Source organism: Leptodactylus fuscus, chromosome 4, assembly GCF_031893055.1.
Source record: "Leptodactylus fuscus isolate aLepFus1 chromosome 4, aLepFus1.hap2, whole genome shotgun sequence".
NCBI lineage: Eukaryota > Metazoa > Chordata > Amphibia > Anura > Leptodactylidae > Leptodactylus > Leptodactylus fuscus.
The window spans coordinates 66,928,524-67,072,702 of NC_134268.1; the positions used below are offsets into that span (position 1 = coordinate 66,928,524).

The window sequence follows — 144,179 nt, forward strand, 5'->3', positions numbered from 1 at the left end:
TGCTGGTCTATCTGACCTTCAGGATCCTGTTCACCATTTGTGCATGCTCTCCTGCAACCACAGCTCTCAACAGAACAGCCTAGATGACAGGCAACTCATTGAAATGACCATCCTGCTTCTCTCAGTCCAATGATACGCCCCCTCTCAAAGTCTGTCAAGTGGGCAAAACGTCATTAATTGTGTCATAGAGGAACTTCATGCAGTCAACGATCTCATCAAGAGATACACTACCAAAAAGTAGCCTGTGAATGTCTTTTTATACAGCAGTGGGGAAGCAGTTTTATGCTCTTTTGTGCCAATACCCAGTGTCTAACTAGAAGACACACGTAGTCATTTCCATACCTGCCTGAAACACTAGAACACTTCGATCTGGGTGTGTTGTTGTTTTGGTTAATGAATGTATTAATTACAGTGTTTCCTAGAATCATTTGTACTGACAATTCTTCGCAGCTTGTAGAAAGTACAACAGCCATTTAACTGAATCCTTTACTGGAACCTGACCACATCACTTCTTAGAATACACATACATTTGTGATTGTTTTACAAGTCATGTCCCCACCAGATGGTACTTCACCAAAACTGTATATATATTTCACAATCACTGGTACTAAGTCCATGCCATCATCAGCCAGTGATACAAGAAGCCTGGCAGAGTGAATAAACCACCATGATTGACCAGGCTGAGATATGCAATACAAACTTTTCATGCAGGTGTACCACACCCCAGCCCTTTTGCCTTCATTAAAGCCAACAATACCATCTGAATGTTGGCGCTGCCATAATGCACTGGGCTCCCTTAACCACAGTTTCTGGGACTGCCCGCTTCAGGATGTTCCTTTGTTTGTGCACAGCTGCTAAGACCTTAATAGCACTGTTTAGAAATAAGTTAATCCCCCCACCACCACCACTAGAGCTGACTAGCTCGCATGAAAGACATTTGTTGCCTGGAAAACCTTGAATAATACGGTTGAAGCATTCCAAACCATATGGAATCCATGGGATAACTATTGTATATTACAAGGTCCCTACCCTCCCTATATTTCCCCTATTGTTCCAACCCTAGTCTCTTGCTGGTTACTGATTTGTTTCTTCTTGTATTTTGAATGCCTACTTTATTGTATTGTTTTATACTTTAAAGGGGTATTCCCAACTCACCCATTCACCACCATGCAGGTCGTATTATCTGTTCACTTCCTGGTTTTCTCGGTAAATTGGTGGGCGACGTTTCACTTGTTGTCTCCCAGGCAAAGCTCTGCTATCTCTCTTCATAGCAGTACAGGTTTGCAGACAGTAATCAGTAATATATAAATAAATTAGCACAGTATCACTGGAAGATGCACAATATGAAGCTGATGTAGCAGAGCTGATTTGATAGGTGATGAGAATCCCAAATTTACATGCTACAGGACTGAGTCAGCTTGCAATATACTCACTTTTAGGTCTGTGTTTACATACAGAGGTAACAGACTCCCTGTCTCAGCCCTTATTAGCAAAATAGCAAAATTCAATCAGTCGACTGATAACTGGAAGAGGGAGATAAACGGCTCAAAAATACAAGCTGCTCTGAGCACTTAGCTTCCCCTCCCTCCTGAGAGCAGGGAGCTACGTCACTTGTCCTGGGCGGAGAGATAAGATCATCCCCAGGCAGGTCCGTGGTTATGGAAATGCAGTGTAAACAATGAAGTGAATAACAACGCAGTTTTCCTTAAGCAATGTATTTAGGAAAAGTCTTAAATTCACATAAGCTAGCTGTATAGATAGGATCCTTGAGATGGGACAACCCCTTTAATAAAAATTAGTTGGAAAAATTAGCTCCTCGTTTTATAGACTGTGTAACTGATGTTGGGAATGAGTAAAATAAGGGATATGTCCGCACTAATAAGTACCTTTCATCTACTGGGGCATTACGCAAGGATTACAGAAATGTCCTGTATAATTATGTGATGATGTTAGCCTCACAATAACCCACTGACTCAGTTTCCAGGAATTTGTGTAGTCAATGAGTCTGTAAATATATTTGGGGATTATAATTTGCTTTAGGATAATGGAGTAAGAATTGTAATTTATATTTATATATAAGATCTGTACCTGTACAAAATACATAGTGATAGATAGATAGATAGATAGATAGATAGATAGATAGATAGATAGATAGATAGATAGATAGATACCGTATTTTTCGGACTATAAGACGCACCTAGGTTTTAGAGGAGGAAAATAGTGGAAAAAAATTTTGAAGCAAAAAAATGGGGAATGGCTATTGCTTAGATCACCTTTTGTTTAAATCAGAGGCAAAATGGTGGGGAAAAAAAACATGGCAGTTTAAAAAATATCAGTAGAGCGGGCATTTTCGGACACAGGGATTCCTAATGTGTATGTGTTTCACAGTAATTTTCTACTTTTATATTATTATTCTAGGGAAAGGAGGTGATTTAGAAGTTTTATTTATTTTATATTGGTTTTTTTTAAAGCTTTTTTTCCCCCACTATTTTATTGCCCCTTCCCCCTAGGTGCTTGAACCTGCAATCATTTGATTGTATTGCCGTCTATGGGAGATTCTCTACATTACTATTACGGCTGGTCATAGACCAACCGAAATAGTAATATAGCTATGATAGGCCTGGGAGCCTTCAGTTGGCTCCCAGCTGTCACCAGAACAGGTCGGCTCCTGCGACTTCGCCGCGCAGGAGCCGGCCTGAAACTTTAAAGCTATGGGGTCGGTACCCCCGGCCCCGGAGGGTATTGTTCACTTTGGGGGGATTAAGTTTTAATGCCCGCAATTAGAATGCAGAGCGGCCGCCATTATTCTTACAGACCCGGCATCAAGCCCTCCCCGGCAATAGAATGGCAGATGCCGGGAAGTGTTTTAGACGCCAGCACAGGTGCCGGGGCCTGCAGCACTGCCACCCTCCTGCCGCTGCAGGAAGCCAGCAGCGGCGGGAACATGGCAATGCTCCACATTCGGACTATAAGACGCACCCTCATTTTCCCCCAAAATTTTTTGGGAAAAAAAAAGTGCGTTTTATAGTCCGAAAAATACGGTAGATATAGAAAAATATGCCTTTCAATGTACACTACAAATGTAAGGGTTTAGATTTCTGTATGGAGTTCAAGTTACAAGCCCAAATGCTGAAGGCTGTTAAAAAAAAAAACAAAAAAAAAAAAACCTGTGTCTTTCTGATTCCTTTCTGTTGCAGTATTGGCATAGAGACCTTGTATTGATTCAACAAAGTTTTAAAGACAATACATATATATAGTGAAACCTCTTTAAGACAACCACCCAAAAATTGCTCTATAAATCAAAGATGGTTAATAGAGATGAGCGAGTAGTGTTCGATCGAGTAGGTATTTGATCGAATATTACAGTATTCTAAATACTTGTACTCGGTTGAATACCACGTGGTAAACGCAGTAAATCGATTCCCCTCCCACCTTCCCTGGCGCTTTTTTTTATGCCAATAACTGTGCAGGGGAGGTGGGACAGGAACTAGGATAACGTAGGCATTGAAAAAAAAAAAGTATACAGTCATTGGCTGGCTAAATCAGGTGACCTCCACTTTATAAGAATAATGGGTGTCAGTTTTGGTTCAGATGCGACTGTGAAATAGTGAGGGATAGACGTTCTGCCAGGGTTAGCTAGTGATTAGAATTATTTAAGGTAAAAAATATGCAAATCTATTCTCCAGGATGTAATTAGGAGAACAGTGCCTTTGTATGCGGCCCTCTAGAGGGCAGCATCCTTAACATCATGCATGACTCAGTTAATAAGTCTACTAACATGATGCGGATTTAATTGCCAAATTAGTATTTCTATTCCAAAAGGAACAGATTCCCAGCTATGGACAGCTCTGTTTCGGTCTTTTGGACCTCCTCAGCATAGCGCAGGGATACTGATTTGGCAGAATGAGAGATTTGTCAAATTTTGATTTCCCTGAAACGAGCATTTTTTTCCCATAGACTATAATGGGATTCGATATTCGATCGAATAGTCTACTATTGTGGTCTACTCGAATCGAATTTTCGAATATTTCACTACTCTCTCATCGCTAATGGTTAATATAGAAAACTGAAAATATTACACAGAAAATGTAGTCAAAGTGAAGGGGTAGTTTTTTTGGAGAGGTTTCACTGTACACATTTAAAGGGAACCTGTCAGGTCTATTTGGGGCACTAAATCACCCACAGGTCCATCCGTGCTAGCACAGGACTCATCTCTGGTGCTTTCAGCACCTGTGCAGTTCTGCGGAGAAAACAAGGATGTATACACCAGCTTCACTGGTATGGCGCATGCAAACTGAAGCTGCAGAGAGGAGTGTAAGGCTAAGGCCCCATGGGACAATACATAGCACCAAAGTGCTGTGGGAAAAACCGTGGTAGAAACACATCACGGTTCTTCCCGCAGCTCTTTGAACAGAAAGTTTACAGAGTTTTCCCTCACAGACTTTGTTACCATTATATTTACATGAAAGCCGCTGGGGTTTCTGTAGATATAATTGACATGCTGCAATTTCCAAAACCGCAACAGTTTTGGATATCGCAGCGTGTCCGTGCTGCGGTTTGAAACACAAAGTGGGCATGGGATTCGCTTGAATCCCAACCACTTTGCAGATACTGTGAAACGCCGCGATTTCCGGCCCATAGGACCCTGGCCTAAAGGCTTTTTTTTTTTTTTTTAAATGTGGGCATGGGTGGCTCTATAACAGGGCGATTTGGGACACTAAATCCCTGGTCCATAAGGGCCTGTGAGTGGTTTGGTGTCCCAAATTGCCTTAAGAGATTCCCCTAAAGTGTCACTATTGAAGCCAGTTATGTTGTACATATTTATGTAGACTCTTGAATCTCTCAACAACAAGGAACCCTGACAGAAATCAAATTGTCATCCTCAAAATTTTGCAGGCAGTATTCACAGTGTTCTGAAACATCTGGAAAATGATGGATGCCGCCAAAGCACCTTCTGTTTGCATCCATCATTATTCCGTCTTGTTATATAAAAAGAACAAGATAACGTCCTGCGCACAGATCCTAAAAAAATATCAGAACAATAGACAAAACAATGCCAGTGTGAACAGATGCTCAGTAGTGCAGCCTTCTTAACTCCAAGGATTCAGTATAGAAGACGTTCACAGCGTTTGTCACATGGGGCCTTTTATAGATTTGTTCTGGAAAGTCTTTAAAAATATTTGGACATGACAATGTAAATCGAGCCTGCCATGACTACAGTGTATGCCGCCTATAGATCACTGCATCCTGCACTCAAAGTCAGAGTTTTTCCCAATTTCATGAATTCCTATGGAATTTTTAGTAATATTTTTTTCTGTTAGGCTTATACTTTCATTGCTATGACAATTCATAATAGAGGAGTTTATCTGTATGACTTGTGGTATGATATAAAAAAAAACAAACCTCATTATAGCACAAGTACACTGGTTAATTCATGTTTCACATGGATCTGTTAGAACAAACCAGTTTTGCTGGCAGTTACCCAAGGACAAAATGCCACTTGACTGAATTAATGCTGGCCTCTTGTCACTTGAGTTATTTGAGATTATTTACATTGCTGTTCATATGGCACTATTCGGCCTCCACCAGAGCTAATTGTATGTGTTCCGGATTTTAATTGGCTTCTTTAATATTGCCCGAGGTAAAAACGCTCTCCTTTGCCTCATAGCAGCCTCTTAGCCCACTGCAGTAATAGCTACAATTACGAGTGTCTAAATCCTGCTCTAATCTTGTGCCAGAACACAGGGTGATATCTGCAACCTCACAAAGCATTTAACACAAAATACTAGGAATCCTCCGCTGCACGACAGCATCAAAAAGGAACATTTACAGCAAATAAACCAAATACTGAGCTGCTTTACAGTGAACGTATCCTACTCCATTTTTCATACAGTTACTGAGGCCATCTGTTATACGTAAGTGTTTTTGACCTTAGAAAGGCTGCCACTTCCAACATTATTTTTGTAAATACTCTCGGAGCTGTAGATATTCCAAATGGGAGCACCACAAACTGGGAATGTCTTATGTCCTCTTGGAATGGTAGAGCAAGAGAGTATATTGGAATATGGAAATAGGTCTATGGGGACCATCATTGCCTCTGTCTGGGTTAATGGAAAGGTTTTTATCGTCTTCACGTTTGTACTTTATGAATTTGTTGAGATATTTTATATTTATAATGTGTATGATATGTAATGTTGGGTTTCCATACAAGGAAGAGGCAGGAGTAATGCCCCAGACCTAACTCTGGAGCTGGAAACGACACTACTGCACCCAGGGATAGTAGATTCATTACACCATCCTCCATAGTCTTTTATAGGGGAGAGGGAGGTTTTCTTACAATAAATCTCTGAGGGCAAGGGGGTGTGGAGGCCAACTATTAAAGGGATCCTATCATTAAAATAAAAAATTTTTCTCACCAACACATCGGAATAACTTAAGAAAGGCCATTCTTCTTCTACCTTTAGAGGTCTTCTCTGCGCCACTGTTTGGTAGAAATCCCGGTTTTCGTCTGTATGCAAATGAGTTCTCTCGCAGCACTAGGGGCGTCCCCAATGTTGTGAGAGAAATCTCCAGTGCTGCCTCTATCTTCTTCAGGAATGTCCTCTTCACGTGTCTTCTTCCAGCACAGGCTTCAAACTTCTAGGCCTCAGGCCTAGGGCAAAGCGAACTGCGGCCACAAGAAAATGGCTGCTTACACAGTATGGCATGCGCTGTTTGTGCGCTGGGGCCTGCCCCCAGTGCTGCAAGAGAACTAATTTGCATACCGACAAAAAACGGAATTTCTGCTGAACAGCGGCGCAGAGAAGACATCTAAAGGGTAGGAGAAGAATAGCCTTTCTTAAGGCTATTCCGATGTGTTAGTGATAAAAAAGTGAGTTTTAATGATAGGATCCCTTTAAGTAGCCTTCTCTCAGTGATTTCAGAAGCCGAGGCATCGGTTAAGCTAAGGCAGTGACCATTTTAAGTATAGGAATAGAGTCTAATATCTGCTCTCTAGAAGTTTCCCCCTCTAAGTGACCTTCCAACTGCTGGAGCCAAGCATATAATGATCTAGCCACGTTAGTAGCGGTTATGTTCAGCTTTAGCAGAGCTGTTGTGACTTCTGAGGTCTTGCTAAGGATTCAGTCAGCGTTACGATCAAACTGTTTTTTTTTTTTTCTTCATTACCTTATAGACGTGCATCAATCTTAAAGATATCCTCCCACAACTCAGTATCTTCAGAGGCAAATTGGAACCTCTCTCTAAACTCTTTTGGAATGGAGAGTTTTCTTTCTGGATTATTCCACTCTTCCTTAATCATTTTAAGAATATTTTTGTGAACAGGAAAGACTTTGTTTTTGTAGAACAAGCCCTGGAAACATAATATCTGATATGGAAATGGGGGTCATTTTTTTTCTTTAATGTTCATGGTTGACCTGAACGCTTCCACTAATGGATCAGAGTCTTCAACAAAAAAAAATATATCTATATATTTTTTTTCCTATCATTTGCTTTAGACATTGAGGAAACTCTACTTTCCTCCAAAGCATCATCTTCAAAAGAGACCATACTCATTTCCAACTCAGAATCAGAAGAGGACAATTTGCGGGTTTTTTTGTTTGTTTTTTTTTAGAGGGCGAGTGTGTTTCCACCTAAAGAAGAGTAAAAGCCGCCACTAAAGCCTGAACGTTCTGTTAAATCAAACATCTTATGTCTTCTGAAAGAGAACATTTTTGCTGATGTACAATCTTACTAGTAAAAGAACTGCAAAGCATTGTTTTTTTATAATTATTTTTGAGGTTTTTTTGCACACATGGTGTATTTTTTTATTTCACTCTCCTTATAATAAAAGAGCATTTGCATATCATAAGTAAGAATATAGTGAACATTTAGCAAATGATCCCCCAGAAGAGGCCGTGTGCTCATAGAAGCAGGTACCAAAGCTAGCTCCATACACTCAGACTTGGAGGAAGCTTGACACTCAGCAGAAGACATAGTGAAGACATGACAGAAGAGTGGCTCTAACCTTAAATACCTTTCTGGATTTGAATTTGGCACCAAAAGCCAGGAAACTCACCCCTTCCGCCGCTCGGGTTGGATCCATAGAAGCCAGTTTCATAAAAGAGCCAACTGGCTAAGGGGCTTAAAAAAAAAAACCAAAAAAAAAAAAAACCATTGTATGAAGAGGGTGCGACCTCTTCATAAATCTGTCCACCATCCCTGCACCAGAATGGAAATCTGCGTCAGATTTGCATTGCAACTCACACCAGAAAACTGAGACTAATTAATCTGACCCATTTTACTTCCTAAAAGCACTATTAAATATATTTCATATGATGTAATGGGAAGCTAGAAAAATACTGAATTGGGTGGAATTGGAAGACAAATGCAGGTTTTGTGTTGTGAACAATTGTGTAAAATACTTTATTATTCTATCAAACTTTCTTTTAATAGAAAACTGACTATACATTTTCCATTAGCAGTGCTCTAAGCATTGCCAGGGAGGCCCTGTCCATAGACCTGTAACAATGCAGCATGTAGAGATGACGTATTTACCAAGGAGGGGATGATCACTTCAAGCAGCTGTAACTTTAGTACCACCTAGAAAATAGTTTTAGCACCACATGAAAGCTCATAAACCATGATACTCACCTCTCCTGGGCTCCAACATGACTTCTGCTGTCTTTGGGTCTTCTGACTAATGTCACGGAGTGCTGGGGCCAGTGATTGTGCCTCGGCAGTCACAATGGTCAAGCAGCACCATGCTTGCGCCCATGTGTAACTGAAGTCAGTCAGAATACCTGAAGACAGTGAGCCGCACCAGAGTGCAGGAGAGGGGAGTAGCACTGTTTTTAATGTCTGATTAGCTCCCTTGGGTCCCTGCTGTTTATACTCTGGGGTCTGAAGGGACTCCACAGTATAATAATAGCAGTCCTGATTCGGATGCGTTTAGTCTTAAAGAAAATTTCAGTTGGAACCTTGCAGATATTGTAATAACCGAACTGAAGTCACGTTTGTTATCTTGGTTGATGTTCGGTTTCAGGTATTTTACGATTAATTGCCCAGCCCTAATGTAAAGTAGGTTGTGAATAAATTTTAAGGAATGGAAACATTTACAACTTGCATTTTGTGTCTATCATTTATCAAGATTAGTTGGATGATCTCAAAAGTGTTACAAATTAGTAACAATAGAAGAAATTATGTGAGGACAGACACCTTTACTAGTTCACAAAACGTCTATCATTATGAAGTGACAAAGCCGCATTTTAACTGGTTCAGGCCCAGAGTAATTTAGATCCCAAGGGAACAAGGACTATGACTAATCCAAAAAACGAAAACTAAACAAAAATTGGTGACAAAGAAAACTAATATGTATTGGTATGCATTATATAGAATGTCCCAGGTAAAAGGTATGTTATATACACCACAAATCAAAAAATATATTGTTGCTGGTCCTATATATATATAGTGTGAACTCCCCAATTGTTGGGAATAGGACCGCAACAAATAACAGTAGGTAGCTAGACCTACATACAAGCCCCTTCACCAAAAATAAATAAGGGAAATTATTTGAAGGTGTACAACCAATAAAAGCCCCCAGCTTAATATAGATTACCACTGAGAGCTAGAAGATTACACCCACTGCCAGCAGATGGCATATAGGCAAAGGTGTATTGGAAATATGGATCAGGCACTGTGCACACATAGCAGTATCTCTGTCACATCCATGCACATAAATAGCAAGTGCTGACACACTGAACTAGTTGCCATGTCAGCACTTGCTATTTGGGTGCATGGGTGTGGCAGAAATACTGCTAAATGTGCACAGTGCCATATCCAGTTTTTGCAGAGACGCTTAATATAGGAAGACTAGATATCAATATGTCATATATATAGATAATTATCAGGAAATAGGGGACTGTGCACATATAGCAGTATTTCTGTCACACCCATGCACCCAAATAGCAAGTGCAAACACTCTGAAGTAGTTGCCCAGCTCTAAAACTGAGAGCATGACTCAGTTTGTAATATCAGAATAACTGCAAAATCCGACAATTCTCCAGAAAGTAGCATATAGATGACATACTGATATCTAGTATATACATATAGATGACATATTGATATCTAGTCTGCCTCTCCTATATTAAGTGTCTCTGCAAAAACTGGATATGGCACTGTGCACATTAAGCAGTATTTCGGCCACACCCATCCACACAGTGCCTGATCCATTTTTTCCAATACACCGTTGCCTATATGCTATCTGCTGGCAGTGGGTGTAATCTTCTAGATCTCGGTGGCAACATATATTAAGATGGGAGTTTTTATTTGTTATACAACTTCAAATAAGATTTTTCCTTCTTTATTTTTGGGGAAGGGGCTTGTATGTAGGTCTAGCTACCTACTGTTATTTGTTCCGGTCCTATTCCCAACAATTGGAAAGTTCACACTATATATAGGACAAGCAACAATATATTTTTTGATTTGTGGTGTATACATCATATACCTTTACCTGGGACATGCTATTTTAACGCATACCAATAAATATTCGTTTTATCTTTGTCAATTTTTTTTTTTGGATTAGCCAGAGTAATTTGGGTCTTTAGGTTCCAAATACAGCTTACGCTAGCTACAGACACACCAGTGCTTGTGTCTGTCATTCGGGTACGCATGGGGACCCAAAAGAGAGAGACCTTGTCCACTTAAAGGGATCCTATCATTCAGATGGCATTTTGTGCCTAACACGTTGGAATAGCCTTAAGAAAGGCTATTCATCTCCAACCTTTAGATGTCTTCTCTGCAGCGCCGTTCCGTAGAAATACCGGTTTTGGCTGATATGCAAAAGAGTTCTCATGCAGCACTGGGAGCATCCCCAATGCTGCGAGAGAACTCTCCAGTGCCACCACCATCTTCTTCAGGAACTTCTTCCTGTGTCTTCTTCCAGCAGAGGTGGTGAAACTTGTAGGCCTCGGGCAGAGCCGACTGCACATGCCCACAGGCCACAAGAAAATGGCTGCTTACTTACTGAGTAAAACCCGCAGACCCCATACACTATAATAGGAACCCGGTTTCCACAGGTTTTATACGCAAACCAGCGGAGAGAAAAGTCTTCCTTGCACAACCTTTCTCTTCGCTGATTTTAAGCAGAATCTCATACGGAGACTCCAACATAGATGTGAACCTAACCCTAGCTGTTTTTAACATGCATTATGGCTGTAAGCTTTGTACTTGTTGGGCTAGCAATGTATCATTTTGCCAGTTTTAGTGAACAATGCCAAAAGGATCATTCTTTTACCTTTTCAAAAAAATGTTTAGGTTCACGCTAAATTCACATCTCCGCAGTCCTATCAGTTCTTCTGGTCCATTGCAAGACCAGGAAAATGGACAGCTACAGAAATGAATTCATCGGGTGTCAAGTTTTTTTTTTTTTTTACTGAAAACACTGGATGAAGAGAGCTTGCAGGATTTTTACGCACAGTGATTTTTAACAGACACTGCAACTTTGAAGCAGATGTGAACAGTGTCTTATAAAACACACACATTTACATTGAGCATGGATTATTTAACACATCTAACTGGAGAAACAACATTCTGAAGGCAAATCAAAACTTTGCTGTCTTTTTAATGTCTTTAACTATAAATATAAATGAACAATGGCAGCGCAAAATATAACATCCTCCATCTAACATTTTTCTGTATCAAATACTTTTGGAAATGTGTGAGAGAAAATATACTAAGAAGATCAAGAAACACCAATGTTCTCAATCTTCAACAACCAGAGTAGCAAACTATAGAATACTGCCAACAATATATATATATTGTATCTATTGATGCGCTTGGCATTCTCCTATAAAAAACAAACAAAAAACACATCACATCTTGTAAGCAGCTTTCCCAAACTATACTGTACATTCCTTGGTCTGTAACATCTATTTTGAAGGAAGATTAAGTAGGTTCTCCACTTACCATACATATGTATTTTTACAAAATGCAACCAATACAGGAAAAACAAATGAAAGACAGTAATAGCAAATAATTTCTGTTATCAGCTCCATAGCAATTCTTACACAACCTGAAGAAATGAGTCAGGCAATAAAGGTTTGCCATGGATATACACAACTCGTAGAATAAGTGAGGGGTAAATGTATCCCTAATAGAGATGAGCGAGTAAAATTCGACCGAATACCTCCCCTGCATAGATATTGGTGAAAAAAAGAGCCAGGGAAGGTGGGAGGGGAATCAAATTTTTACTGCATTTACCGCATGGTATTCGACCGATTACACCAATAACTATGCAGGGGAGGTATTCGATTGAATACTACTCGCTCATCTCTAATCCCTAACAATGGTTTGGCTCAATAATCAGGTTGCTATTAGGACAACACACAATGGCAACCACCTAGGAACCTAGACTAGCCACCAATGCCATTACCCATATTATGCTCATTCAAAATAAAGTGGATAGACTTTAACAATTGCAAAAAAACAGAATGGTTGACAACCTAAAATCATACTAAAGGCTCTAAATAATCACTAACGTGCCACATATTATGCTATTATTTTAATAACACAATAATTATCTTTATAAGTTTGACAAAGTCTGTGGAAGGTGAAAATACACCTCACCATAAAAAAAAATATTGCCAGATTGAGACTAGTGTTGGCAAAGTATCAACTATTACAAATAAACATAAGTAGCAACATACTACCTGCAATTAAAGAATAGCAAAAATGAACAAGTATACAGACATTAAATACTAACATATACAATATTTAAAGTGTCCAGCTTTTTTTGGTGTTAGATCCGGTTCACATCAGTGTTTGGGCCATTCCGTTCCCCTATCCACATGAAAAATGTGGAGAGAAAAGTCTTGCAAGCGGCATTCTTCTCTCTGCATTTTTTGTGCGGAAACAGAGAGGAAACCACACGGACCCCACTATAGTCTGTCGGGTCCGCAGGTTTCCTTATGTAACTGCTTTTTCATGTGGATAGGCGGATTTGGAGGGTCCCCAAGTGGTCTCTCCAAATAGAAACCAGAACACATGTGAACCGGGCCTTATTTCTTTTATAGCAAATTTCTGGTATCACCAGAAATCCTAAACCTACAAGAACAAGCTATATCTGGGGAAACAGCCCACATCCAGGCCATATTTCCATATCCATATATTTCCTTACAGTCCTTTTATGTAACTCATATACCATCCTTCCACTTATACTCTAAGTAACATTACCATGACGCCACAGAATTCTGGTTCAAAGTTTTAAAGACATTATTTATATATTTTTAAGGACAATGCTTTAAAGAAGTACCCTGGAAAAAGGTTTTATTGTTTGCCCTGTCTTTAAAGGGTAAATAGCGATGTAAATGGAAGCCTTATTCTTGATTTGTCACCCTCTATTTCTGCATGTCCAATTCACTCCATTCCTACTTTGTCTGCTGTATCAACAAGATTTCAGTCTCTTTATGCAAACCTTGATGTCCGTGTCATAGGTTTACACAGACTGGCCGAGTTCTGGTCCACATGGTAGGTGCTGGAATGCAGGTCACATGGTACAATATCAGTTTATAAATTAGCAAAGCAATAAAACTGTGAATGACAGAATTAAAGGGTATTTATTAATTACATCAATGGGAGCTGAGCTGCAGTAACACCACTCAGCCACTAGGCAGTGCAGCACTATACAGAATAGCTGATCCATGAGTGAGCCAGCTGTCGGCCCTCCACCAAGCAAAAATCATGGACAATCCCTTTACCTGCATAAGTATTTACATATTACACAAACAGAACAAACAAAATTCTATAAATACTTCTTTAATACTATATGCATATTCTAAATACCCCATGAAATAAATTAAGGCAACACTGCAAAAAAAAACTGCAGTAGATGTACAAAAAGAACACAAAGGCAAAATCCAACTCCAGGATTCCCAAAGCTCGAGCTACACTCCTAGAAGAACACAAAAACAATCCACATTTGCTCTACAAATTCCTGGAGACAATATGGTTTCTGAAACATGACAAAAGTGCATTAACAAGAACAGAATTTCTTAGGAGCGAGGTATCACGTGTGCTGTGAGTGCCGCTCTGGAGCAGACATGGGGCACAGCTGAGAGGCCATTTCGGAGAATAGGCACATTGGGTCCAGGAACAGGGCGATGGCTTTTAAACGTCAAAGCCCCAGAGTGACATTTGCGAAACCTATGATGGCGAGCAGCGGTACAAATGTCAAGAAACGTAAGAAGCAAAGCTCAGAAGAAACTCCTGGGAAGAAACAGTGTCGTAATTCCCTAGAGGACAAGGGTCGTGCGAAACAAAAAAAAAAAAAAAAAAAAAAAAAGGGGAAAAATCTGTGTCCACTGCAGGCAGAAATTATCCAGCATGTAGACGCTTGTATTAAAGGGGCTCTATTATTGGGAAAAGTCATTTTTAGTTGAGCACATACTTGCATAGCCTTTAGAAAGGCTATTCCACACGTACCATTTGTACGTAAATCCCCTCAGTAGTTTTTGAATAAGTCCGCTTTTATACATATGCTAATTGGCTTCCTCTGTGCACCGGAAGTGTCTGATCACCGTCTGCTATTCTCTGTGTGTGTGTAAGAGCTGCTTTGAGAGGCTGCTGCTGCTGACTCCTCTACCTGCTCTCACACACAGAGAATAGCAGACAGTGCTTACATTCATTTCCGGGGTGCACGGAGGAAGCTAATTAGCATATGAATAAAAACGGACTTATTCAAAAACTACTGAGGGGATTTACATACCAACGGTACGTGTGGAATAGCCTTTCTAAAGGATATGCAAGTATATGCTTAGCTAAAAATGACTTTTCCCAATGATAGAGCTCAGTGTTGAGCAGGAAAAAAAGTGACTGCCTTTGAATCTGTGCACGTTCATCTCTCTCGTCTCAGGAAAAGGCTTCTCCAAGCTCTATAAGGACATGAGAGTCCCTGCAACTAAACTAGGCAAGCTAGCAAAGCTGTCCAGAGACGTGCACGAAGATGAAGACACTCTGGAGTCACTGAATCGTGAAGTTGAAGAAGCTGTGGAGACTACGAAAAAGATAGAATAGTATGTAGTGGCTTTCGAAGAAAAGATGAAGGCCTTGAAGTAACAAACTCCAGAAACTTCCCAGTCCTTGAATCCAATAAAGACCCCCTGCAGCTTCCATAAAGCACATTTGAAGCAACAACAATGCAAGATCAGGTTAAAAACCTGGACAACCCTGAAGTAAAGCTGAAGAAGGTCTCTCGGATCTAGTCAAAGCCAGTCTATAAATTATGCTGACCCTACTCCAAATTTCTTACGCGGAGATCTCCACCCTGTGAATGGTCATTGTATGCCATCTGAGGAGCTGTCATGGCGGTCGTTCTGTTTGCAGTCTATTTATAGAGGGCTGGAAATTCTGAAGTTCAAGTAGATTCAAATCCAGGTCAAGCTGTCGCTTTCGCTACGCGTTATATAGGTTTTCCTATACTGTTGTACTGTCTTGTACAGTTGATTAAAAAGAAAACCTGAACCTACCGAGGCCTGTGACTCAACCCAAAACCCTTGCAAGAGGCTGGGGTGACAGCATTGAGTGGGGTCAGACCTATGAAGAGGCTTTGGCCAGAAGTAGGGAAGCAAGGAAACCCCTTATGGTGATTCATCTCTTGGAAGACGGTCCCTTCAGCCAAGAACTGAAAAAAGCTTTAGCTGCTGATTATATGGCTCAGGAAGATTTTATCATGTTGAACGATGGGCACCCTGTAGCTGAGGAGAACCAGTCTTCAGATGGATTCTGTGTACCCAGAGTCATATTAGTGGATCCATCGATGACTGTCAGGACAGATCTTGCAGGACAGTACTCAGACTGTATGCCTATGGAGCTGGTGATATTCCAGAGTTGATCGCAAACATGAAGAAAGCTAAAATTCTGCTACACACCGAACTGTGAACATCTGATCTCTGAGGAGATTCTCCACTAGAAATTCTCATTTATTTCTCTTACCCATATTCTATCTGGGCAACAGGTCACTTATGTAACTATATACACATTTCATACAAATTATTTACCATGTATTCGTAACAAATAAACAGGTTTTATCTTCCCCCCTTCAAAAAACAAAAAACAAAACCCCCAACAATAACAGAATTTCTTTGGCAATGAATCGTTGAAGTTCACTTCAGAAGGGCACGGTATAGCGACAAGGAATGCTTGGTTGTCCGTTCTTGTTCCATACAGAATATTAAATCCCTGAGACTGACCCGAGTTATTCTTGGAAGAAATATTGATTTGGGTATGCTGTAAGCCGAAGAACCAGATGTATGAAATCCCTGAAAATAATATCAAGTAAAAATAAGTTTTAATATGTTATAATCAATTCTGCATGTTCTTATCTTTGTTTTACTCTATTTCAGAGGAATACCACAGTTTTCTTTCTTCAATGATATAACTGCACCAATGGGACTTAGTCCACATTTATAAATGGGTATACAAAGAACTACCTGCAGGGATACAAATACTATAAAATACACTATTTAGTTTAAGGAGAATTCTCAAATTAGGTCACAAGGCAAGGAAGAATGTATAACCGTGATGGAAACTGGCAAACTATCATGTGCCTGATGGGCGAGCCCAAGGGATGGCATAGTCATACGGTGCAGCCGCCTTCTTCAGGCTTCAGAGCTCATACCATATACGCCGCATGCCGTACCCAACAAGAACAGAATGGCAAAATGCTTTCTATCTGCAAAAGTTATTATGCCTATGTGTTTCCGTATACAGGGTTTTCTTTTTTAAATGCCTGTGGTCTGTTTCCTCCATATGTATTTTACCAAGAACAGACTTCTGGGGAAATGCAGACACTTTTTTATATAGTATCTGTAACTAGGGAATCCATGCAAGTCTCAGTTACAGGGGAAAAGTCCCGATGTGCTGACAGTCAGAGAAGCAATTGCTTCCTCTATTCAATAAAGGGGTTGGTCATTTTCTATAGATCTCTCTAAATGTGCTGTAAATGGCACTAAAAGTTACACATCAATATAGTGTCTCCAGTTGCTATGTGCCACTCCATTATATGTATACAAGCATGAAGAACAGGGTATATCAAAGTAACTCATTTAAACAACATCTAATACCCACTGTAGATCATCAAATAATTGCATTTTCAAAAACCCAGAATGAGGGGTAAACGGAAAAAAGGGGTAGAAAATGCTAAATTGAAACAGACAATTTTTTATTAAATATACAAAACACAATAACAAGTTAAAAAGGGTGACAATACCACATCTACCAGCAGTAGGTGTGGGGGATAAATCCAGCAAAATGAGTATAAATAGGGTAATTATTGTTCCCAGTATTTGAAATAAATGGATTTGTACAAAATCAAGTTGTAAGCTTATAGTAATCGCCCAAATGTAAGGGTGATACAAACCCAGGAACCTATCAAGGTATATATGAAATTTCAACATCAATGACCTTCATACATCTCTGACACAATTCACACAGTGAACTAGTAAGTGCATGTCAGTTAATACAAATAGAGACGTAATGTTACAGAGAAAGCCTATCCAGGTGAATACACTTCATGTTATAAGTAGGTAGTGCACATGTCAGTGAGGTGGAGGTAGTAGTTATAACATGCTAGGTAAAAGTATAGACAAAAAACAATAGGTAACTGAGGTCATAAGTATAACATACCCATAGATGAATTGTAAAAATATTTGCTGGGCTAAACCCCCACACCTACTGCTGGTAGATGTGGTATTGTCACCCTTTTTAACTTGTTATTGTGTTTTGTATATTTAATAAAAATTGTCTGTTTCAATTTAGCATTTTCTACCCCTTTTTTCCGTTTACCCCCCACTCCATTATATGTACAGCGTTCCAGTTCTACCATGGCTGATGATGTAGGGTCACGTGACCAGCCCATCCATCGGCGGCCTCCATTAATTTCTATTGCGCAAGGCAAGCAAACCTGGCTTATGCACAATGACGTGTGCAGTGTAGATTAATGGAGGGAGCTGATGGATGGGCTAGTCACAAGATCCTCCATCAACAGCTATGATAGAACTGGAGTGCAGTATAGTCACAGAACCTATAGGAGGACAGTGGTGTATAGCCTAGATTGGTATGGAACCTGTAGGGCAGTTTACAGTAAGTTTACCTCTTTGGAAAACTACCAACCCCTAATGCTATGCCGATATTATGTATGCTTAGTCTATATTTAATGTGGTAGGCATATATTTAAAGGGGTTTTAAAGGCCAAATACAACAAAAACTATCCAGTAGACCACTCCTTTGGAATACCCACGTCTTAAAGATCTATGGAAGTTGCCTCTCTATAAGCAGACCACCCCCTTACACAACTAAAGACCACATTTTTAAGCAAGTTTTTCAGCTGGAACCCATTTCAACAGACCACACTTGCACTGTGAGACCAATATGGACACGGGTCTGTGTTTGTGCTGTTCTCTGGACTGCAGTGAACAAGAGACTTATAAGTGACATCAGGGCAGAAGTGTCACCATCACACTGGAGAAGAAAGCCCATGTCATACAGTCAATGCAGTCTGCCACTGATGTGTCCAGAATACATGCCAACTGTAGATTGTCCCAGTTTAGTAAGGACAATTTCAGGAACTGGGAAGGAAGGGGGGGGGTTACGGTTTAAAAATGGGCATGCTTGTAGAGTTCTCACGTGGGCTTTAAGGTCAGAAATATGGTTAAGGATAGCAATGAAGAGGAAAAATGATATGAGGAGCCATGTTGGGATCTAGGAACGAGAGTGGGCCCATGTTGAGGACCATAGTTTAAAGGGATACCATGCTGAAAGACTAAGAACAAGAGGTGAACCAGGCTGAGGGTCACAATTTAATATGGTGTCCTGCCACCAATGGATGTTTGATGTAGCTGTCCTGATCTGTGGAGGCCTGACACCCGGACCCTGCACAGATCAGCTGTTTCGGCAGCCTCCATGTGACAGAAGCTGCTGCACTGGATGGGAAACACAAACAGTATATGCTGGGAAACTACAGCTTCACTCATACAGGACACATCATCAGTATCAAACATGCATTAGGAGATGTACAGCCCTTTTATAGGGATACCATGCTGTGGACTAGAAATTAAAGCGACCTATGTAAAGGACCACAATTTAAAGGGATACCTTGCCAGGGACTAGCAATCAGAGGGGAACCATGCTGAGGGCTAAAATGTAAAGTAATAATGTACTGGGGAGCATGAACAATAGGGGGCCACACTGGTAACTACGAATGAGAGGAAAGCCATGATGGAGACCAAGTTTAGAAAGATGACATGCTGGGGACCAAAATTAATGTGGCCATCTTTAACTAGGAAATTTGTAGGTCACTAAGGAAATAAGAAATAATTGGGACTCCATATGGCTGTTTGTTGGAGGGGCTTGTGTACAGTACAATGGAAGCTTTATTAGTTATAGTTTATGCTGATGTGATACCTCTAGAAGCTGAAGCATAAAACAGAGGATTACTTGTTCTCTCACCATTATTTGAGGAGTTGTACATTCTGGCTTACTCCATTAGACACATTAGCCAGCAGTCTGTATACTTTTTTTTGTGAGGGGATCACCCCTAAGACCATTTTTCTGTACAAATTTGGATGGTTGGCTCAAAGTGGTGACCCCCAAAAGGTAAAGACAAAGCATGCTCTCCCAGTGATAAAGTAAGGGGGGTTGATGACAAACAAATATTCTGTTTATGTCACCCCCTCCCCCAGGTGCCAGATACAATTAATAGGAGAATATGTGCCTCTTTTCTATCACTGAAGCCTCCTCCATGCTGCACTGTATGTTGGCTTATAGACCACCCAGAACGGCAAGTTGTATATGTGACCTGAGTCCCAATTATGTTTTCAACTGGCCACATCTTTGTTTGAATCATGGCTGGAATCAATTTAGGTAGCATATTAAAGATGAGAAGCTCTACCTTAAAGGGGTTTTCCAGGCAAGCTCAAAAACTAAGGGTGTTATAATGAATATAAGTAGGGATACTCACCTACCCCTGGTCTTCCATTCCAGCATTGTTTTATAGATAGCAAACAGCTAGGCTGGGACATAAGTGAGACTGGGTCTGTGGCCACCTGAGCCCCTTCACTTCCAGCCAAGCCAGTGCCTGCATGGGATCTATCAGAGAACCTGATGCCAAAATTGGCGACCAGAGGTACACAAATATCACTTCTTTTTATATGACCCAAACCACCCCCCCCCCCCAGTTTGCCTGGAAAACCACTTTAATCTAGCACCAGGATCGCCATTCTAGGTGGTATAAAGCTTGAGACTAGAACGGTTGGTAGTGAGCAAGTATCTCATATGTCTATGATTGAAGAAGTGTCACCGTGAGTTTACTTGTGATATATGTCCTTTGCAGGGAAAGCATTACGGGTAAATTAATTTTGTCAACAGTTTTCAATGGGTTTCTATTTTTTCACAAGTGAAACATAAGTTCAATATGTTTCACCTACTAAAAAAAATAAAAAAAATCACAAGTCACATCAAAAACATATGCAATTTTTTCCACACCTGTGAACATAGTCAATACCCTATGTTGTAAATCTGAATACTGAAACATTAGGCTACAGGCACAAGTAAGTGTGCATATACGGCTGGTATATAGAGGATATGTGTGCCCTCCATGATCTCTGCAGACAAACACATTGCATTAATGAGCCCGGCCTGCAAAACAGCCAAGATTAGGACCAGAGTTGTGCCTCTAGGCTCACGGACCAGTGATCATATTTGTGTGTACGGGGCCATAAGAATAGAATGGGTCAAGGCTAGCACATAGACAAAGAACACTGATAGAGACTTATTTAGTACCTACAGATGGTTTGCTCAGTTTGTTGGCTTTTGTCTATTATAGGATGTATATACTGTACTGTGATTCACTTCTAAATGATACTGCGGCAGCAGATAAAAGGAAATATTTCACGCTTCCCATTAAAAATATGAAAATTTCCCATTTTAAATTCAGCGTCTTCATGCTGTAAATCTAGTGTAGTGTACTTAAGATGACTACCGACTACAGGTCAGAGAATAAGAAAGCTTCCTTGTCCCTTTAGACACAATGCCACAAGGTCGGGTCTTTTATATGACAACCTTGTGTGATCTGAGGGAAATTATAGTAATGCAGCACAGCTGCCAGCGCAGGGTTGAAAATGAGGTCAAATCCGCAGGAAGCAGCAGAAAGCCCGAGGCAACATTATAAATGAAACAACCCCCAAGGGAGTTGCAGCAAGCAAGGAGTGATGTCCTTCAAACTTTAGAATTGGAGAAAGGTGAAAGTATAATCAAATACTTCTGCTTGACATTTCACAGAGCAGACAGGATTTTATCCAACGCAACACTTCACTGAGAAACTACTTTTCATGTATAGAGGGAGCAGCGAGAGGCAGAAAGGGAAATACTCCGCTTTGCTCATTTTAATCACCTGCTATTCCTTTCATAGCCTTTGCCTTTCTATACTACATTTCATAATGTCAAATACATGCAAAAATCTATGCCAAAGAAAGAAACATTAACATTGTTTTTTTTTTTTCTTCTTCAGCCCGTTTTAAACCTAGAAACATTAGGCATGAAGAGCTGATCACTGCCATTGAACCTAACAAATAAGGCTCTGTTCACACTTCAAGGTTCCCATTACTCTTTGATGGTCGCCATAAAGCAGCATGCTGTGCTATTCTAGCCAGAAAAAGAAAAAACATTGAAAGTGAATGTGCGGAGCCTGGATTATAACAGATCTGTCAAACGGGTCCTAATAGAGCAGATTGGTCATTGATTCTGTAAAAAATAGGAGAGGTAATGCCAAAGTGAATGAGGGCTTAATATGTGAAAACTGCAACAGGAAAGAACTTTTGAGCTACATTTCAAAGGTTGCACATACATCTATCCAACAGGGAAAGCGGAGTAACTTTGTAAATCCATTACAGGTATCTGAGTCCAGAGCAGTATTCATAGTTTTGCAAACTTCAATGCAGAGACCTATGAACAGAGCGTGCTCAGGTAATCTGCAAGAAAGAAAGGCCAATTGTTCCTCCCTATTATAGGGGTTACCATTTCAGGGACATGTCTGACAACTTATAAGGCCAAGGTGACATGGCCAAGTTTAGACCAGGAAGCTTGCTCTGAGGATTTCCCCATCTGAACGCAGCTCAGCCCAACTGAACTCAGCATGTCAGCCAGATTTACTGACCTGAACCTTGCTCATCTAACACAGACAGATTCCCAGCCCATGACTTGCCTCTCACACAACAGCAGCCACAACTAGGACCTCACGCAATGGACAGGATTTTTAAGCAAAAAGTTAACGGTCCCTGAAACCAGTTACCACTGTACTTGAAAACCCTACCCTTTAGCATGGGGGTACTACCAGCACGTGACAGAGGCAATGTAGGATCCCTACTTTTAGGTGAGAACAGACAGATTGTTTGGTACAGAGTTCTTAGTCATGTAGAGACCAAGGTCTTTTTCCAGGATGTCTGATATTTTTATAATTTTTTTCTTTGAAATAAATTTTCATGGGGTGGCGGTCTATATGAGTGCTGGACACATCGCCCCAGATTTACTATTGTCATTAAGAGTAGACACAGGCATAACCGTGGTTCAACTTTGTCACATCTCAGTACATTTGGACACATCCAGTCTAGAACAATTTTGTTTAGAAGCATTTGGCTCTTATCATAAGATCATGCCTTCCATTTATAAACAGAAGCTGCAATACTGTGCTGGATCCATTGCACAACAGATGCAAATAAACTGTGCTACATGCAATGAACTATTATGGTCACAAGTCCAAGAACAGCAGGCACAGCCTACAAGTGTACATACAGATGTTACAGAGTTAATCCAAACTTTTGCAGCAAGATTATCTTATCACAGAAGGCAACAAAAAACAAGGAAAGTCATTGAAAAATGTTTTACCAATGACTTTTCACTGACTTATGTTGTCTTCTGCAGCAGTTCAACCAATTGCAGAAGTTCAGGTTAACTGTACTACATATGTATATATGTAAGTAAATCTCGTATCCCAGATGCAATACTTCATACAATGAGACAAGGCACAAAAATACAAAACTAAGCCTACGCAAACACAGTCTACTGATACTCTCATTACATTTTGTATACTTGTATCCAGGGGTCTTTTTCTTCTTGGTCCAATGGCAGCCAGTGCTGTAAGATTTGCCTCCCGGTATTGGATCTGCTCCAGTTCCAGCTGCTGCATCTGAGAAGCAAAATATATTCATTCACCATTACTACACAAATGCCAACTAGAATTCTTCTTATCGGTAAAAATCAGCAGATCTCATTAGGTCAAGGGTGACTGGACTGGACTGAAGCCAATCACTTCAACAACCTCATCAGTGCATGATATTTTCTTCTATAAAAGTACTAAAAATTATATAGTTAACTTAGTATTCAGATCATGTTTTACTGTCAGTTTTGTTTACGATATCAATTCCAAAGCAAAATGACACAAGAATATGTTCTAGATCCCTCACCAAATAAAAGTAATATTATAATAACGTGCTCAAAGAAAGTCTATCAGCTACAAAGTGTCTCCTCAACCAATAACAGCCCTATATAGGAAGAGAAACAAACCAATGAAGCAATGGAGAGACAATTATATCAATCAGTCTGCAAGTGCACAGGGGGTGGGGCCTAATTTACTGAATTTACCTATAGGCAACCACTGTTTTTTTCCACTTTAATTTTGGGGGTGACTCCAAATCCAGGCCTCCATTGGTCAATAAATTTGATTTCCATTGATGATTTTTGTGTGATTTTGTTGTCATCACATTCAACTTTGTACAGAACAAAGTATTCAATGAGAATATTTCATTCATTCAGATCTAGGATGTGTTATTTGAGTGTTTCCTTTATTTTTTTGAGCAGTGTATATTAGGTAAATCCTCCACTGGCGCAGGGATTTTCAATACGCCAGTCTTGATTAATCCCCTTCCCCTATATTTGTTTAGGACAAGAAAGGAGTTTGCTCTAATAAATATACTAAGGATGATAAGCATCTAATTACTAAGCCATCCTTCTACTGTTGAATAGTGTGAGCTGTTGACTCAGCTTTCCAAGGATTGGAAAAGGAAGCCAGGAACTCCTGCTTTCCATGCCGACTGGCCTGCTATGGAACCCAGACAGGAGTCCATCCTATATTCTACATGCCACTGAGTGTGTTATACTAAGTGGCAGTATTCATGAAATGTCCTATATTCTCTTTTTATCCTTTGAGAACTGCGCTTAACATTGAAGAATGAGAATTGTCTGATGTGTAGGAGTCCAACCAAATCACAAGAGGAGGGATCCCTTGGATCCTGTGAGAAAAGAGCAGTAGGTGTCCCGTACAAATGTGGGTACAATGGACTGCCATTCTTGTGATTTGTCGGAGTCCCACTGTTTGGGCATCTCAGTGACTTACCTTTATCCTGTAAATAGTTAATTATTATTATCTACAGGACATCCCATTCAAAGTTACGGATACTATTACATAACAAGTATCAAAATCCAAAGTATTAACTTTAGTTCGTAGTGGTTCCAAAGCCTGACCTTTTTGTGCTGGAAAGTGTACAGTACATTACAGATATGTGAGGATTGCCATGACCTTTCTTTTACAAAGCGCTTTTATTTCCCTTACATATATCCAGTGCTTCTATAATGTCACATCTACAAATAGAGAGCTTGGCTTACAAGAGGGGCCTTCTAAATGTACCAACTTTAAGAGCAGGAAAAACAGGAAGAAAAATCTGTGTTGGAGCCAGGGACAGGTTCTCGCTGGGATTTCTGCTTGTTTGCTTCAGCTTCTACATTAATAGCAATAATAAAGTTCTTTAAAACATTCATAAACAACCTGCTGCTGACACCTTGGAGCAAAGTGTAGCCGCGTTCAGCTACAAGAAATTTCATAGTTCAGGAAGCGCAGTTAGGAGAGGAGGGGGGAGGCAAGAAAGGTTGTTCTTAGTATCTGAGTCATTTGGAACAAAGATCCTCAAAAATTGCATGAAATCAGTCTTGTAACTATAGAAACCAATTTCTTCAGCTCCATATCACACGTCTCACACCTCAATTGTCTTTATTATCGTCTACTGTCAGATCCTTAATCAGAAATGTGAACAGGCTTGATGATTTATTCAGCAGGGGAATGAAACTGTAGGTCAAGTGAAGAAAAAAAAAAAAAACACCGTATATCGTACACACACCTAACTCTCCGCAGCCTACGGTACTTTCATTTCATTCTGTTCCCAGTACCTCTGGGCCAATTGCAGCAAGCGCCAATATTAAGGCTCAATTAAAATAAGCTCTAATTAGCGCAGCGCTTTTCCTCTCGGGCTAGAAAAGTCAGGAAATGGATATTGGGAAATGTTAGAAAAAAAAAATAGCTAGCGAGTGAAAGGCTACAGACATAAATGAACGTATTTGTTGATTTGTACAGTTGCTATGCAGAGGCCTCTGGGAGCAAAAGCTTAACCAGCCTAAGCTATAAACTAAAACCCCTGCAGCTAAACATGAACTGAGTGAAAACAAGGGCTCCATCTCAGAGCTGAAAACTGCTGGGCTCAGAAAATTAAAAGCCCGAGGCGTTTTCCATTTAAAACGAAATCCCAGTACCGCCTCCCAGCCAAAGAATTATAAGCAGTATCAGATTTACAAAACGAACAATTACCCTGGAAAAATGTAGCCTATTGTACAGTCCCAGATGCTGGATGGAAAAGTGCTTCCCCTCTTATTTTAATATTGCTGCTCTTTATATATACCAGTTACAGACCTGATCCACCCAAACATAATGTGCACATGTTATCTGAGGAGACCTTAAATCAATGCAGGGGAGAGAGGAAAAAAAAAAAAAAAAAAAAAAAAGCGCTTCTTCCCATGGCGGTGTCTCGTTTGAAATGTTCTCCTTGCCTCGAGCGGCTTCTGTCCTTCCTGTAGGCCTATATAAATGGTATGCAGCAGCAAAATACACTCTGACCTAATTGCCAAGAGAAAGCTTCCAACTTTTCCAGACCACCTCTGCTCCGGCAGGGACCTACACTGGCAGAGATGGGGATCAAGAATTCGCCATTTATAGAAAGCGCGAGGCCATGCAGGCTATAGGGCTTACCTCTTTGGCTTTTTGCTTTAATAGCACTTGGTCTGGGTCTTCTTTATTTGATCGGCTCTGTCAGAAGGCAACAAAAAATGTAATTAAAAATAGATATCAATACCCTATACATGTTAACTCCTGCTTCACGATGATAAACGGTGCACTTTAAGGGTTAATCAAAAATGGCTGCATTCTTAAACATGCAGCAGGCATTAAATATTTAATGCATAACAATATTCTCCTGTGATTAAAAAGCTTTGCTGCAGGGGAAAGCGCCTCAGTCCAGGATTTGTACGACTTCCCCTCATGCATTTTCATTCTCATTTTCCATAAAGGCTGGATGCCTGACTACTTGCCTAGGGCAACCCCGAGTGCCAGAACTGCTGCCTAGGCCAAGTCAATCCTGACCCCGTGCCATTTCATTTTATGTGGCGCAGCATAATTGAGTCATCAAAGCAGGCAATAATAAAAATGCAAACTTCCGATGTAAAATATACAGTATAGCCAGCACATGTCAGCCATCAATATCGGAATCTCACTTCAAGTCTCCTTAGTTTAACCCTACACTTCCACATTCCAGTTCTGAAACCTTTCATTCTAGACAGGAATCTGATGTTGGAAAAGCAAGCAGAAACCCAAAGATTTGTAGATGTACTACTATTATTAGAGAAAACCTGACCAGATTAATAGTACTTCGCACCCAAAGTGGTCATCTCGTCCCACTGTGATTTAAAGGGATTGTCCAGTTCAGATTATTATTTAATACTACTGCTCCTGGGGTTATAAACATAAACCAGTACTCACCTCTCTGGAAACAGATGGACTCTGGCGGCGGTAGCTCCGCTGGTCTGTATACAAGTACTCACTCTGACTACCATCTCATTTGTGCAAGGGGTCTATTGCAGCCAGTCCCAGGCCTTAGCAGTGACCTCTTCACAAATGGAATGACACTACAGTGAATACCAATGGAGCTGCTGCCGCTGGAGTCGTAGGCCTATGGAGAGGCAAGTACTCATATTCATATGCTAATTAGCCACCACCGTGCACTCCGGAAGTGTCTGTGAGCAGTGTCTGCTATTCCCTGTGTGAGACAGAGCAGGGAGGTGAGTTGTCATCGTCAGCTGTCTCTCTACTCTAACACACAGAGAATAGAAGACAGACACTTCCGGAGTGCACGGTGGAGACTAATTAGCATGTGAATAAAAATGGGCTCATTAAAAACTACTGAGGTGATTTACATACTAAAGGTAATTGTGGAATAGCCTGTCTAAAGGCTATGCAAGGATGTGCTTATCTAAACAGGATAGAGCCCCTTTAAAGAAAAAAAGGAACTAGACAACCTGACGTGAACTGGAAGTATGACCCCAGTATGGAATTTTAAAGCATTTAGCAGAACTATATCTTGTTTTTATTTTCAGCATATATAAGTTTTTTTTTCTGGAAAGAACTGTATTTTTAAATGGCACAATTTTGAGGGAACAAATTAACTCTTTATTGGGAAAAGGTAAAAAAACCCAAAATTTACAAATCTGCCATTTTTTTGCATTCTGTGCCACTCATGTGCATAACTTTTTTCCATTAACTGAGCTGTATAAGGGCTTACTCTCTGAAGAATAAATTGAATTTTCTAATTGTATAATTCTGGAGTACATACAACTTTTTGATCAGTTTTTACTACGTTTTTGGGAGGCAAATTCTTGGATTTTTATGGTGTTTACCATACAGGTAATATATCATCATTGTATAGTTCACATTGTTACAGATACAGCAATAACATGATTTATTGTGTTTTTATTTATTCATTTTTTTTTACCAGAATAACTATGTAAGGGGATAAAGGATTTGATGGTTTTTTCCTTACAATGTTTCAACATTTTAGTAAAACTTTCGATCACTTCTTTTTTGCCCCATATGCATAAGCCACTGTTAGGCCTCCGGATGCCACAGCGGAGCTTCAGAACCCTTCCATTGAGTTGCACAGAGGATGGCAGGAATGGGATACAAGAGGGAACACCTTTGCCATGTCTAGCTGTTTAGAGGTTTCTACTGACAGTGGCATATTAGAGGTTAGGTCTCACCATTCACCATGATGTGTATTATCCATAATGGAGCACAAACTGCCCCTCACCCATAACGGACATATACATCATAAAGCAAGAAGGGGTTAAACAGGAAAGATATTTAAAAAGGAGTGTTTTATCACAAACCACTCTTCTAAAGGGATTCTATCATTAAAATCACATTTTTTCTCCATCACACGTAGGAATAGCCTTCTCCTACCTTTAGATGTCTTCTCCACGCCACCGCTCTGTAGAAATCCCGGTTTTCATCTGTATGCAAATGAGCTCTCTCGCAGCACTTGGGGCGGTCCCCAGCGCGCAAACAGCACTGGGGATGTCCCCAATGCTGCGTGAGCGATCTCCAGCGCCACCTCTATCTTCTTCAGGAATGGCCTCTCTGCGCACCTTCTTCCAGAGTTGCCCGAGTCCCGATGGCAGAGCAGACTGCGCATGTGTAGAAGTTTGAACCCAGCTCCGGAAGACGACTCGCAGAGAGGATGTTCATGAAGATGACAGAGGCGGTGCTGGAGATTTCTCTCGCAGCATTGGGGACACCCCCAAAAAAAAAAAAATGGACACCTATCATAACGAACACTAACTGATGCTAACTGATGTTAATGTGTCTGTTTTTTTTAACTGATCCATTTAATGGATCAGTTAAAAAAAACCGGACACATTAGTATCAGTTAGGGCTCGTTCACATCTGCGTTCATGGGTCCTTATTGCAGGTTTCCGTTTCCTGCATAAAACAGATGCAGGAGACGGAAGCCTGCAGGAGACTCTCTCACCCATTCATTAGAATGGGTGAGAAAGCTGTCCGGCCGTGCGCGGCAGTGAGCGTTTTGCGCTCTCCGCCGCGAAACCGGGTTTTATAATCCGGACACAGAGTCGGACATGCACTACTCTGTGTCCGGATAAAAAAATCCGGTTTCGCGGCGGAGAGCCTAAAAGGCTCACCGCCGTGCACGGCCTGACCCGGTCTATGGTTTCCGTCTTCTGCCATGCAGAAGACGGAAACCATAGAACGGAGACCCCAGACGCAGGTGTGAACCCAGCGTTAGCATCAGTTAGTGTCCGTGTTTTATACTGTCCGGTTTTTTCTTTTCGCTGTTTATGCTTTCTGAGCATGTACAGAAAATAAACGGACAGAAAATAACGGACTGTAACTGATGGCCATCAGTTACTGTCCGTTATATGTCCATTGCCCATAGACCTCAATGTTAAATAAAAAACAGACACTTTCTGTCCGTTTTTTCAAACGGACAAAAAAATCCTGCATGTGTGATTTCTCTGTCCGCTTGAAAAAACGGACATGGTTGTTAACGGACCCTTAAGGACACAAACGGACACAAACTGACAACAGATGAAATCCCATTGAAATGAATGGAAATTGCAACGGACACAGCTAGTGTCCGTTGCTAAAATCTTGAACGGACAGTAGCAACGGACACTGCAATCGGACACCAACGGTAGTGTGAACGCCCCTTTAGATAATATGCAAATGCTTGTAAGAACAGACAGTTATCTGTGTGTTTACATATAGAGATAACAGACTTTACCCGCAAACTGCAATTAGCTGAGCTGATTGTCTTGCCCATAAGAACAGTGATTGACGTCACTTGTCCTACAGGTCCATGGTTATAGCAACGCGGTGTAAAAAATGGGAGGAAAACGTTAACATAGCAGGCAAACAAAGCAGCATTTCTAAAGTAATATATTTAGGAAAAGTCTTCACTTTACATAAACTACTAGTATAGATAGGATCCTTGAGATGGGAATAACCCTTTAAATAATCAACCAAGTAAATAGAACATGTGACTCTCAGGGTCATGATACACCTGTTTTATTTAGCTTTATAGACTCTAGAATGACCAGCTTACCTTAGCTGCACGTAGGAGCATTTCTCGTTCCTCTTCAGTTTTACGTTGTTTCTCCAGGTGTTCAAGTTGCTCAAGATACTTAAGCTGTGCTCGAACATCACTAGACTGGACGTAACGGTCACTTTGCTGAGAGGATTAAAACACAATTAATCATTTAAGAAACAGTGAAAAGTAGTCTGCACATTGCCTGCAGACAAAGGGAGTTACATCTTACATGGTTTTATGTGCAGAATAAATGCTGAAATCCACCATGTGACCATGTCCCAAGAGTAGTGACCAATAGGAAAGAAGTGTGTACAATAGTAAATTGGCAAATGCAAACCTCCCACCACCAAAATCTCTTGTAAAACACCATTGTGCTGTTGTAGGGGCAGTGAGTGGTATAGTGGTCACATCTGTACTGTGCCACTGCTAAGAAAATCAACTAAGGGACAGTTCACACTTGCGCTCGATGTCCAGTTTGTGCATTCAGTCGGGTTTCTGCCTTCAGCCCTGGCTAAACTGTACAGGGGATGGAAACCTGGCGATCAGTTTTAAAACCCATTCACTAAAACAAAAAAAAACAAAAAAACACGGTTTTGCCGCAGACAGACTGCAGGTCACCTTTCAAGTGACTGCCAGAAACCCAACGAAATGCACAAACTGGACACCGGGCGCAAGTGTGAACCGCCCCTAATACTCGATCTGGGACCTGTTACGCTTTATGTTAGTATGTACCTGGAGGTGCCACCCAGTGTCTCCCCTATCTGGCTTGAAGGTTTTCATATGGATTAAGACTAAGGCCCCATGTAGCAGGCCGCAGCAAAAAAAAAAAAAAGCTACGGAAAAGACAGTGACTGAAACGCATCGCAGTTTGTTCCGCAGCATTTTTTTTCCACAGAAAGTCCTCTGTGGACTTTCTGCCTCTATTACACCTATACAGAAAACGCCAGCGTTCTTGAAATCACAACATTTCCACTGTAGAATTTTTCTTCAATGTGTGGATGGGATTAGCCAGAATCCCATTCACTTTGCAGGTACTGTATAACAGCATTTTTTGCCATAGCGTTTGCACCGCAGCCAAAACTATATTTTCGCAACATGGGGCTCCAGTCTAAAAGTTTATTTTCTCAACAGCAAGACTGCACTGTGCTATATATAAGGTAGGTTCTCTGTGCCAATAACTTCCCCTACAATGGTATATAAGGTGGTATTTTGGTGGTTGTAGACTTCCTTTAAATCCCTTGACATTGTGTATTAGAGAATGCCATAGTGGCTTTCTAATAAAACACTGAATATTACAGCATAAATAGAATGAATGTCTCAAAAATAGTAACTAGACATAAGCAGAAAGTGCCAGAATGACCTAATAGCAGGTTAATCGAATGATGTACAGTCATCTGGTGAGTCATGGGCAAAGTAATGTTCTCACTGAAGTAAAATCAGACAATGAAGTCACAAAGAAGTCAGTCCATCTCCTAGAAGAATTACTCAAGGAACGGGATATGAGGATTGCAGGCTGAGACAAAGATGACATTCAGCATTATCTAAGGGTATGTTCACACATCACAGATTTGGCTGCATTAAATGAGGTGTGCATTTTACAAGAGCCACATTAGAAATCCAATATGACCCTTGTATTTCAGCTGCACATGTGCTATTCATATATTGCAGGTGATGACCCAATGGCGTTTGACACAGGAAAAATCCTCTGCTTTTCTATATAGTCTATGGAAATAAAGATACAATTTATTTCCTTGGCACAAGTAGAAATCTGCCTATTTTTTTTTTTTTTTTTTAATGCTGCATGGGAAACGGGTTACAAAAAACAAAAAAGATTCATTTGCACCAATTGCAGAATGATAGCGTATTTCATGAGGATTTAGTTGCAGAATCAGCACACAAATCATGAAATCCTAAATCTGAACAGAGTGGTCAACCACATTAGCTCCATATACAAAAGGAGTTGTCCAGGATATATTGATATTTCTAATGTAAGCTAAACCACCCCCCCCCACCCCTTTTGTTGTTCGGGTCCACCAGGTTGCGCACGGACACCGAAAGACTCGGATGCAGATGTGAACCCAGCTTTAACTTTAAACATATAATATATAAAAGCCTTGTTTGGATCTTTTGCTAATGTTTTATTATTGGCTCAAGCTGCTACTCCTTCCCTCTGTACATTACACCACAGCTCAGACTGCATTCACACCAGCGTTCAAACTTCGTTCGGAGATTTTGTCCCCGAATCCGCTTGAAAAAAATGCAGAGTGAAAAGTCCTGCGAGTCCGCATTTTTCCAGAGAAAGCTTTGTAAGCAGATTAGGTTTCCATTTTTTGGGTCCCCAAAGAATACAAAGCTGAATGTTAGTGTGAACCTAGCCTGTTCAGATTGGCTGCTCTGTATAGTCACATATAACAGGTAATTGAGATTCATTTGATTTGAATTCTCTAAACTTCACCATAACCAACCTTGTATCTTGGGATGATTAATATCTTTGTGATGACATTCTATTATCTCACTTTTAATGAATTCACAAAAACTTAAAAACAAACCCAAAAAAACACACAACCCAGCTCATCGTGAGACAGATGAAAAAGGCAATACTTAGTATTCAGTGAGGTGGTTTCATTTACCTTGCAGTTTGTGGCTCTGTGCTGTGCAGCCACTGTCAGTTTTTCAATGAGCCCTCGTAATCTTTCTTGAGTCGCATGGGAGACCAAGTTCATAACATCAGAGTTAAGTTCCTTAATGTCATGCCTTTTACCTGTGGAAGCAGAGAAAATCCATTACATGTTTTAGTGGAAGCTGATAATTGAAATAATTAGCACAGCAGGTATTCTGTTCCCTCCAGAAGTCATACCCATTAAGAATAGAGGCTTGTAGATTATGATTTTCCTGCTACACTCACAACTTCAAAGATATTAGACACTGCATTAATAAAACTTAGCCTGGAGCTCTGGGAAGTATAGGCAATGTTTCACATGGCCTTCAGAATATATCTGCTTGCAAGGTCAGTGTTAGGACACCAATATGAAGTAGACAAAAAAACATTATAGAAATGGTATTATAAGGATATTTTAAATTACATACATATATGATGCACACCTATTCCAGCCATGTCTATTACTAGTGTGTCATACCAAGGTCAAAACCAGAGTAACAAAATGCAATCAAGCTAAGTAACCCATCCCCAGCAACTGGGTCCCCGGGCAGGAAAAAAGATATTGTACGACTGCTAGCAATGCTGAAATAGACTTTATATCAACATATAGTCAGGTTTATTTGTAATTGCTAAAACATTAAAATATATTAAGGCTAAAGCACCACATAATGCACCATGGACGAAAAAGTGATGTGGGAAACAGCGGCGGAAACATAGTGCAGTTTTTCACTCAGCGTTTTTCAAACTGCAGCATTTCTGCTGCAGATTATTTTCTGCAATGTGTGGACGGGATTAGCCAGAATGGAATTAGCATAAACGCCACAGCATTTTACAATACCTGCAAGTGGATGGGATTCTGGCATTGTGGGACCCCAGCTTAAAGGGGTTTCCCAGGAGTATAAAATTTATGCTCTATCCTTACTTTCAGTAACCGACTACTTCACCCTAAGTGTGAGAAGGAGCGCTATTGGAAGCCTTCCCTCACCGCTGCTGTTAGGCTGTACAACCAACACAGAGCTAAGCGGAGATCATTCCATACAGAGAACTGAAGGATCCTTTAGTGATATCCTTCTACTATTTTTTACCTTTACCTTTATCTGTAATGCCTCTACTTTAGAGCTTTTGTATTTGTATTCTGTATTATTATTGTATTATCCATGTTGCTGTAACACACTGAATTAGTGGAACTATTAAAGGATATTATCTTATCTTAGGATAGGTCATCAATATATCAGCGGGGATACCCACAAAAAAAAAAAAAAAAAATCAGTTGTTTGAAGTGACTATCGAGCTGGGGCAATTGACACTTCCTCTTTTCAGGTCAGTGATATCACATCCATTGTTCATATGGTTATGCTGTAGCCCAGCCCAATTTACAGAAAGATCAGCAATACCAAGCACAACCACAACACAATGCATGGCTCTGTGCTTGGTAAGCAGTGATGAGGCTTCAGGGTTTGTTTAAACACCAAACCTCATTCAAACTGCTCGCTCATTAGTGTGGGTGCCAGGTGTCTGACCCCCAACAATCTGACACCTATTCTATTCTAAAAGGTACGTTATCAATATTGTGATTTTGGAAAACGGTTTATTTCTATTTAAAGAGGACCTTTCACCACATCCAGTTCTTAACATCAATTAATAGATGCCTGCACGTGTTGCTCCGGAATGGTGGGAGCAAAAGAAAAAGTTCCAATTGTTCTGGAATCCGAGGAGTGGCAGCTCTTAAAGAGGACCTTTCACCATATCTGGGCACATGCAGTGTTATATACTGCTGGAAAGCTGACAGTGCGCTGAATTCAGCGCACTGTCGGCTTTCCCGATCTGTGCCCGGTGTGAAGAGCTTACGGTCCGGTACCGTAGCTCTTCTATGGTCAGAAGGGCGTTTCTGACCATTAGCCAGAGACGTCCTTCTGCTTCGCGGTGCCTATCACGCTGTGCTGTGGAGCGGGGAGGAACGCCCCCTCCCGCTCCTGATAATGCTCGTCTATGGACGAGCTGTGTGAGCAGAGGGAGGGGGCGTTCCTCCCCGCTCCACAGCACAGCGCGATTGGCGCCGCGAGGCAGAAGGACGTCTCTGGCTAATGGTCAGAAACGCCCTTCTGACCATAGAAGAGCTACGGTACCGGACCGTAAGCTCTTCACACCGGGCACAGATCGGGAAAGCCGACAGTGCGCTGAACTCATATACTGCTGGAAAGCTGACAGTGCGCTAACACTGCATGTGCCCAGATATGGTGAAAGGTCCTCTTTAACAGATGCCAAGAACTTGAAGTGATGGAAGTGCTGAAAGTTCATCTAAGTATAGACAAACTTTAGCGGTTACTAAAAAATTAAAGCTCTTTTTCTAGTGAAAATAACTGATGACCTATACTTTAGAAATGTCCTCAAGAATATGTGGTTTTATATACTGCAAGAAAGTGGACAGTGCGCTGAATTCAGTGCAGTGTCGCCTTTCCAGTTATGTTAATTTCAGCACCAATAACTCCCCACTGTCAGAAGGGCATCCCTCATAGCTCAACGTCATTGCTGGGCTTTTAGGAACACACCTTCTGACGGTGCCAATATTAACAGCACCAATACCTCCAGATCTGGGGCATATACTAGGAAAGCAAACAGTGTACTGAATTCAGCGCATTGTCTGCTTTATAGCAGTATATAAAACCACATATTCATGATGACATGAATAGGTCCTCTTTAAGGAATGGTAGGGGTCCGACAACCGGCTGTTCCCGATATTGCAGCTCAGCCCATGCACTTGAATGGGATAGAGCTGTGATTCAAAGGTCACATGACCACTGAACTTCATGGCACATGGCCTCTAAAGTAGAACAGCACTTCCGCAACTTGAAATAGCTGATCAGAGGTGGTCCCGACTCCACCAGATCTTCAATCGATGACCTACAGGATAGTATGGTGCCAAGTGTCCCTTTATAGAACATCTAAACTTCAAGTTGTTTGGAAGATTAGAAATTTTCAGCACGGATATCACTGCACTGTCAGAGGGACTGACCTTACAACTCAGCGTATTTATTGGTAATGAGGAATGCATCCCCCCCACATTACTCTTTCAAGACCAGCCCCTCTGAAATTAACAACAACGTTATCTCTGCAACCGGAGCAGATATTGGCATAGCTATAGGTAGCAGTGCACTGAACTGGGCATACGGTCAGCTTTCAAGCAGTATATAACATTGCCAATGTCAGAGGACATGATAGGCCCTCTATAAAGGCACCCAATTACATTGGACAGAGCAGCAGAAAGAGTACAGTGATATATTTTTTTGAAGGAAGATTTTTATTCACTTCATTTTTTGTTCATTCTGGTCTTAGGAGCCCAGGAGGCTTGAGCAGAGCGGACAGCTGATGTGTAAGACCAAAATCAGCAGATATTTCGATCATTAGGTTGCACATATTGCAGAATGCGGAATCTTTTTCCACAAAATTATAAACCTGCTCAGTTACCCCTGCTCTATGACAGTAGGTCAAAATATTTTAATAGTGACAAGTTTCTTTTAACCAAAAAGTAAAATTCTGTATACAACAATATACGTGAAATAAAGTGGTGAGAGGACCTACCTTACAGTTTCTTACCTATGTCCAAGATTCGAGTCTGAAGAGCAGATGTACATAAAAAAGGTTCATCTTTACAAGATCGAATCACTACACCAACTAGTTCGGAGTTTGTTGCCAATATACAGGCATTTTCTTCATTGAGGTTAACACCGGCCATAGAAGTAACATCATTAATATCATCTTCTTCCCTAGAAATACACATTACAAAAAAAACAAAAACCTTTATTTCAATTTTTTCTTTTCATAGACTTACACAAGGAACAATGTATAGGAACAACCTATCCTATACTTACAAAACTACATAAAGAGTGTATATAGAAACATACAAATATAATTATTGCTTTGTTTGCCCAAAGACTACCCTACTATAAGAAAGCAGAGCACAGGCAACTCTTTAGCACAGTGATGAGGAACCTTTTTGAGACCAAGTGCCCAAACTACAACCCAAAACCCACTAAATTATTACAAACATGCCAACACAGCAATTTAACCTTAATACTGTGCAAATGCACAATTGTGGCCAGTTACAGACATGCAGTCGTGTAAGTGAGGCTTTACAGAGCTTTCAATGATACAAACAACTTTGTACTAAAAGGTAAAGGTCTCTGGAATTGGTACGTTTGAACAATTAATGCTCATTATTTACATCGCACAGGATCGGATTTATAGTGACCGTGTAATGTTATTACAGCCTGTACTAATATCACATCTACTATAAAACAGATACTGTGTGATATAAATAGTGAGGGGACCCCAGACAGTACAATCTGCTCCACAGTGGCATCCAGACAGTATTATATGCACCACATAAGGCCCCCCCTCCACACACACACAATATTCTATGTTCCACAGTGACCCCCACACAGTAGTATACACTCCACAGTAGGCCTCACACAGTATTATATGCTTCACAGTAAGCTTCCCCTCTCCCCCACAGTATTATATGCTCCACAGTGGCCAACACACAGTATTATATGCTCCACAACAGCCCCCCACAGTATTATATGTTCCACAGTAGGACTACACACATTATTATAAACTCCATAGTATGCCCCCACACAGTATTATATACTCCACAGTGGGTCCCCACACAGTGAATTACATCATTGTGCCTGCGTCGGAGCAGGGGGTCACTCTGCAGTCACTGTGGGCTGTGGTTGAGTGTACCCAAGGCCTACACTGACAGCTTTCAGTGGCAGACATCCAGCTGAAAGCAGCGATCGCTCACTAACATGGAATTCTGTACCGAATTCCCCGTTCGTGAGTGATCCGTCAACGGCACGCATGCCAGCAGAGAGGGCTCTGCATGCCCTCTCTGGCACATGCGCCACAGATTCGCTATCACGGCCTTAGTGTTTATTCACATGATGGAATCTAGTGCTAATTTTTTGCACTCGATTCTGCAGTCATTGAAGCAGGACGCTGAAGAAAAAAAATAAAATAAAGTGTTCAGCTCGATCTTGCTGTAGCTCTTACAAGATGAACATAAGGTGAACAATGTGGCAGTGCGTGTTTTGTTTCCTTCCCTAAAATTTTTTATGACAATTTTAAACAAAATTATATTACAGAATTTTGGAATGCTTTTCCTAAAAGACAAAAAGGACTAAAAAAGGTAGGAAACAGAACAAGTGGTTGTTTATTAGCCACAGGACACATCTCGCATATATATCAGGGTATACACTTTGATGCTTGTCGTGTAATATTGTATGCTCGATGTAATGTAAACCAGATCTCCATAATGTACAAACTTGGGTAGTAGAATTTTCCTTCTGCTGATTTCTGCAGTATAGTCTTCATCGGAGATGGCCAGCGCAGATGTGAACTTGGCCTCGGCTGCAATGATCGTGGTTCCTAAGTTACAGCACATGAATGTCATACATAGGGACAGAATCTCCTATTTGAGGCCTGGCTCACATCTACGTTCGGTCCATTCCGTTCCCCTATCCGCATGAAATATGTTGAGAAAAGTTCAAACAACACTTTTCTCTCCGCATTTTTCGTGCAAGAACCGAGCGGTATCCACTTTTTTTTTTTTTATTCGGATAGGTTTCCATTTGGAGTGTCCCCAAGTGGACTGCCCGAACTGAAACCCAAACGCAGATGTGAACCGGGCCTCAGAGTGCTTGCCATAATTATGGAGAACGTAAAAATAATAGTCATCACGTAACATAATATATCACCTGCAAAAATGGGTTCCTCCACTGGTAACAGGTGATCTCATGTGCTGGACCTGTGGGCATCAGCCGATCGCCTACAGGTCTACATTTTGGGAAGAGATCATGATAGGAAAGTTCCAAAGCTGATGACTTTGAAAGACACAACCTGCACGTCAGCTCCTTATTTATACACAGTGTGTAGTGTTTAACTGCAAAAAACAATTGCCCTCCTTATAAATATTAAATGCAAAACGTCTGCAGCTCGACGGCAGACAAAGAAAGCAGATTTCTGCAGAATACTACTGGCTACAACATGTCAGATGTGCTTAAGACATGATCTCTTATGTAGTGCAGTTTTATTTTAGGCACAGAAGCCCACAAGGAATATGTAAGAGTGCTAATCGATTTCCATAAGGTTTTTCTTTTGCACGGCTAACTCCCTCTATTCTGACTGATCAATGCTGCAGGATTTGTTTCAGTCACAGTAACAGTAACCAGGTCCTTGCTGTTGGCACTGAAGTCACGCAACAGATCTTCAGTGTTAAGATCTTTCCTACACAGCTGGCAACCCCACAAGGCCATTCTCATTTTAAAACTTCGCTCTGTTTGCCAACAGCTGTTAGTGGACTTATTCTTTCCAAAACACAACTTGCTGTAATATTTTCTGCCACAGATACATAGTAACTACTAGATCAGGTTTCATCACTTTATGGCCTTTCTGAAAGACAGCCGTTTAGGTTCTTCTGCTAACCACCATGTACAATGACAATAACTGGGTCTTGGCTAATAGGTTTTCAGTGGTGTCCCTTTAATACTGTATACAGTGAACCAACTCCAAAAGACCAACACTTTAAGACCACCCCTTTATTCAGAAAAGATTTCTTGTAACAGATTTGCAGTTCCACCATGCATTATGGACATGTTCTTTGAGCAGACCGCCCCTCTAGAAGGAGACACTTCAATGCAGATTTGAGGGGTCATCTCAAAAATGTTTCACTGTATTCAGACTATTTCCCTTTTTTATTTTAGATAAAGAAAACCAAGTCTGTGTTTGAGGTGTAGGCACAAATTGTAAAGGCTAGGATAAAGTACACCATGAAATAAAAGTTCAGTAGATATTTTTCTGTAGTACAGAACAGGCAAGTTGTATTACATGCAGAAGTAAGTGATATTCCAAATTCTCATTTTCTAAATACAATGGGAGAGATCTATCAAGAAATCTGGCATAAGTTGTGCCAAAAATGCTCTAACATGCTGTGCGCCACATTTATCCAGTGTATTAGACACTATTATGACTTGTATGAAAAAGGAGCATGGCATATTGGGAAAGGAGCGTGGCTTAATCTGTGACACAGTCAGCAAAAACACCCCAATAACTTTTAGGAAAACTAATAAGGGGTATAATTGACTGGACAGTCTAAGGCCTTGTTCACATCTGCGTCAGTAATCCGTTTGGGGGGAGTCCGCATGGGGACCCCCCGGAACGGACTACCGAACGCATTTGCAAACAGTGTGCAGGGGAAGCACAGAGATCCCCATAAATTATAATGGGGTCCATGCGATTGCCACGAGATCGCTGCAGGAAACATGCAGACAGAAAAGTACTTCAAATCTACTTTTCTGTCTGCATGACTCGTGCAGAGATCTCGCAGCAAGCACATGGACCCCATTCTAGTCTATGGACATCCGTGTGCTTCCACTGCACATTCCTTGCCATCTGAGTTTGGTATTCCATTTGGGGGGTCCCCATGCAGACTCCCCGAATGGATTACCAACGCAGATGTGAACGAGCCCTTAGACTGTCCAGTCAATTATACCCCTTAAAAGTTATTGGGATGTTTTTGCGGACTGTGTCACACAAAAGATACAGAGTAGCAGAGACACAGAAGCGACACAAAAGTAAAAGTGATGTAAACATAATTACTAGAGTTGAGCGAACACTGTTCGATCGAATACATATTCAATCAAATATCAGGCTGTTCGGGGTATTCGACTGGAATCAAATACCACGAGGCAAACGCAGTAAAAATTCGTATCCCCTCCCACCTTCCCTGGCGCTTTTTTTTTTGCACCAATAACTGCACAGGGGAGGTGGGACAGGAACTGTGACAATGGAGGCATTGGAAAAAAAAAAAAAAAAAAAAAAAATAGGAAAAAGTAATTGGCTGGCTAAATCAGGTGACCTCCAATTTATACGAATGGTGGATTTAACATTCGATTAATTTGAGACTGTGAACTATGTGATTGTGAGACAGGGATAGGGATCTACAGGCAGGGTTAAGCTAGGGATTACCTTTATTTAGGTGGGAATATCACACCCAGCTCTTTGGGGCTCTATCTGGTTGGGATCATCGGCAGCTGGCGATATGCGTGAGCTGACTTTTTTCCCATAGGAATGCATTGACCAGCAATGATTGGCCGAATGCCATATAGAGTACAGCATTCGGCCAATCTACGCTGATTCTGCCGCAGGAGGTGGAGTCTAAGATCGGTCTACAGCAGTTTCCATTGTGGTCCGATCTCAGATGTAGAAGCGCTGACACAGCACGGCTACACGGAGAAGCGGCAGAGCTCAGCACACACAGAGATGCAGCAGAGCCGAGTGTGCAGCAGGGTTCAGCGCACACTCAGCACTGCTACATCTGCATCTCCGATGTAGCAGTACTGGCCGTGCGCTCAGCTCGGCTGCATCTCCGGAGTAGCCGAGCTCAGTGCACGGCCAGCTCTGCTTCATCTCCGATGTAGCAATGCTGGCCGAGCGCACGGCCAGTCTTCTACATCTCGGCATAGGAATGCATTGACCAGCATTGATTGGCCGAATGCCATACAGAGTATAGCATTCGGCCAATCAATGCTGGTTCTGCCGGTGGAAGCGGTGTCTAAGATCGGTCCACAGCAGTCTCCATTCTGGTCCGATATTAGACTCCGCCTCCTCACAGACGAGCCTCCGGCAAAACCAGCGTTGATTGGCCGAATGCTGTATTCTGTATGGCATTCGGCCAATCATCGCTGGTCAATGCATTCCTATGGGAAAAAGTCAGCTCGCGCATATCGCAAGCTGACAGGGATCCCGACGTAATACAGTGACTTGGGCATGTTAGATGCCCCCAGACATGCTTCCTCTGCTGTCCCAGTTGCATTCCAGGGGGTCAGCATCATTTCCCGGGGTGTGATAGTGGACTTGGTGACTCTCCTGAGTCAAATGGTGGGTTCCCCTGAATGAAGCATTTCTCCCCATAGACTATAATGGGGTTCGATATTCGTTCGAATAGTCGAATATTGAGCGGCTATTCGAAACGAATATCGAATATTTTACTGTTTGCTCGTCTCTAATATATCAAATAACGCCAGTATAAATGCATATCAATCATAACTGTAAATTGCACAGTGCATGTGGAATATGTTGGCGCTATATAAATAAAATTATATCAAACCTCAGAGAAATGTCAAAATAGCATCCAAAATGCAAGAAGGAATATATGCACAGTAACAAGAATCAGGACAAAATAAAAGAAACCATATAGCATGTTAAAATAAGGAAAATAGGTGACCAGGAACGTAGAGAGGAATTAGTATAAGGACAAAAAATAATTAAATATGAAGGCCACCTACAGATCCTAGAATGAGGGTTGTCAACAGTCAGAGGAGAAGTGATCTGGATGTAAAGTGCACATCACCCTCTGTGGTAGCCAGAGATGGAGGTGCTCATGGTAAATGATGATAAGGTTACTCAAAAGGTACATCAACTGGTCTATTTATGGTAGTTCTCTACCATCAACAGCTCCACCCCATGTAACAGATCTATATCTCTATAGGGGGCACCTTCCAATGCATGGGGATGATCTCAATAGCTGCGACAAAGTGTCTCAATAGATCCATGATCAGTAACTGTAGTAGTAGTCTGTGTCCTCCTATCTAGCACCGGCATGTAATTCTTAGCAGTTCAAAATGATATTATTTGACCTAATGGAAGAGAAGGATCCCCATGAATTTCCACACAGAAAATATCTAAATTAAGTACTACTGTCTGAGTTAGTTGTGTATTGCTTGAATGATAAAGCAATATAGGCAGAGTATCCAATCTATAACATGTGCAGCCAAGCACCACACTTAGGGTGCATTCACACTACGGAACGCCAGCGTGTATCACAGCCGTACACGCCGGCGTTACAGCAGGGCTGCCGGACATTTCCCATTCATTTCTATGGGGAGCGCTCGCATGCCAGCTTCCATAGAAATGAATGGGAAATGTCCGGCAGCCCTGCTGTAACGCCGGCGTGTACGGCTGTGATACACGCTGGCGTTCCGTAGTGTGAATGCACCCTTAGAGTTTAGCCGTCAATATAAGCGTTAGGCCCTGCTCAAAGAGGTTCCTTGGTGTATTACACAACACTGTTCCCTATTCCTAGACATCTGAAATGATGCGCTCAGCAATGGTACTTAGGTGGGTAAATAGAAGGGAAAGACCTAGAGCAAGACAGGATGGATTGTGTAACCTACCACCCCACCCCCCACAAAAAACAAACAAAAAAAAACAAAAAAAAAAAACATGGCAGCTCTGTCTCTGCACAGTGCATTGAGTTATCTGCTTCTGGCCCTGTACATTGTGCAGAATAGCATTTGATACTACCTACATTTTCATGGACCTTACTGTATACAAGGATATGTGGAAAAGCTTCCTTACCCTGGGAGCCATGTATATGAATAAATTCCCAACAGACCAATAGCTATGTCAAAGATAATATCCTTGACAGAGGTGCAGCGTAGTTGTTCACATCCAGGTTGTGATTTACCACATATAGTTTCATTTCAGTAGACTTGAACAATTCTAACATATTCCTGGCAACTTACTTTATCAAAGCTAAAGAGACCAATACACAGAAGTCTACGTGTTTATTCCAGTTTAGCACCCGGCACGACACATTCCACTTTATATGGCATAAGGAAAACATCAACACAAACCTGACAGTCTTCCTCAGCTGCCTTCAAAAGGCTAAAAATCTGTAATCATACTTTATTGCATATCTGTGTCATAAAACATCTACGGGTAAAGAAAGAAAGAAGATATTCCCTCAACGTGGAGCCTGAATTTAAATGAGTCTAATAAGATGTAGGTATTATTGTCTTATTTTAATGTTCCGATACTTCAAACCCCTCAGGACCCTCTGTTAAATTAGGTACTACACCTAATTGAAGCCACCCTGATGGGGATATAAAAATGAATGAGCTGCCCAGTCATGTGTTGGATAATAAAATGAGCCTCTAGCACCCCCTAGTGGTCAACTGAATCAAGAACCAATCATTACATGAAAGAATAACAAATAATAAACAGAATGCAGTTTTTACAACAATAATAAAGTGAGATAAATCAGGGCTATTAATAGGTTCCTGCTTGAAGTCTACAAAGAGGCAGATTTATGAGCTCTCCCACTTGACAGCTGCAAACATATCATGGAGATGTGACAAGTGTTAACAATTCATGTGTCGTGTATTTGGAAGCTATTCTACAAATAGCTAAAGAAATAGCAGGTTTTCTTTACAAAGATAAAAATACATAATGTCATTTAAAGAGGATTTGTCACCAAATACAAGATCGTTCTCGCTGATCAATTTACAGTTTTCTTTTTAAAATCCGTCCACCTGGTCAAAAAACGCAGCACCTGGAAGGTTATATGCAATTATTCTACAAGTGGGCGGTAACCTTTTGTTTTTCTAAGAGAAAGTAAAAGGTTTCCACTCACTTGGAGAATAACACCTAATTCCCATATAACCTTTCAGAGATTATAATTAAAGGCATCCTATCATTAAAACTCAACTTTTTCTCACTAATACGTCGGAATAGCCTTAAGAAAGGCTATTCTTCTCTTACCTTTAGATGTCTTCTCCGCGCCGCCATTCGATATAACCCCCGGTTTTCGTCGGTATGAAAAGGAGTTCTCTCATAGCACTGGTGGCGGGCCCCAGCGCTCAAACTGGTGCGAGATAACTCTCCAGCGCCGTCTCCATCTTCTTCAGGAACATCCTCTTCCTGTGTCTTCCTCCGGCGCTGGCTTCAAACTTCTAGGCCTCGGGCAAAGCCAACTGCACATGCCCACAGGCCACAAGAAAATGGCTGCTTACACAGTACACACATGGGTCACAAAGAATCAATTTCTGTAAGTCATCTGGACTTATTCTGAATTCTCTGCAAGGACAACCCTTATTCACAATCTTATACATTATGTATTTGTCTATAAACGTTGCCTGGTAAAAGTAATGAGTGGATATTGTCACTCCATAGGGAGAGACCACCAATTAGGTGTGTAGAGTCTTAAGCCTTGAGCGCTCCACTATGCAAAGGAACATGGGAAGAGTATGCAAATCTGACCTCCATGATGTAAATAGGATGCCAGTGCCTCAAGAATGCACACCAATAGAGGGCGCTGACTGCAAATGTGCAAGTCTATCTTCCATGATGTAATTAGGAAGACAGAGCCTCAGTCAAGCAAACCAATAGAGGGCGCTCCGTTTAACATCATGCCGACCTTCTCAGAGGCCTTTGTTTACAATGATGTTGGGATTTTACCAGGTAGTCCCTCAGCCAAGGACAGCTGTTTCGATGTTCTTGTATCTCATCAGCTTTGCGCAGAGGTGAAAGTAAGGAATAATTTTACTGCCAAAGATACCTCCATCATAGACAAAATCTCAGAAAGATAAATAAATCCTTGTGCCAAATGTGAAGTACAAAACAAAAAACGAGCAACAAAAAATTGCAACATTTTCTTATCGATTGAAGAAATATACGTAATTTATTCAGTACAGAGTCACTTTTGATACGATAATAGGGCTGAGGAGCTAAACACTTTTCCCACCATCATACTCTTTCCTCAACTCCAGAGGTAATTATAGTTCATTCTCGGTACCTTTATGCATGAGGCAACAGTCTAAGATCACACCTCATTTTAAATACCAGCAGAGGTCAAAGACATTCACCACCTCCACCTACTCCTGTTCTTTGCATACTTCAAATAATCGCTACTCCACTGATTCTCAAACGGTTTGAATTTTTTCTCTAGTCCCCACCACTCCTGAGCAATCACTGCTGTTTCTGTGCCCAATATGCTAAGGCCAGGTTCACACGGGGTATTTTGGACTGGAATTTGACACAGAGGCCACCTCAGTCCAAAACAGGATCCGCGGTGCACCGGCATCCAGTCGCAGTACTCCGATCTGGATTAGGCCCAAATGAATGGACCTAGTCGGGAGGGAGTGTCTTCAGGCAGATGTTGTGAGATGAATCCGCCTGAAGAATAAGCATGTCGCTTTTTCTTTTTCCGGGAGCCGGAACAAACCGCTGTGTGAATTCAGCCTTAGGCTCTCTTACAGTTCAGTAGATGACCTCAGTGGGGAGCGAGATTCTGAGCAATGACAGTGGTCACTCCTGATTCTAAGATCCGGGACTGACCACTCATGCCCTCTTGTCTGCTCTGGCCCACTACCAGCTATTTGACACTATATTTTTTTTTTTCTTATGGTAGAGTTGGAAGGGACCTCAAGGGCCATCGGGTCCAACCCCCTGCGAGTGCAGGTTTTCCTAAATCATCCCAGCTATATGTTTATCCAGATTCCGTAATATGGATTCTAGTATGTGGAGACTATATTGAATATAGTCTCCACATACTAGAGTCCATATTACAGAAGAGGATCTTGGCTCAACCGCTAGAGCAGCGCCTGAGGTTATAATGAGCAGCCCAGGAGTGAGATGCACACGGATCACAAAACCAGAAACTGGAGCCCTGACCCAGTTATAACTTCCTGCCGTACCACTTTCCAACTTGTAAGCCATAGGCAAAGTAATTGCAGTTCTTATCTCTCCACTCCCTGGTCCCTTTGTGCTTCGAGCACACAAGGGTACAGTAAGGCAAGTATGACCTTTATATGCGCACAGTGGCTACAGTATGGGGAGACATTTTACTGTATGAGGCCACTGTTGGGGACCATTTTACTGTGAAAAGCCAGCATAAGAAATGTCAACTTCATTTTTCTTTCCATGTGCAGTCCATTTACTGTGCAGAGTTTGAGACCCCTGAACTAGGAGTTTCACAGAACCCTATGAGGTTGTGAGTCCAGGTCAGCAGACCAATGGTTAGACCAGGCTGCACCTCTAATACAGACAGATGCTCATATAAAGAAAGAATACACTTGTCCTAAGTGAAAGGGAGTAGCATTACTGCAATTGTATTATAGCCGAATATCATGGCCCATCTTAAGAGTTCATAACCTGAATGCATCATGCACACATCCGAGCATGCTATCCGTGAGGGCATCCAATAGTCCGATCTGATGAAACTAGAGCAGGTCCTATTTTGCCCAGTTTCATCGCAACAGAACAGATCAAAAGCCCTCAGCTAGGAGAGTACATAACAGAATAATACTCTGATGTCACTCAAAGTATCTTGCAATTGCATTGTGCAGAAAAATTACAAATTATTTCTATTTACTTACAACATGGAGAGCTCTTGAAGTTGTTTTTCCCCTCATTTAAAGCTTATTTCAGACAAGTGTAACATCCAAATAAGTCCACATTATAGCCATAAATCAACTGGGTTCTATGTTGTACCCATATACACTCATCTGAAACTAGCCTTAGGGGAAAAGCTAATCCTGACACCAAATATGTCAATCAAAATACATCCCTGGATCATCCATCCATCTCTAGTTATCTAGTATACATACAGTAGTGCAATGAAGCAGAATATTCCATAGGAAGTATTTTAATGAGAAGAACTCACAACAACCCACAACTATTGCAAGGTCAGAAAACAGGATTTAGAGGGGGGGGGGGGGGGAATAGTGTTGCAGAATTTTTGAAAATTAAGGATAAACTATTGATAAAATGATGGGACAGACGTGAGGAATGGATGAAATGGGAGCGTCAATGGCTGGTAAAAAAGTCTTGGATTTGTAAAATATGCCAAAACTAGAATGAAGTTATATAATTAAGTTAAGGAATAGGAAAGTTGAAGATACAGCCATCACACACTATTGCATGTATGATCTGGGATAAATAGCATGATATAATGTTATATGGATGATGTCAGAGCTGACCAAATCTCCACAGACCCATAAAGCGATTCATTGAAACCGGAGTGCAAAAAAACAAAACACAGGAATAGGACCAGTCCTGAGATTTGCCTCCCGATCACAGCATCAGACTCGCAGCATTTTACTCTAAAATGCTGAAGTTTTTCAGGGAAAAGACATTTAATCGAACAATTTCTGATTTTCTGAAAGAATTTGCCACATTAAAACAAATTGTAGTATGCTTTTAGATATAAACCATACATGAGCAGGCATCGCCATTCACCAATCATCTATAAGGGTCACCACAGTAGTGATCTACCGAAACTACACAGTACGCAAATATTATCAAATATATCACACTTTATTCACAGAACTAAAAATACATTAAAGAGAATAGGTCATACAGTGCATGAAAATGTAATGTCATGTACCTGGAGAAAGTCCGTACATTAGTAGTGGGTGTGGACTGTGCACAAATACTAATGCATTAATATAGTCCCATATGGATTCATCGATTATACACATCCAAGAAAGTGTCAAAATTGTTTCAAAGCACACCACAGAATGACTCACCGAAATCCATTGTAAAATATATGAAGCTCACCAGCCACATGAACTGAATGCCAGAAAATGGCAATAAGTTGGGTGCAATATAAAAAAAAAAAATAATCACACAGTAATGAAATAAATATATTAACCCCTTCCCGACATGCGCCGTAATAGTACGGCGCGTGTCGGGTCTGTAACTATGGCGACCGCCCGGGAGCCGGGCGGCCGTCATAGCCGCCGGGTGTCTACTGCTTTAAGCAGTAGACAACCGGCTCTAATGCCTCCGATCGGTCCCCGGACCGATTGGAGGCATTAACCCCTCCGGCGCTGCTGTCAAAGGCGCCGGAGGCGCCATCTTCCCGGCGGCGCATGGCGCCGCCATTTTGGCAGGGATCGCCGGCTCCTGGAGCATGCTCCAGGGCCGACCCCCCGTTGCCATGACAGCCGGGAGCCTTGTTAAAGGCTCCCAGCCGGTCTGCAAATTCTCTCTTTTGCAGGCTGGTGTATACAGCCTGCAAAAGAGATGATGATTTTTTGCAATGCATTGCAATGCATTAGCATTGTAATGCATTGCATTAGTGATCAGACCCCCTGGGGTTCAACACCCCTAGGGGGTCTAATAAAAGCAAAAAAAAAAAAAAAAAAAAAAAAAAAAAAAAAAAAAAAAGTAAAAAAAAATATAAAAAAATATAAAAAGTATTAAAAGTTCAAATCACCCCCCTTTCCCTAGAACAAATATAAAAGTAGTTAAAAACTGTGAAACATATACATGTTAGGTATCCCCGCATCCGAAATCGCCCGCTCTACAAATCTATAAAAATATTTTTCCTGTTCGGTAAACGCCATAGCAGGAAAAATAGTCAAAAGTGCCAAACCGCCATTTTTTCACTGTTTTAATTCTGATAAAAATTTGAATAAAAAGTGATCAAAGCAATAACATTTCCCGAAAATGGTAGAACTAAAAATCCCCGTACACCTATGTATAAAAAAGTTACGGCCGTCGGAATATGGCGACTTTTAGAAAAAAAATTTTTTAACACCGTTTTGGAATTTTTTTTAGGGGTCAAAATGTAAATAAAACCATATAAATTTGGTATCCCTGGAACCGTACCAAAACACAGAATATAGGGGACATGTCATTTTGGCTGCACAGTGAACGCCGTAAAACCAAAGCCCGTAAGAAAGTCGCAGAAATGCATTTTTTCTTCAAATCCACCCCATTCTGAATTTTTTTCCTGCTTCCCAGTACATTATATAGAATAATTAATGGTGGCATCATGAAGAAAAAATTGTCCCGCAAAAATTAAGACCTCATGACTCTGGGAGCGGAGAAATAAAAAAGATATGGGGTTTAGAAGGAGGGGAGTCAAAAACGAAAATCAAAAAATGCCATCGGCGGGAAGGGGTTAAATTTTGGCTAATTTTCTGTGATCTCCTGCATTGAACTCTACATGTCATGACTGTCTTCTTTCTCCTGTCTCCCTATTACCTGGTGAAATCAGTATACGGCTTCTCACAGTGTATGGGTGGGTGGGCTCATTTATATGGCAGGAAAGCCAAGGTTGATGGAGGAAGGCATATCTGTATGCAGCATCAACTGTCCCAAACCTGGTTTCAACTTGTGATATTCTTTAGAAATAATACAAGTAGAAATACAGGAAGAAATATTTGCGTCATATGAAAGCTGAGAATCTCATCTTTCAGAGGACACCAGAACCACGGACCTACATTTTAAAATGCCTGAGACATACCCGTTTGAAGTGACCCTACCCCAACCTCAGCTTCTGTACATTATACATGAGCCTTCCACTCCTACTCCTAGTGAAAAGCAGTATACAGATATCATCTGGCAATAGAAAAAAGGGGAAAGAAATCATGGACAGACAGTGCACTTCAGTACAGGATTTCAAATTACGGAGGCAAAATGTGTTAAACTTAATAATTAAAAAAATAAATAAATAAAAAATATTGATGAAACAAATGATTTTTAGAAAAAAAAAAGAAAAAGAAAAAAAAAAGAAAGGTTTTTGTTGGATGGAAGAGACATATTTCAGGAAAAAAACCCATCAGTTTCTGATTCCCTGCCCCAAACAAAAATGGTGGTGTGACAGAAGCTCAAGGCTGAGGTCACACATTGCAGAAGTTACTTTTTTGCTGTGATTTTTGAGCCAAAGACATAAGTGGATTTAGCAAAAGGAAAAGTATAAGTGTTTCCTTTACAGTCCCCATTATAGTCCAGAGCACAAAGAGGCCAAGCAGTCTATTACTCTAGTCTGAAGGGTGCGGCATCGCAGCTCCAGATACCACTGAGTGGGTGTGAAGGGTGTCATCAACTGCATGATCTCGGCAGGCTTCAAGCATTCAACTATGAAAGCCACCACTTCGTAAAGAACTTCCCAGTAGTAGAGGATTTACTCACATTTCTAATTTTTGTATAGGACGCAAAGGTTTCACCTGGTCTACAACCACTTAAAAGGTAAGCATAAACCCCTCTGCACCAGACAAATAGTATGGAAGTGTTAGTGAAAGGGCCTTTCCCACCTTGAGGAGGACACATCCAACACTTTAAGGAAGAGATATGTTCATAAGAATAAGGGGGACATTCCTGTACAAAACGGAGTAGCTCAAACAATGTATCTCCTTCCAAAAGTCCTTAACCCTCCTACACAACCATAACCCATGGAATAAGTCAGTTTTGTGTTGATGACTGTAAAATGACAAAAAGGTCTGATGTTTATTAACCTAAAAATATTGTGAAACTGGGCAAATACAAAACTAAAGCTACATTCACACAGTGGAAAAAGAAGGGGATTTGAGGTGGACATCTGCCAGAGATTCTTCTTTTTCTGCCCCCTTCATTTTCCGACTTCCCTGCAGGTACTGACCTGACCAGCGGGCTGTGTCAAGCCATGGACTCCAACTAAATCCGCCAGAAAGATGAAGCAGGACATTATTTTTCTGCCTTCTGCTCTGCAGGAGGATGAACGAAGGTGGAATTTGCCTCAAAATCAGCAGCAGATTCCACCATGTGAACTTAGCCTATATGGTCATTTAAGATGGTGTCCTACTTTCTTCCGACTCGTTTCTTCAGCAAAAAGCATGAAGTGCCAGGTACTCATAAGGATAACTATAGGAAGAGGGGGACCAATAGCTGTCTGCAATGCACAGATGAAACTTCAAAACGTAAATACGTTTTAACAGCAACTCAGATTAGATGCTTCATTGAGCTCAGGCAGTGACATCTCTACTATGTCAAATTAGGCATTTATGTGAGGATGGCTACTGAGATAAAGAAGATCCAAGGAAAACAGAAAATCTCTGGAATTCTGTATTATTGGTCCTAATTTTCACTTGCTTGTGAGATGCAGAGAAATGGAGCAGGTGCTTTTCCCCACAACACTTTGCATTCATACTGAATCGGAGGCTCTGTTAACCAGCATGGCTACCACAGAATATAGTCTGTCTTGTTGCAAACTAGATAGTTGGCCAACCAAGGCAAACATATAAAACAAATTGTATTTCCAAATTGTATAAGAACTATTAAGTTGATTCTGGAAAATTGTACCACCCAGGAAGAATGAAGTTCAGCCAATAAGTTATCTGAATATATGGGAGCTCTTACAAGATAGCTAAAATAGGTATTACTGCAAAGTACCAGAAAGGTGAAAAACTTATTACGACTAGGCTACCTAGAAGAATTTTTTGTCAGTCTACCATGTTAACCAGTTCAATAAATTAAAAAAAATAAATAAAACAAAAAGTAGCAATTCTACAAAAAAAAAAAATATATATATATATATATATATATATATATATATATATATATATATATATATATATATATATAAATTTAATATATTTATTTATATAGATCTAAACAGACACACACAACAGACAAACCCTTTAAAGAAGATCTTTCATGTCCTCAGGCACAATCGGTTTTATATACCACTAGAAAGCTAACAGTGCATGAATTCAGCGCAGTCAGCTTTCCCATTATGGGCCCTGGAGATGGAGACATTGGTGCCGTTACCAATAGCTCTTCACTGTCAGAAGAGCGTTTCTGACAGTCTGTGAGGGACTTCCCTCCTGACAGTAGTGTCCGTAGCGCTGTATTGTCAGAGGGAGCGTTCCTTACCACCCAGCCATGCCATTGAGTGGTGAGGAACGCCTCCTCACTCTCCTTCCAGTACAAGTCCATAGATTATTACTGGGGTGGGGGCATTCCTTACCACTCAGCATCATGGCCAGGCGGTAAAGAACACCTCCTCTGACAGTACAGTCCTTTTTAAGACAGTTTTGTTGTAACTATTCGATTAGTGTATAATTATAGTTATTTCTGTCAACATGGGAATAGCTGATCTTAAATACTTGGAATTAGGAATATTACTACATCGGACTAGATTATGGGGATAACGTCCATCCAGACTTATACAGCCATAGTTGCTCCACTGCAAGGGAACATGGGAAGAATATGCAAATCTGTCTCCCAAGATGTAAACAGGGAGACAGTGCCTCTGTTATGCCGCCCTCTATGGGAAGCACCATGAACATCATGCCCGACTTTCCCAGAAGTCTTTACTGCATAATGCAGGGTTATAACCAAATCAATTTCTCAGCTAGGGACAGCACCGTTTCTGTCTGGTTGGACTTCATCAGCGCAGCCTAGAGAGAATTGATTTGGTAGAAGTGAGCAGCGGACACTAGCTGTTGGACACCGACGGTAGTGTGAACGCTCCCTAATTCCCATCTTGCCATCAATTTGCTGTAATATGTGAAGTGCTGTGGAGGTGGTTTCTCCAAAGGAGCCGTCATTGATACTCTAAATAACCCTTAATTGCTCATCCTGTAAACCTTTGTGGTTCAGTTAAGGTCAAAATTGCATCAAGTTTACATACAATATTGCTATGGTTGCATTATTTACAGGTGAAGTGTGTAAAAATTAAGGTATTTCACCTGTAAAACCTCAGCTACCTGCGGTAAATTATTGGGTGTGGAAACATGTGACTGCATCATTTTTGTATTACCTGAAGCATGAGGTGCTAATCTCTTTAATAGGAAGACAAGACGTTTGCAGGGATATAACTTTATTTCCTGGAATGGCGATTTGTTTCACAACTGATGCTTTAAAGGGAAAGAAACAGATAAGATCAATTAACTAATGCTTTAGCAAATGGATCCCTGGCCAAAAGAACAGCTTCTGCATGGAAGTTACTGGCATGCGAGGGGGTCCATCAGTTTTCTATACTTTAATAACTTTAATTTTCACTAAAATCACCTTTTGGAAGGTAGCACCCTATAGACCAATGCCTCGTTTTCCAGAAACTTAGTTGCATGAACAAATTTAGCTTTTTCCATCAAGACAGACATAGGTGCAACGACATTAACGGTAGTAGAATAATGGAAACAGAGCCCCATCCGTCTGTACCTGTACCCATTCAAGCTTTCTTCTGCCATAAAGCATTACTTTTGTAACAGAAGAAAATGGAAAATGTCCTGTATGCACAACGTTTTCTAAAGCCACAAGCTTCTGTCATGTCATTTACATGCGGGTGAATGGGGTTCCATCTGTTTTTGCCCTTTGACATTCGTTATTCTCATTCTATGACAGAAAGACAGTAAAAGCGATTGTCCAAAAAAAGAACAAAAAACACAACACTCACTTGTCTCCGATTTTCTTCCAGCGCAGTCCGGTCCTACTGCTCAGCTGTCTTCTTTTGACAAAAGTTCTCACTGGCTGAGACGTCCCATACCCCTTCAGCAACCTAAGGAGGGAACCTTGTAACCCCTCAGCGGTCACGTGCGGTGGAGACCGCCATTGGAATTAAACAACAGAGCTGCAGGACTAGACCATGTTGGGAGACACTGGAGCACCAGGGACATTACAGTAGGATTTTAATTTTTTTTCACCTCCCCAGCCGATTTACAATTTTTTTTATTTTTTTTTTAGCCTGGACAACCTCTTTAATAATGGCAGTCTAAGGATAGGTCTATCTTTGGGAGTAGATATACTGGCTTTAACCACAGATCATGCAACTCAGTTTCTGGAAAGAGAAGTATTGAACTATGAAGATGCTACCTTCTAAAAGGTGGCACTAGAGCAAGTCTTCCTTTTTCTATCAAGAATGACTTATTTGCATATTTTTCTCCCAATAAACCATGTATGAAATTTTACATAGTCTGCAAACACCTTGATATATCTTCAAACCAATTAAATAGAAGGGCAACTTGAAGCAAGTGTTTCACATCAACCCTTTGTAATGAAGTTCTCCTTCATAAAACAGAAAACAGTCATTACATCCAGAAATTCCCCCAGCAGTAAGAGGGACTCCTCTGTAGAAAGCGGTTTTGGGGTTCTTGCTCCTCATCGGTAGAGAACAGTAGTAGCTGGCTGAGGTGCCTTAGATGCTGCACAGGGGTCACGAGCAGCTGTCTGCAAATAGGCCTCTCTCCTTCTAGAAGAGTTTTTGGTTTGGTTGGTATGATGTAAACTAGTGTATAAACAGCAAATTTGCATGTTTTTTTTCCCATTGAGCACTACCTACTAGAGATGAGCGAGTACTATTCGAAACTCCCGTTTCAAATAGCATGCACCCATAGGAATGATTGCACGCATCCGGCACGCAGGGGGTTAAGCGGCCGGCAAAGTCTGCATGCCAGCCGTTTCCATTCACTCCTATGGATGCGTGCTATTCGAAACAGCCGTTTCGAATAGTACTCGCTCATCTCTACTACCTATGTCTCTTCATTAAGTAGCAATACCCCCACTTAGACATGGAGACCTACTCAGGCATTAAAACACAGGGCATTGTTACTGAACACTGTATGGATGCATAAGAGGACCATGGCTAATAGTCCAGTGGTGTTAATTTCATTTATTGCACAAGCAATATACAAATCCACTAAATCCTTATTGGCTTTATAGTCTGTGCTATCAATTGCTGAATGCACATGGTACATTTATATACATTGGTGCAGGAGTGATAAACCAAATGCTAATTTGTAACAAGCAGAGGAAAAAAAGGCTTCAGTGACTTTTTCCTGGGTGTGACTGGCACATTACTCAATAGCAGGAATGAGTACCTGGTGGCAGATGCCCCGATTGTATGAGGGTATTCAGAGAGACGTGTTTTTCTTCAGGTTTGGTAATGCTAAGTGCTGAGTTTGCAGGCAATGTGGTGACTTGCTTCACAATCCCACCGGCTGGCTGCTGAACTACCTGCAATGGTAAGAGCGACATTAGTAGGCACAAACAGGTCCTCATTCCGAGTAGTCCATCAACATGTTCAATCAACCAAAACTGCTATGAGGCATCTGTGTCTAGCCCTCAGTTTACACACATCACGCTCATGAATCCTCAAGCGTACTTTTGTCTGGATATGACAACAAGAAATCTCACCAGTTGTTTACAGTAATATCTAACAACATAAACTTGTCCAGATGGCCTTAATCCCTTAAGACATGCAGGCCTATCAGACCGCAAGTCATGGAGGTTTCACAATTCATCATTAATGCAGTTTACTCAAATGTCAGGAAATAAAATCTGCAACATTTTCTGTGCAGTTTTATTTCATATGGAATTAGATCACAGATGTCAAATGGATTGTGAATGTTCTCTTAAAATACTAATAAAAAATACTCAAGTTTGTGGGGAAAAAAAGGTTACGGAAAATAAGCGGATATTGCTATATATAATGATAGCAATGAAATAATACACATTTGTATCGGGTTGTACGTGTAATAAGGCTCCATTCACATTAGTGCTGGAGACTCCATTGCAGCTTCCGTATTTGTTGAATAAATAGAGAGACGCGCAGTAAAATGAAGGACATGACTGAGCCTAATAGACCCAATTACAATGAGATCTTTTGGAGTCTGTCATACAATGGAAGCCACAGCTTGAATTACATTGTTCTGGTCCTATGACAGAACAGGAAAATGTATTTACTAAGGCAAATGTGAACATCGCCTCAGGGTACTTTCAGATAGACTTTAATGTATGGATTTTGGCACAATTTTCGTGCCAACATTTGATGTAATTCAATGCTGTGGGAATTATGGTCATGCAAGCGCACTGGCTATTCATTTACAAGGCCTGTTTTCCTGATCAGATGGTAAGCAGCATTCAGAGCCCCAGCAATTCCAACTTATTCCCTCTCCGGTGGAACCAACTTGAGACCTTTGCTTCCTTTAACAGGCTCCTCTCCATTGATCACAGCACAGTTGGAATCTTTCTCTAGACCCAATGTTGTCAGGAAGATGTTTTGGTGTTGTAGTGGGAGGTAGGTGCAGCCAAGGGGGCATAATCTTGAGCTCTAGCACTGTCCACTTCTGAGCCACATCGTCTTGCGTCCTCCTGCCCATCACCACTCACTTGACATTAGAAAGTCTAGTTAGCATATCAGGCCCTAAAACTAACAGCCCGGATTGCTCAGGAATGGTGGGGACTACAGAAAAACTTGAATTGTGCTGAATCAGTGAAGGGGAAACTATTAAAGGATACAAAGAATTGGAGTTGCTGAAAGGTCTTCTAAGTCCCTGTTTCTGACTCACAACGGCATACAAATTTAACTCTATGCAATGAGAATAATCAGTGTGTTGTAACCCATCAACTTACTAGAAAAACAAAAACACACAAAAAAAACTCCCTTAAAATGTAGCACACACAATAACCTGTGAAATCAGAAAAAGATGGAGGGCCTAGTGCGGGATCAGGTTCTGGCCACATGACCTAGGGTTGTAACCAGGCTGGAATCCCAAGCCCAGCATCAAGAAACCACCAGAGCAAGTCAGGTAACCTCTTTAATATATTGTACACAGATAACCGTCTACAAAAGTCATAAATCGAATTTGTAATATCATGAAAAAGGTGCAACTGGGATGCACAATTTTTTATTTCCTGAAACCTACAGCCATTATTAAAGAGGTTGTCCGGGATGACTATAAAACCCTACACTAATCTAAACGCCTTCCCCAGCCTACTTTCTAAATTACAAAATGAAATAAAAAATGTAAAACGCTGAAGATGATGCTCCATCTCTAGCCAATAGAAATCTATTCAAGTCTACGGCACAATGCTGCGCACTTGCAGAAAAAAAAAAAAAAAAAAAAGAGGAGGAGGAGCCATTCATCGCAGAAGGAAGACAGGAAGAAGACAGGTAAAGTATAATGAGGTACAGGGGTGGGCTGAGTGAGAAGGGAAAGGGTTAGCAGTGGAAGGAATAGCTAGGGAGACGGGGAGGAGGTAGTTTAGAGGGGGAGGGGGGAGTGAGATATAGTGCGAGAGTCTACAACTATCAGAATGCATTGCATCAGCTAAGGCAGCAGGTAAAATATATGCAAAAGATGTTAGGCACTCCCAGAAAAAAAACAGAAATCACTCAAAACAATGCTAAAGGTATTTGGACGCACTTATTAACCAATTAGTAGCACTAACAGACCTTTTAAAAAAAATTAGCCCAGAAAATCCCTTTCAGGGTTAAAGTCAATCCAGAATATCATATATACCATGTATAGTCCTATAAGACCCTACTCACTGCAAAATGGCCTGAAAAGGCAAATCTCCTTAAGGAGACATAGAACCCCTTCTGTCCCAAGTCTATGACATCTCCTCCAGCCAGCACCCTCATTGAGGAGCAATAACCTTGAAATAGAAGTCTGTGGATATGCCGCTCTTCCTTTTAGAGGAGATATTCTGACTTGACTAAAATACCTTGTGATGCCCCTAGGTATCTTGAAAACTAGAATCCTTTGATTTATATGAAGCTACCTTCCAAAAGGTGGCACTAGAGCATGACCTCCTTTTTCCACCATGTATATCCTTTACCAAAATCCTTAGCAGGACAAGTATGGCACTATAAGACCTGACACGCCACAAGGTGTCCCAAAAAAGCAACTTCCTTAGAGAGGTTGTCCAGGCATAGATGGACAACCCTCTTAATTTAGAAATGAGGTGGGGGCAGTGGAAAAAATAAAAACAAAAATTCATATTCACCTTTCCACAGTGCTCCGGGTGCCTCCCAGCGCAGTCTGGTCTTCTCAGTCCAGTACTGATGTGTGGCGGAAGTCCCCGCTACACACAACCGCTGAGGCGAATCAGCGGCCACGGCGAAGGGTAGGTGATGTCACTACCTGTGACATCATGGGTCTCTCCCAGAGGCCTGCTGAGACCGCTGACTGGCCTCAACAGTCGCGTGACCACTGAGGCCAATTAGCAGCTTCAGTGGAAGGGATCTATGAAGTCACAGTCAGTGAACAGCTTCACTTTGAGAAGATGCCGGAGCAGAAGGACCAGACCGCTTTGGGAGGACACGAGAGAGGTGAGAATAATATTTTCTTCACCTACCCATGCCTATTAAAATACAAAAAAAAAAAAAATAATAATTAATTGCATGGACAACCTCTCTAAAGGTATCTGTAAATGTCCCTTATGATCCACAATAAGGAAAAGAAAACTGTTCTTTACAGTTAGAGTACTCAGTTAAAATAAAGATCCATGGTAGTAACATATAACAAACCCCGAATATTCAACTATACATACTGTAACACTAAACCAAGAATCAGAGAAAGAAACTTATTCTCTTACCACCTGTTTTATGTTCACAGGTTTGAAGGTACCAAGAGGCTGGGCCACAGCAGAGGTAGTTTGGTGGACCTTCACAGTGCCAAGTGCTGTAGAGCCAACTGGTTTTACTATCTGCATGGGAGAGGATATTGTAGTCTTAACCAAAGAGAGTGAATTTGTAGCTGTGATCTCTGGTGGAGGGCTTTGCTGTCCACACTGCAGGATAAATTCCGCCGAATTTGGCATCAGACGACGCAGTGAAGGTAGACTTTTCTATGTAAAGTGAAAAAATAAATGCATATATTAGTATATATACCAGTGGTATACAATTAGTGAAAGCAAATATTTACTTTTGCATATATATTTTATATATACTCTGAATGGCCGTTTTATCAGACACGCCGCACTACAGTAGCAGTGTTTTGGCCCTTCACCGACATTCAACATAACTGTATTTTGTCGTGACAAGCACAGGTAACCATCTACAGGTATCAGACTCTGGTGTGACAGAACATTTCACCAAACCATTGACTTCAACCGGAGCCCAGCGGACTGCTTCCTTCTCTATGAAGTGTAAGGTACACATCCAAGGTTAGGGCTACATGACAATTTTGGTGCGAGTCCCATCGCACAACCAAACACTGCCGGGTCACCCCATGACTCCTTCACTAATTTAAGTAAATGGAGTTGCATTGCGATTCCTAATGTGCTACAACTGCAATTTCGAGTTGAACATTGGTCAAGATTTTTGTAACTAGAAGTCACCATGTGTTATAGTGCGACTCTATTCACTTACATTAGTGAAAAAGATGCAGGCCTGCCAACTTTTGATCTGGCCAACTTTGGTCATGCAAGAGATGTCACGGCCAAAGTCGCAGTATAGTCCTAGCCTAAAGTCAGTCTTAAATATATCAATTTATGTTTCTAAAACAACCTGGTCATAAGACATTTCTACAGCTCAGAAGAGGAAAGAAACAAAACCTACTTTCAGAAAAGGCACTAGGTAAGGCTGTGGTGAGGACTTCAGCTCCTTGTACAATTTTGTCGTAAACTCTTCTGGTTCAAGTTTGGAATCCTGGATAGTAAGAGAAGTACCAAAAAAATTAAAAAAAATGAATGAAAGTTGCAATGGTAGGTTCACACATACTCTCTTATTGATCCAGATTTACTATCAGGGCTGTGACTAGAAAGGGGTCAAAATTGTGCCTCAGCTTGGTGAAGTTTGGGCACATGATGGCGCTGTTTAAAGCAGCACTGAAACATTTCATAGTAAACCATACCTTCATGGCTAAACTATGCCTCAACCCCTTTCCACCTCAGCTTTTTTTTTTTTGTTTTTATTAGCCAGAAATGTTTTATTTTCACTTTGTAAATACTCATTTGTGAAGGGACCAAATATACCTCATAATAGCACCAAATGTATAATTTTTCTTTGTGTTTTAGAAACTAATTCAAATCTTTTAAGAATACAAGAAAATTCTTTATTTTGCCATGTTGTTAAACCTGTAAATTTTTATATTTCCTTGTATGGAGTTGAATAAGTTTTGTTTTGCAGGACAAGTTGTAGTATTTGTTTAGTTGCCTCAATAGCATCTGATCAGTATCTAAAGAGTTAACAGCCTGTTCGGTTTAGAAACTGTTCGTGGCTATGGGTGCCAGTTGTATAAAACAGCCAGTATCCATTGTGTATGGAGAGGACTCATCTAAACCTTCCACATACCACCTGTCCCACTTCATGACCTACCATTACATCATGTATTGGGAAGGGGGGTATTCCACATGGCGTTGCATTTTTTTCCTGCTTACTGTCGTGTTGCAATTGCTGTACCTTGTTAGTCATTCACTAGTGTTGAGCGAATAGTATTCGTCGAATACCTCGCCGGCATAGGAATGCGTGTAATCGGCCAAACACCAAAGGGTTAAAAGCTTTGAAGATTCGATGCGTTTAACCACTTGTTGTTCGGCCGATTACACGCATTCCTGTTCCGGCGAAGTATTTTACGAATACTATTCGCTCAACACTATCATTCACCATTTCTTTTAAGATTAAAAAAAAAAAAAAAAAATACAATATTGGCTTACCAGCAGATTTTTCACCAGGGTTTTGACATTTTGTCCCATGGTTGGTGACTGAGGTCCACTTGATGCCAATTTTATTAAAGTTGCAAGAAAATTCTTGCACTTCTTTACATTATCCAGGACTTCCTAGTTAAAATATGAAAAAAATGTGATAAAGGTGTACAATCTGAAAACTTCACCGACTCAGCCCTCACGCTTGAAATGAAAACTGGTATTATATTGGGTGGCTACAAACAGTACAAAAGTAAAGACTAAGTGAAAGATAAACATTGCCAATCTGACAAAAGCTCTAAAGTGCTGTAGAATACAGTGGGGATTTAAAAGCTACATACCAATGACCACTCAAAAAAATAAATAAAATAAATTCTTAAACTTAAATAGAAGTTGCGAAAATATCTTTGATTTAGTATAAAGAAACAAATTACATAAGTACTCAGAAAAGGCCTGGATTTTGCTGCACCTCCCTACATTTCCTCCCTCATCTCTGTCTATCGCCCAACCCATGTTCTCCGATCACTCAATGACCTAACACTTACATCCTCTATTATCAGAACCTCCCACGCTCGTATACAAGACTTCTCCTGAGTTGCACTACTTCTCTGGAATACTCTATCCTGGACAATCAGATTAACTCCCAATTTCTACAGCTTCAAACGCAAACTAAAGACGCATTTTTCAGATAGGCCTATCACAATGTCTAACGTAAACCCTTCCGTACCATCATTAGAATCTCCAAAATCTAACCCCCCTGTGTTCCAGCTCCCACATAATATGCCGCCATTTCAGGCTAACTTTATATGTCCAAGCACCACCCACACGTTAAAGGACACGACTAGTGACGGCTCAAAGTTTTATGTTTGTAAAATGACAGTCACCTCTATTACAACATTGTCCGACCTCTGTATAAGCAATGCTGCCCCTGCTACCTCTTGTGTCACCCCCTCTACCTCATAGATTGTAAGATCTTGCGAGCAGGGCCCTCAGTCCCATTGTGTGAAATGACTTTCTTTGTAATGTATTTTTCTGTCTGTATCTGAACCCTACAAATTGTACAGTGCTGCGGAACATGTTGGCGCTATATAAATAAAAAATTATTATTATTATTATTTTGGTAGTACTTCAGTGACATCACCCTAGTACCTCACAGAAAGCCACCAGATGTGGCAGCTACTGTGGTTTCCCATTACTAATTTAAGGAGTGACGTCAGTGATCAAAATATCACTGAATGATCAAGCAGATACATGGCCTATATAGATCCCCAAGTCAACCCTCTATCCCTACTAGTTATGATTTGCAGCACGTGGAGAAAGCCCTTTACCTGCTGTACTAGATCAGTATAAGGCCTAATTCACTTAAGTACATTAAAGATGTATTTTGTGCACATATTATAGCCCGACTACAGTTCTACAGACCCAAATTCACAGCATCATACCGATTTGTAATGTTGAGGTTTGGGTCAATACTTTTTTTTTTTTTTTTTGGATTTACAGCAGACAGACTGCAGATTGTCTTCTGGAAAAATCTGCAACATTTCAGCTCTGAGTGAAGACACCAGGAAGAAAACCTCATTCTGCATATTATTAATACCCAAAGTGTGTTTTTGTGCCAGATTTGGATATACTAAATGGGTTTGTAAAATAGTTTCAATTTTTTATGGTTTTTTTGTTTTAAATTTTTTTTTTCTTCATACAAAAAAAAAATAAAAAAATTGCAGTCCAGCAGATTCCAATAAATTGGCTGTCAATGGAACCCTTATAGAAGAAATGCTAACGGTAAGTTCAATCAACATATGAATATGCCGGTGCTGAATTGGGCTAGAAATCTACCAAATCTGAATAAATTCATGTTATATATGGATTTCAGTGTGGATTGACCCTGCCTTCTACTACAACTAAAATCTAGAACAGTACCAGGCAAGAAAATGGATTGCTTACCATTGGTTGGACCCGAGCCCTCCTTCTCTGGTGGAATTGATATCTAGAGTTAATAATACTATTAGGCTGGAGAGGGGTGTATATACACAGAGAAAGGCCCAAACTAAATTTGAGGTGCATGGTTGGACACACTTGGTCTTCCCTCCCAGTCTCTGATTAGGAATAGATCTCTCACTTCTACTTTATCTGTTTCCTTGATCCCCTGAGTGCTATTCCTTGCATGGAAATCAAAGGAGGTTCGGAAGATTTAGCGGGGGGTCCTAATTGACTCCCCCCCCCTCCTTTATATGTCAGATTGGGTCTCCATATTTACTTTGAATTGTTGTTGTGTTTCTGTTGTTTTGTTGATTGATTTTATGTAAGGAAAAATGTGTTCATAAAAATTATCTGATTTAAAAAATAAATAAATCTAGAACAGAGGGTATGCTTCAGATTTTTCATGCTGAGATTCTCAACAAATACACAATGCGGTTAATTGGTTATAAACCTAATCGTAGTACCTTGAAGAGATGATTGTACAGTCTCTATTATTCAGCTTTCATGTAAATCGTTTTATTTATAAATATGCAAGGGAGCGGAAAAGTGCCTTAGCTTATCTAGACTTTGGTCTGAGCTGTAGATTCCCAGGCAAAAAAAAAATAAAATTTTTTTACCCTCATTTGTATACGAATGCAAATTTAAAGAGGGACTTTCACCACCGCTACCAAGTCCGCTCATTTTCATCATTTAAAAGTTGCAGCTCGAGCACAGGTGGAATGTTTTCACTAGCCTTCCGAGCATTAAGTGCAGTTAGTTCTGATGCCTGATATACTATTTATTCTCTGTACTGTCAAGAGGGCGACATCAGGTAGGAGGAGACGGGGGGGGGGGGATGTTGTCATGCTCCCTTTTCCTGCCCCAGTTTGAGAATGTCCATCTGATATTCCAGAGCTTAAAAAGCAAAACAAACTGCACTGATTCCAGAGGACCAGTGGGGGGGCTAGAGAAGTAAAAATCCCAACTGTGCTGAAATCAGTTGAGTACTGCCTATTAATAGATGCTGAGAAATAAAGTTGCTGGAGGTGGCCAAAGGTTCTGTTTCAATATGGTTATGTTCATACTCCAACACACTTCAGTTTATTGCTGGTATATGAAACATCAGCCCTCAATATCCCTCTGAACATTCTTACTGAATGACTATAAGCAAAGACGTAGAAAACCATGAAGAACTGATGCAGAAGTGTACTCAAAAATTGTATATTCGAGACTGTTACCTAGTAACTGCCATATAAAATCTCAAATTACTGTATCTTACCATGCACAAGCATGTACAAGTTGGCAACATTATAGACAATGATACCAATGTTATGCAGGGTTATGTAAAAAGTAAGGAACTATAGAAGAACATGTATACTTACTGTGGTATTGGTAGGTTGTGCACTTTGCAGTTTATTTTGAGGCTCAGTTTTGCACACATTCACATTGGCGGCTACAGGTTGAAAACCTGCTTGTATTTTCACTGGTTGGTTAAGTTCTTTCATAGTTGAGGTAACCAGAGGTGTAGCCGGAGGTACGCTGGATACTAAGATTGATGTTCCTACTGAAGTAGGTGCACTGCAAATAGTACAACCAGCTATTTTGATAGTAGAACTACTAGTAACTGCTGGAGGGCCACTGGATGGGATGTAGGTTTTAACTAGATTTGCTGTTGCTTGTTTAGCAGGGATGGATATAGCTGAGGCGACAGGAGTTGCTGACACCTGGGAAGGACATATAGTTGCAGTCGGCATCACAACTGAACTGCAAGTATTAACAGCATTGGGTGCAATACTTGAGGTTCCAACAGGTAAAACAGCAACGGTACTGGAATTTAACGCCAGGGCAGAGCTGCCTGTAATACCCACTGTGGTTGGGGCAGTTGTTGTAGAAGCAGGTGACGTGGATGAAACTGTTACAGCAGGAGCTGAGGCTCGGATTATTACTGTAGAGGATCCTTGGCTATTAGGCACTGTCTGTGGAGTGGTGCAAATCCTAACCAATGTAGGGCCGGAAGCGGAAACATTTCCTTTAGAAGCTACAGATGAGGAAACCTTGACAATTCCACTTTGTGCACCAGTAGCCTGGACCAAAAGATAGAAACAAGCAAAAAGAATGTAAAGACATGTTAACATTTGTTCCTTCCATCACATACATTTATTTCTTATCAATGTGGGGCTTTAATATAGTCTCTTGAAAATATGGGCAGTTTTAGAGATGCTTTCAGTCTTCTTTTCTCCCAAACTGACAATCTCAGCAGAGATTTCAGAGTCAAAAAGAAATACTAAATTACTTGTACCTATAAAGGTCTATTAAAAGAGGAGAGGGGACACATCCCAAGTGTTTTGATCACATCATAACTGTTCAGAACTTTTGCTATATCCTATATGGTGCTTTTCTGTGAGTGAGAGAGAGAATGAAGGTGCTGAGCCCTGTCCTCCCTATGTGCCGTCTATGGACGTCATCATACCAGCTAATCTTCCCTCATTAGATCAGTGGGATAATCACAGATTAAGCCTACATGAGGGAAAAATTGTTAAAAATGCAGAATACAAGTCATACTATGGCCTAAAAATGATGTTACTCCACAGAATCAGCGATATTGGTCTTATCACAGAGTCTCAAAGGGACCTTCAGTTGAACAGGGAGCCCATGTCTCCTGTGAGAACGTGTCAAACAGTGATGAAGACAGCCAAGTACAGTATTCAGTAACCTGTGCCACTGCCAGGTTGTGAACAGACCAGCAGCATGCAAGTAAAGATGTCCAATTTAAACAGGGTACACAAGACCCTTAGGATCCGTTCACACGGAGTAAAGTGGCACTGATTCTGGCACGATAACTCGCGTAAGAATCAGCGCTGGAAAAAAAAAAAAAAAAGACTCCCATTGACTTCAATGGGTTCTGTTTTCCACATGGAAACCATTGAAGTCAATGGGAGGCTTTTTTCCCCATTGATTTCAACGGGTTTCGCGCAGAAAACAGGAGTCTTTTTTTCAGTGCTGATTCTTCCACGAGTTATCGTGCCAGAATCAGCGCCACTTTACTCCGTGTGAATGGACCCTTATTCTTGTCATCAGTGGGATTCCCAAAGGTAGCTCTCCAGCAGTCAGACATTTTATCACCTATACTATGAGTAGGTGATAACTTATTCTGATACAACCCCTTCAAGCAAAGTAAAGATAATTTACTTACAATAAGTAATTTAATGTGCAATGCAGCATATAGTGTTGATTTTGTAGGACAGGAATCAAATAACCGTGTAAAAGACATTAAATAATGAAACCCTAATGTATTAGTCAGTATAACAAGCAAGCTGACAATATATTACTTGTTATTACACATCCAAAAGGAGTACAATAATATATCCTCACATGGGGGCTTGTGACAGCATTAAATCTATAGCAAATTATTGTCAAAATCCAGGAAATAGAAAAATCTGCAGAGGTGCATTAAGGTAACCCAATCTGTTGATATTACTACCTGTACGTTGCAGATCTGAATGGTGGGAGCACTAGATGATATAGCTGCTCTTGGATTGGAATTTTGCACTTGGGCCTGAGCTCGTGCCAAAGCTTGTTGGGAGACCAGCATAAGCTGGCCATTGCTGCTCTTTATGAGAACAGTACCTGCAAAGAAAGAAAACACATTCAATACAGCATGGATAAGTCTGTGAACTTAAAAATGGCAACCACTTTGAGGTGTCAAGGAGAATAGCCGCTATGTGGCATGTGTGTCCATATAACAAATCACATGTCTTTAATCCGTAAGAAACGCTAACCAAATGATCACTACCAGCACCTCAACAAAAAAAATAGTACACAGGAGTCCACAGATTTACTGGCCTGAATGCAGCGCCGCTAAAGTAAACTGGGCAAGTCAGTTCAGTTGAGCAGGTAGATCTGGCCGACACAGTTTCTTGGACTGAACTCTGCTGTGTCAAACCGGCCTTAGGAATCCTGTCAAGTATTACTATACTCAGAAATCCTGCTGCACATATAAACCGAAGTATCACAAAGCTCAACATCTCTCCCATCTATCATGTCTTGCTCTCAGATACAGGACAGCAGAACCTGACTAGTTTACTTTAACTACCGTATTTTTCGGTCTATAAGACGCACTTTTTTTTCCCCAAATCTGGGACACCTGTGCCGGCGTCTAAAACCCCCTTCCCGGCATCCGCCGTTCTATTGCCGGGACTGTAAGAATAATGGCGGCCGCTCTGCTGCAGAGCAGTCGCCATAGTAACCGGGTCTCCGCTATACGCAGAGGCCTAAAGCTAATGCCCACAATTAGAATGCATTCTAATTGCGGGCATTAAGATTTAACCCCCCCCTTCCCCCCAAAATGTAAAATACCCCCGGGGCCGGTGCCTACCGGCCCCATACCTTTAAAGTTACAGGCCAGCTCCTGCGCGGCGAGGTTGCAGTAGCCGACCTGTTCTGGTGACAGCCTGGAGCCAATTGAAGGCTCCCAGGCCTATCATAGCTGTATTACTATTGCTGTTAGTCTATGACCAGCCGTAATAGTAATGTAGAGAATACACTTGTATTGCAGTCTACGGAACTTGCAATCAAATGATTGCAGGTTCAAGCCACCTAGGGGGAAGGGGCAATAAAATAGTGAGAAAAAAAAAAAAGCTTTAAAAAAAAAATAAAATAAATAAAACTTCTAATCACCTCTTTTCTCTAGAATACATATAAAAGTAGAAAATCACTGTGAAACACATACACATTAGAAATCCCTGTGTCCAAAAATGCCCGGTCTACTGATATTTTTCAAACTGTTGTGTTTTTCTTTTTTCACCGTTTTGCCTCTGATTTAAATAAAAGGTGATCTAAGTAATAGACATTCCCCAAAATGGTAGAACTAAAAAGTACATCTGGCCCCGCAAAAAAAAAACGCTCTATGGATCTCCGTACAGCTGCAGGGTCACCTGTCAATGTGGTCTACAACTCCCATATATTAAATATTTTACCATTTTTTTGCTTCAAAATTCTTTCCCTATTTTCCTCCTCTAAAACCTATCTGAGGCTACAGGCAGTCAGTGCCCGGGGGTGTGGTGCTATCTGAGGCTACAGGCGGTCAGTGCCCGGGGGTGTGGTGCTATCTGAGGCTACAGGCAGTCAGTGCCCGGGGGTGTGGTGCTGAGGCTACAGGCGGTCAGTGCCCGGGGGTGTGGTGCTGAGGCTACAGGCGGTCACTGCCCAGGGGTGTGGTGCTATCTGAGGCTACAGGCGGTCAGTGCCCGGGGGTGTGGTGCTATCTGAGGCTACAGGCAGTCAGTGCCCGGGGGTGTGGTGCTATCTGAGGCTACAGGCGGTCAGTGCCCGGGGGTGTGGTGCTGAGGCTACAGGCGGTCAGTGCCCGGGGGTGTGGTGCTGAGGCTACAGGCGGTCACTGCCCAGGGGTGTGGTACTGAGGCTACAGGCGGTCAGTGCCCAGGGGTGTGGTGTTATCTGAGGCTGCAGGCAGTCAGTGCCCGGGGGTTTGGTGCTGAGGCTACAGGCAGTCAGTGCCCGGGGGTGTGGTGCTATCTGAGGCTACAGGCAGTCAGTGCCCAGGGTGTGGTACTGAGGCTACAGGCGGTCAGTGCCCGGAGGTGTGGTGCTGAGGCTACAGGCGGTCAGTGCCCGGAGGTGTGGTGCTGAGGCTACAGGCGGTCAGTGCCCGGAGGTGTGGTGCTATCGGAGGCTACAGGCGGTCAGTGCCCGGGGGTGTGGCGCTATCGGAGGCTACAGGCGGTCAGTGCCCGGGGGTGTGGCGCTATCTGAGGCTACAGGCGGTCAGTGCCCGGGGGTGTGGTGCTATCTGAGGCTACAGGCGGTCAGTGCCCGGGGGTGTGGTGCTATCGGAGGCTACAGGCGGTCAGTGCCCGGGGGTGTGGTGCTATCTGAGGCTACAGGCGGTCAGTGCCCGGGTGTGTGGTACTGAGGCTACAGGCGGTCAGTGCCCGGGGGTGTGGTACTTTCTGAGGCTACAGGTGGTCAGTGCCCGGGGGTGTGGTACTGAGGCTACAGGCGGTCAGTGCCCAGGGGTGTGGTGCTATCAGAGGCTACAGGCAGTCAGTGCCCAGGGGTGTGGTGCTGAGGCTACAGGCGGTCAGTGCCCAGGGATGTGGTGCTGAGGCTATAGGCGGTCAGTGCCCGGAGGTGTGGTGCTATCGGAGGCTACAGGCGGTCAGTGCCCAGGGATGTGGTGCTGAGGCTACAGGCGGTCAGTGCCCGGGGGTGTGGTGCTGAGGCTACAGGCGGTCAGTGCCCGGGGGTGTGGTGCTGAGGCTACAGGCGGTCAGTGCCCGGGGGTGTGGTGCTATCGGAGGCTACAGGGGGTCAGTTCCCGGGGGTGTGGTGCTATCGGAGGCTACAGGGGGTCAGTTCCCGGGGGTGTGGTGCTATCTGAGGCTACAGGCGGTCAGTGCCCGGGGGTGTGGCGCTATCTGAGGCTACAGGCGGTCAGTGCCCGGGGGTGTGGCGCTATCTGAGGCTACAGGCGGTCAGTGCCTGGGGGTGTGGTGCTATCTGAGGCTACAGGCGGTCAGTGCCCAGGGGTGTAGTGCTATCGGAGGCTACAGGCGGTCAGTGCCCAGGGGTGTGGTGCTGAGGCTACAGGCGGTCAGTGCCCAGGGGTGTGGTGCTATCTGAGGCTACAGGCGGTCAGTGCCCGGGGGTGTGGTGCTATCTGAGGCTACAGGCGGTCAGTGCCCGGGGGTGTGGTGCTATCTGAGGCTACAGGCGGTCAGTGCCCGGGGTTGTGATGCTGAGGCTACAGGCGGTCAGTGCCCGGGGTGTGGTACTGAGGCTACAGGCGGTCAGTGCCCGGGGGTGTGGCGCTATCTGAGGCTACAGGCGGTCAGTGCCCGGGGTTGTGATGCTGAGGCTACAGGCGGTCAGTGCCCGGGGGTGTGGTGCTATCTGAGGCTACAGGCGGTCAGTGCCCGGGGGTGTGGTGCTGAGGCTACAGGCGGTCAGTGCCCGGGGGTGTGGTGCTATCGGAGGCTACAGGCGGTCAGTGCCCGGGGGTGTGGTGCTATCGGAGGCTACAGGCGGTCAGTGCCCGGGGGTGTGGCGCTATCTGAGAATATAGATGGCACTTGTATAGCACTCTCTGAGGTAACTGGAGCAGTTTCTGTGCCCTTACAGGTACAGAATAGGGACAATAAATACAGACACAAGGTGAAGTGCCCATCTTACACTGGCAGAGACAGAGCTACTCACCGGGCGGGATCTGGAAGTTTGCCGGTAGCTGGATGGCCGTGTGCGAGGCTTTCAGGGGGGCCCCTTGCTGCGGGGCTGTCATTCTAGGACCCACAGACACTTTGGCCGCCGGGTTAGTATGGGCCACCTTTGCCACCAGGGTGCACACAGCGGCGGGAGATGCCGGCACCACACCGGCATTCTCTGGGGGTTTGGCCGGCACAGGAGAAGCTGTGGGCCGGGGAGTGGACACTCCTGTGTAGCTGGCGGCAAGAACTGATGAAGTCACCCCATGACTAGCCGGCACCGCATGGCTCAGCACGGCTGTGGTGGAGGGGGCTTGGCAGGCGTGCATGGCATACAGGGCACTGCTGCCTGTGGTAGGAGAGTGCTGGGCAGTGTCTGTCAGTGTGCTGTATACAGGGCTGCCGCGTTCATTCATACACAGCTGTATCACTACTCTACTCCTTATCCTTAGACTTCTCGCCACAGCAACACGCTGAAGCTGCAGCCATGTTTATGTAGTGCCGGCCATGTGGGCGCAGCGCAGGCGCCCGCTATAATGTGAGGTAACGGGGAGGTCGGAGCTAACGGGAGCTGCTCCTGGTAGGTATGAGGGCTCGGGAGGGGCGGAGCCTCCCCAGAAGGGCGGGGCCTCGTATCACAGCTGGGCGCTCTATAGACAAGAGCACGTGTAGAACAGAAAGCAGCGAGTTGTTGTGTGGGAGTGATAGGATTTACATGGGACTGCATGGTGAAAGGGGAGTGATATGATTTACATGGGACTGTATGATGGAAGGGGAGTGATAGGATTTACATGGGACTGCATGGTGGAAGGGGAGTGATAGCATTTACATGGGACTGCATGGTGAAAGGGGAGTGATATGATTTACATGGGACTGCATGATGGAAGGGGAGTGATAGGATTTACATGGGACTGCATGATGGAAGGGGAGTGATAGGATTTACATGGGACTGCATGATGGAAGGGGAGTGATAGGATTTACATGGGACTGAATGATGGAAGGGGAGTGATAGGATTTACATGGAACTGCATGATGGAAGGGGAGTGATAGGATTTACATGGGACTGCATGATGGAAGGGGAGTGATAGGATTTACATGGGACTGCATGATGGAAGGGGAGTGATAGGATTTACATGGGACTGCATGATGGAAGGGGAGTGATAGGATTTACATGGGACTGAATGATGGAAGGGGAGTGATAGGATTTACATGGAACTGCATGATGGAAGGGGAGTGATAGGATTTACATGGGACTGCATGGTGGAAGGGGAGTGATAGGATTTACATGGGACTGCATGGTGGAAGGGGAGTGATAGGATTTACATGGGACTGCATGGTGGAAGGGGAGTGATAGGATTTACATGGGACTGCATGGTGGAAGGGGAGTGATAGGATTTACATGGGACTGCATGGTGGAAGGGGAGTGATAGGATTTACATGGGACTGCATGGTGGAAGGGGAGTGATAGGATTTACATGGGACTGCATGGTGGAAGGGGAGTGATAGGATTTACATGGGACTGTGTGTTGAGGAGCTCAAGAGAGAGTGATGTTTTACATGGGACTGTATCCTGGAGGGTCTGTGGGCTTGGATTGATGTTTAAAGTAGGATAGGAGTCATTGGGGTGCTCTTGGCATCGAGAGAGAGGGCAGAGGTCCTTGGCGTGCTTTTGGCATCTATAGGCAGAAAGGTGTCCCAGGGGTGCTGCTAGCATCTAATGGGGAGGGCGCAAGAGTCCCTGGGTTGTGGTGCCACCTGTGTACATGCTTGGGGGTCTCTGGGTGCTACCTATATGTGTGAGGGGGTGCTGGTAGTGGTCCCTCGGGTTTTGCCAAAAGTGTGTGGTGGTCCTGGGATACTGCCGCTGGTGACGGAGTGCTGCCTGTGTGTTGGGGTGCTCGGCTGCCTTGTGGGTTTCTGCTTCTGTGTTGGGAGGCTTACCCTTGTGTGCTGTGGGGGAGAGGGGTTCGCCACTCTCTGGGGGGGGGGCTCCTGCCTGTGTTCTGAGAGGGGATGGAAGCCGGTCTCTGGGGTCTGCCGCTTGTATGCAGTCTCAGTACCAGGGTGACTGCCATCTGTGTACTGGGGTGATCCAGTCGCTGGGGGGCTTCCGCCTATTTTCTAGGAGGTCTTGGGTTCTTTTTGTGTGTGTGGGGGAGGGTTTCCAGTGCTTGAGGGCTACTATCTGTGCTTTGGCAATGAGGGTCCCTGATGTTCTGCTTCCTGTGTAGGGTGCTTTTTTCATGTCAGTGTGTGTGTGTGTGGGGGGGTGCTTCTTGTGTGTGAAGAAAGGTTGTGGGGGTCCCAGGGGGATGCTGTCTGTGTTCATGTGAAAGAGGTCCTTGAGGGGGCTGCAGTCTGTGTGTTAGGAGTATGTCAGGGCCCTGGGGGGGTTACTATGTGTTTGAGAATGGGATAGCAGAGGGGGGTGCCGTCTATGTGGGGGGGGGGGGGGTTTGCACTGTTGCATGTGCGCAGGCAGATTAAGCTGTTTTCACATAGGCATTGTGGCTTTCATCAATAAGGCTGGGTTCACACAGTTTTTTTTGGGCCGGATTTTGGTTCAGAATCCATGTCAGAATCCGGCTCAAAAACTGCCTCTCATTGAATTCAATGGGTTCCTTTTTCCGCAAGCAGTTTGTTCCCACTCGCGGAAAAGAGAAACAACATGCCCTTTCTTGACGCAGATTCCACAGCTGAATCAGCCGCGGATGTCCACGGCACGACACCCCCTCCTGACTAGGCCCATTCATTTGGGCCTAATCTGGAGCGGAATGCCGCGACTGGATGCCAGTGCACTGTATCAGTATCCAGTCGCAGCTTGTCGTTTTTTGGACTGGATTCTGAGGCGGCCACCGCTTCAAAATCCGGTCCAAAAAAACGTGTGAGCCCAGTCTAAGGGTATGTACCTCTGGAAGAAAGCTCAGAACTGGATTTGTGCTGTGGAGACTTGAGGCCAGCTGGAGGAATAGCATATCCACAAAAGTGGCCACCAGCTTCAGTCTTATCACTGAAACCACTGCAGGATAGGACAGGATGCTTGGATTTTTCCCTTTTGATTTATAGCGTTTGTCTATGTTTTGTTTTTTTCCATTTATGGCCTATTCTTAGGATATGTGAGGCCAACAGCCAAGCCCCAGCATGGTGGGTGTACTAATCAATGCATGGAGTCAGAAGCAGATGACCCTGTACAGTGTATAGCCGATACTGCAGCTCAGCTACCATTGACTAAAGTGAGCAACTTACTTAGACCTGTGGTTTAGATATAAAAACAGTCAAGTTGCAGACATGTTGTATGCAACTTCCATTGACATCTATGTAAAAAAATAAGAAAAAGCTGCACGCAAACAAAATTCTGTGACTGTTGAATCACTCATATGATGTCACATACCGTATATACTCGAATATAAGCCGAGTTTTTCAGCACAGTTTTTGTGCTGAAAAAGTTTAACATAAAAAATACTGATACTCGCCTCTCCTTACTGTTCTATCTTCAGTGTCAGTCACGGAATGTTCTGGGACCTGCAGGCACAATGTGAGTGACATCATCACATCGCGCCTACAGCTCCCAGAGCTGCAGCACACGGGAAGCACAGCTCATACTTCATTCACAATTGTATTCAACTCATCTGAATCCTCTGAACATAGATGAGTTGAAGCCAGGACATACCTCCTGCCGACCGAGAAGGCAGGACAGAACCCACAGTCCAGGACTGTCCCGCAGAATCTGGGAGGGTTGGGAGGTATGCGACTGTTGTGGATACAAAATCTTATCTGACGTTCTCATCAATCTCCATAAATCTGCAAAACCGAAATATCACCTTCTACCAGTAGAATCACAAGAATGCGAGAGGTCAAGATTACCAGACGCTCCCCTTGGGCTGTTTTGACACACACACACACCCACATACAGTTTTCTACCTCCTGCTAGATCCAATCTTGACTTTGGATAAAAAGAAAAAGACCCGCTGTGGTCTGACCGATCAGATGGAGGAGGGGTCTCATGTCACAACTTCATGTGTGCCAACTGTTCCGAATTTGGCAGGATTTCCCCAAATTTACAGTACTGTTAAGTACTATCATGGTGTCTATCATACACCACTATCATAGTCCTATCATTACGATAGAAACCATGATAGTACTTAAGGGTTAAAAAAAGCCATCCCATACTGCAGTCCTGGGGGTTGGTCAGCGCCGCACCTCCCATGAGGCGACCTGAAGCGACCGCTTCAGGTGGCGCTATGTCAGGGCCCCAGGGAGGGCGGCATTTTTGCTTACCGAAGCCAGTCCAGGACAAGCTGTCCTGGACTGGCTTAGCACCGAGAGGTGGTTTGGGGAGGCCACTGGAGCAGCGCTGCTCCAGCAGCCTCCCCTCATGCTCAGGCAGAGAGCAGGTCCTCTCCATGCCTGCTCTCTGCCTGTGAACGGTGCTAGGCCCCGCCCCCTTCACCACGCCCCCTTCGCTCCGCCACGCCCCCTCCTCCCAGGGGAGGGCTTTCTGTAGTTCGCCTCGGGCGGCAAAAGGAGTAGATTCACCTCTGCTGTACACTGAAACTCTGCATACAGCAGTGAGAATAGATCATGGAAGTTCTCAGCAGTTGCTTATTATTGGGGCTCATCTATGATATCTCCCCTCTCCTGCTCTCTTAGTTAAACCGGAAATTATATGTTCAGCAGCACTGGAGACACATACAGGGAACAAGGGAGTAGAGCCTCATGGGAAGGAGAGGTGTCTGACATCTTCCAGAAGGGATTTGATAGGTGATGTAATTCTGTAGCTCATAGGTAGTATACACAATGCAGACTGACAAATTGTCTACAGGAGAGCAGGTATTAAACTGGTAGTCAGACTGGTGACCACATGACCCGTCAGCCCAGGTCAGGAAGAATATATGGATGCGAATGAGCAGGAAATTACAAAGCTAGACTATCACTGGTGATTTAATATTATTAGTTCAATCCTTACAATGACACTGATGGCTGATGCTCTGTTTTCCCCCGTATTTACTCAGTTACCCCCTTTTCTATCCTGGTGCATGTGGTTACAAGTTACTATCTTGGATTATATCTGTAATATTGATATATACAAACTTGTTTCATCTCTTTATTGGGTAACGTTCCTCATTTTCCTTATGTTTGATGCCTATAAAGGTAACTGTTAGTGCAGTAAAAAATACTCAATAAAGACATTTAATAAACAATTGATCTATATTCTGATTCATATCATTTATTTCTTGTTACTGATATAGCGACAGCCTATTCTGCAGAGCGGAGATGTCATCACTTACATCAGTCCCTGTTACTGCCTGTGGACACCTCTATGGAATATAGGAATTTATTGAACTACTATTGAAGTCACATAAACCAGTTCCCCCCCAGTGGCCCCTCAGATATTAACCTGCCCCCCTCAATGGCCCCTCAGACATAACCCCCAAAAAATAAACATGGGAAATTGTCCATTCACTGTGTTACTAACTCCTGCTGCAAGTGACCATTAAATGTGTGTGCTTTTATATTTAAAGGCATCCCCCCTTTTGCTCACCTCCTGAATCCTTCAACTCCCCTTCTTTTTGAGGTTCATCTCTATGGAGCTGGTGCAGTGGAGTGGAAGCCCTCCATGTGCTTCACAGAGGTAGCCTGACTGCCATTAGGTACCGAGATGAGATCCTCAGACTCCTTGTGAGACCATATGCTGGTTCGGTTGGCCCTGGATTCCTCCTAATACAGGACAATGCCAGACCTCATGTGGCTGGAGTGTGTCAGCAGTTCCTGCAAGATGAAGGCATTAAAGCTATGGACTGGCCTGCCTGTTCCCCAGACCTGAATCCGATTCAGCACATCTGGGACATCAAGCCTCGCTCCATCCACCAATGTCACGTTGCACCACAGACTGTCCAGGAGTTGGCAGATGCTTTAGTCCAGGTCTGGGAAGAGATCCCTAAGGAGACCATCCGCAACCTCATCAGGAGCATGCCCAGGTGTTGTAGGGAGGTCATACAGACACGTGGAGGCCACAAACACAACTGGGCCTCATTTTGACATGTTTTAAGGACATTACCTCAAAGTTGGATCAGCGTGTAATGTTTTTCCACTTTAATTTTGGGGGCGACTCCAAATCCATTGGTTAATAAATGTGATTTCCATTGAAGATTTTTGTGTGATTTTGTTGTCATCACATTCAACTTTGTACAGAACAAAGTATTCAATGAGAATATTTCATTCATTCAGACCTAGAAGGTGTTATTTGAGTGTTCCCTTTGTTTTTTGAGCATTGTATATCCCTATAATAAGTGATTATGTAGAGATATTCCAATTATACAACCGGATGAAAATAGATGAATGGAAGTATTAGGCAATCGTATTGTGTCTGCGCACTAACCATGGGGGCAGTCTCCGCTGCCAGACTGTTCTAATTCTGCATGTATCCCTCTTCCTAACGCATGGGGAGCTGAGCTAAACATACAAGCCAATGAGCGTTTATGGCTATAGCCATGTTATTGTAGTCACTGGCAGTAGAGGCGATATACCAAATATCTATGTACAGTATAAAGAGAGAGTTCACGTTACAATCCCTGATATTTTGGCCAAATTGCCTACAGACCAGAGGTATCCTGCCATGTGTATCTCTCGTTTAGAAATTCTCAGAAGAAATATAGGCAATTTCAAAGTATTATAACACAAAATTAATCAAAGAGTTTTTCCTTGCTTCATAGACTTCACTGGTGCAAAGCTGCAGTACCGACACTCACCACTAGAGTATGTGTGGCAACCACTATATCACCAAATTCTCTCCACTAAAGGATTTAAAATATACAAATATTGTATAAATCATCGAGTTATATTCACATGTGGCTGAATCTGAGTTGGATTTTGCCTCTAAATCAGCCCCTAATTCCGCCTGAAATCTTCCTCCTATTAATTTAATTAAAAAAGGGAGATTTTTTTTTTACTCTTCAGCTAGCGGGAAAAAATAAGCATCAACCTCGATCGTCAGGCAAATTCCACCTGATAACTGCTCTTGAAGTAAATAGAAGGTAGAAATATATTGTCTGGCCAATGTGGAATTTGCGAATGACAAGTTGGAATTATATCATGCAGAAAATTCTGAGTTAAATACCTGAAGCTGAATTTTTTAGCTGGTACAAATTCCAAGTGTGAATATACCCTTAATCCTGCATGACGGATATATTCATCCTGAGCCAGGGTCAGTTAATGCTCTATGATGTCACTGTCATTGTACCTGCATGTTCTTTGATAGGTATGTCACGCGGCGGAAAATTGATTCCGCTTGTGAACATACCGCGAGGGTAGCTGCGACAGAATGCCAATGCAGTGCACCAGCATCCAGTAGCAGCATTCAGCTCCAGATTAGGCCCGAATGACTGGGCCTAATCAGGAGAGAGTCTTGAGCTGCGGCTGAGTCAGTCGCGGAATCCACGGGAAGAAGGGGTATTTTGCTTCTTTTTTCCGCTACTAGCAATCAGAAAAAAGAAGTGAGCGTCTCTCATTGAAGTCAATGGGAGCCATTTTTGGCTGCAGATTTTGAGACGGAATCTGCATCAAAATCCACGGCCAAAAAACTCCCTTAGGAGCCCAGCAGACATATGAAACTAGGTTCCTGCCACAGCTGCTGGGGGCAGATTACTCAGCAGTTTATTCCCGTAGATGCCATTACATCTAAGCCATACTAAATCATATCACTGTACAATGATTGTGGTGTTATTTCAAAACACATGTGGTGCACAAAGAACTCAGATACAAGAAGTTACAATATAAACGGAGTTTTATTGAGGAATACATCATTTCTCATTCACATTGTAAGTCAATAACAATCAAGGTCCAACCCTTGTTGACTCACATACAACCAAAAATTTATTTTATCAAAGTATTATACAGCACTGTACAGATATTCATTACTCAAATAAGTCTCTCTCCCTATTAGGGCTCACAATCTAACCTTCGAAATATAGTTTTCCCTTGCGGTGCAAATACACAGAGTCCACACCGGGTTCTAGGGTCTGGCTAAACACCATTCCTCTAAACCTTCATGTTGTGGCCAAACTGCCACGAGTCCATGTCACGAATCCAGGTAAATACAATTTACTGCTGAGTTTCAACACACATAGTTTATTCTGCAGCACTGTCCATTATCATTGAGTCACATCAGATCGTGTCCCCATTAGGGCTCACAATCTAAACAAAATACAGTTTGCCCATTAGATGCTAATGCACAGAGTCGGCACCGGGTTCTAGGGTCTGGGAAATCACCACTCTTTAAAACCTTCATGTCATGGCCAAACTGCCACGAGCTAATGTCGAGTCCAAACTGCATCAGCACCTCAGGGGAGCCCATTCTAATGAAGACAATGTCCTCCACCCATTTCCAAAACATTGAGGGGCCACTCAAAGAAAAGGGCAGTCGGACCGAAGCCACAGACGGTTGTCTTCATCCTGTATTTTTATCATCTATTTTATGTAAATCTGAAAATAAATAAAAGGTTAAGAAATCCTAATACTTTTTAGCAAGGCTTTCTTAAGTTGAAACTCATTAAGGTAAATACAATTTGCTGTTGAGTTTCAGCACACATAGTTCAATCTGCAGCGCTGTACATTATCATTGAGTAACATCAGATCCTGTCCCCATTAGGGCTCACAATCTAAACAAAATACAGTTAGCCCATTAGATGCTAATGCACAGAGTCGACACCGGGTTCTAGAGTCTGGGAAAACACCATTACTGTAAACCTCTAAACCTTCATGTCGTGGCCAAACTGCCACGAGCTAATGTCGAGTCCAAACTGAATCAGCACCTCAGGGGAGCCCATTCTAATGAAGACAATGTCCTCCACCCATTTCCAAAACATTGAGGGGCCACTCAAAGAAAAGGGCAGTCGGACCGAAGCCACAGACGGTTGTCTTCATCCTGTATTTTTATCATCTATTTTATGTAAATCTGAAAATAAATAAAATGTTAAGGAATCCTAATACTTTTTAGCAAGGCTTTCTTAAGTTGAAACTCATTAAGGTAAATACAATTTGCTGTTGAGTTTCAGCACACATAGTTCAATCTGCAGCACTGTACATTATCATTGAGTAACATCAGATCCTGTCCCCATTAGGGCTCACAATCTAAACAAAATACAGTTTGCCCATTAGATGCTAATGCACAGAGTCGACACCGGGTTCTAGGGTCTGGGAAAACACCATTACTGTAAACCTCTAAACCTTCATGTCGTGGCCAAACTGCCACGAGCTAATGTCGAGTCCAAACTGAATCAGCACCTCAGGGGAGCCCATTCTAATGAAGACAATGTCCTCCACCCATTTCCAAAACATTGAGGGGCCACTCAAAGAAAAGGGCAGTCGGACCGAAGCCACAGACGGTTGTCTTCATCCTGTATTTTTATCATCTATTTTATATAAATCTGAAAATAAATAAAGTATTAAAGAATCCTAGTACTTTTTAGCAAGGCTTTCTTAAGTTGAAACTCATTAAGGTAAATACAATTTGCTATTGAGTTTCAACAAACATAGTTCATTTTACAACACTGTACAGTTTCCCTTTAAATCCGTGACAACTATTTCAACCAATAATTAAGTTACTTAAAAGTCAAACAAGTCACGTGCACATGTACCAATAATCTACAATATATAATGCTATCCGATAGTGGAGACCTAACACCAGGAGATGTGAGAGTCCTTCCTCTGGTTGGAGCCCAAGTGTCTTGAGGTTGTTGTCCACTGCTGAGGATCAGGACTCCGGCTGTAGTGAGGTAGAGTTCTTCTCAGTCTAGGATCAGGTCCATGTTTGCAGGTCTGTAGTGACTGTGGACAGGAGATGAGCAGTCTCTATAGTACGAGCAGCTTTCTTCACATGGATCCTGGTCTCGCTCCTCTCACACTTCACAATCTAGAAATGAATCAGAAAGACAAACCATCACCACAACAAAGTCCCAGTCCTCAGTATTAGCACTGGCGGACTACAATACCCAGCAAACACTTCATTGGTACAACGCAAAGAAACTCTCTGACATAACAGTAAAAGGCCTATCCTGAATGGGAACTTCTCATCTGTCCTACACATAAGTCTGTGTAACGTGTTAGTCTGCTCTTACACGGCCGTAATGTACCGTATATACTCGAGTATAAGCCGAGTTTTTCAGCATAGTTTTTGTGCTGAAAAATCCCCCCTCGGCTTACACTCAAGTCAAGCAAAAAAAAAAAAAATTTTTTATTTATTTGGGGGGGGGGGGGGGGTGTCTATGACCAGCAATAGTAATGTATAGAATCTCCCATAAAATAGTAAAAAAAAAAAAAAGCTTTAAAAAAATATAATAAAAAAATAATATAAATAAAAGTTGTAAATCCCTCCTTTCCTTAGAATACATATAAAAGTAACACAAACACATTAGGTCTCCCTGTGTCTGACAGTGCCCGGGCTACTGAATATAGGGGATCTGCAGTGCTCCTGTTCCATCAGGAAGGGGTTAATAGGAGCACTGCAGAAACCCTATAGTCAGCCAGGCTGAATTCCAAGTGGGGAGAAGAAAAAACAGTCCTCAAGCTCAGGGAAGGGGCAGACAGGTAACCAAACACCCCCCCCCCCCTTCCCCAGCAACTACTGCACCCAAAAACTAAGACCATTTTAATTCTTGAAATTTTCCAGCAGCAGCTCCACCTGTTACTACAGCAACCAGTACAATACTGTCCCCCATGTAATGCCTAAACTGTCCACAAGTCTTGTCTGTGATTTTGAGAAGATACAAAGCTATTGTCATTAACCCCTTGTCTCCCCCTCTTAGCTCCACCCACTGACGCACCACATCATCTTTTAGCCACTCCCCTTACACATATGTTTATTTCGCCGCCCTGAAGGAACCCTCCAGTGTCAGACCTGACCTTACCTCCATGTTGTCAGGCTTTGGGCCCTATCTCTTGCTGCTTCAGGCCGGGGTCTGTTGTTCTTGTATTTCCCTTTCTCAATACAGGTGCTGGCTAGAAGAGATGGCAGTTGGAACAGAACAAGGGGGCGGGGCTTATGCCTAGAGACAAAACGTGCCATAGCTGACCGTAGCAACCAATCAGATCACTGCTTTTAAAACTGTATTGCAATAATGAAAGCTGCAATCTGATTGGCTATAAGGGACAACACCAGTCTGTCAATCTCCAATAGGTTTATACAGTCTGGGTAATGTGCAGGTTACTGAGTTGGCATCTCTGGGGCCCCAAGCAAAGTTATATGTGGGGGTGTCCTTATTCAATATGTTTAGGTCACGCCTCCTGTTTACAGGAACTGCCCCCTATTACCAGGTCAATAAATCTGGCCAAAATAGTCTCCCTATGCTACACCCCTCTACATATGTTATTTTTGCTGTAGATCCCTATACCGCTGCCATAAGCAGTCAGGGATTCATGGCCGGCATCAGAACCCAGAAAATCTGCCCTGCTATCTACACTGACAGCATGGTGGCAGCGTGCGGGCGGTGATGGAGAGACAATGCGGATGAAGCCTCCCCCTGGAACAGAGTATACGGTGTATATGTATAGGGGTTTGGGTAATGGGCACAATGGGGGCACATTAGGGGATATTACTTGGCACTAGGGACATATGTGGGGTATTACCGTATATACTCCAGTATAAGGTGACGTATGTGGGGTATTACCGTATATACTCCAGTATAAGGTGACTTTTTCAGCACAGTTTTCAGCTTATGGTTGCGTCTAGAATGGAGTTGCTCCTGGTAGGTCCTCCCTCCAGCAACTCCAATCTAGTCACCTCACTAGTGAACGGGCTAGAATGGAGTTGCTGTAGGTAGGACCTACCAGGAGCAACTCCAATCTAGACAATTCACTAGTGAGGTGACTAGATTGGAGTTGCTGGAGGCAGGGACCTGCTAGAATCAACTCCAATGTAGACTGTTCAGTACTGAAGTGACTAGAATGGAGTTGCTTAGAGGAGCTGCCGCCAGAAACTCCAATCTAGTCACCTCACTACAGAATTGGCTAGAATGGAGTGTCTATAGGAAGGAGCCATAACTGGCTAAGACAGACATTGTATATGTATATAATATCAATAAGAATATAGGAAATCACATTCCTGGACATATATACATATGACACTCATATGTATATATATATTTATATGTATATATATATTTATATATATTTATATATATGTATATATATATTTATATATATGTATATATATATTTATATATATATATATATATATATATATATATATATATATATATATAATTACATATATATAGATAGATATACCTATATATATTACATATATAGTTTATAAATATATATTTGCCATATGGTCTGAACAGGGCGTTGACGCCGCAGCCTTACGTGTTTTATTATAACTTGCGTCACTTTCTTGTTGTAAGTGTTGATGGAAATATATGGCAATTAATAACTGATATAGAGCTAAATTCTGACGTATCGCTGTGCGCCTGATTTATCAGTATATAGTTACTGCGGGTAGGTTCATGATGGTCTCAGTATATTCTCTAGTTGCTATAGGTAGGTCCTCCTTACAGCAACTCCATTCTAGCTGTCTCACTACAGAACTGACTAGAATGGAGTTGCTGCAGGTAGGTTCATGGTCTGGATATATTCTGTAGTTACTATAGGTAGGTCCTCCCTACAGCAACTCCATTCTAGCTGTCTCACTACAGAACTGGCTAGAATGGAGTTGCTGCAGGTAGGTTCATGGTCTCAGTATATTCTGTAGTTGCTATAGGTAGGTCCTCCCTACAGCAACTCCATTCTAGCTGTCTCACTACAGAGCTGACTAGAATGGAGTTGCTGCGGGTAGGTTCATGGTGTGAGTATATTCTCTAGTTGGTATAGGTAGGTCCTCCCTACAGCAACTCCCTTCTAGCTGTCTCACTACAGAACTGACCAGAATGGAGTTGCTGCAGGGAGGTTCATGGTCTCAGTATATTCTGTAGTTGCTATAGGTAGGTCCTCCTTACAGCAACTCCATTCTAGCTGTCTCACTACAGAACTGGCTAGAATGGAGTTGCTGCAGGTAGGTTCATGGTCTCAGGGTATTCTGTAGTTATTATAGGTAGGTCCTCCCTACAGCAACTCCCTTCTAGTTGTCTCACTACAGAACTGACCAGAATGGAGTTGCTGCAGGTAGGTTCATGGTCTGGGTATATTCTGTAGTTGCTTTAGGTAGGTCCTCCTTACAGCAACTCCATTCTAGCTGTCTCCCTACAGAACTGGCTAGAATGGAGTTGCTGCAGGTAGGTTCATGGTCTCAGGGTATTCTGTAGTCGCTATAGGTAGGTCCATGGTCTGGGTATATTCTGTAGTTGCTATAGGTAGGTCCTCCTTACAGCAACTCCATTCTAGCTGTCTCACTACAGAACTGACTAGAATGGAGTTGCTGCAGGTAGGTACATGGTCTGGGTATATTCTGTAGTTGCTGCAGGTAGGTTCATGGTCTGGATATATTCTGTAGTTACTATAGGTAGGTCCATGGTCTCGGTATATTCTGTAGTTGCTATAGGTAGGTCCTCCTTACAGCAACTCCATTCTAGCGGTCTCACTACAGAATTGGCTAGAATGGAGTTGCTGCCGGTAGGTTCATGGTCTGGGTATATTCTCTATAGGTTAGTCAGTATAGGACCTATATCTTATAAGCTCCACCTACAGTAATATTAATAAAACAAACATACATTTTAAAAAAATATATATTTTATTGAAATAAAACCATCCGCACAATCCTCATCCATTTAAAACAAACAAACAAACAAACAAAAAGCCACCTCCACTAGTTACCAACGTAGTCTATCAACCTCCCCCCCCCTTCCACCCACTTACCTGTCCTGGTCTAGTATTACCTGCTGTCATGGAATAAACCAGCCACTGTCGTCTCATGTGATGGGGTTACTAGAGTATAGACAGGATCACATGTGCGCCAGGCTGTACGTTGTTTAAAGAGGAGCTCTCACCTCCTGGGGCACATGCGGTGTAATACACCACTAGAAAGCCGACAGTGTGCTGAATTTAGCGCTCTATCGGCTTTCCCGTTCTGTGTCACAGGTGAAGAGCTATCAGTGCCGGTACCGTAGCTCTTCACTGTCAGAAGGGAGTTTATGACAGTCAGGAACGCCCTTCCTCCCATCAGCGCCTATAGCGCTGGACTGCGAAAGCGAGCAGGAACGCCCCCCCCCACTACTAGTCTATGGACGAGTATTATCCCCAGGAACCTTCTCCACCATCACATAGATGACAACCCATCAGGGATCTGACCCCATGCAGACAGGTGGCAGCCTGCCCAGGGACGCCCACAGCCTCCCCTCACATCAGTGCCTATAGTGCTGTACTGTGAGAGCGGGGAGGAACGCCCCCCCCAGTACTAGTCTATGGACGAGTACTATTAGGAGAGGGAGGAGGCGTTCCTTCCCGCTCGCACAGTACAGCGCTATAGACGCTGCTGTGAGGAAGGGCGTTCCTGACAGAGTATCAGAAACGCCCTTCTGACTATGAAGAGCTACGGTACCGGCACTGATAGCTCTTCACCGGGGCACAGAACGTGAAAGCCGACGGTGCGCTGAATTCAGCACACTGTATAAAACCGCATGTGCCCCAAGTGATGAAAGGTCATCTTTATACCCCGTGGAGAGTGAGCAGTGCAGAATGTTTATGCATACAGCTCACACCCTGGATATAAAGGCTGGGACAGTAGGATGTGGGGGCCATTCTATGTATAATGCAGGAGGAGTGAGAATATATGTAACACAGGGGCACTACTGTATGTGATAACTTCAGCGTCCCTGCGCTATGTAACCAGAGATACGTGATTTACTCTGCTTACACCCAAGCAGCCCCCTTCCCCAACCACCTACTTCACACATGCAGAAACACCCCAGGGACTCCACACACACTAGAAAAGCGGCAATCCCCAGGAACCCCCTCCACCAACACACAGATGACAACCCACCAGGGACCTGACCCCATGCACACAGGTGGCAGCCTGCCCAGGGACACCCACAGCCTCCCCTCACACACAGGCAGCACCCCACACTTACATGAAGATAGCACCCCACACCAGACAGCAACCTCTAAGGAATCCCCCTTCCCAAGGCACAGACGGCAGCCCCTAGGGACTGGAACCCGTATCATACAGGCAGCCCCCCAGGGTCCAGATCACAACAGCTCACAGACAGCAGTCTCCCAAGTACCGGAGATCCTAGCACACAGATGCAGGCCCCCAGCATACAGGTGGCAGCCCCCCAAGGACCGGACCACCTCCCTCCCCCAGCATACAGGTGGCAGCCCCCCAAGGACCGGACCACCACCCTCTCCTAGCATACAGGCAGCAGCCGCCCATGGACCGGACCCTCCCCCCAACACACAAGTGGTAGCCCCCCAGTGCCTGGATCACCCAGCACACAAGCAGCAGCCCCCCAGGGTCCAGATCACAACAGCACACAGGAGGCAGCCCCCAGGTCCTGGATCCCCCTAGCATACAGATGGCAGCCCCTGCGCCCCTCTCAGGATACAGATGGTAGCCCCCCCAGGGACTGAAGCCCCCATCCCCCTCAGCATACAGCAGAAGCACCCTAACACATAGGTGACAGCACCTCAGATGCCGGACCCCTCCAACACACAGGTAGCATCCCCACACGCACACCGGTGGTAGCATCTCAGAGCCCATCAACAACCCCCGCCCACATACAGGCAGCATTGCAGGAATCCCCCATTTACATGAAGGCATCACCCAAGTGACCTAAACACTACAAAGCAGTACCTCGGAACCTCCGCCACATGCCCACAGGTGGAAGTACCCAAGGGGCCACCACCAGCACCCCCTCACACACACAGGTAGCATCTCAGGGACCTCCAAACAAGGACACAGGTGGCAGCACCCTGGGACCACCTCCAGAACTCCCTCTCACACACAAGCAGTGCCCCAGGAACCCAACACACAAATTCAATACCCCTGGGATCCCATACAAACGCATGCAGCAAGTCCCCTGCCCACCATTACATGCAAGCAGCACCCCAGGGATGTTTACTCCCCCTTCAGATGCAAGCCGTACCCCAAAGACCCCCTGTCCCCCTTAGATGCCAGCAGTACCTCAAAGACCCCCTGCCAGGGGCGTAACTATAGTGACCAGCTAGAGATAGCCGGGTCCAGTACCACTATGACAGCGGTCGAGGAAAGCCTGGTTCCCCGACCACTATATATATTGTAAATGAAAAGGGGCACCGGCATGTTGCCAGGCCCTTTTTCTTTTTTTCTATGTAGATTGTGAGCCCCACATAGAGATATACCCACATAGAGCTCACAATGTACATTTTTTTTGCCTATCAGTATGGCTTTGGAATATGGGAGGAAATCCATGCAAACACAGGGAGAACATACAAACTCCTTGCAGATGTTTTTTTTGCCCTTGGCAGGATTTGAACACCAGGACTCCAGCGCTGCAAGGCTGCAGTGCTAACCACTGAGCCACCGTGTGGCATGTAATACTGTGGGGGTGGGAACTTCGGGGCATATAATACTGTGTGTGTGTGTGGGGGGGGGGGGGCATGTAATACTGTTTGGGGGTGGGGGACACTGCTGGACAGTGGCGCAACTAGGAATGGCGGGGCCCCATGGCGAACTTTTGACATGCCCCCCCCTTTCCTGACCGACACCGAAGACCTCCCGCCGCATTCCTGCACGCGCTATTATGCCCCATAGTGGCCCCTGCACACAGTATTATGCCCCATAGCGGCCCCTGCACACAGTATTATGTCCCATAGTGGCCCCTGCACACAGTATTATGTCCCATAGCAGCCCCTGCACACAGTATTATGTCCCATAGCGGCCCCTGCACACAGTATTATGCCCCATAGCGGCCCCTGCACACAGTATTATGTCCCATAGCGGCCCCTGCACACAGTATTATGCCCCATAGCGGCCCCTGCACACAGTATTATGTTCCATAGTGGCCCCTGCACACAGTATTATGTCCCATAATGACCACCCATGAACAATTATTATACTCTGGTGTCTTTTCAGACCCCAGAGTATAATAAACGGAGACCAGGCTGTGGTATGGATGACCTGGCGAGCGCTCTCACTGGTTTCCTGACTGCTCACACTCACCCCTACCTACCCTTTCACCCCCCACATTTAGTCCTCTCCCCCACTCATCTGTCCCACTAACCCCTCCCTCCCCCCCCCTTTTTTTCCCTTTTTCTTTTTTTTCTATGTTGCTTTCTTTGTCTTTAATTTTTTTTTTTTTTTTTTTTTTTTTTTTTTTTTTAATTTTATTCTTCTGATTGTATTTTGTGTTGCACTGTGTGCTTTTTCTGTTCGCAGGGCGGGTGTTCGCCTTGTAACTTGTAATTGTTTTTTCTTTTCTTATTGTTTAAAAAAATTTTCAATAAAAATTTGAGTTATAAAAAAAATAAACGGAGACCAAGGGTGATACAAACATAAAAAACACTGTAACTTACCTATCTCCCGCTCCGCTGCAGTCTTCAGTGGCGTCGGCCACCTTTAATGACGTACGGACGTCACATGACCCGGGCCTAGTTGTGTGATGTTTATTATGTTCTCTTACCTTTCCGGGGCCTCCGATCATTATACTTGGGGCTCTGAAAATAGTATAATAGTAGTATTAAAAAAAAACCTAGTATAATAATAGTGCTTGGGGGCCCCGCGGTGTCACTTACCGATCCCGGCCGCTGCCGGTAACAGCCTATTAAAAAAAGAAAAAAAAGGCAGGGGTAGCTACCCCGGTAGTGACGCCACTGCTGATGGGCATATAATCCTGTTTGGGGGGGGAGGACACTGCTGGGCATGTAATACTATAATACTGTGGCGGGGGGGGGGGCACTGCTGAGCATAGATGCCAGCAGTACCCCCAAAGATCTCCTGCGCCCCCTTAAATGCCAGGAACACCCAAAGGACCCTGTCTCCCTCCATGCCAACAGACTCCTATACCACCCTAAACATCAATCCAATCCCCCAGACCCTCCAGGATACAGTCCGATGTAAAACATCACTCTCTTTTCAGCCTCATTCAACGTGCAGTCCCATGTAACTACATCACGCCTTCCCTCAGCTTCACCCAACATGCAGTCCCATGTAACTACATCACTCTCTCCCCTCAGCCAACATACAGTCCCATGTAACTACATTACTCTCTCCCCTCAGCCTCATCCAACATACAGTCCCATGTAACTACATCACTCTCTCCCCTCATCCAACATACAGTCCCATGTAACTACATCACTCCTCCCTCAGCCTCATCCAACATACAGCCCTATGTAACAACATCACTCGCTCCCCTCAGCCTCATCCAATGTGCAGTCCCATGTAACTACATTACTCTTTCCCTCATCCAACATGCAGTCCCATGTAACTACATTACTCTCTCCCCTCAGCCTCATCCAACATACAGTCCCATGTAACTACATCACTCTCTCCCCTCATCCAACATACAGTCCCATGTAACTACATCACTCCTCCCTCAGCCTCATCCAACATACAGTCCCATGTAACTACATCACTCTCTCCCCTCAGCCTCATCCAACATGCAGCCCTATGTAACAACATCACTCGCTCCCCTCAGCCTCATCCAATGTGCAGTCCCATGTAACTACATTACTCCTTCCCTCATCCAACATGCAGTCCCATGTAACTACATTACTCTCTCCCCTCAGCCTCATCCAACATACAGTCCCATGTAACTGCATTACTCTCTCCCCTCAGCCTCATCCAACATGCAGTCCCATGTAACTACATCACTCGCTCCCCTCAGCCTCATCCAACATGCAGTCCCATGTAACTACATCACTCGCTCCCCTCAGCCTCATCCAACATGCAGTCCCATGTAACTACATCACTCGCTCCCCTCAGCCTCATCCAACATGCAGCCCTATGTAACAACATCACTCGCTCCCCTCAGCCTCATCCAACATGCAGTCCCATGTAACTGCATCACTCTCTCCCCTCAGCCTCACCCAACATGCAGTCCCATGTAACTACATCACTCTCTCCCCTCAGCCTCATTGAACATGCAGGCCTATGTAACTACATCACTCTCTCCCCTCAGCCTCATCAAACGTGCAGTCCCATGTAACTACATCACTCCTTCCCTCAGCCTCATCCAACATGCAGTCCCATGTAAAACAAACCTCTCTCTCCCCTTCCAGCCTCCATTACCACGCTACAATCCTCTCTGCTTTCTGTTCTCCAGCTCCATGTGCTCGGCTCCGGCTTCCTCTATACAGCACCGAGCAGTGATGGCCGAAACGCCGCCCTCCTCTGAGAGGCCACGCCCCTTCCGGTGACATCATACCTACCAGGAGCAACTCCATTCTAGTCACGACCTTCAGCTTATACTCGAGTCAGGGTCCAACTCAGGATCGGACTGGCAAGGACCTGCATATATTAAGCAAAGGGGGAGGTCTTTAAGTGCTACTGCTCTGTGATTGGCTTGTCATGTAAGGTCATGTGACTTTGATGTCATCAAAGGTCCTGCAGTGAAGTCAGTAGCTGCTCTTTGCAGGGTTCATTGTGTCTTATAGAAGTTGTCTGTTGTATGGAGGAGAGGAAGCTGCAGTAACGTGACAGTAACACACACACACACAGGGACCTGCTAGTGTTACTCAGTAATACCTAGTAATGTCAGTAACCCCATCATGTCCCTCACATTAACCCCTGTGTGCCCCATATAAGGGTTACTAATATGTGAGACACATGGGGGGACTAATTAAAGACCTTAATTATGAAGATACCTAATTATTACCTCCATATGTCCCACATATCAGTGACTCTTATGTGAGGCACACAGGGGGTTAATGTGAGGGACATGATGGGGTTAACTGCTATTCCTATGATGATTACTATGAGGCCCATGGAGTTACTAAACTGTAATGCACATGACCAGGAGGGCTAAGGTAATGTCATTTTATTGGGATCTATTTTAATTTTTAAAATTTTCCAGTAGCTGCTGCGTTTGTCCCCCTCCCCCGGCTTATACTCGAGTCAATAAGTTTTCCCAGTTTTTGTGGTAAAATTAGGGGCCTCGGCTTATATTTTGGTTGGATTATACTTGAGTATATACGGTATATTAGTCTTGTAGCACATGAGGGAGCATTAATAGAGACTGGGGCACAGGGAGGGCACCTCAGGTGTCCGGTGCTCAGGTGAGCATAAATGATTTTTTATTTTTGTCCCCTCCTCTGGGCCTCAGGCTATGATACTCTGGGGTCTGAAGAGACCTGAAACAAGCCCTGGAAAAAATTTGAATAGTGGCCCCATTTTATAGGCAGGCTCACTACAAGTAGGCAGAGCCAGCACAAGTAGCTCCTCCATGTAAAGCAGTCCTGTGTAAGGGCCCCTTCACACGGAGTATACGCTGGCTGATTCTGAACGTGTAAACGTTCCGAATCAGTGGCGTTTAAAACAGATCCAATTGCTTTCTATGGGAGTCAGCATACGTGCGCTCCCCATAGAATAGAAAAAAAGCAGCCCATTCATTTCTATGGGGAGCGCACATATGCCGGCTCCCATAGAAAGCAATGGGATCTGTTTTAAACGCCGCTGATTCGAAACGTTTACACGGGGAGGGCGGCATTTTTGCTTACCTAAGCCAGTCCGGGACAAACCAATTTGTTAACCCCTTCCTTCTGGAGGAATTTTTAGATTTTCATTATTCGTTTTTACTCACCCCCCCCCATCCACCCCCAATCTATTTTTCCACTCTCCAAGCCAAATGAGGTCTTAACATTTGAAGTACAAATTTTTCTTCATGATGCTACCATTAAAGGCATTCTATCATTAAAATGCAATATTTTCTGGGTACCACGTCAGAATAGCCTTAAGAAAGGCTATTCTTCTCCTACCTTTAGATGTCTTCTCCGGGCTGCCGTTTGGTATAAATCCCGGTTTTCGTCGACATGCAAATGAGTTTTCTCGCAGCACTGGGGGAGGTCCCCAGCGCTCAAGCAGCACTGGGGGCGTCCCCAATGCTGCGAGAGAACTCTTCAGCAACGCCTCCATCTTCTTCTGGAACGGCCTCTCTTCGCGTCTTCTTCCGGCTCTGGCTTCAAACTTCTAGGCCTGTGCAGTGCAGCACTGATGGTGGGCATTAGCGCCGTGCCTCTTCTGTATAAAACAGCAGAGACTCAGCTGCTATGGCGGCCGCCGGACTCCCAAGCAGCCGTCATCTTCAAACATCCAACATCTGCCGTACTAGTACAGCACATGTTGGGAAGGGGTTAACTCAGGGCCTCCTACCAACTTCACAAGGCCACACTGTCTCTTGGATGAGCACTACAAGGGCTGCAGCTTCCCGGCCACTATATTGCACCAAAGTCACACCAGATTGTATATTTCACAACAGCTGGAGGACTACAAGTCACAGTAACTGAATTACATCTAGGAGAATTGGGCCACATGGGCAGAGCCTGGCATGGGCATACCTCCCAACCGTCCCGATTTCCGCGGGACATTCACGATTTCGGATGCACCGGCATCCAGTCGCAGCTAGCTGTTTTTTGGACCAGAATCTGAGGCGGCCTCAGCGTCAAATTCCGGTCCAAAAAACTCACGTGTGAACCTGGCCTAAAAAGGGGTGTAGTCTTTTATAAAGTTTTATAAACTTTTGATATGCCCCCTCCCCGCATTCCTTCTGCTGCTGCTGCTGCTGCTACCAACGGTAGTTACACCCCTGATTAGATGTGAGGCAGGGTTTGGATCTCAGGATCGCCCCCCATGTTAATGATTCGCTTCCTTCATCACACTACTGTAGGGCACAAGGCCTTCACTGTGTCAACCATAGCAACCATTCAGAGAGCAGCTTACATTTTAGCAGAGTAGTAAAGCCTAACTTTGGTTACCACTAGAGATGAGCGAATATTATTCGAAACTCTAGTTTCGAATACCTCGCTCCATAGGAATGAATGGAAGCAGCCGGCTGCTGGCGCTTTTTAACCCCTTGCTGTTTGGCCGCTTCCATTCATTCCTATGGGAGCAAGGTATTCGAAACTATGTTTCAAATACTATTCGAATCAACTCTAGTTACCACGATATATTAGGCCCTTTTTTATGTAGATTGTGAGCCCCATATAGGACTCACAATGTATATTTTTACCTATCAGTATGTCTTTGGTATATGGGAGGAAATCCACGCAAACACGGGGGGAAGAACATACAAACTCCTTGCAGATGTGTCCTTAGCAGGATTTGAACCCAGGACTCCAGCACCGCAAGGCTGAAGTGCTAATCACTGAGCCCTGATAGATTAGGCCCTTGTCTACTAACATGTAGTAGTGCGCCGTATTTTCGTAGCCGTCTGTCTTGCCATCATATAACCATCATGGAAACTATCATTCCAGTTAAACACTCTGAGGGTGCATGCACACTGAGTAACGCCGGGCGTGTATGAGAGCCGTACACGCCGGCATTACAGCAGACTGCCGAACACTTCCCATTCACTTCAATGGGAGCGCTCGTAACAGCGGCGTTTACGAGCGCTCCCATTGAAGTGAATGGGAAGTGTTCGGCAGCCCTGCTGTAACGCCGGCGTGTACGGCTCTCATACACGCCCGGCGTTACTCAGTGTGCATGCACCCTTATGTCGCATGTAACAGAACCACAAATAAATGCTAGTAAGTTTATCAGTCTGGCCCTACAGATAAGCCCCTCCAACTTTTGAAAGATGAAAAATGATAAATATAGCGCCATTTTGCCGTGCGACTTTGTTATGGCACATGGTCCTTATTAGATTGCATATGACAGTCCATAGTGGCTGGTGACATGCCAGGGCCTAAAGGGTTAACCCTAACATTCTAACCCTCTTATAACATCATGATTGCTGATGACATCAGCTATGAACTTAGCTGCCATTCTAACCCTCTTATGACACCTTCATGGCTGGTGACATCACATTCTAACCCTCTTATGACACCATAATGATTGATGACAGCACAGGCCTATAAATATAGGTGCCCAGTCTTCACAGACTCCATACTAGCCTGCACATTACGGGTGCATTCACACTGAGTAAACGCTAGCTTATTCTGAACGTAAAACACGTTCATAAGTGGCGTCTAAAGCAGCTCCATTCATTTCTATGGGAGCGGGGATACGAGCGCTCCCCATAGAAATGAATGGGCTGCTTCTTTCACTCCGTGCAGTCCCATTGAAGTGAATGGGGAGTGCCGGCGTATACGGCAAGCTCTGCTCATGCTGAGCCGTACACGCCGGCACTCCCCATTCACTTCAATGGGACTGCACGGAGTGAAAGAAGCAGCCCATTCATTTCTATGGGGAGCACTCGTATCCCCGCTCCCATAGAAATGAATGGAGCTGCTTTAGACGCCGCTTATTCTGAACGTGTTTTACGTTCAGAATAAGCTAGCGTTTACTCAGTGTGAATTCACCCTACCTGTGTGATTTTGCAAGTTTTCTTCTCAGCACTTTGTGCTCATCGCTTCAGACATGCCGGCTTTCACCACCCTTATTTTCCTGATAGCAATATTCACTTGGATTTCTACTACCTGTGATCAGCTATCCTGGATCATGGAGATAGGCAGTCATCTTACCTGGGTCACAGTTGCCAATAACATAATCGCCTGGATGCCAACCCCTAGCATGATCCTGACCTACAGCACAAGGTCGGCAACATGTTTGAGTGGACAATGGCCATCTTGGATCTCCTGGACTGGATAGCTGTTGGTGCCCAACCTCTAATGTACATCATCAACTGCATTGGCTGGACTATGTGTGTGATCATGGGCAGCTACCTACTGGGCCTCCTTAGCACCACAACCTGTGTCATCTGCTGGATCACCCTCAACACCTACCTACTTGGACTGATCAGCTACAGCAACCTCATGGTGCAGATCACCAACAGCTGCAGCCTTATCTGCTATGTCACTGCCAACCCACACTTTCTTACCTGGGGCACCTCGCCCACCTTATCAACTGGGGCATTAGTCGCAGTGACCTACTGCTAAGGATGGTGACCACCTTCAGCCGCCTCAGGGGGCATCAGCTGCAGCAACCTACTCCTATAGATGGCAACCACCTTCAGCCACCAAAGCTGGGTTGTTAGCGGTAGAGATCTAGTCAGCTGAGTCACTAAGAACAGTGATCCCTTAAGCAGGATGACAATGCCATTCAGCTCCTCATCGCAATTGTCACCTCCAGTGATCCACTCAGCCTGCTTTGCACCATCATCAGCAGAATACTCGGCTGAATCCCAGCATGCACGGGTCACCACTTAGGGCTAGTTCACACGGGACACGGAATGGCGTATTTTGGTCCTGATTCTGATGCGTCAGAAAAGGACCAAAATGAGCCTGCCGTGACTGTCGCGGCTTCCCGCTCCGAATAGGCCCAAATGAATAGGCCTAGTCCGGAGGGTGCTGTCGCGAGGCGGACACCGGGGCTGAATCAGCCGCGGAATATGCCTGAAGAATGGACAGCTCGTTTTTTTTTTACCGTGAGCCGGAACATACCACTCACAGAAAAAAGGAATCTATAGCAGTCTACATAGACCTCTATTGTGAGGGGGCGGATTCTGAGGTGGATTCGGCATCAAAATCCACCCCCTCTTGCCCTGTGTGAACGAGCCCTTACACATACTACATGCCTGTATATGTTCATTCCACTGTAAACTACACATATAACCTGTTCACTACTCATCTACAAAGTAGAGGGAATTTGCTACATGTCTGTATCTGTGTAATAAGTGTTTATTCTACTATCCTATCCTCCTACTAATATTATAAATGTGAAAGTTTGGATGTTTGTTCCTCAAACACACAAAACCGACTGAACAGATTTGGCTGAAATTCGCCACATAGATAGATTGGAACCTTGATTAAAACATTAAACAGGCTACTTTTAACCCCGCTAAATTACTTTATTTAACGACTTCTATGAACGAATTTAGTTTCAGAGTACACTAAAGGAATTGAGCCATTCTCTGATAGGTTCATGCTATTGGGTGGAGCCACATACTATTTTGTGGGTGGAGCTATACAGGAGGAAACTGGACAGTGTGAAAGCTTCAGAAAATGGAGTCTCATGGAAGATCAAGAGAGTACAGAATTTCTGTGAGCACGAGGGGGAATGTGCTGTTCAGCCTCTGATGGTGGAGGGGTTATTATTGTGGTAAAGTTCAGCTACATCTGTTCAGCCATTTCTAACACAGAAGCAGCTTACACTCACATAACCAAACCCCTGTAATCAAAATTGCCTGATGTGGCAGAGCTTAGGCAATGCTGTAGCACAGCTGAGTACACTCTCCATATGCAAAGATGTACATAGAGCAGGGTATCCTGCGCATATGCAGCGATGTAGCAGAGCCAAGAAGCAGGAGCAGGTGGATCAAACTGTGGCACATGAGTGACTAGAACAGTAGACAGCCCTGCACAGGTGTGAGTTTAGTCTCAGACCAAAGCTAGTCCTGCCCCTCCTGGTTACACTTACATTTTTCAAAACTTGTAGTGAAAAAAAGTCACAAATTTAGGTGCAAAATTTGTTTCACAAAAGTGCATCAAAGCTATTAATAAATCTCCTTTTGTGCTGCTGTTGTGTGAAGTTGATTGATTTAAAAAAGTAATAAAAATGTCAATAATTTTAACCCTTGATATTCAAATCCTTTATTTCATGTGTTTATCACATACAGTCAGTATAATATGTAGTGCAAGGACTACGAGCGATGACTCTCTGCTGCCTCTAACTAGTCAAGGTCACTGGACAGTAACTACAGCCAATCACATGCCACACTTATCACAAACATTGACACACACGTGGTGCGCGGTATCATGTGATACGAAATTGAATCAATCACGAGCTTGAACTCTGACATCATGTCGGCTGTAGATGATCACGTAGCGGCGGCCATTTTCCCTGAGTCTAAAACCATTTACTTCATTTATATGATGTCGATAATGAAGACCATTACATTAGTTCATTGAAAGATTTCAAACTTGTTTCCTCCCAGACCGGGCTCGTCTATGAAAGCGATGCGGTGACTATATACACTGTTTAGACTGTGTGTCTTCTGACTAAAGGCCGCACTAATTCAGTATGCATCCTAGAGAAGGCAGGGACTTGGCTCAGTCATATTGTGTTGTTTGTGTGTCCTAAGAAAGCAAACAATAAAGTGACTGCTCAGTCATGTGAAGGAATGGGTCATTTGCTTCTAACGCTTCCCCACGTACACTGTTGTGGTACAGTCCTGGGAGTTTGTTTCGCTATTTGCACCCCTCTGCTGGGACATACCAAGTCTGTGAGCGTTGTTCACTGCCCAGAGCATTGTGGGATCGCTGCACAGTGGAACATCTCATTGCTCACTACGGGGGGTTATTTCTTTTGCAAATTAAGAATTGTGTGTGTTTTTGACCTTGTATTAATTTCCTCTACAAATACTGGAAATATAAAATTTATAATACACATTATGTGGGATTGAAACTGTGTGTACGCGGTCTCTGTTTGTAGTTTAGTTCTGGAAATGTTTCCTATACCCCTGACGTAATGGGGAATTGGTTGAGTCCAGGAGCGTGGTACAGTCTACGCGCGGTGAGGGTGTTCTGCAGCTCCAGCCGTTGTACTTTCAGTGAGGCCTCCGGTTTCCGGTGTCGGTACTTCCTTGTTTCTTCCCTCAGCCTGTGTTCTGCCTGAGCTCTCCAGCAACATGTCGGTGGCGTTTGCAGCTCCCAGGCAGCGGGGGAAGGGCGAGATCACTCCCGCCGCCATACAGAAGGTAACACAAAAGGCACAGTCTCTCAGGGTTACTTACTGGCAGGGGTAGAGTCTGCTACAATGGCTTCATGTCATGGTCACTGGCTGGGTACTATTAGGAAGAACTAGAGGGTCAGCTGTGCCTCACATGTGCCCAGGACTGGTACTATAGATGATACAATAGTACACAGGTCATCTGCCGGCCATAGACCTACTGTATATATTACAGTCAGTGGGACCCTTAACAGTGATGTCTGACATCGCATGGTATTCGTGCCTTCATCACAGCTAATCTCTACAAATTTCTTGGACTTCTTTGTGACTGTTGTGTCATAGCTGTGCCCACATTGCTGTACGTACACTCATTGGCTGATGAACACATCAATTCTCTCCAAACTTAGTCTGCATGGCAAGTGTTGTGGCCAAAGTCACTGTGTAGCCCTATTAGGTTAAGGCCCCGCGTTACGGGAACACCACATTTTTTTGCTGCGGCCAAAGTCAAGATTGGATGTAACAGAAGGGGAATGTCTAAGATCTTCCTTTATATTTCCCGTTCCTTTATAAGTCTCTCCTGACTTTGGATTAAAAGGGAAAAAAAAGGTAACAAAATAATGTTGCGTTTCTGCAACGTCGTCCCTTAGACCGGGGCCTGATGTTGTGTAAAAGCCTCGACAAAGGCCCGACTATTTCTAGCGAATCCCATCCACGCAGTGCACACTTTGCAGAAATATACGTTCAGTGAAGATGTTTCGGTTTCCAAAACTGCTGTGGCATTTTCAGTTATACCTACGGAAATGCCGGCGGCTTCCCTATAGATATAATTCAGGCAAGAAACTTCTGTGGACTTTCTGTGAAAAGCGCTGCAGGAAAAAACCGCAATGCTTTTTCACTGTGGTTCCTAGCCTTAGGCTAATGCACTACGGGACTTCCCGCTGCGGGACAAACCACGGTGGCAACGCGTCTTGGTTCTTCCCGCAGCACTTTAAATACATTTTGCTGAGTTTTTCTGCGCGGACTTTCTGTTACAGCTATACCTATGCGGAAACCACCGGCGTTCCCCTAGGTATAATTAACATGCTGGGATTTCCAAAACTGCGGTGTGTCGCACCGTGTTTTTTACTGCAAAGTGGGCATGGGATTTGCTAGAATCTCATCCACTTTGCCCATACTGTAAAAAAACCTTTTTTTTCAGAAGTTAATATTAATGATTTATCCTTTAACGAAAACATTTCAGCAACTCCAGTTTTTTGCATGTAACAGATGCCACAACACTGACTTCAGAACTGTTGGATTTTTTTTCTGTAGCCTCCAATGTACCTGAGAAGTCAGTGCTGTTCCTTTCATTGCTTGATATGCTAATTTGACTCTCTGAAGTCAAGTGGGTGGTGTCATGCAGGAGTAGGCAAGGTGGTGTCACTCAGTTCTCCAATCAGAAGCAGGCCATGTAACAGTTTAAGGCCCGTTCACACGGGCACAGAGGGGGCAGATTATGGCACAGAATCCACGTCATAATCTGCCCCCTCACAATGGTGGTCTATGGAGACTGCTAGCGTTCGTTTTTCCGCTAGTGTTTTTTTTCTGCTAGCGGAAAAAAAGAAGCGACATGATCTTTCTTGAGGCGGATTCCGCCTCAGTAAGTCAATACAAGTGAATGGGAGGTGGAAACCATGTCGCGTTTTTTTACGGTCCATTCACTGTCTGGGAGGGAAAAACCGCCTGGCGTTTTCTGAAGCGGTTTTTAACAAAAACCGCTCCAAAAAACACCTCAAGGTCCAAAAACCGCTGCCTAATTTGGAACGTTTTTTTTCTGGACCAAATTACGCAACACGTAATTCACGTGTGTACTTAGCCTTATGACGCCCATAAAGAGTTAAAGGGGTATTTCCACGTCACATACTCACCAGTTTTCGTTTCTGTAAATTCTTCTTTCTTCCGGCTTTGTTGCGTCATTTGTGGGCGGGGTTACATATGCAAAGCCAGCGGCGAGATGCCGCTGGCCCTGCGTGCACGCTCATAGTGAGACTAGTGTAGCCTTCACAGTACGACTACAGACCCGGCATCCGCTGTAATAGAGAGGCGGATGCTAGGGACTGTTAGACGCCGGCACAGGTGCCAGCAACATCGCTATGCTTCTGCCCTGCATGAAGCCAGCAGAGGCAGAAGCGATGCTGTTATTCTGCTCCCCCGCCCCCCCCCCCCTCCCCCTCCCCTCTGGAATAGCAGCATCGCTCCTGCCACTGCTAGCTTCATGCAGGGCAGAAGCATAGCGATGTTGCTGGCGTCTACACTCCCCGGCATCGCTGTAATAGAGAGGCAGATGCCGGGGAGTGTAGACGCCGGCACAGTCTGTATTGGTGGTCCCTTCCCCCCAAAGGGTAAACTACCCTCCCCCTCCCTCCAGGCTCGCTCCCGTGCACATAGCCCCTCCTCCCTCCCCCCTCAGAGCAGCAGATACATCACTTGACTGATGACCAGATAAGTCAAGGGATGTGTCAAAAAAAAAAAAAAAAAAGAATAAAGTAAGATAGTGGACAAACAAAAGCAGTTTTGCTGAAGCAATGTATTTAGGAAAAGTCTTACATTCACATTAACAAGCAGTATAGATAGGATCCTTGTGATGGGACAACCCCTTTAAAGGGAGCCTGTCACCATTACCCACATATAGATTGGTTAGTGTCGCTTGAATCAAATTGTGTTTTCTGCTAGTGAATTGGTGCTGAGATATTGTTTTTGTTCATATGCAAATTAGATGTAGGGAGAAATGAAGGCATGGTCAGTGCACCAAGGAGATAAGCAGTAACACCGTAATTGTTCCAAAGAGGTCATTTGCATATTGACAAAAAAAAGTCTATATCTCTTGGAACAAGGGGAAAATTCTGTTATGTCAAAGTCACCTAATTCAGTCTGTGTGGCTTAGTTCTGGAGACAGATTCCTTTTTAAATGAATGAATTGCAGGATCACCCCAATATGGTCCAGCGGACCAGGGTTGATGGCTGTATATGGGGTATCCTGACCAGGACTTTGGGGCAGTTATTTTGTGAGCTGCTGGCTGTCTGCTTCTGTTACCCAGCAAGTATGAGTTGGTGTTCTCTGCAGTAGCTGACAGCCTACATTCCTGTTCAGCAGCATGCCATAGTGGGAAACTTTTATTTTTTTTTTCCCTCTAATGCTGCTCAGCCGTTCTCTCCTATGTATGTGTTGGCATTAAACATCTGACCAATGTGATAAATCATCCTTTCAAAAGTTGAGATTGAGGGCAACATGGTGGCTCAGTGGTTAGCACTGCAGCCTTGCAGCTCTGGAGTCCTTTGTTCAAACCCCACCAGGAACAACATCTGCAAGGAGTTTGTATGTTCTCCCCTTGTTTGCGTCCCATTCTACAAAGACATACTTAAATGGAAAAAAAAATGTACATTGTGATCCCTATATGGGGCTCACAAACTACATTTAATAAAAAAAAAAAAAAAAAAAAAGTTTAGATCTGCAGGGTCTTGCTGGGCAATGAGTTCTCTGGCCTTTATAAGCCTTCATTTATAGTTTCTGATCAGTGTTTCTACAGCTTGTAGCACCATTATGGCTGCAGCATGTTTTACTATTCTCCCTGAAGCAGGGGGCATGTACATTAAGGAGCAGTCATATCCTTCATTACTACTACTGGTTCCTTCGCATGTAGTTCTGCCAGAAGTAATTGAAAAAAGCAAACAAATAGCTTAGAGTAGCCCAAGTGAACTTTATATAGAAGAACCATTTTCACTGGATTGCAAATACGGGGCATTATGCAGCAAATAAGATCCCTGAAGTAGAAGAGAAATCTGAGCACAATGAAGAAATCTGCTTCGGTTCTGCTGACTGTTCTGAAGCCGGCCGGCCACCATTACCACAGTGTCTCCACTCTATTGCACATTGGGGGCCCAAAGCTAATACCTGCAATTTTTTAAGGGGTTATAAAAAAAAAAAAAAAAAACCTCAAAAACTTTATACATTTGGTATCCACCGAATCATACCAACCCAAGACATGTCATTTTGGCTGCAAGTCTATAAGAAAAACGCATAAGTGTAGTGTTTCTCCATTTCCACCCCATTCTGAGTTCTTCAGTACAGTACAATTTGTCAATCTAAATGAATCAAATTTGATTTAAATTTAAAAATGAAAATCGAAAAATGCGTGCAGTGGACAGGGGTTAAACCAGTAATATTTTCTCTCTCTCTCCAGTCCAGCTTTAATAACTTTTTATATTTTATTTCAATGTTGCTTTACAAGACCTTTTTGATCAGTTTTTGTAACTTTGTTTTCTGAGAGGTGAGATGAACAAAAAGCATCAATTCTGGTATCTAAATTGTATTGTTTATGGTGTTTATCATGTAGGATAAATAACATACTAATTTCATTTTAGTTTGCTACAGATGTGGTGATATCAATTGTTTGTTTGTTTTATCTTCTTTCATTAACAAGGGAAATAAAAAGCTTGTTTACGTTTTATCTGTCATAAAAACTTAGGTGCTGCAGTGACCATTGACAACAGCTTAGGCTAAGTTCACATCTGTGCCGCAGAAACCACCAAAAAACAGCAGAGAGAAAAGTCCTGCATGGATGACTTCTCTCTACCAGTTTGTTTTGAAACGGCGGACCGCATTATAGTCAATGGGGTCTGCCAGTGTCAGTGTGTAACTGCTAAAACTGTGATCCGGCGGACCTGAACTACAGAGCGGCACAGATGTGAATCTAGTCATATTAGGGGATAAATGGCAAGTGTGCTTTTTTAATTGCTAATGGGGGTGAAGTCATGAGCCAAAGTCCCCAATTCCCCCTCCCATGGGGCCATCTGAAGTGACAGGGCAACAATATAATTCTTCTTCTTTCCCTGCACACCAGTTAAAGTGAAAGCTGCGAGTAGATGCAGCTCAATTGTAGACCAATGATATCTCGGTGGATTACAGACATGGCTATAGGCTTTAGAACAAGACGGAGATCGCAACTGTAGACCGGGCGGCTCCGGGGTTAGAGCAGTTTAAATGTACCGCAGTCTCCTGCTTGTGGTAAACTGATGTATTTTGCTCAGACCCCTAGTGGTGAGTGTTCAAAACTGTGTGGGTGGGGTTCAAATGAGTAATTCCCATCTCCCCCCCCCCCCCCTTTCCTATTCATCCAAGTGCATATCAATTACTGATTTTTCTTGTATTTTGTTCACAGATGTTGGATGAGAATAATCATCTAATTCAGTGTATTATGGATTATCAGAACAAGGGAAAGACCTCTGAATGTTCACAGTAAGTAATAAAGAAACCGGCTATAGTTTTAGCTGTTCAAACCTGACAAGCGTGATCCTTGTCCATATGAACTATTTAGTGGGCACTACAGGATGTTTTCATCAGTTGACCATCTAATGTGGTGGTACTTCCCGTCTGTTCTTTGGAGTTGAGGACAAGGCAGATTGATTTTTTTTTTTTTTTTAAGTAGCCCTGACACTTTTTGTTCTCTACCTTGGCCACGAGCATCTGGCAGTATGTTCTTCCTCTCCCTATTTAGCCAAACACATGTTTATTGGGGGAACATTAAGTGACAGATACTTCTGTTGAGTGAGCAGATGGGAGCACCCCTGTCTTATTCAGCTGAGCACTGAGGGTTCCTACAACTCTTGCATGACATTTAATACCTTGGATTTACTAAAATATAACAATGTCTATCAGCTTTGTATGCTTGCATAAAAATTGTTGAGAGGTTTTCCAAGATCCTTTAATAGTGAACCAAAGAGAGTGAATGGTAAAAAAGTTACCTCCTATGTGACCTTCTATGGATCTTAATATCCCCAGCTTCCATGCGTTATACGAGCTTGCTCATCCATAAATATACAGATATCAACTAGACCCATGGGATGGGGTAAAGAAATGCAGGATTTCACAGACAAAACTTAATAAAGTATATTACATATTTCAGGGCTGGCTCCAGGTTTTTATGGGCCCTTGGGCGACAGAGCCTCAGTGGGCCCCGTTGTAAAGGAGGCGGGGGAGTCGAGACACTGTGCGTCGCAGATGAAGCGAGTGACGTCATGCAGGAGTGTGGCGTCACCAACGCCATACCTCCCAATTTTTAAAGAGTAGAAAGAGGGGCAAAATGTGCGGTGTGCTCTGCGCGCCGCGGCAAATTTGGCTCCACCCACTTTTGTTGATTCCACCCATTCTCATTCATTTATCATGTGCTCCCACACAGTATAATCCTCCTACAGTCACCCGTAAATTATATGCCCCCCTCCATCTCTCCCAAAGTTTCATATACACCCTTCCTCTGCCCCCAGTTTCATGTCCCCCCCTCCATCTCTGTCCCCAGTTTCATCACGTTCTCCCCCTTCATCTGCCCACAGTTTCATGTCCCCTGTCTCTGCCCCAGTGTCATGCTGTCCCCCCCCCCCCCCCCATCCCTTCATTTGCCCCCTCAGTTTCATTGGGCCCCCTCCATCTCTGTCCCCAGTTTCATGCTGTTCTCTCCCCACCCCTTCATCTTCCCCAGTGTCATGCTGTCCCCCCCCCCCTCCCCTTCATTTGCCCCCCAGTTTCATGGGCCCCCTTCATTATGTTCCACCTTTATATTTAATACTAAACAAACACTTACACTCACCTTCCATCACGTCATCTTCCCCGACGCTCCTCTCTCACTCCAGTCACATACGCGATTAAAGCAGGAGCTGTGAGTTCAGCTCCTGCTTAGCTGCGGCCCGGCTTGTGTGTGTAGACACGATGTGATGACGTCATCGCACCTGCACACGCAAGCCGGGCCGGAGCTTTAAAGCAGGAGCTGAACTCACAGCTCCTGCTTTAATCGCCTACGTATTCAGCTCATCGGCGGACGCACGCCGATGAGCTGAAATCGTGACAGGCAAGTGCTGGGGCGGGCAAGTGTCGGGGGGGCCCCCAGAGGCTCTGTGGGCCCCGGCACTTGCCCGACTATGCCGTGCGCTGACGCCGGCCCTGACATATTTATTAATAATGCAAATGCTGCCAGAAAATCAGAAGTAGTTGTAAAGTTTAGTCAGGGTAGATTCACACTACCGTTATTCAATGTCCGCTGCTCTCATCCATCACAGGAGCAACAGACATTAAAAGTCAGATGCAGGCGGAGCCCCCTGCTTTCACCCCATTGTAAGAAACATGGCCGGGGCCCCATGAAGTGTAAACACCATGGACAGGCCATGGCGAAAGTGCCACAAGTAAAATGTGGTGTTTTACACTTACTGCAAGGTGGGTGGGATTCAAGCGAGTCTCATCCTTATCTGGTGAAAAAATACGAAAAATACACAAAGCGGACATGCAGCGATTTCCAAAGCAGTTGTAGTTTTGGAATTTGCCTCATGTCATTTATAGATACGGAAATGTCATTGGTTTCCCTGTAGATATAATGGAAGCAGTAAGTCTGCAGAGGAAGCCTCCTCAGACTTTCCTGTGAAAAACGTGGTGGGAAAAATCGCAATGTATTGCCGCCACAGTTTTTCCCCCCAGCACTTTTTTGCTGCGGCCTGATATGTGGGAATTTAGCTGATAAAGGTTTTTTTTCCCTAATGTTCCCTAAAGTGTTTTCTAATGGAAGAAAATGTCTTGCATGGAAGATGGCTCCTGTCATGTTGTTTACAGTAGTGTGAATGGGAGCGAACACAAACAAAAGAGGCTCGGTCTGTGTCCATTACCCTACTACCGTTAATTTCTGTTGCTGTCTCCCTATGACGGGTGACTAATAAAGTTTACGGGTATGATCACAAAACTGTTAAGTGCTGCACTCCCTGTGTCGCTGGAAATGTTCCTCCTGCTCCAGTGATGAAGTGCTATCCTGTCAGTTTCTGACCCCTGTCCTGGTGCAGATGCTTTATTTTAACTTGTCTCTCTTTTTTTTTTTTTTTTTTTTTTTTTTTTTTTTAAATAGTTCCTAATAATAAGGCTATAAATAGTGATTTGTTTAATATTTTGATGTGTTTAACAGTCTTTACTTTTTACAGGTATCAACAGATGTTGCACACAAATCTGGTTTACTTGGCAACCATAGCAGACTCAAATCAGAATATGCAACCTTTATTACCAGCAGTAAGTAGAGAATCCTTATATTCTAGATCTGTGATTTGTTTTTTGTTTTGTTTTTTGTTTTGTTTTTTTCATGTAAGGGCTAGTTCACACTGTGTACGGTGGGGTGGATTTTGGCACAGAGAGTGACGCGGGGAGCCGCTTCAGTCTCGGGTCAAAACACGACTGTCGCGGCTACCAACAGTCACTGCTTCCTCCCCCTGGAGTCGGCTCAAATGAATGGGCCGACTCCGGAGGTTGCTGCCGCCAGAATCCACCTGAAGAAAGGGCAGCTTGCTTTTTTTATTTTTCCGCTAGCGGTGACAAGAACTCTAGCGGTCTCCATAGACCACCATTGTGAGAGGGACGGATTATGACGTGGATTATGCGCCATGATCTGCCCCCCTCTGTGCCTGTGTGAACGGGCCCTAATTATTTTTTTTTCTTTCTTTTTTCACTGCCTTAAAGGGAATCTCATCAGGTTTGGAGCCACTAAACCACCAGCATTGTTAAGAAGCTGGGTTTACCATCACAAATTTGACTACATCCAAACATTATTTTGAAAACTAGCCTCATTTTCTGAAGATTGTAGAAATATACAGTTCTTTTCTCGTTCAGGAGCTATGCTTTATTCATATCAATACTGTTGAGTCCTTCATTGTAATGTCTTAGATGCATGCAGATCCTTACACACTAATCTGATGTCCATCGCAAACAACATAGTTGCCAGTCTTCACCCACCAGCTTGAGGAGAACTGAGAATCGGAGAGACAGTCTGCAGCAGAGAAAACTGCTATAAATGCAGAACACTAGTAATACTTCTCATGTGCACAAATGGGAGCTCATTCTGAAAAAGTTGGCAATCCTGTTAGAAGTAACACAGGTTAGGCAACACTTCTGCACGGGGCTTTCTGTTGTTCTAGTCCTTTATAGGACCAGTACAAAGGACAGATGGAGCACTGAAATAGAAGAGACGTATATGGAGCCCACTGGATTCTGTTGACTATAATGGGTCCATGAGGTGGCTGATATATTTTTAAACCGAAAGCAGTAGGTGAAATATCTGTGCGTGCAGGACTTTCCCATCTGCAGATTTCAGACGGACACTACAATGGAGTACCCTAGGGAGTCTCTGATGTAGATGTGAGCTTGGATTTAGTTTTAAACTTCTGATTTTATGTCCATTGTTCTGTTCCTTTGATGAATATCCAGCATAAACAGTGTAGTAAAACTAGTCTAATATAGTAGTATATTATACATATTATATATTATACAGGTAGTATAGGTTATAGTAGAAAATGAGGAAGACTGCACTTCCCCTATACTAGCCTATTGGTTATGCTGTAGTCTGAAGTAACCTTAAAGAGGATCTTTCATGTCCTTATGAATGTGTGGTTATATATACTGCTAGAAAACTGACTGAATTTAGTGCACTGTTGGCTTTCCCGGTACGTGCCTGGGAAATTAGCACCTATATTTCCACACTGTCAGAAGGGCGTTCCTCATAGCTCAGAGTCATTGCTGGGCTGTGACTTTACTCTAACATAGCCTTGTACTGTCAGAGGGCACGTTCCTTCCCACCCATCGATGATACTGAGCTATGAGGAACGACCTTCTGACAGTGGGGAGATATTGTTGTTGAAATTAATGGTTGCAATTGCTCCAGAACTGTGGCACATACTGGGAAAGCAGACGGTGTGCTGAATAAAGCAGACCCTTGACTTCCTAGTGGTATATAGAGCAGCATGTTCATGGGGACATGAAAGGTCCTCTTTAATCCTGTTACTCTTGTCTGCCATGAGTTATTCTATTCTGTGCAGATATATCCTAAGATCTGGAGGCATTCATTGGACTACACTTGCACCCCTGTAAGAGCTAGTTCACACGGGGCAGCTGGGGTGGATTTTGTCACTGGGAGTGACGCGGGGAGCCGCGTCACTCTTGGGTCAAAACCCGCCAGCCATGACCGTCACGGCCGCAGCTTCCCCCTCTGGAGTTGGCTCAAATGAATGGGCTGACGTCTGGAGGTTGCTGCCGTCAGGCGGAAGCGGCTTCCGCCTGAAGAAAGGGCAGCTCGCTTTTTCTTTTTTTTCCGCTATCGGCAACATGCAGATGACTGAAAAAAGAACACTAGTGGTCTCCATAGACCACCATTGTATAGAGGCGGATTTGGAGGTGAAATCCGCTGTCAAAATCTGCCTCCTTGCCAACGTGTGAACTAGCCCTTAAATATGAAAATGTTTGGCTGATTATTTTTATCTACCTCTATCAGGTAGTTCAATGGTTTATTGATGGTGGGATCAGACATGCAAGAGACCATGTTTAATGTACTAGTGTTATCCCTTGTCTTTGTGAAACGACGGTACAATGCAACAAATGTAGTAAGAATAATATGTTAGAACAGAATGCAGAGGGTGTTTGTTTAGTAAGTTTTGCAGCCAGTCTAGGAGAATGACACAGCAGACCTATGTACATACAATAAGGGTCATTATTTTGAGGATCTTGATTTTCTTAGACACTGCCAGCTATCGCAGTCTCTTTACGCTAGGTTCACACCTGCGTTCTGGTCTCCGTTCTGTGCTTTCCGTCTACTACATGCAAGAAGACGGAAAGCACAGACCGGGTCCGGCCGTGAGTGGCGGTGAGCGTTTTATGTTCTCTGCCGCGAAACCGTTTTTTTAAAATCCGGACACAGAGTACTGCATGTCCAACTCTGTGTCCGGATTTAAAAACCCGGTTTCGCGGCGGAGCGCATAAAACGCTCACGGTCGGACAGGTTTCAGTCTCCTGCTCTGTTTTATGCAGGAAACGGAAACCTGCATAACGGAGTGCTGGGCTCAGATGTGAACGAGCCCTTAGTCGTACTGCTTTTTTCTCTATGTACACGATGTAAATGGTGCACATCTCACCCTATTTGTGCAAAATATCAGGAGCATTTAGTTTGATAAAGGTAACTGACTATACGGCCAGAGTAGTTGAGGTTGGTGTAAAGATTACAGCGGTGCTGCAGCTCAGTCATAGTCTCATAGTCAGCTTATATTACACTCCTTCCAAGTAATATATATTGTTTGACACTACCAAGGGTTCTGGTCATGTCTTTTTATTTATTGAAATGTTTTCTATGCAGACACACAAACCGTTAAATTCCCTGTTAGGTTAAAGGGGCGTTCACACTACTGTTGTTGGTGTTTGTCGCTAGCATCAGTCAGTAAATGTTAACAGTGAACACGAACTGGTCTGTTAAAAACCTGCCACACTTACATCTCTTAGGCTGGGTTCACACTACTGCTGTCCCCTGTCCAGTTTTCCCCTATTTAAGATGGCATTTAGCTTTATTCCCTGCATTATTACCCAGAGTCCAGCATGCGGTCCCTTGTAACTGGACATTGCTATATGTGCCCTGCGGTTCTGATACGCTTCCTCCAAATGTGGATGAGTAAACTGAGATAATATACATATCTTTCATCAGCTCCTTTATAGTCACATTGGTTTTATTATCCATTGCTTGTAGCCATGCACTAAATCTCTTGTAAATCTGCTTTAGCTCCCCACACAGAATATGCCTATGGGTCCAGCAGGGATGAATCAGAGTGGCCCTCCACAGCCACCACGCTCACACAACATGCCTTCAGAAGGAATGGTAGGAGGGGGCCCGCCTGCACCACACATGCAGAACCAGATGAACGGCCAGATGCCTGGTAAGCATCCCTTCTCTAAGGTATTAACACCAATGTTGCTTAGCAACCAATGGACGTGAGGGCTCAGGGGATACTAGATTGTTGATGACAAAACTGCCTGGAATACCCTGGAGTGCGAGCTCTCTTACAGTTTGTTAGCTCCAGAGCTACGTGACCTGTATTCACTGCTTATCTGTCTGCCCTTGGGCTTTGATGTGGCTGACACACAGCATTGCTGTGATGAGCAGAACTGTCTAAATTTAGTCTGTGTGTAACCACACGGTACAGCTGGCTCTCCAAAGCTTTTTGACGAGAGATTGGCCATTGGCTCCGCAAATGTAAATCCCTTTATGAGAGCAAAGGTACGGCTTTATTGCTCCTGTCACCCTTTCACTGCCAGATCGTAATTTTATGCTTGCATAATGTGTGTCTTGTAATAAAGGAATATGTGCTACATCTTCTTTTTCTTGTGTATACTAGAAGTCCGGTTGGTTTTATTTAGTTCTGATGTGTGTGTATGTGTGTGTATATATATATATATATATATATATATATATATATATATATATATATATGTATATAATCACCAATGACATGAAAATTTTGATTTTAAGAGAGAATTTTAAATCCAAGAAGAACAGACGGATCAACATTTTATATATATATATATATATATATATATATATATATATATATATATATATATATATATATGGATTTATAATATAACATTTCTGAAATGTACTTACTACAGTATCACCTAATGATGATGGAATATGATAAAGTGCAGCCCTTAAGTCTCAATTTCTTTTTTTTTACCTTTGTTTTGTTTTAAAGGGCCAAACCATATGCCTATGCAAGGACCAGGACCTAATCAGCATAACCTGTCCAATAGCTCGATGCCTATGCCTTCTACTAATCATGGTTCCATGGGAGGTTATAACCACTCTGTGCCATCTTCACAAAGTATGCCGGTCCAAAATCAGATGGGTATGAATCAAGGCCAGTCAATGGGCAACTACGGGCCCAGGCCAAGCATGAACATGCAGCCCAATCAAGGTAACTAAACTGCTTCTCATTTGGTGGTGCCGTGGTTACTTGTGTAAGAAATTATTAGGATTTTTACTAATTAAAATGTCAGAAGTTGGTTACATCAATTTGTGTTGGCAATGACCTGCTGAAGTCTATATTTTTTGGGGGGGGGAGGTGAGGAGGTCTTAACATGTAATTCTGTAGGAGTAACTGTAAGGTAGCAGACACATAGCTGAGGAAAGCTCAAGTAAATGTAATGAAGGAGGTTCAGGGAAACTAGAATCCAAATCCAGGTTACGATGCCAAAAGGACCCCTGACATACGGTAGAAAAAGGACAAATCTAACCACAGTCAGAAAAGCTGCTTGTTTATAACTAACATCCTGTAAGCAACAACTCAAGCAGCTAGTCAAACATAGTACATAGACTCTCCTTACACTTTGTATGCTGTGAGAAACTGTAGACTCCTCTCAGTTCATTGTAAAGCTATGTAGAGGCTGTGAAGAGAGGTCTGCCCCTGCACCCGCTTTGTTCCCATCTTGAGTTTTCTGGTTTCTAAAGATGGACCCTCCGTAGTAACAGACAATGAATAGGGAAATGGCAAGAAAGGAGATGCCGCAAGCTAGTGCTAGTTTTAGGTTAAGTCCCAAGTTGTGGAAAGATAGTAGTTGTTTTTTTGTTTTTTTTGTTACAGATTTTGCAGAGGTTTTTTTGTTCCAAAGCAGAGACTGGCTGCAAAAGGAATATATATAAATGCTTATACTTGTACCTTCTACTCAATCCACTCCTTACTTTGGCTCAAAAAAATCTGCAACAAAGATAAGCTGCATTTCCACGACATGCAGTTTTGGAGCTCTCATCATGTCCGTTATACCTACAGAAATGACGGTGGTTTCCCGATGGGTATAATGGAAGCAGAATTCCACAGAGGTTTCCTCTGCAGACTATCTGTGAAAAGTGTTGTGGGAAAAACTGTGGTGCATTAGTGTTGCAGTTTTTCCCATAGCGCTTTTTTGCTGCATCGTGCCAATGGTGAGGTCTTGGCTTTTTGAGAGGTTTTTCAGCCAGAAAACCAGCAACATTTAAAATAAATAAATAAAAACATTACATTTTGGTCCAGAATCGCCTTGAGTTAGTCAACATTAAAGCCTTGTCATTGCAGGGATAACATATATAGGTATAGCCTGCAGCAGTAATTGGCATGCCGCAGATATAAAACAGACAGTGCAGGTCACTTTGCGTACATATAGCACGAGGATCCAATACAAACTTTTTTTTGTCTCAATGTTTTTCTAAAAATGGCAACCCCTTTTCAGGTGCCTGTAGTTGATTTCCATTGAGTACAATAGCATGCAAAATTCATGCATACTTCTTGTAGGAAAGGCACCAAAATCTTTGTTGGAAAATAGCTGTGTGAGTTGAAAACACAGCGTTTTCCATATTTCTGTCTTGGCACATAACTGTTTTTTTGTTTTTCAGGTCCTATGATGCATCAGCAGCCTCCCTCACAGCAATATAACATGCCTCAGGGCAGTGGACAGCATTATCAGGGGCAGCAGCCGCCTATGGGAATGATGGGCCAGGTTAATCAAGGGAATCACATGATGGGTCAAAGGCAAATTCCACCTTACAGACCACCTCAGCAAGGTAAAAATGGCAAATAAGATGCTATATAGCAAAAGCATATTTCCTAGTCCTTCTCAAATCGATATTCTGTAACTTTATTAATGCGGCCCCCACCAGTTGCAATACTGACAGTACCAAGGAGGTCTCTCCTGCTTAGTCACGCTCCCTGACACCCACGTTGCAGAGAATGGCAAAACTGCATTTAAGAGGCTACATTGTAGCTCTGTGAGTGTCATAGAGTTAAATTCCGATACATCTGCAGTCCCTGGTTACAACTGCATCCCTTTATTTCTAAGGATCTGTAGGGGGTCTTAGCTGTCAGACTTCCACTGAGGAAGCGATGGCATACCCTAGTGATATGCCATATTTCCTATGGTGGGGAAATCCCTGTTAAATTAGGTTATATATGGTGACCTTCCACCCTGATTTAACTTGGTCTGCCTATCAGCAGGAATCAAGATCCTTGGACAGAATGAAGCACTTCTGGAGGGTACTGTAGCTATATGTCAATTGCCAAATTTGAAGTCTGTCCTGGTAATACATTTGTAAAGCATATCTCCCTGTACCCATCAGTAAATATGGAGGTATCCTAGTAGTCATTTCAACATCTGTTTGGGAAATGCTGTAAACAGAAGCTAAAAACTACTTCAAACAGGAGACCATCTTTTTTTGCATTCTGTTGCTTGTTTTAAAACAAAAGCATTTTTACTGATGAGTGGAGAAAGGAGCATTTTTCTTTTAATAAGATTGTTTCACGTGTGAGATTTTAAGCTCTACTGTAAGTGTTGAGAATTTTTCTGACTCCTAGGAATTACCGTATTTTCCGGACTATAAGGCGCACATAAAATACTTCGATTTCCTCAGAAATCGAAAGTGCGCCTTATAGTCCGGTGCGCCTTATATAAGGCTTGAAGCGGCGGCACGCGAGGAGTTAAGCGGCGGCCGCCGGCAAAGTCTGCATGTCGCTTCCATACATTGCAATGGGAGCGCGCTATTCAAATAGTATTCGTTCATCTCTAACTATTTGAATAGCGCGCTCTCATTGTAATGTATGGAAGCGGCATGCAGACTTTGCCGGCGGCCGCTGCTTAAAGAGATTCTACTAGAGATGAGCGAGTACTGTTCGGATCAGCCGATCCGAACAGTACTCTCTCAACTCTAGATTCTACCATTAAAAGAACCTCTTCCCCCTAACCACGTCGGAATAGCCTTAAAAGACTATTCGTCTCTTACCTTTCCCATAGCCAGCGCCGCCTTCTCCCTGAGCTGTGTTCGCGCCTTCCGTGTCGTCTTCTTTGGGCCTCATGGATGACGCATGCGCAGTTGGCTCTGGCTGCGAGAGCCTGTTAGAGCCGACTGCGCATGCGTCATCCATGAGGCCCAAAGAAGACAGAGACGGAGCTGCGGAAGAAGGCGGCGCTGGCTATGGTAAAAAGGTAAGGAGATTATTCCGACGTGATCAAGAAGGAAGTTCTTTAACTCCTCGTGTGCCGAGCGCTTCCATTCATTTCAATGGAAGCGTACCATTGAAATGAATAGAAGCGGCTGGCACGCGGGGGGAGAAGCGGCTGGCACGCGGGGGGTTAAGCGGCCGCCGGCAAAGTCTGCCGGCCGCCGCTTTCAATCATATAAGGCGCACCGGACAGCGCTGTGCCTTGTAGTCCGGTGCGCCTTATATATGGACCTAGGCAGGACTATAAGGCGCTCATGGGTAATGCGCCTTATAGTCCGCAAAATACGGTAAGTGAATAAGGGAAGACTTCCCAGGACTGCTGTATTTTACAGTAAAGGCCTTTGCAGCATGCCCTTTATAAAATGACTATGGTAAATGTCTTGGAAGTGCTTAGACTGGCTGACTGTATATTCTTTGAGCCCATTAGTTGGTACACAAATTAGATGCCTTGCTATGGCAGCTTGTAGGTACTCTTATTTAGGCTAAGGCCGTACGTAGTGTTGCACAGCAAAAAAGTGCTGTGGAAAAAAAACAGCGACGCATCACATAGCTGCACAGCAACGTAAATAAACATCTCAAAGGTCTGGTTCTTCAGCAGGAAAGACCCTCATACCAAGGTGTGTTTTGTGGTTTTCTTTTTGTACTCTAAGGCTGGATCCACACAGCGTTTTTTGGTCCGGATTTTGACGAAGAATCCGTGTCAAAATCCAGCCCAAAAAACACCTCCCATTGACATCAATGGGCTTCTTTTTCCCGCGAACGGGAAGTAACCGCACGTGGGAAAAAGTGACGTGCCCTTTCTTGAGGCTGATTCAGCTGTCGACGTCCGCAGTGCGACACTCCCTCCTGACTAGGCCCATTCATTTGGGCCTAATCCGGAGTGGAATGCCATGACTGGATACCGCTGCACTGTATACACTGCTCCGGCATCCAGTCGCGGCTAGCTGTTTTTTTGGACCGGATTCTGAGGCCGGCCTCCGCATCAAGATCCGGTCCAAAAAACCCCCCATGTGAACCCAGCCTAATAAAGGGTATCCTGAGCAGAAGATGTCCACTCTTATTAGCTTCTTACATCTTAATAAGGCTGGTGTCAGACACTTGGTGGGTCTTCTGTTCTGTACTCTCATTGTTTCTGTATAATTCCTGCAATTGCTGAAACTTACAACATCTGCTTTGCGCATTGGTCTTTAGGCACCCTATACACACACTTGATTTATTTTTGTAGACAAGATGGGATGGCTGTAGTATTTAAAGAGGACCTTTCATAGATTTTGGCACAGGCAGTTCTATATACTGCTGGAAAGCTAAATTCAGTGCACTGTCTGCTTTCCCGATCTGTGTCCCGGGTAAAGGGCTATCGGTCCCAGTACCGTAGCTCTTTACAGTCAGAAGGGCGTTTCTGACACTGTCAGGAGCGTCCTTCTCCACAGCAGTGCCTATAGCGCTGTGCTGTGAAACTTGGGAGGAACGCCCCCTCCCTCTTCTTATCAGGAGGGGAGGGAGCGTTCCTCCCCACTCTCACAGTACAGTGCTATAGGCGCTGTTGTGAAGAACGTTCCTGACACACTGTCAGGAATGCCCTTCTGACTGTAAAGAGCTACGGTGCCGGGACCGATAGCTCTTCACCCGGGGCACAGATCAGGAAAGCCGATAGTGCGGTATATATGTGCCAAAATCCATGAAAGGTCCTCTTTAAAAAAAAAAAAAAAGTATATGACTTTTTTTTTTCTTTGCTGCAAAATGGGTCATAAGTAACACTGCAAAACAACGCAGCAGTTTTGGAATGGAAAAAAACAAAAACCTGATTGTCTTAAGGGCTCTTCCACACGGTGGAAAAGTTTTCTGCCATGTGGGTTATTTGGCGTGGCATCCCGCTCCTGATTAAGCCGGAATGAATGGGCCTAAATAGGAGTGTGTCTCGAGCCACGGACGCCACAACTGACTCAGCCGCAGAATCTGCAGCAAGATAGGGCATGTCACTTCTTTTTTTTTTTTGCTACTAGCTAGCGGGGAAAAAAAAGCAGCGAGCAACCCCCATTGAAGTGAATGGGAGCCTTTTTTTGCAGGCAGATTCTGTGTGAAAATCCACCTGCAAAAAAAACTCTGTGTGAACAAACCCCAATTGTTTTTGTAACTATGTTACAAAAGGTTAACACTTGCGCCTGGTATCTGTCCACTGCCAAACTTTTTTTTTTTTTTTTTAAGTTGCAGTTAGCCTGGTATTCTTAGGCTGCCTTCACACGGAGTAACGCCGGCTGCCATTCACAGCCGTACACGCGAGCGTTGCGGAAGTCTCCTGAACACTTCCCTTTCACTTCAATGGGAGCGCTCGTAACGCCGGCTTTATGAGCGCTCCAATTGAAGTGAATGGGAAGTTTTCGGGAGACTTCCGCAGTGCTCGCGTGTACGGCTGTGAATGGCAGCCGGCGTTACTTTGTGTGAAGGCAGCCTTATTGTTTGAATGGAGAAGTCGCCATGCAAGTCCATCTTGGTTTTTCTCTTTTTTTTTTTCCACTCAAAATGCATACCTGCGAATGGTTTTTACAACCTATTGAAATCAATGGTTATTAAAATGAATGTTCAAAATCAGTTTTTGAGGATTTTGAAACTTTCAAAGCTGATTTAATGCAGAGAGCCAAACGCAGATGTGAACCCCGCCTTAAGCATTTTAATAATCGCCTATATGGAACACCCCTGAAGCGTTAGAACCTGAGCTACAATACCAAGATATAATATTGCAGCTCTCATATCTGTAGGCACCCAGCAGAATGTATCCACCCGACTCTTGTCATAGCTCCATCAACTACACATGGCAATATGTGTGAATCTGTGTATTTTGTAGGTCCACCACAACAATACTCAGGCCAAGAAGATTATTATGGAGACCAATACAGTCACGGCAGTCAAGGTCCTCCTGAAGGCATGAATCAGCAATACTACCCTGATGGTAGGTCAATTCTGAAGATTTTAATTTTTTTCTCTCCAAGTTTCCTACACCTCCAAAACATTCTAGAAGCTTCCCTTTACAGCTGGTTCTGGTTTGAACACTGTCTTATAGGGTTAACTGATTATGTACAGGATTAAATATATGGATTTGAGAACTAATAGGAACGTTTTGGAAGTAATTGGATGATACCTTAGGGGGGTTGTCCCATTAAAGACACTTGGGCTTCGTTCCCATGGAGTATCGCGTCTCGCATTCAGACACGTATACATGTAGTGTGAGCGCTCAAAACAGATCCCATTCACTTCAATGTGTGCCGGCTCATTGAAATGGGAGGTTAAAAAGCCTCCCATTGATTTCAATATGTAGTGCCCGTAAGCTGGCACACATTGAAGTGAATGAGATCTGTTTTGAGCGCTCACACTCTGACACGTGTATACATGTCTGAATGGGCGGCGCATTACTCCATGGGAACGGAGCCTTATTCTCTCGGTGGTCTGATTGCTTCCCTGTTTCTCCTAAAATAAACCCTACCCGTAAATAAGCCCTAGCTTGGTTTTGGAGGATTTTGTAGTAGGCTTGAAATATAAGCCCTATTCCAAGAATAAGCCCCAGTCAGTCAGCGCCTCCAGCACTAGGTTATGTCACCTGACATCACAGAGATGGAGAATAGGCATCCAGGACATGAGCCCAGCTACCTCCCACCAGGACAGGGCAAAATCCACTCACCCACTCCTAAGTCCTGCTCCATAGTCCCACCTGCCTTCGGCGAATACTATTCTGTGGGCTTGGCTACCTATGTGACCAGAGATAAGATGCCACCCCTGCTCACTCCCAGACTCAGCCACTCCACTACAGCTCCTCCCTGTTGGTGTAAAGGAGAGAGGGCATGGGGCCACTGCCACACAGTGAATAGAGAGATTGCCATAAGTTAATTTAAGACACACTGACTCTACACCATCAGTTGTGACTAAGTTTAGGGTTGCTAACCCTAACCATTTTACAAGATGTGTTCGTGGCGAATCAGAAAAGTTTCTGATTTCCTCCAGTTCCTGTACCCCTACTATGAACCATAGTCCTTTTTTTTTTTTTTGAGGAAAACATATAACTAACCTGTCTTATTTTCAAAGAAACACAGTATATAGCTCAGTTGCAACGTGTCGATATTGATTCATTCTCTAATGTAAGTGAAAGGGCAATATATCGGTGAAAAAGATCCAGCTCCACTCCAAGGTCTTTTCAAATAAAACTTAGCATTTATTGATGCACTGAATAAAATCCAATCAAAATTGAAGAAACATAAGCACCATTATGGTGTTTCCATATTCATTGTTACAGAAGACGCAACTGACGCGTTTCGAGGATTGTTCCTCTTAGTCGGGCTACGACTAAGAGGAACAATCCTCGAAACGCGTCAGTTGCGTCTTCTGTAACAATGAATATGGAAACACCATAATGGTGCTTATGTTTCTTCAATTTTGATTGGATTTTATTCAGTGCATCAATAAATGCTAAGTTTTATTTGAAAAGACCTTGGAGTGGAGCTGGATCTTTTTCACCGATTTTTTTGCATTTGTGTCCCAAGCCGATGGGGCGTATCCGGGCTTCCTCCAATTTCTAATACTGAAACGGCATCACCGTGGATAGACTTCTCAAGTTATTTAAAGGTCAAGTAAGTAGGCTGTGTTTTCCCCTCTCCTTTTCCCTATTTTTTGAAAGGGCAACATGGCAATCTTTAATCGCACAATGGGAGTTGCAGCCAAATTTGCTGTGTGGCCCTAGCTTGTACCTCCTTGGCCTCCTCCGTTCGCCTAAAATCCCATTTTTTGTCGATATGTAAATGAGTTCTTTCGCAGCACTGGGGGTGTCTGCAATACTGCAAGAGAACTCTCCAGCGCCGCCTCCATCTTCGTCTGGAACAAGGTCTTCACCGCGTCTTCTTTCGGCAGTGTCTTCTAACTTCTAGGCCTAGGGCAAGCCGACTGCGCATGCTCGCGGCCACAAGAAAATGGCCGCTTACAATACTAGGGTTTGAAAGATAGGATCCCTTTAAAGCAGCCTCCATTTTAGCCGAGTGCTGCTGCCTCTTCCGTGCTTATCAAGCAAAGGGCCATACATTGTATAGCGGCTGTGCTTGGTATTGCCTCTCGGCCCCTTTCATTTGATACAGCTTTAGGCTTTTTACATTATACAGTGCCAGCAAAGTGAATGAGAGTTCATCTCATCCATATATTGGGACGAGAGGGAGCTGTGTGGTGGGGTTTTTTATTTTGTTTTTAAATAAATTAAATAAAATGCATTACACTACACGGTACATTAGAAAAGCCTTAGAAAAGATGTGTATGCATAAAGTCTCACATATGCATAGCCATCTTTTTAAAAGAAAAGGCAAATTTAAGACTCTAAAGTACCAGTATAAGTTAGGACAGGATGTTGGTTAAGTGCGCCAAATTTTCTGCACAAGTTCCCTTTAAATCCCTTGATGCTTCAGCCTGGATTCAGTCCACTTTTCCCTCATCGCTCTCTATTGAAGTGATGACATGATGTAAGTATGCGAGTCTTGTGATCTCTGGAATGCTGTACACCGCAGTGTTTTTCCTGAACAGTGTAGGCCCCTTAGATTGGGCCACCACCAATTAAAATTGGATAGCACATTCTTATATTAGGCCGTAAATATTTAGCTTTAGAATACCTCTGTAAGGCTAAGGCCCCACGTGGCATCCAGCAAAAAAAAAAAAAAAACACTGTGGGGGGAAAAACCACGGCAGCAATGTGTCGTGTTATTTTACAGACCTGAGACACGACACAAGCCCTTAAATTGCCAGGCAATATAAGTCGAGCCGGACCAGGTCCTCCTTATGATTGATGGGGCTGTGATAGCATTTTGCTTGCTTGCATTTTATTACATTAGTATACAGGCTTTTCTGTGGTATATACTTGGTGGTGTTGGTCAGGATCAGAAAAAAAGGTGAGTGGTGAAGAGCTATCTGTGCCGTTACATAGCTTTTCTGTGTCAGAAGGGCGTTTCTGTCAGGATCGCCCCTCCTCACGGTAGCATCTATTGCGCTGTACTGTGAGAGGGGGGTGTTCCTTACATCCCAGCGATGATGATGAGCAGTGAGGAATGCCCCCCTTCCCCATTGCTCTTCTATGGACAAGTACTATCTGGGGTTGGGGGGCATTCCTTACCACTCAGTGTCATCACTGGGCGGTAAGGAATGCCCCCGTCTCACAGTACAGCGCAATAGACGCTACCGTGAGGAGTGATGTTCCTGATAGACTGTCAGAAACGCCCCTCTCGCACTGAAAAGCTACATAACTGCACTGATCACTTTTCAGCAGGGGCACAGAACAGAAAAGCTGATAGAGCCCTGAAGTCAGCGCGCTATCTGCTTTCTAGCGGTGCATTACGCTGCATGAGCCTGAGGACGTGAAAGGTTCTCTTTAAGTAATACAGTGGTAGAGGAAAGTCAACATAAAGCATCATTTACTTCACTTCTGTACTTATGTGGATGGCCATACTCTTATTAATTAATTTTTTGCTATGTGAATATTCCTACTGTCAAATCACGGCTTTTCCCTTTTAATGTTTTGCTAGAATAACTGTAGAAGTATAGTTATTGCATCCAGAACTGTTCACAGATAGGGGTATACAGAGCTGAATTTGGTTTATGGATGGGGTATGCCCAATGACGTCGGCTTCCTCTTTGAGAACATGTAGGTTTTCTGACCTTTGTACAGGATAAGCTGGAAGCCTTTTTATCACTAGAACCAGGGTCCTGGATAAAATGGGACAGCACGCAGTAATAGTTATTCCTGTAAGATGTCATAAACCAGATCCATGCCCGCCAAAGTCAGTCAGGTGAGTTCGCCGGTTTCCATTGTGAATGGCATTTTTCTGGTCCTGCGACTGAATAGAGAAATGGAATTTACCATGCACATGTGAACTGAGAAGCATTGTCTCATGAAGGCACACCCTGCTTAGCGGGGCATATGGTCATCATAGAGGTGGGTCCACTGCTTGGAATATACGTCTGAGCCAGAACGGAGAGCCCCTCTGTCGGCGCGATACACTGCCTGGTGCACTTGTTCTGTCCATTTATTATAAGAAGCCTTTCCACTGAATTATTGATGTGTAATACTCCATTTTACTGGACGACTGCACTTTTGCTCTGGCAATGTATGTATGCTAGAGGAACCAGACCTACGTCGGACCAGTATATCTTTCTTATCATATGATGAACAATATAAAGGCATACTAGTTCCATAAGTAAGTTACTCACCTGTTTTTCCCTTGTAGGAGAGCATTTGCTTACATTCACGACTAGAGGTCCTATAAGAGTATATAACTAGAGGTCATATAAGATATCTTGTGTAGAAAAATTGGTTGCCAACTTTTCAGTCACTGGCAAAATGTGCACTGTGTAATTCTGAAATGCCAATATCTTATGTTATGTCATTTTTATCCTGACGGCTTTTGAAACAAATGCATCTAAATAAGTTTGAAGTCTTCAAATCCTGAGACTCCTGAACTGGATAGCCAGGGAGGGATTTCCGACTATTATTGTGCTTCATACTACTGTATACTTTCTTAGTCTTTTTATAAGCTGAAATAAGTAGAGCTACTTATATGCATCTCCAGCATAAGGCCATTAACGTTTCTTCCTGTTTCTTGTCGAATTGATGTAGGTCATAATGATTACGGTTATCAGCAACCGTCGTATCCTGAACAAGGCTACGATAGGCCTTACGAGGATTCCTCACAACATTACTACGAAGGAGGTATCTATATACCTTCACACACACACTCACATATACCAGTCTTATTTCCGTTTGTAAATCCCGGAATGAGAGAATTTTCACAATGTCCATATTAAGCTTTAATAGAAGTAGTGCTGGCTTATTTTTTATTTTTTTTTATTTTTTGTTATTTTTTGTTCCTGTCCATAAAGCTAGGGAACCACACCCCACACAATAATTATTCACCACCCCTTACTGACCGTACAGAACTAAAACATGTTAATTTCCTCAGCTAAATGAACCTAACCCAGCAAAGTCTTGATACTCAAGCTATATTTCCATACACACACCATGTCTGTAGGATCCAGCTTTCTGATCTCGTCTAGCTAGTCTGTGCTCCTTCAGCTGTCTCTTTAATTTTTTTTTCTTTGCTCTTCCAATCACGGTGGTAATACTGTGATACTTCTTCAATGTATTTGCTCGTTTGCCAAGGATGCTGAAACAAAAATGCCGCAGTCCAGACTTGCAAAAACTAGCTTTATTCCGTTTGTGGGCTGACTTCCCTATGTGTGTGTTTTGTTTTTTCTTTTTGGTGTTTAGCATTTTAACTATTTTTTTTTATATTGGTTTTGTGTTTTGTTTTTTTTGTTTTTTTTGTTTTTCCTGTTTGGTGTTGGTTGTGATGGTGTGAGTCTTTCCAAAGCCAGCATTTAACTCACTGGTTGCTCTTTACCTGTATCTTTTAGGGAATGCACAGTATGCTCAGCAGCAAGAATCTTATCAAGGGCCACCACAGCAACAAGCCTACCCATCTCAGCAACAGCAGTACCCAAGCCAGCAAGGTTATCCTGGCCAACAACAAGGTTATGGTAAGTGCGTTTTTCTTTAATCTGAAGTAGATATCGCTCTCTTATGATTCCTTATCACATATACAAGCAGACAGTTAAAGGGGTTGTCCGGCATAAACTAAAATTTAACACTAAGCTAAACCCCCTGCCCGAGAAATTGGACAGGAGACAGAAACCGGCAGTCAGTTTTCAAACCCATTCACTTTAATGGGTTTGCAAAGTGACCACCTGTGAGCGTCTTCTGCCTGTCCGCAGCGAAACCGTTTTTTTTAAAACTGGACAAAAAGTTGGACATGCAGGACTTGGTGTCCGGTTAAAAAAAAAACACAACAAAAAACTGTTTCGGCACGGAGACCAGAAGACGCTCACGGGCAGACACTGACCACCGGTTTTCCGTCTCCTGTCCAGTTTCTCGTGCAGAAGACGGAAACCCACAAAGCAGAGACCGGGCTCAGGTGTGAACCCGCCCCAAGTTGTTAAAAAGGACCTTTCACCACCTCAAAAAAGTGCAGGTCTTTACGGTACATAGGCATTGCTCTACGGATACTGGCAGAGTTGGAATATTTTTCTCTAGCCCCCACTGTTCCCAAACCATAAGTGCTGTTAGTTTTGGTTTCAGATACACTATTTAGGTTCTATAGTGTTAGAGCTCAGACAGGAGTAGATAAGGGGTGTGATTCTGACACTGGCTACCTCTGACTGGAGCTCTGACTCGCACCCCCAGCCTGACACCGCCCTTCTGACATTAGAATCTAAATAGCATTTATACAGTTTCAGTTCGGCTGAGTTTGGTCGGAACGAAACCGCTGGGTGAATCTTGTGAGGTTCGCTCCAACACCCAGGCATACTTTTAAAAGGAACATAATCTAAATAATGAATTAATGAACTAATCATAATCAAGGTAAATTGCCTGATTAATTGGAATTATGATTTAGGTCATAATCGCCCAGAACTTCTTTTACTCCAAAACAGTCCAATCTATGTAGCTCTGCTGATTTTATAACCCATGTTACTAGGTCAGGATAGTGACAACTAAAAAGTCTCCAACGCAGGCCCTGATAGGTAAGCCATGGTAAGCATAGTACTGTAATGTGAGGATGGTGCTGTAACTAGTTCTGTCCACATATGCTCTCTGACAAATGTCACTACTTATGTCATTGAATAATCCAAGTTTTAACACTGGCTAAAATCATACATGAACTGCTTCCACTTTTGATAAATGGAAGCCACCATAGTTATACTGCAGCCGGGCATGAGTTATGTTAGAAGGCAGAGGGAACACGTGGTTAGTCCTGTATGGAGACGTAAGGATTAGAGATGAGCGAGTACTATTCGAAACGGCTGTTTCGAATAGCACGCACTCATAAGAATGAATGGAAGCGGCTGGCGCACAGACTTTGCCGGCGGCCGGCCGTTTAACCCCCTGTGTGCCGCCTGCATCTATTCATTCCTGTGGGTGCGTGCTATTCGAAACAGAAGTTTCGAATAGTACTCGCTCATCTCTAGTAAGGATGCTAAAAAGAATGTTTCCCTACTATATATTCACTATATATTATCTGGCTTTTTGTCCTTCCTGGTAAGATCCACTAGTTTTTGGGAGGTGTGGAGTTACGTTAAAAACTGAGTGTTTTTTTTTTTTGGTTTTTTTTTGTATTCCAAAGTGTATTACATTAGCAAAACCTACATAGATGCCAGTATGGAGAATCATGGCGTTTCACACCTAGAATAGGTGGTGAGAGGAGTCCATCTTGGTCATGAGTGGTGACTGCTTTATAGATTTGGCAGGCTTAGAAATGGTAATGTGGGTTATATTGTTTTTACGTGTACATCTTCACTTACTCTGCAGAAATACAGGACATTACCAGAAAAAAATCATATTAAATAATACTGATCTGCCATGCAAGATATGAAGTGGCATTGCAGATGTTTTGTTTCTTTCAACATGTCAATGTATCGGCTCCATTTTGTACTATTGAATAGAGATGAGCGAACAGTGTTCTATCGAACACATGTTCGATCGGATATCAGGGTGTTCGCCATGTTCGAATCGAATCGAACACCGCGTGGTAAAGTGCGCCAAAATTCGATTCCCCTCCCACCTTCCCTGGCGCCTTTTTTGCACCAATAACAGCGCAGGGGAGGTGGGACAGGAACTACGACACCGGGGGCATTGAAAAAAATTGGAAAAAGTCATTAGCTGCCGAAATCAGGTGACCTCCATTTTAGACGAATAGTGGATTTCAAATCCGGGTCATATGAGAATGTGAACTTTGTGACTATGAGACAGGGATAGCTGTACAGGCAGGGATAGCTAGGGATAACCTTTATTTAGGGGGGAATGTTATTAAAAATAACTTTTTGGGGCTCTATCGGGTGTGTAATTGTGATTTTTGTGAGATAAACTTTTTCCCATAGGGATGCATTGGCCAGCGCTGATTGGCCGAATTCCGTACTCTGGCCAATCAGTGCTGGCCAATGCATTCTATTAGCTTGATGAAGCAGAGTGTGCACAAGGGTTCAAGCGCACCCTCGGCTCTGATGTAGCAGAGCCGAGGCTGCACAAGGGTTCAAGCGCACCCTCGGCTCTGATGTAGGAGAGCCGAGGGTGCACTTGAACCCTTGTGCACCCTCAGCTCTGCTACATCAGAGCCGAGGGTGCGCTTGAACCCTTGTGCACACTCTGCTTCATCAAGCTAATAGAATGCATTGGCCAGCGCTGATTGGCCAATGCATTCTATTAGCCCGATGAAGTAGAGCTGAATGTGTGTGCTAAGCACACACATTCAGCTCTACTTCATCGGGCTAATAGAATGCATTGGCCAGCGCTGATTGGCCAGAGTACGGAACTCGACCAATCAGCGCTGGCTCTGCTGGAGGAGGCGGAGTCTAAGATCGCTCCACACCAGTCTCCATTCAGGTCCGACCTTAGACTCCGCCTCCTCCGGCAGAGCCAGCGCTGATTGGCCGAAGGCTGGCCAATGCATTCCTATGCGAATGCAGAGACTTAGCAGTGCTGAGTCAGTTTTGCTCAACTACACATCTGATGCACACTCGGCACTGCTACATCAGATGTAGCAATCTGATGTAGCAGAGCCGAGGGTGCACTAGAACCCCTGTGCAAACTCAGTTCACGCTAATAGAATGCATTGGCCAGCGCTGATTGGCCAATGCATTCTATTAGCCCGATGAAGTAGAGCTGAATGTGTGTGCTAAGCACACACATTCAGCACTGCTTCATCACGCCAATACAATGCATTAGCCAGTGCTGATTGGCCAGAGTACGGAATTCGGCCAATCAGCGCTGGCTCTGCTGGAGGAGGCGGAGTCTAAGATCGCTCCACACCAGTCTCCATTCAGGTCCGACCTTAGACTCCGCCTCCTCCAGCAGAGCCAGCGCTGATTGGCCGAATTCCGTACTCTGGCCAATCAGCACTGGCTAATGCATTGTATTGGCGTGATGAAGCAGTGCTGAATGTGTGTGCTTAGAACACACATTCAGCTCTACTTCATCGGGCTAATAGAATGCATTGGCCAGCGCTGATTGGCCGAATTCCGTACTCTGGCCAATCAGCACTGGCTAATGCATTGTATTGGCGTGATGAAGCAGTGCTGAATGTGTGTGCTTAGCACACACATTCAGCTCTACTTCATCGGGCTAATAGAATGCATTGGCCAGCGCTGATTGGCCAGAGTACGGAATTCGGCCAATCAGCGCTGGCTCTGCTGGAGGAGGCGGAGTCTAAGGTCGGACCTGAATGGAGACTGGTGTGGAGCGATCTTAGACTCCGCCTCCTCCAGCAGAGCCAGCGCTGATTGGTCGAGTTCCGTACTCTGGCCAATCAGCACTGGCCAATGCATTTCTATGGGGAAAAGTTAGCTTGCGAAAATCGCAAACTGACAGGGATTTCCATGAAATAAAGTGACTTTTATGCCCCCAGACATGCTTCCCCTGCTGTCCCAGTGTCATTCCAGGGTGTTGGTATCATTTCCTGGGGTGTCATAGTGGACTTGGTGACCCTCCAGACACGAATTTGGGTTTCCCCCTTAACGAGTTTATGTTCCCCATAGACTATAATGGGGTTCGAAACCCATTCGAACACTCGAACAGTGAGCGGCTGTTCGAATCGAATTTCGAACCTCGAACATTTTAGTGTTCGCTCATCTCTACTATTGAATAGACCTTTTTTTTTTTTTTCCTTCCTTAGATTTTGTATCTGTTGTTTTACTTGTTTCTTTTCTCTTTTCTCATGCCAGTAGGCCCTTCTCAAAGCGCTCCTGGTCCTCAGTACTCAAACTACCCTCAGGGACAAGGACAACAGTATGTGCCATACAGACCCTCACAGCCAGGACCTCCACAGCCACAACAGCAAAGACCTTATGGATATGATCAGGTAAAGCCTTAGCAAATGCATGCATATCTATATTTGCCTGTGTTGTACTACTGTGTTGTAGACATGTGCTATTAATGCATGGCTTCCTACAGCTCCTTTTATTCTCCAGATCAGTGGTGGTCAAACCCCCACAATCCTAAAGCAGTATGCAATAAAATCATCCAATTGGGGCTCTCTTTAATAACACCACGATGGTTTCCCTAATTAATAGATTTATTTTCATGATATTTAGGCCCTAGTCACAAAACCTATCCTATCCATATGTATAGCGGATATCAATTATCATGCTATCATCTCAATTATAATATTTTGTTGCCTTATGAGGCATAGACTGTGATAAACGGTAGGATACCCATTTCGGTGATTAACGTGGACCTTTCACCACCCCCGCCAATTCAGATTTTTAGCATCTGTTAATAGTTGCTGCTCCGATGATTCCAGTGCAGTTGGAATTTTCTCTCTAGAACTCGCTCTTCCCGAGCAACGAGTGCAGTTTGTTTTGATGTCTGATGTGCTATTTAAGCTCTGTAATGTCAGAAGGGTGGCGTCAGATGGGGGGTGGGGGAGGGGAAGGGCATGATTCATAGCAGCCACTGTCAGAGCTTAGAATCACACTTTTGCCTGCTGCTGCCTGACTTCCCTCTTGACATTACAGAGCCTAAATAGCATACCACGTATTAAAACTAACAGCATTGATTGCTCAAGAATGGTGGGGCTAGAGAAAAAAAAATTACAACTGTTCCAGAATCAGTGGATCAGCGCCTATTAACTGATGTAAAGATCTAGACTTGATGGAGGTGATGAAAGTTCCTCTTTAAAGCTTGGGCCCCACGTGGTGTAAAAGCAGTGTTACTTTTTTTTTTTTTTTTTTTGTTTGTACAAGTCACTGTAGAAAAATACGCACAGTGGAAACCCTGCAATTTCCAAAGCAGTTGTGGTTTAGGAAATCATAGCATGCCATTTATACATATGGAAACACTGTCAGTTTCCCCATAGATGTATTATAGGCAGAAAGTCAGCAGAGGTAAACTTTTTTTTTTTTTTTTTTTTTTTTTTTTTTTTTTTTTTGCTGAGGCCTTAGCCTAAGTCTCGCTGATCTGACCCCACCAATCTAATGACTGGCCTGTTATATGGATATATATGTCTTTAGTTGGAATAACCTTTTAATCACGCTCCACTCCTATTTTTACTTAATGTATTATAATCAGATCATAGCTAATCCTTAATTTCCATTTGTGTGTTTCTGTATTTCAGGGGCAATATGGAAACTATCAGCAGTAAAGAGCTTATGGAATCCTGTAGCCAGTCAGTGTAGCTGTTGTGGTGTTTCCTCTGAACTGTGGACATCTTCCTTTTGAAGAGATTTAACTTTATCTTACTTTTAACAGTTGGGGGGAAATTATGTGAATTGATGGCAACTTCTACATTTTACTATCCAAATGGGTTAATCATTGAAGACTGCAGTGGTTCACTTGTCAATTCCACATAATGTACTCTAGGTGGTGATGTTGCATCATACAATCCAGAATATCATGTAATGCATAGGCAACAGATCAGGTCAGACCATCAGTGAGAAATGAGAGGCTTGCATTAATAACGCAGGCGATTTTTATTATTTGATTTTCTTTAGGTTACAGCTACATGCATATACGTCAGAAAAACAGGGGAACAAAATTTCAAAACCTTTGTAACTTTGGATACACTATGAAGTCAAGGAGAATATGTGTTGTGCCATGAATGTTAATATTAGAATTTTAAAATGGAGAACCAATGGGTCATACTTATCAGTCTTTGAATTTTTTTTTTTAATAATATTTGAAAAGTTCGGACACTTAGGCAAAGGTCACATTTTTGGCCTTACAGTCTGCTCTTATTCGAACTAGGACTAGAGCGATGGACTTTACGCTAGGTTCACACTAGCGTTCGGCAGTCCGTTCTGTGGTTTCCGTTTTCTGCATGCAGAAGATGGAAACCTGTCAGACCGGGTGCGGCGGTGAGCGTTTTATGCTCTCTGCCGCAAAACCGTTTTTTTAAACCGGACACAGAGTACTGCATGTCCAACTCTGTGTCCAGTTTAAAAAAAAAAAAAAAAAACGGTTTCGTGGCGGAGAGCATAAAACGCTCACCGCCGCTCACGGCCGGACATCTTTCAAACCCATTCAAATGACTGCAGGTTTGAAAGAGTCCTGCAGAAGTCTGTTGCTCTCATCCTGTGTCAGATGAGAGCAACAGACTGCAAGAATGAAAATGTTTGTACTATACATCATGTTTTCCTCAAGTTGCAAATTATAACCAGTTAGGGTCTTTTAAAGGGATTGTACCTGTGTCGTCTTATCCCTTATCTGCATGTTGGGTGACGAGTGTGATTGATGGAACCCTCTTACCAATCAGAAGAATGGGGATCTTGTGTCACCTATACCAGTGGTTCAGTGTGTCACCTATACCAGTGGTTCAGTTTCTATAGGACTGCTGGTTATAGTAGAGCAGTGTACCATCAAAATATAGGATATGGTTTTACGCAACCATCAGTAGATTTTTTTTTTTTTTTTTTGTAGCAGCACATGCGGGGGTTTCTGTTAAATTGCCTAATATAAGGCATCCCCCGAAAATGAGGCATGCAGGGTTTTGGGGGGCGTGGCTTAGCAGAGCTTTTGTGGGCGGGGCTTAACGAGCTCCACTTCACTGACACAGCAGCCGTGCTCTGTGCTCCGTGTGCACAGCAAAGCCGGCTGCTGCCTCTGCTGTTGTAGGATGAGCTTTCCCAGCTCATCCCAGAGGCAGAGACAGCAGCTGCCATACAGAAGAGACAGCAGCCGGCTTTCCTGTGCACACGGAGCACAGAGCACGGCTGCTGTGTCAGTGAAGTGGAGCTCGCTAAGCCTCGCCCACGAAAGCTCTGCTAAGCCCCGCCCACCACATCCGGGACGAACAGCAGCACCAGCGCTGCTAGGAAGAAGGGAAAGGTAAGTATGATACCTTCCCCCCTCCCCTACACTACACTACCTACAACCGGCAGTCATGCTGGCGCTTCACTAAGGAAGTGCCGGCATGACTGCCAGTTGTAATAAGACGTCCCCCGAAAATAAGACAGGTCCTATATTTAGAGTGACAATTTAATATAAGACACGGTATTATTTTCGGGGAAACACAGTATGCTCAACCACCACTCCATTCATAGTGGTGAACTTAAGACACCCATTTTTATGGTTAGTGAAGGTCCAAACAGTTACTGATCACCTAACAAGTGGATAGGTATAAATTGTGGTACAATCCGATGTGACTTTTCAAATCTGCCTATAGGTTTACAATAAAACAAACGTACTATCTATAGTAAGGATCACATCAGCAGTGATCTTTTATCTGTTGACCAGCACACAAGTCTATTTAAGCAGTAAGGAGCACACGCTGCAATAAATATTCTCTTTTCAGTACTTGGTAACTGATATGCAATACACATCAGTAGGTCTTTGTTATAATAGGTATGTCATGTGTTTTGTTTGTTTTTTTGTTTTGTTTTTTTTACTAGCAAAAAAAAATCTGATACAATATTGTATTTTTTTGTTTTTCAGAGCAATATTTTCTTGTTTTCAAACTTAATAAAACACACAACACAATTGAAACAAATTTAGTATGGGCAGTATTATTGTTTATTTTTCTTTTGGAGAAGGTCATTGGTTCTGTGCCAAACGTATACTGGTGTATAATGCTATTTAAATGTACTTTGCAAGAATAAATTATTTGTGACTTGAATTATAATTTTGTTGTAATATCTGTACGGGATGGGTTTTTTGTTTGTTTTTGTATTTGCAATTGATGGGTTTAGTGCGGGGTTTTTCCAGAACTACTATAATGTACTTTTATGAAATTTGAGATGTTAGACCAAACATGATCTCATACTGTTGACCTATATTCAATCATCTGCTTAAAGCGGCAACAGAATTTGGATGAACCTCGATGCGTTGCCGCAGGTTTTTCCCCGCAGCGTTTTTTTTTTTTTTTTTTTGCTGTGTAGCCTTAACGCAAAACAGCTGGTAACCCGGGTCCCAATCCAATATTGATGACCTATTATGTGTGTATGGAACTGCCACTTGCTCACTATATCTTGCTCTGTTCTGTTATACAATTGAAACTGCCATGTGACGCAATATTCAGTGGTATTCTTTAGTTAGATTTCAGTGACAAAACCATAGATTTGGGAGCAGGAGGTGATGGTTGTTCTCTATATTCATCTCAAATGAACAAATCTGAGTTAGGCAGAAGTCTGGGAATTCTCATGCATAGAGTCTGCTATAAAGTGTGGGAGAAGGCATAATGGACTGTGGGCTTCTTTTGTTTGTGTAATTCTTCCTGTTTTGCGTAATTGAAATGATTTCATAGAATGAAACTGTTTATATTGTGAGCTTCCAATAACAGTGTGATAACCATTTGTGGACTACTTGTCCTGTTCTCCTTGTACAAGGCAAAGTCTTAGAGGTTGTTCCACTGAGGATGATTTATTCACAGGATAGTGATTATATGTCTGCTCTCTGGGGACCATGAGAATGGGAACTAGCAACTTAAAGGGGTTGTCCAGACAAAAAATGTATTTTAAATGGGCTTGGGGAGGTGAAGTGTGTGTGTGTCTCATTTATTCCAGTGCCTGCCAGCAAGGTTAAGCAAATGGGTAAAGGGATCCACGGGAACACCTTGAATAAAAGGCATCAGATGGGATCTGACTTCTGGCCAAACGGGGCAGATACCCGAGCAATCCCAAAAAAATGTGGTATAGTGTACCCTCATCTACCTGGTAGCGCCAACAAAGGGAAGGGATGCTAGGGTTAAGAGAATGGAGCAAGGCGGGGATGTGGTACCAGTACATGAGTAACTTATATTGGGTCTCGAGGAAAGTAATACATGTAGAGGAGAGACCAAAATGTAGATATACATGTAAAAAATACATGTAGAGACTAAATAATTTGCCACCAACCGGGTGAGATCTGCATGTTCAGAACCCTTGACCACTTAACCTGTGAGATAGGAAGGGGGGGGGGTGTCCCTCAAGGGAAGAGAGGAGCCTGTACCTGCCCAATAGCAGGCAGGCACGCTATGGAGGTACCCGCCAGACAGACCTTTTCAAAGGCAGTAGGATTCGAGACCTTCAGGGAACTAAACTCTGAGGACACAAAGTGGATAATTTTTCGTAATGGAACAACTCAGAGGAAGGCAAGTGTAATAATCAAAGAGCCTGAGCTCCAAGGTTGATGGATCCACCAGGTCGGCAGTGTCAAAGAGTCTCAGTTTACTCCAGGGCCGCACCATAGCTCCCCTGAGTCCCCTGGGAGGAGCAGCTTATACAAAAAGGAAACCATACAGGAACATGTGGAGGCCAGGATAAAGTTCGGAGCAGGGGATCCAAATAAATTGTGTGAAGCAAATGGGTCCTAGGAGAAGGGTGGAAGGAAGGGGAGAAGCACGGGACCACAGGAATGCATTAGGGTGCGGAGCAACCCAGACGGGATATAATGCAAGTGAGATGCCCAGTAGTAATGCAAAACATGGGAACGCTGCCATGGGGAATACAATGGCAGATCTACTGGAAGATCGATTTTTGGAGGGCACATAACTGTTCCGAGGGACAGCTATTGGGAGCATTTCAAAAAATTAAAGAATCTGGGAAGAGGGTCATTTAGACAGCAGTAATGCGACCTATGAGGGAAATATGAAGAGGGCGCCACTCATCTAAAAGAGAACGTAATTCAATAAACAGGCGAGGATCGTTAACGGAGTTGAGGGTGGAGTAAGGAGACTACTAAATTCTCGAGTAATGGAGGGAGCACTCTCTCCACTGAAAGTCAAAATTAGACTGGAGTAGCTGTAAGGTAAAGTTAGGGATGTTAAAAGGTAATGCCTCGGTCTTAGTGGGATTAACTTTGTAACCAGAGAAATCACCAAATACTTTCAGCACTTGGAGAAGACTAGGGAGAGAGATGTGAGGGTTAGTAAGGGTCAACAGAATGTTGTCAGCAAGCAAGCTAATTTTCAAGTTCCTATCCCTAACTGCCACCCCGGTAATGTCAGGATTAGATTGAATCTGTGAGGCCAGGGGCTCAATACATAATGCAAATATGAGCAGAGATAAAGGGCAACCCTGGCGCGTCCCATTACAGATGGGGAACGGGCCGACAATACAGCACATTTCTCAAGGGTGGTGGTCATAAACTTTCTTGGCATCAAGGCTCAAAAGAAGGGCAGGGGCAGCAGAGCAGTTGGCAACCTCCATCAAATCCACAGTCCTTCTGGTGTTGTCTCCCCATTGACGACAAGGGACAAAACCCACCGGGTACTTGTGGATAAGAGATGGAAGCCAGAAACTGAGCCTGTTGGCCAAAATCTTGGTGAAAAGTTTAAAATCAGTATTTAGGAGCACAATGGGGCGATAATTGTAGCACTCCTAGTGGTCCTTGCGGGGTTTAGGGTGATATGGGAATGAAGCTTCGTCTGAGGGATAGGAACGTCAAGGAAGGAGTACTTAATACAGGTACGTTAACCAGTCAGGACCCAGAGCCCTGCCGTTCGGGAGGCTCTTATAGGGGCTCTATCAGCAAAATTATGCTGTATGAGCCCCACCTATGCGCAAATAGCCTCTAAAAAGGCTATTCAGGCACCGCAAATCTTATTTTAACCCCCCCCCCCCGCCCATTTTCAAATAAAACTCTAAAAATATATATGTAAATCATACCTTCACATGCACGCTGGGCGGTCATAGTTACATAGTTGATGAGGTTGGATAAAGACATTAGTCCATCAAGTCCAACCTATAACCCTACAATCCCTATCGTCGTGCACGGTCCGACTTCATCTTCGGTCCCGCCCTTCTCTTCTTTCTTCTTCTAGCGACATCCTCCTGTCCTGTCTCTTCTCCATCTTCATCTTCTGTTCTTACGGCGGTTGTGTTCAAATCCAGCTTGTGCGAAGCAGCGCTTTCACCGGAGCACTACAGCCATGCACCGACGCCACTTTTGTTGTAGTTCTAAGTAACCCTTAGAACTATGCGAGCATGCGCAGTACGCTTGCAAACTTCTTCAGTCCCGAAGATGAAGGCGGAGAAGAGCCAGGACATGAGAACGTCGCTTGAAGAAGAAAGAAGAGGAAGGCGGACTGAAGATGACGTCGGATCGTGCACGACTGCCCAGCGTGCATGCAAAGGTATGATTTACATATATGTTTTTATAGTTTTATTTGAAAACGGGCGGGGGTTTTAAAATAAGATTAGCGGTGCCTGAATAGCCTTTTTAAAGGCTATTCACGCATATGTGGGGCTCATACAGGATAATTTTGTTAAATTACCCCTTTAAGGATAGCAGTAAGCTCCTCTGTGATTGGGACATTTAGATTAGCAATTGCTGAGAATGGGCACTTAGGGAGGGGGCAGGTATCAAGGTATGAGTGCGAGGTAGTGCCTCGAGAGACAGGCTCGGCACCCGAATGGGAAGGGAGATTATATAGTTTAGTGTAAGTAGTCCTTGAAGAAGGATGCTATAGAGTCGGGGTGATGGTGGAGAGGACACCATGAGGGTCACAGATTGAATGTGGTATGGAAATGGTCTGGTGATTGCGCAGGGTCTTAGTGAGCAGAGTGTGTGACTTGTTGCCTCTGTCATAATAATGCTGGTGGCTGTATAGGAGAAGACATTGGGTGACTTGGATAACAAGGTCGTGGAGATCCACTCTGATCGCAACCAAGTTGCGGAGAGTGGAAACTGAAGAGGTTGGGACAAATGATCCAACAGGGAACTGATTTGGGACACTTAGGCCGCCTCCCTGTCCTTTCTATCCTTCTTAAGCCAGATTGCCAGGGCTATGCAGTGACCCCTCATGACCACTTTATAGGCTTCCCAGAGGGTGGAATCAGAGGAGACCGGGTGTACATTGTGATTGAAGTAATCCTGAAGCTGAGTACAAAGGGTAACACAGGAGCTCGAGGAATGGAGAAGGGACTTGTTCAGCTGCCAGTGGCAACGTTTAGCTCGGCGTGTTTTTAAAATATGAATTTTACATTTCTCTATCTTGGATACATGAAGATTGAGAAACTGAAAGAACACCACAGCTTTGCACCATAACTGAGTGCATAGTGTTAGGACTGTGCAGCAGGTGCGGCCATAATATCAAAGTCCAGCATCTATGGGGTTAATCCCCTTGAAGCCGATAGGCGTTATCGGTCTGCTGACTGACTCTGGTGTCAGCCTATCGGTATCTGGCTCGTAGCACCTGGGCTGCTGATCGGTCCCGCCTTCCTTCTATTTAAGGAGGCTAGTTAGGATGCTGTAAGATCAAACTCAAATACCAGATGCTGCACGACAGTGCGGTACTTAGCTAGGCAGGGCTTGGTTAGAATTTATCCCTAGAATTGCCCAGGGAAATTTCCCTTAGCTAACCTCTAATCTTTGTTACTTGCTGTGGCTGTGTGTTTGGCCCAGCACAGTTATAAGTTCAGTCTATCAGGTACCTTAGGCATGCTGCTACCTGTGGTACTCCACAGCAGGTGGTGTGGTATGAATGCTCCCCAGTAGCTGCTGGGAGCCCACGGTCATTTGTGTTGTCTAAGTGGTGAAGTAACCACTTAGACGTAGCATTCATTTAGCGGCTGCTTGGTCCTGTAGTGGCAGCTTCTCTGAGAATCTTTCAGAGAACCACTTTAGTTTTAGGTGTAGCCCGGCAGTGAGCTTAACTGTCGGGCCTTGTTCACACCTGCACACCCTGCAGTTCAGAGCCCAGTGGGCTCCGCAGGATATTAGTTTATTTTAATATATCCTGCTGACCGTAACACATATTCAGACAAATGTGCCATACGCTCAAAAGTAGTTTTCACAGTTTACATCCAAGGGTAACCTGGTTTATCGGATCCCTCATAGAATTTAGTCTGATATATGGACCCAGGAAATGGCATGTTCTATTCATTCTCAGAACAATCACATGGACTGTTAAAACAATGGTCACGTGACTTCTTCCATTAAAAGGAGTCAGTCTGCCAGCAGGAATTCAGTATAAAACTAAAGACAGTAACTTACGGGATTGCATCTACACTTTCCAATGATGTCTGTCTTATTTTGCTTTGCAGCTCCAGTTTCATGAATATCAGTGTTATTCTTATGCAAATTAGCTGAGGTTTCCCTGACTACTGCCCAGCTCCACCCCCATTGCTCAAATAACATCTCCCACTTTATGTGCAGTCAGGGGTGGTTATTTAGAATGGAGGGCCAAGCCCTTGCCGGAAAAGTAATGCCCCTAAGTCCTTTTTCAGGTAGTTTGCATGAGAATAAAATTCAGATTTTTGTGAAAATAGAGCCACAATGCAGAATAAGAAAGACATCTGTGGAAAGTGTAGTATCCGTGCTACAAGGCACTGCCATTAGCTTGATACAGATTTCCTGCTGACAGACTCCCTTTAATACAAAATCTAGCAGGCTGACATTGAATAATGTCATGTGAAGGAGTGCTGAGTCTTGACTTTAACAAAAATATTGAGGTTTAAAAATGGCAGCTTGATACATTACATGGATTTGCGCAAATAAACATTTATTAAGTAAAAAAATCCACAAGCACAACAAAACTCCCTTCATTCACTTATATCGGTTGTAACTAACATTGCAATTGAGCAACTAAAACGCTGTTGTCTCTGATCTAAATAGTAACTTCTTTGAAGAAACAATATAGCAAAATTGCATCCAAAGCGAATACACGTTTATTGTATCTCGCGCTAAATTGAATTTGTTGGTAAGAGAAATAGTTTTCACTGTGATTCTGAGCAAATGGTTAGAGACTGAGCAATTTTTTTTGTTTACAAAGGGGAGATCTAAAGAACAAAAGATTATTAATGTGGCCTTAACCACTTATTGACCACACTGTCTGGAGGCATGTATATGAAACATGGGCTGAGAATCAGTGATATAGGGTGGCGAGCTGCTATCTAGATTTGCTGTATCAAACCTCTCATTAACATACTGTAAATGTATTGTTGATACTGATGACCTATCTGCAATGTAGTATCTGTGGTGGCCATTACCTTAACCCCAGGCAGATTAGTAGGTGCCAAAAGCTGCTGCAATGGACGGGAAGTGTGTACAGGCTGCTACTATTCAAGTAAGGGGGCGTACACACTACCGTCGGTGTCCGACAGGTAGTGTCCGCTGCTAGTGTCCGTTCAAAATCTCACACGGACATTAGGAGCGGACACTAGCTGTGTCCGTGACACTTTTCATTCATTTAAATGGTGATCGGGTGCTTTCTTTTGCTCTCCGTGCCTGTCCTTAACTGTCTGTTTGTAAAGATATCCAACTTTTCAAGTGGACAGAAAAAACCTACATGTCGGGTTTTTCTGTCCGCTTGAAAATTCAGACATCTTTAGGAACGGACAGTTAAGGACAGGCAAGGAGTGTAAAACAACGCACCCGATCTCCATTTAAATGAATGAAAAGTGTCACGGACACAGCTAGTGTCCGCTCCTAATATCCGTGTGAGATTTTGAACGGACACCAGGAGCAGACACTACCTGTCGGACAATGATAATAGATTCGCAATGCAATGGACAGGGATGTAGCGCTGATCCTAATATTGGAGCACTATAGGAAAAGCTGATCTGTACAGGCTTCAAATGTTGATTTCCCCCCCCCCCCCCAGGATAACATTCTGATGGCCTATCCTGTGAATCCATTTGGAACCAGAAAACCCCTTTAGGCTAAGGCCCCACGGGCCGTAAACGCAGTGATAAAGCGCTGTGGGAAGAACCGCTGCTTAATCGCATTGCGGTTCTTTCCGCAGTGCTTTGAAGAGAAAGTTCACAGAGTTTTCCTCCACGGACTTTCTCTTCCCATTATATCTACGGGAAAGCCACCGGCGTTTCTGTAGATATAATTGACATGCTGCGATTTGCAAAGCCGCAATGGCTTTGCAAATCGCAGCGTATTCGCACTGTTTTTTTCCGCAAAGTGGGCATGGGATTCGCATGAATCCCATCTCCTTTGCTTGCACTGTAAAACGCCGCGATTTTCCCGCAGCGCTTATGTCCCATGGGGCCCTGGCCTTAAAGAGGACCTCTCATTGTTTGGGGCACAGGCAGTTCTATATACTGCTGAAAAGCCGACAATGCGCTGAATTCAGCGCACTGTCGGATTTCCCGATCTGTGTCCTAGGTAAAGAGCTTTCGGTCCCGGTCCCGTAGCACTTTACAGTCAGAAGGGCGTTCCTGACAGTCTGTCAGGTACGTCCTTCTTCAAAGCAGCGCCTATCGTGTTGTGCTGTGTGAGCAGGGAGGAACGCCCTCTCCCCTCCTGATAATACTTGTCTATGGACGAGCACTGTGAGCAGAGGGAGGAGGTGTTCCTCCCCGCTCACACTGTACAGCGCGATAGGCGCTGCTGTGGAGAAGGATGTTCTTGACAGACTGTCAGGAACGCCCTTCTGACTATAAAGAACTACGGAACCAGGACCGAAAGCTCTTTACCTGGGGCACAGATCGGGAAAGCTGACAGTGCGCTGAAATAAGCGCACTGTCAGCTTTCCAGCAGTGCCCCAAACCATGAAAGGTCCTCTTTAAAGGGATCCTATCATTTAAACACTATTTGTTCTTCCTACCACATTGCAATAGCCTTAAGAAAGGCTATTCTTCTCCTACCTTTAGAAGTCTTCTCTGTGCCGCCATTTGCTTGAAATACCGGTTTTCGCCAGTATGCAAATGAGTTCTCTTGCAGCACTGGGGGCGTTCCCAATGCTGCCAGAGAACTCTCCAGTGCCGCCATCATCTTCGTCAGGAACGTCATCTTCTTGTGGCTTCTCCCGGCGCAGGCTTTGAAACTTGTAGAGCCTACTGCGCATGTCCGCAGCCACAAGAAAAATGGCTGCTTACACAGTAAGTACTCATTTGCATACCGGCAAAAACTGGTATTTCAAGCAAACGGCGGCCTGGAGAAGACATCTAAAGGTAGGAGACAAATAGCCTTTCTTAACACTATTCCTACGTGGTAGGGAGAAAAAATAGTGTTTAAATGATAGGATCCCTTTAAAAGCTTACTAAACATTGTATCCATATTTCTCATGATAGATCCTTTTTAAATAACATCATTAACAAATATTTAATAAAACCCTGATTATATAAAGGACAGAAAGAGACAAGAATCCTACAGGCGAGACTGTACTGACGTGTTACCTATATTTACGTGTCCATTAGAATCAAATAGGGCATCTATGTATGCATTTCATAGAAAACATTACCATAGGTATCGATAGCAAATGTTAAGGGAAATGCAAATAAAGTCACCAGGTCAGAGCTGTGGTGTCACCTTTAGACAACCTCTGCCATATTGGAGTCTGCGGTATTTGTTGAGTTGACATGAGGGGAATGGGGTGAATATGAAGATGAACTAATGAATAGAACAATTGTAAAAATGAGAAGAGTGAGCAATAGAAACAGAACATTGATAGTAATTGTAAGATACAGAGATAGACAGCCCTATACAGAGAGAGGGGAACGTGAACAGATGTGATGTGAATAAAGCATGTGGTCGAGAAGCTGATGAGACGGGAGGTGTGGAGTGCAGATGGTCTGCTGATACAGGTAGAAGATGAGATTCTCCACAGCTGTTTGCCATGCTAGGTTACTGCAGTCGGTGCAGATTTATGAGGCAGAATGTGCCACTTGCTTTCATTAACATGTTTTTTTGTTTCTTTATTCAGTATAAAATAAATTGTCATTTTCATATCAATAAAATTAAGACTTGTATGCTCTCAATCACTGATAGTGGTGGAGGTACACTCTATGGATACAGATCTCGGAACATACCTCTTAAAGGAGTTATCCCATTACAGACACATACCCCCTAGCCACAGTAACCCATCACTTGCTGGGGGTCCGAGCGTTGAGTCCCCTAGGAGAACAGGGACCTGAAAGTCCATGTGCATCCTCCCTGTGAATGAAGCAGAAGTGTGCTTACGTGACCACCACTCCATACACTTCTATAGGGATCTTGGGACTGCAATTTCTGCTTGCTCCATAGAAGTGAATAGAGTGCCTATTACACTAGAACAGCCATGATGCAGGGGGACTTTCAAGCCCCCATTCTCCTGATTATTGGGAAAATTTGGTCTTTTTTTGCACAAGTGGAAAAAAAACGCTAGCAGAAAAAAAGAAGTGAACGGCTCCCATTGAAGTCATTGGGAGGTGTTTTTTTGGAGGCGGATTCAGTGTCAAAATCTGCTCCAAAAAACTCTGTGTGAACTCACCATTACATCACCAAGCAGAATACCAAGTGTCAGATGGAGATGTGCAAAGCATGCCGACACTGGACTGTGGAAATGTGTTTTATGTGATCTGTAATGCCTGTTTCTCTATGCCTATACTGAATCTGGGTTTGGCAAATGCCATTAGATTAATATCGATCAAATCCTTTTCTCCAGAACTGGCTGACGGTGTAAGGTGTATGGGGGCCTCCTGACTCCCCTGAGATATCAGGAGAGAGACAGATCAGGATCTTGGATTTCAACATATCAGAAACTTTTATTCTCAGAAGAGAGAAACTACCAACCAATTGCTCATGTGTATGTGGAAGGGGTAAAGAGAGTTAACTGTCGGCTCAATGATGTCTAAGGCAGTGGATAACACACAAGGGACCAGCTGTTGTCCTCGTGTCCCCACCTCATTACTATTCTGACTTTTACGATTTAGTTTTTTTTTTTCATTGCACAGTTTTGCAATACACTAGGAATAATATTGTATATTGAGGATTATATGTCCTGTTGCATTTTCTAAGGTAGGATTATTTTGCATTTGATGTGTACAATTCTTATCCCCCATATTTTGTGCTAATTTTAATATTTTTTTTTACATTTTAGGTTGTCTTATTTATCATATTTACTTAATTTTTTAAAAGAAATTTTTGTTTATCAATTGAAATTATTGGGTTGTTTAAAGGCTATTGTGATTTGTACTATAGCTTAGAGATCACACAGAACATGAAGGCATTGTTTCTTCATAGGCAGATGTTCTAATATGAAGGCCTTCAATTTACTGACATACAGAGGTGATCTGGACGTCTGCAATTGGTTAAACTGCTGCAGAATTTATACCCTATTACCAAATACAACAAAAACAATGAGAAGCTATTGGAAAATGTTTTTCCAATGATTTTTCATTGTTTTTTTTTTGTTTGTTTTCTGTGATAAGATATCACAATGCAGCACTTTAACCAATTGCAAAAGTTCAGGTTAACTCTGTGTTATCTGTATATCTGAGTCCCAAGGTCCCCAGTAAAAGGATAATGTTGATGAAGAAAGGTTTAGTTGACTGAAAGAGTAAAGTAGTATTCACATGACTGAGTCTCAACCGTTTGTAATGTCTTGCCCATAAAACTCTAAACAGAACCCATTGTGGTCAATTAGATGGACCATTTCTCCGTTTTTCTGGTACTTTGGTCATGTTTGGCACTCCCATTGTAATAAATGGGATTGGGGTTGCATTTGCTTTCATAATGGGTTTGGCCCTTTTCCCCACAAATTCAATAACTGCAGGGGTTAAACACCCCTTTTATCAGGATCTATGTGGGTCTTTGTGGTCAAATATGTTTAATGGCTAAGCCCGGTAAGAATTTTCTTTCTAAAATGTCTACAATACACGTGGTACCCATTCTTCTGGGAAGTGCATGCTACTAATTTGGGGGAGAGGGGTCTAAAAATTCTATACAGTCATGACTGTAAGTGTTGGCATCCGTGATATTTTTCCAGAAAATGAAGTATTTCTCACAGAAAATAACTGAAATTACACGTTTTGTTATACACATATTTATTTCCTTTTGTGTTTATTGAAACAACACAAAAAAAACCTGAAAAAAAGGCAAATTGGATATAATTTCACACAAAACTCAAAAAACGGGTTGGACAAAACTGTTGGCACCTTTTCAAAATTGTGGTTAAGTAACTTTGTTTCAAGTATGTGATGCTCATCCACACTAATATGATGCAAGTAACAGGTGTGGGCAATATAAAAATCACACCTGAAACCAGATGTTGACCCAATCTTTGTATTGTGTGTGAAAGAAAGAGGAGAAAGAGGAGAAGAGGACTGTCTGAGGACTTCAGAACTAATATTGTGGAAAAATGACAACAATCTCGAGGTTATAAGTCCATCTCCAGAGATCTTGATGTTCCTTTATCCATGAAGGACAACATAATCAGGAAGTTTACAACCTATTGTTGCAAATCTCCCTCGAAGTGGAAAGATGAGAAAAATTGATGAAAAGTTGCAATGCATTATAGTCCAGATAATGGATAAGCAGCCCCAGTCAAGTTTCAAAGAGATTAAAGCTGCTCTGCAGGCTCGGGGTACATCAGTGCCAGAGCAAACTATCGACTTTTGAATGAAATGAAACACTATAGCAGGAGACCCAGGATGACCCCACTGCTGACACAAAGACATGAAAAAGCTAGACTGCAGTTTTCCAAAATGTACAGGAGTAAGCCAAAATCCTTCTTGGAAAACGTCTTGTGGACAGATGAGACCAAAATAGAGCTTTTTAGCAAAGCATATCATTTTACTGTTTACCCAAACCGGAATGAGGCCTACAAAAAAAGAACACAGTACCAACAGTCAAGTATGGTGCAGGGAGGTACAAGGATGTTTTGAGGGTTGTTTTGCTGACTCTACAACTGTGTGCCTTGACTGTGTGCAAGGTATCATGAAATCTGAAGATTACCAAATGATATTGGGTCACAATGTAGGGCCCAGTGTCAGAAAGCTGGGTTTGCATCCAAGGTCATGGGTCTTCCAGCAGAAAAATGGCCGCAAAGATACTTAAAAAATCACCCAGAAATGGATAGAAACAAAGTGCTGGAGAGTTCTGAAGTGGCCTGCAATGAGTCTGGATCTAAATTCCATTGAACACCTGTAGAGACATCTTAAAATTGTTGTTGGGAGAAGAGAAGCCCTGGAGCAGTTGGCAAAAGAAGATTGGTCCAAAATTCCAGTTGAGAGGTTATAGGAAGCAATTTATTTCAGTTATTTTTCCCAAAGGGTATGCAACCAAATATTAATTTTGTTTTTAAAAGGTCGGTTAGTGCCATTAATGGGTACAAAGTACACCCATATACTTTTAGCAGTGTTTTGAGTGGTTTCTGTGGAAGCTCCTGACATCTTCTGCATTTGTTTACTTGGTGTTAGCTTCCTGATATGTAGTTTCCTGTTGTACCTTCCAGACTACCTCCCTGTCACTGCTTCCCCCTCTGCATCCCCCTCCCTGTCTCCTTAGCTAAGCTATCCCGCCCACTACTATGCCTCCCACTCTTTGTCTCCCTAACTAAGCTATCCTGCTCACTACTAGCCCTTCACAAGTAACTACTAGATCCCACCCCTCTACAGGATCATACTTACCCAGCTTCCAATCTAGGAGACGGCTCCTCCTTTCTTCTTCACTGTGCACAGACAGGAGCTGCTGCATAAAGACTGGAAGTACCTGTACCTCACATGACCTCTCCAGGGATATGGGTAATTATAGATTTTTTTTTATAGAAGTGAATTATAAGTTAGATGGCAGGAGGTTGTTTAGTTTAGGGGTTAATTCATAGTTTATCCCGGACAACCCTTTAAGTAGAGGGTGCCACTTCAAATTATCTAGTCAATTTATGGAGTTCTGCATGAAGTTATATAATTTTTGTTTTTTCCACTATTTTTTGTTTCAATACACAGAAAGGAAATAAACGTGTATAACAAAACATGTGTAATTGCTATAACTTTCTGGGAAAAATAATTCATTTTCTGGAAAAAAATTACAGGGTGCCAACACTTACCCTTGGTTCACATTTGCGTTTGGTAATCCATTTGGGGAGTCTGCATGGAGACCCCCCGAACGGACTACCAAGCGCATTTGCAAATGGTGTGCAGTGAAAGCACATGGACCCCATAGACTATAATGGGGTTCTTGTGCTTGCTGCAAGATGTCCGCATGAGTCATGTGGACAAAAAAGTAGATTGTGAAGTACTTTTCTCTCCGCGTGTTCCTTGTGGAGATCTCATGGCAAGCACATGGACCCCATTATAATCTATGGGGTCCATGTGCTTTCACTGCACATCGCTTGCAAATACGTTCGGTAGTCTGTTCGGGGGGGTCTCATGCGGACTCCCCGGAACAAATTACCGATGCAGATGTGAACAAGGCCTTACAGCCATGACTGCATTTCACCTAGTGCCTTATGTTTTTATGTCTTGGATATACAGTTCTCAGCTTAATTTTACCATGTGGCCAGTGGCGTAACTAGGAATGGCGGGGCCCTGTGGCGAACTTTTGACATGGGGCCCCCAACCGACACCGACATCGAAGATATCGATCGGCCACCTCCTCCGCACCCTATTATGTCCCAAAGTGGCCCCTGCACACAGTATTATGCCCCTTAGTGGCCCCTGCACACAGTATTATGCCCCTTAGTGGCCCCTGCACACAGTATTATGCCCCTTAGTGGCCCCTGCACACAGTATTATGCCCCATAGTGGCCCCTGCACACAGTATTATGCCCCATAGTGGCCCCTGCACACAGTATTATGCCCCATAGTGGCCCCTGCACACAATATTATTTCCCATAGTGGCCCCTGCACACAGTATTATGTCTCTTACTGGCCGCTGCACACAGTATCATCCCCAATAGTGTCTCCTGCACACAGTATTATCCCCCATAGTGGACACCCATAAACAATTATTATACTCTGGGGTTTTTTCAGACCCCAGAGTATAATAATCGGAGACCCGGGGGAATAAAAACATAAAAAATTACTGTTTCTTACCTGTCCCCGGCTCCTAGGCTGTCTTCTTCGCTGTCTTCTGAAATGACATCACACGTCACATGACCCGGGACGCAGGCCGGGTTCATGTGACGTCAGAGACGTCAGAAAGGACGTCTGGATGGAGGCCTGGCAGGATCGTGGAGAGGTAAGTAACAGTGTTTTTTATGTTTATTACCTCTCCCGGTCCGCCGATCATTATACTCGGGGGTCTGCAAAGACCCCCGAGTATAATGATAGTGTTTGTGGGGCCCGCGGTGTCACTTACCAATCCCAGCGCAGCCAGGATCGGCAAGTGAATAGGGCCTGTAATGGCCTATTAAAAAAAAACAAAAAAAAAACGCAGCGATAGCGGCTGTCACCGGGCCCCCTAATGGCCCGGGCCCTGTGGCAGCCGCCTCCGCTGCCTCTACGGTAGTTACACCCCTGCTTGTGGCCATATGGACATCACGTTTATTGAAGCGCCAGTTTATTTGATGCCTTCAACGCTATATACATATAAGTCTGTATGCTGACTTTGATTCACTTTTTTTTCTACCTGCCAAAGACTATCCTTTAGTGAATATATACCAGTTGTATGCTATCCCTTTTACCTGTGCCATTTACATCATGTGCCATCAGTATCTTCCGTATATCACATACATTTTCATACTGGTCTATAACCACTGAACATTTTTACAAGACTTTACAGACTGTTAGAAGATATTTATGTGACATGTATTATGGGATATCACAGTCACTTTACTAAATTTTGCTTACATTACTGAAAGACAGGTTGTAACTAAATGTGGCACCTTATAGTACAGGAGGCCGGACTCTCCAGTCAGACGCTGTCACATCTATGCTATAGCAATGTTAAATACTGCCACATTTACTTTCAGAAATTTACAGAAATTTAATGACGCTTCACTATTTTTTTCAGTTTTTTTCAATCAATTTTTATTGGGTTTTCAAGAAAAAGTGGAAAGACATCATGAGTACGGAGGATCACATGCTATCAGAGAGGTCTAGATACAATAAGCACAATAATATACAATACCGATAAAGGGCAAATAGGTTCTGCAAATAGAGAACTGTCC

General features: G+C 43.3%; 2 protein-coding genes across 6 annotated transcripts; one reads left to right on the forward strand and one right to left on the reverse strand.

The window, feature by feature from the left end:
- Window positions 1-16,136: 16,136 nt before the first annotated feature.
- Window positions 16,137-70,150, reverse strand: TAF4B (TATA-box binding protein associated factor 4b). Its single transcript, XM_075271916.1, has 14 exons — window positions 69,817-70,150; window positions 66,083-66,228; window positions 63,984-64,685; window positions 60,655-60,777; window positions 59,558-59,647; window positions 58,594-58,845; window positions 55,092-55,227; window positions 53,036-53,132; window positions 36,259-36,428; window positions 32,636-32,766; window positions 30,021-30,146; window positions 26,099-26,155; window positions 23,096-23,212; window positions 16,137-16,292 (listed from the first exon to the last, which is right to left on the reverse strand). The coding sequence occupies exons 1-14, from the start codon at window positions 70,148-70,150 to the stop codon at window positions 16,137-16,139; spliced, it is 2,637 nt and encodes an 878-aa protein (XP_075128017.1).
- Window positions 70,151-96,380: 26,230 nt separating this feature from the next.
- SS18 (SS18 subunit of BAF chromatin remodeling complex) lies at window positions 96,381-127,270 on the forward strand. 5 transcript variants are annotated; one of them, XM_075270586.1, is made up of 11 exons: window positions 96,381-96,574; window positions 101,745-101,821; window positions 104,536-104,620; window positions 108,141-108,294; window positions 109,111-109,332; window positions 110,784-110,951; window positions 115,226-115,330; window positions 120,017-120,109; window positions 120,814-120,936; window positions 125,173-125,306; window positions 126,561-127,270. In XM_075270586.1, exons 1-11 carry the CDS (start codon window positions 96,506-96,508, stop codon window positions 126,585-126,587), a joined length of 1,257 nt encoding a protein of 418 aa, XP_075126687.1. In that variant the 5' UTR covers window positions 96,381-96,505; the 3' UTR covers window positions 126,588-127,270. The 5 variants fall into 5 exon arrangements, with proteins under 5 accessions (XP_075126687.1, XP_075126686.1, XP_075126690.1 ...); XM_075270585.1 differs by having other exon boundaries at window positions 125,170-125,306; window positions 126,561-127,268; XM_075270589.1 differs by lacking the exon at window positions 120,017-120,109 and having other exon boundaries at window positions 126,561-127,267.
- Window positions 127,271-144,179: the final 16,909 nt, after the last annotated feature.

Excerpts from the sequence above, each read along its gene's own strand:
- TAF4B (XM_075271916.1), bottom strand. The coding sequence starts at position 70,150 with ATGCACGCCTGCCAAGCCCCCTCCACCACAGCCGTGCTGAGCCATGCG. Across the intron at positions 59,648-60,654 it reads CCCTGGTGAAAAATCTGCTG|GATTCCAAACTTGAACCAGA; the intron begins GTAAGCCAATAT and ends CTTACTATCCAG. Across the intron at positions 36,429-53,035 it reads ATTAGCACCTCATGCTTCAG|GGAAGAAGATGATATTAATG; the intron begins GTAATACAAAAA and ends GTGTATTTCTAG.
- SS18 (XM_075270585.1), top strand. The coding sequence starts at position 96,506 with ATGTCGGTGGCGTTTGCAGCTCCCAGGCAGCGGGGGAAGGGCGAGATC. Across the intron at positions 96,575-101,744 it reads CTCCCGCCGCCATACAGAAG|ATGTTGGATGAGAATAATCA; the intron begins GTAACACAAAAG and ends TTTTGTTCACAG. Across the intron at positions 120,110-120,813 it reads ACAACATTACTACGAAGGAG|GGAATGCACAGTATGCTCAG; the intron begins GTATCTATATAC and ends TGTATCTTTTAG.